This window comes from Jaculus jaculus, chromosome 2, assembly GCF_020740685.1.
Source record: "Jaculus jaculus isolate mJacJac1 chromosome 2, mJacJac1.mat.Y.cur, whole genome shotgun sequence".
NCBI classification, from domain to species: Eukaryota; Metazoa; Chordata; class Mammalia; order Rodentia; family Dipodidae; genus Jaculus; species Jaculus jaculus.
In genome coordinates this window covers 212,754,487-212,876,382 of record NC_059103.1, presented here as the reverse complement: position 1 = coordinate 212,876,382, position 121,896 = coordinate 212,754,487, and the positions used below count along the sequence as shown (strand labels likewise).

At 43.8% G+C, this 121,896-nt stretch overlaps 1 protein-coding gene, 1 non-coding gene and 2 pseudogenes across 3 annotated transcripts; all 4 read right to left on the bottom strand.

Moving 5' to 3' along the window:
- Positions 1–12,915: 12,915 nt before the first annotated feature.
- Positions 12,916–67,692, bottom strand: LOC101615250 (annotated as a pseudogene).
- C2H8orf33 (chromosome 2 C8orf33 homolog) lies at positions 23,959–26,086 on the bottom strand. 2 transcript variants are annotated; one of them, XM_045143147.1, is made up of 5 exons: positions 25,990–26,086; positions 25,631–25,909; positions 25,207–25,291; positions 24,910–25,056; positions 23,959–24,487 (listed from the first exon to the last, which is right to left on the bottom strand). In XM_045143147.1, exons 1-5 carry the CDS (start codon positions 25,993–25,995, stop codon positions 24,351–24,353), a joined length of 654 nt encoding a protein of 217 aa, XP_044999082.1. In that variant the 5' UTR covers positions 25,996–26,086; the 3' UTR covers positions 23,959–24,350. The 2 variants fall into 2 exon arrangements, with proteins under 2 accessions (XP_044999082.1, XP_044999083.1); XM_045143148.1 differs by having other exon boundaries at positions 25,637–25,909.
- Positions 67,693–83,827: 16,135 nt separating the features above from the next.
- On the bottom strand, positions 83,828–84,022 carry LOC123458890. The gene has a single exon (XR_006635840.1). It is a non-coding gene; the product is annotated as a U2 spliceosomal RNA (small nuclear RNA).
- A 2,121-nt stretch (positions 84,023–86,143) lies between these two features.
- LOC123458618 lies at positions 86,144–87,224 on the bottom strand (annotated as a pseudogene).
- Between the last annotated feature and the right edge of the window lie 34,672 nt (positions 87,225–121,896).

Sequence of the window (121,896 nt, the reverse complement as noted above, 5' to 3'; positions counted from 1 at the left end):
CTCAAGATGAGCTTGGAACAGGTCGCTGTGCTAGAAAGCAGAGGAAGTGCTAACAGATGATGGATTGACAAAAAGACTCAGGAAGCATGTGAGGAACAAGTCCTCTCTGACCACACCTGGGACCACCTGAATATCAAAATGAATAATGAGTATCAAATTGCAACACACTGAAGAAATGGGAATCAGTGATCCCCTACTACATAAATGTTGGAAGACCAATTCTGTAGCAGGAATCCAGCTGCCATCTGGTCTGGTAGAGAGCAAGCACTGGTTCTGGTACTGACACAGCTGAATAGGACACTGCTAGCATTAGACAGGAAAGATGACCCTTATCTGCTGGCCTGGGTCACAGAACACTGGGATTGCCAAATGGACAATTTTTTAAAAATTTTTATTAGCATTTTCCATGATTATAAAAAAATATTCCATGGTAATTCCCTCCCTTGAGCCCCACTCTTTCCCCTTTGAAGTTCCATTCTCCATCTTATTACCTCCCCATCACAATCATTGTACTTACATATATACAATATCTACCTATTAAGTACCCTCCTCCCTTCCTTTCTTTTCCCTTTATGTCTCCTTTTTAACTAACTGGCCTCTGCTACTAAGTATTTTCATTCTCATGGAGAAGCCCAGTCATCTGTAGCTAGAATCCACATATGAGAGAGAACATGTGGTGTTGGCTTTCTGGGCCTAGGATACCTCCCTTAGTATAATCCTTTCCAGGTCCATCCATTTTTCTGCAAATTTCATAACTTCATTTTTCTTTACCACTGAGTAGAACTCCATTGTATAAATGTGCCACATCTTCATTATCCACTCATCTGTTGAGGGACATCTAGGCTGGTTCCATTTCCCAGCTATTATAAATTGAGCAGCAATAAACATGGTTGAGCACATACTTCTAAGGAAATGAGATGAGTCCTTCGGATATATGCCTAGGAGTGCTATAGCTGGGTCATATGGTAGATCAATCTCTAGCTGTTTTAGGAACCTCCACACTGATTTCCACAATGGCTGGACCAGATTGCACTCCCACCAGCAGTGTAGAAGTGTTCCTCTTTTTCCACATCCCCGCCAACATTTATGATCATTTGTTTTCATGATGGTGGCCAATCTGACAGGAGTGAGATGGAATCTCAATGTAGTTTTAATCTGCATTTCCCTGATGACTAGTGACGTAGAACATTTTTTTAGATGCTTATATGCCATTCGTATTTCTTCCTTTGAGAATGCTCTATTTAGCTCCATAGCCCATTTTTTGATTGGCTTGTTTGATTCCTTATTATTTAACTTTTTGTGTTCTTTGTATATCCTAGATATTAATCCTCTATCAGATATATAGCTGATGAAGATTTTTTCCCATTCTGTAGATTGCCTCTTTGCTTTTTTCACTGTGTCCTTTGCAGTGCAAAATCTTTGTAATTTCATGAGGTCCCAGTGATTAATCTGTGCTTTTATTGCCTGAGCAATTGGGGTTGTATTCAGAAAGCCTTTGCCAAGACCAATTTGTTGAAGGGTTTCCCCTACTTTGTCCTCTAGCAGTTTCAGAGTTTCAGGTCTGATGTTAAGGTCTTTAATCCATTTGGATTTAATTCTTGTGCATGGCAAGAGAGAAGAATCTATTTTCATCCTTCTGCAGATATATATCCAGTTTTCCCAACACCTATGTTCATGAGGGAGATTGGTCTGTAATTTCTTCTTTTGTTCTATCTTTGCCTGGTTTTGGTGTCAGGGTGATGCTGGCCTCATAGAATGAGTTTGGTAGAATTCCTTCTTTTTCTATTTCCTGGAAAAGCTTAAGAAGCAATGGTGTTAGCTCTTCCTTGAAGGTCTGGTAAAATTCAGCAGTGAATCCATCTGGGCCTGGGCTTTTTTTAGTTGGGAGATTATTGATGACTCTTTGGATCTCCATGTTTGTTGTAGGTCTATTTAAGTGATTAATCTCATTTTGATTTAATTTAGGTAGGTCATATAGATCAAGGAAATCATCCATTTCTTTCAGATTTTCATACTTTGTGGAGTATATGCTTTTATAGTATGTCCCTATGATTTTTTGAATTTCTCTGGAATCTCTTGTCACGTTACCTTTTTCATCTCTGATTTTATTAATTTGTGTCTCTTCTCTCTTTCTTTTGGTCAGATTTGCTAAGGGTTTATCAATCTTGTTTATCCTTTCAAAGAACTGACTCTTGTTTCATTAATTCTTTGGATTGCTTTTTTTGTTTCTATTTCATTAATTTCTGCCCTAATCTTTATTATTTCTTCCCGCCTACTGATTTTTGGTTTGCTTTGTTCTTCTATTTCCAAGGCTTTAAGGTGAAGCATTAGGTCATTTTCTTGCGACCTTTCTAATTTCTTAATATAGGCACTTAAGGCTATAAATTTACCTCTTAGAACTGCCTTCATTGTGTCCCAGAGATTTTGATATGTTGTGTTCTCATTATCGTTTGACTCTATAAATTTTTTGATTTCGTTCTTGATTTCTTCATTGACCCACTCATCATTTAGTAGTGTATTGTTTAGTTTCCATGATTTTGTGTATGCTCTATAGCCTTTCTTGCTACTGATTTGTAGTTTAATTCCATTGTGGTCAGATAGAATGCAAGGAATGATTTCAGTTTTCCTGAATTTGTTAAGATTTGCTTTGTGTCCTAATATATGGTCTATTTTAGAGAATGTTCCATGTGCTGCTGAAAAGAATGTATATTCTGCAGTATTGGATGAAATGTCCTGTTTATATCTGTTAGGTCCATTCCTTCTATGACCTCATTTAGTCCAGATGCCTCTGTTTATTTTTTCCCAGGATGACCTGTCAATTGATGAGAGTGGGGTGCTAAAGTCACCCACCACCACTGTGTTTGGTGTTATCTGTGACCTTAGTTCTAATAGTGTTTGTTTGATGAATTTGGGAGCCCCCATGTTAGGTGCATATATGTTTAGGATTGTAATGTCCTCCTGTTGGAGTGTGCCCTTAATCAATATACAGTGACCTTCTTTATCTTTCTTGACTAACGTTGGACTGAAGTCTACCTTGTCAGATATTAGGATAGCAACCCCTGCTTGTTTTCTAGGCCCATTTGCTTGAAACACCGTCTTCCAACCTTTCACCCTAAGATAATGTCTATCCTTTGTAGAAAGGTGAGTTTCTTGGAGACAACAAATTGTAGGATCCTGCTTTTTAACCCAGTCTGCAAACCAGTGTCTTTTTGTTGGGGCATCGAGGCCGTTGATATTAAGAGATATTATTGAAAGTTGTGTATTTATGTTTGCCATTTTTGTTTGTGTGTGTGTGGTTCCAGTTCTACCTGTGCTCTCTTGTGTTAACTAGTATTTGAGTATTGCTTGTTTTTTCTAGGTTCCTTATATGTGTGCTTTTCCTTCTCTTCAGCATTGAGGATTCTATCAAGTATTTTCTGTAGAGCTGGTTTTGTCTTCAAGTACTCCTTTAACCTGCTTTTGTCATGGAATATCCTTATTTCTCCGTCTATTTGAATGGATAACTTTGCAGGATAAGGTAACCTTGGTTGACAGTTGTTATCTTTCAGAACTTGGAATATATCACTCTAAGCCCTTCTGGCTTTAAAAGATTGTGTTGAATAGTCTGCTGTAATCCTGATGGGCTTGGTTTTGTAGGTAACTTGATTTTTCTCTCTAACTGCTTTCAATATTTTTTCTTTCGTTTGTGTGTTTTGAAGTTTGATTATAATATGGCAAGGAGAGGTTCTTTCCAGGTTTTGTCTGGCTGGGGTTCTAAAGGCTTCCTGTATCTGCATTGGCACCTCTTTCTCAATTTGGGGGAAATTTTCTTCTATGATTTTGTTGATGATGCCTACTATGCCTTTGGAGTGGTAATCTTCTCCTACTACTATGCCCTGAATTCTTATATTTGATCTTTTCATAGTGTCCTGGATATCTTGAAATTCCCACTCATACTTTTCTGTAAGTTTGTCTTTCTCTTTGTTGGATTGTATTAGATTTGCCACCTGGTCTTCTAGCTTAGATATTCTGTCCTCCCCTTCATTCATTCTACTGGTGAGATTTTCTACGAAGTTTTTTATTTCATTAACTGTGTTCTTCATTGCTAGTAATTCTGACTGGTTTTTCTTTATTATTTCTATTTCCTTATTTATGTCTTGTATTGCCTTCTTTATTTCATGAAATTGGTGTCCTGCGTCTTCTTTGATTCCTTTGATTTCCTCTTTAAGTTCCTCTGTGACTCCTTTGATTTGTTCTCTGACTTCTTTGAACATATTTACAATCATTCTTTTGAAATCTTTCTCAGTCATTTCCTCTAACTCGTTCTCACTGGAGGTCATTTCTGATGCATTAATACTTTTAGATGGATTTATATCGCCTTGCTTTTTAGTGTTTCCTGTGTTATAATGTATATATTTTTGCATCTTGGATTAAGTTAATGCTTGGATTTTCTAGCTAGCTGGGTATTCTTAGCTGTATCAATTGATTTGATGTTATATATTTTCAGGGTAGGAGCTTAAGGTGTTAGGTGTGGCTCTTAAGACTCTCAGAGTGTCTACAAAGGTGTTCCTAGGGGTAGTTTCCCTGCTATGGGAGTATTCAAGTAGGCTGAGTGGAATAAAATACAGGTAGATTCTAAAAGTTCACTAAACACTGTACCCATTCAATCAAAAACAGCCCCAAGTATGTATGCCAGAGTAGTTATTATAACAACCAGATCCTCTATCAACATAGAGGTTAAGATTTCTGGTCTGTTGATGGATCCAAGTCAGCTTGTGACCAAGTGAGATCCTTTCCCTGGTGCAATCCCTGTTACCTTGAATGATTTTGGTCTCAGTCCAGTTGCTGCCTGGTTGTCGGGCTGCTGTTCCGATTTCTGGAGCTGGTCACTGGCTTTTCCTGCGGGGCAAACTGAGCCAGGCAACTGTTGCCCTGCAGATCAGCACCCCTGCTGCTGGAACTGCTGCTGCTAAAGCTGCCTCTGCTGGGTCTTTCAGCAGCTGAAGCTGCTGCTGCTGGGCCCTCTGCTGCTGCCTCCTCTGCTGCTGCTGCTGTAGCTGCCACTTCTGGAGCCACTGCTGCTGCTGAAGCTGCTGTTGCTGGGTCCACTGCTACTGCTGCCACTGAAGCTGCTGCTGCTGGGTCTGCCGCTGCTGCCGCTACTGGGTCTGCTGCTTTTGGGGCCACTGTTACTGGAGCCAGAGCCGCTGATGTTGCTGCCGGACTCTGCTCCTGCTTGGGTCCCGCTGTCGGCCCAAGTTGGCATGGCCGGATCCTGGGACTGCTGCTCTGTTTGCTGGAGCTGGGCTCAGGCAGTGGGGGAGGGGAGGGAGCCGCAGCTGCTCTGGTTCTCTTGCTGTTCCACGTGTTCTTCTACCTTGTGGTCTGCTCCTCCATTGCTCACTGCCGCTCTCCCTTCACGTTTGCTGAGTTGCGGAGAGCACCGGTGTGAGTGGAAGCTCTCCGCACCTGGCTTTTCTTGCAGCTGAAGCCGAGCCTGGCGGCTTTCTGGTGCACCGCGATTGGCAGAGCTGCTGGGCTTCTTCTGCCAGCCTGTGCGGGCTCTGGATGCTCTTGATCTCTTCTACTTCTCCGCTGCTGCTTCAATTTCCTATACACCTCACTTTTTAGTAAAAGTGTGTATTTTGCTGAGTTTTTTTGGCTCCCCCTCCCCCCAGCTGCTTTGGCATGGTACCTTATCTGGAAGTCTCCTGGACAATTAAAAAAAATTTTTTTTGTTTATTTTTATTTATGTATTTGAGAGTGACACAGAGAGAAAGAGGCAGTTAGAGAATGGGCACGCCAGGGCCTCCAGCCACTGCAAACGAACTCCAGACGCATGTGCCCCCATGTGCATCTGGCTAATGTGGGTCCTGGGGAATTGAGCCTTGAACCGGGGTCCTTAGGCTTCACAGGCAAGCGCTTAACCGCTAAACCATCTCTCCAGCCCCAAATGGACAATTATGTGGGCTGGTGGTGGTATCTTTTCTGGACGCTTGACCTCAAGCCTATTTTTTTTTTAAATTGTTGTTTCTGTATTTGATATTTTCATACATGTGTATAATGTATTTTTATCTTATTTCCCCCAATTTTCCTCTTGTCCTATCCCCCTCCCATTAATACGTGTCTTCTTTCCCAATCCTCATCTTATTTTCATGCCCTTTTTTTTTTCTCTGAGGTAGGGTCTCACTCTAGCTCAGGCTGATCTGGAATTCACTATGAAGTCTCAGGCTGGCCTTGAATTCATGGTGATCCTCCTACCTCTGCCTCCCAAGTGCTGGACCACACCTGGCCATTTCTTGCCTATTTTTAAACTATTGAGTTAAGTTATGGTTGCTTGATGATCGTGGGTGGAAGGTTATTACCATGAATAGGAAGCTTGCCAATGGCTACACCACTGATGAATTAACCCTTCCATCCAAGCTAACATTAGTTGTCATTAGCTACTGTAGGAGTAGCTGCAAGAGGACTTTTGCCAATCTTCTGGTTTGTCTATCTTCAGGAGTTTCCCTGTTGTTATCAATTCTAGTGGCCACCACTACCAGTTTGTAAAGGTTTTACCTTTGAGCCCATCCATAGGCTAAAGTTTTCTCTTAATATCTGGAACAGCTCGATTAACAAAGGCCATGTTAACTGCCATCTGGTTTGCAGGTGCCTCTGGATCCAGGGGTGGGGTGTAAGTTTTATAGGCCTCTAATAATCTCTCCAGAAAGGTGCCAGGAGAGTAATCCTTCCCTTGGATTATCTGACTTAACTTTTGACAAATTTGTGGACTTAGAAGCAGCCTGGAGACTATCCTTTAGAACCTGGTGGTAGCCTTTTAGCTGCTTCATACCTTCAGGTGAGTTGGGGTCCCATTCTCTTGGGCCTGGGCAAGAGGTGGGGAAAGTAGCATAAATGCGGGCTTCCTCAGTGGTCAGGCATCCATCCTTCCCTGGGCCTAGCGCCAGCACTCTCTCCAGATATGGTCCCTTTCCTTTGTGGTAAACAAAATCTGGATGCGCCCCTGGCATCCTCCCAGGCTGGTTGGTGAGTCAAGATGACAGTGTCAAGGAGGTCTATGAAAGCCTGAGGTTTCTCTGTAAATGAAGGGTTTTGCAGTTTCCAGTTATACAGGGACTGGTGGAAAAGGGGAAATAAGTGAGGTACCGACTCCCATCATCAGGTGGCCCAGTAGCTCGCAGAGGGAGGGCCACTGTGGTCGGGGGATGGGGCCCCCCTGAATGGGTATGGAGAGGACTAGAAGAGGGGTCCCCGGTGGGATCCGGGCCATAGATGAGGGCTGGGGAGACGGCTGGGCTCTGCCCTGCGGGGCTTGTGGCAGATTATGGGGAGGGGGATCTTCCTCAGGAGAGCCTGGTGGAGGAGTCCTTCTGGAGGCCGAGCCTTCCTCTCATTCCCCCTGGGTAGGATGGCAGACTGCTGGCAGGAGGAGCCAGAGGGTGGCCAAAAATGATGGTCTGGGTTTTCAGAATGAGATTCAAGTTAACAGTTCGCTCTGGTGGCCAGCCAGCCTGGAAGGCCGCCACTAAGGGAGCAAAAGGTCCAGAGGTTTCCAGGTTTCACTTTGGCCTCGAGACTGTTGCAGCTTCCTGAAACTCCTTAAAGTGGGAGAGAGCGAGATCAACGGGGTTGAGGGCTGAGAGGAGGAATGTCCCATGGTTAAAATAAAGTTGAGGGAGACAGAAAAATAAAGGGCGATGACAAAGATGAAGCGACGAAATGACAGTCACGAGAAGACAAGGCTGACACAGCAGAAGGGAGAGCGCTGTGCGGGCCGTCCACCAGTTAAATCCCTACACCAGTCCCAAAGGGTCTTAGGTGGATGACCCAATGTCCAGAGGAGGGGTCAGGGCATCCCCCGTCCCCTGCGGCTCTGAGACCAATAGTGCATCCGCCTGGTCTCCTTTGAGCCCCAGCTTGTCTAGACACCAAGAAAAAATAAAGAAGAAAAGAAAAAGAAAACTAGAAGGACTTACTGGTGGTCCAAAAACCAGGTCTCTCTTTTTACCTCAAATTGCATGATCCTGGACAAGCCCCCAAAATGTTGGGTCAGGGGTCACTCAAATAATGAGGCAGAGGTGGTTTGAGCTCAACAAAATCAGCAGACATTTATTATCACCATGGGGTAGGCACAAGCTGACGGATCAGGGACGCAGCCAGACTCGGGAGCAGGGTCTGCGACCCCGAGGGAGTGGCTCACAGGCCTTTTGAAGGAAAAAACCACAAACAGGTGCTAGGCAAACCGAGTAACAGTTTCATGGGGTGTTGGAGTGACCCTTAACAGGACTGCTGGGATCCAGGTGGGAGATACTTTGTGACCCTAGCTCAGGACCTAGTGGAACAGGTGCAGGATGTTGGCACATGAGAGTGAACTCGAGAAGGGATCTGACTTCTGATTGGTTGGCTCAGTTACAGGGAAATACCTTGTGGTTATTCCTGGAACTGCAGGTCAACAAGAGTATGACCAAAATGGAGAATTGTTAGCAAAATGGAGTCCCTATGTTTAACTTAGTCTTTTCAATAACATAACCGGAAGAAAGTTTTACAACCCTCCTTAGCTATCCTGCTTTTATATTCTTTACCCTCCATCTTCCACAAGGTTGCCTACGCCTTAAGAGGGGTGGTTTAGGTGTCCTGTTTGAGGCTGAGCACACAAATAGATAGACCCTTATTCTTGGCTATATATATATATTATTATATAATATTATATTATTATTATATATATATATACACACACACACACACATATATACATATACATACATATGCATACATGTATGTATGTGTGTGTGTATATATGTGTATATATATATATATATATATATATATTATTTAAAAGCAGAGAGATTGAGAGAAGAGAGAGAGAATGCACACACCAGGGCCTCCAGCTGCTGCAAATGAAGTCCAGATGCCTGCACCACCGTTCATCTGGTTTTATATAGGCTCTGGGTAATTGAACCCCAGTTGTCAGTCTTTTCAAGAAAGCACCTTAACCACTGAGCAATCTCTCCAGCCTCCAAACATTTTTTGTAGTTTTTTGAGGTAGGGTCTAGCTCCAGCCCAGGCTGACCTAGAATTCACTATGTAGTCTCAGAGTGGCCTTGAACTCATGGCAATCCTCCTACCTCTGCTTCCCCAATGCTGACATTAAGGGCCTGCACCACCATGCACAACAACACATTTTTTTTTTTGAGGTAGGGTCTCACTCTAGCCCAGGCTGACCTGGAATTCACTATGGAGTTTCAGGGTAGCCTTGAACTCACGGCGATCCTCCTACCTCTACCTCCTGAATGCTGGGATTAAAAGCGTGTGCCACCACGCCCGGCTGCACAGCAACACTTTTTAAAATACACATATACGAAAGAGAGACAGGGAATGGATGCTCTAGGGGCTTCTGTCACTGCAGCTGAACTCCAAACACATACATCACTATGTGCATTTGGATTTATAAGCATGCTGGTGAATTGAGCTTAAGCTATTAGGCTTTAAAGCACCTTTAACTGCTAAGCAATCTCTCCAACTCCTCAAACACTTTTCAAAATTAAAAAATTAAAAAAATTTTATTAACAAATTCCATTTTTAAAAAAAATTATTTATTTATTTGAGAGTGACAGACACAGAGAGAAAGAGAGAGGGAGAGAGAGAGAATGGGTGCGCCAGGGCTTCCAGCCTCTGCAAACGAACTCCAGACGCGTGTGCCCCCTTGTGCATTTGGCTAATGTGGGACCTGGGGAACCAAGCCTCGAACCGGGGCCTTAGGCTTCACAGGCAAGCGCTTAGCCGCTAAGCCATCTCTCCAGCCCACAAATTCCATTTTTAAACAAATTTTATTTAAAATCCCATGGTAATGCCCTCCCTCCCCACTTTCCCCTTTGAAACTGGGGATTGCCCTCCCTTCCCCTTTCATTCAGTCTCTCTTTTATTTTGATGTCATGATCTTTTCATCCCATTATGATGGTCTTGTGTAGGTAGTGTCAGGCACTGTGAGGTCATGGATATTATTTTGTGCCATTTTGTGTCTGGGGGGAACACATAGTAAGGAGTCCTACCCTTCCTTTGGCTCTTACATTCCACCACCTCTTCCACAATAGACCCTGAGCCTTGGAAGGTGTGATAGAGATATTACAGTGCTGAGCACTCCCGTCACTTCTTTCCAGCACCATGATGCCTTCTGAGTCATCCCAAGGTCACTGCCATCTGAAAGGAGAAGATTCTCTGCCAAAAGTGAGAGTAGCATTAATATAAGGGTATGAACATTAACAGAAGTGCTTACTGGGCAGTTTGATAAGCATAGTATATACATTTAGCCAGCCAGCAGCAGATGTTACACCCCTAGGGCTCATGACTACCCCTGTTTTAAGTTTTCAGTATCAGGGTTGTATTCCCTCCCATGGAGCGGGCCTCCAGTCCAATTAGAGGGCAGCTGGTTTCCACCATGACAAATGTGCCACTATTGCACCTGTTTGCTCATTTGGCCTGGCTGTCAAACAAAACTAAAAATTTTTAAAATATTTTTAATAGCCAGGTGTGATGGTGCATACCTTTAATTCCAGCACTTGGGAGGCAGAGGAAGGAGAATCACTGAGAGTTTGAGCCCACCCTGAGAGTACATAGTGAATTTCAGGTCAGCCTGGGGTAGAGTGAGACCCTACCACAAAAATTTTTTATTTATTGCAAGGAGAGAGAGAGAATGGGCATGCCAGGGCCTCTAGCCACTGCAAATAAACTACACATGCATGTGCCACTTTGTGAAATTGGCTTTACATGGGTACTGGGGAATTGAGCCTGGGTTGTTAGGCTTTGCAGGCAAGCACCTTAACTGATAAGCCATCTCTCCAGCCCAAAATTAAATTTTAATTGTTAAGCCTATTTCTTTAGCTCTCCTTGTGACTCTGAGAGTCTAGTGAACAGTAAGTGAAAATACCTTAACATAGGCTACCAAGGACTAGAAAGTATGCACATACTGCAACATTGAGTATTTTTATTATTTTTTTCAAGGTAGGGTCTCACTGTAGCTCAGGCTGACCTGGAATTCACTATGTAGTCTCAGAGTGGCCTCAAACTCATGGCAGTCCTCCTAACTCTGTCTCCCAAGTGCTGAGATTAAAGGTGTGCACCACCAGGCCTGGATTTTGGCATTGAGTATTTTTAAAAATATTTTATTTCTTTGCAAGCAGAGAGATATAGGGGGGAGGGGGAACAAGAGGAAGAATGGGCGTACCAGGGCCTCTCATTACTACAAATGAACTCCGGACACATGTGCCACTTTGTGCATCTGGCCTATGTGGGTACTGGGGAATTGAACCCTGGTTGTTAAGCTTTATAGGCAAGTGCCTTAACCACTGAACCATCTCTTCAGTCGCCCCCATTTTTTGTTTTTATTTTTTAAATTTATTTATTTGAGAGCAACAGAGAAAGAGGCAGAGAGAGAAAGAGAGAGAGAGAGAGAGAGAGAGGGAGAGAACGGGCATGCCAGGGCCTCCAGCCACTGCAAACGAACTCCAGATGCATGCACCACCTTGTGCATATGGCTTATGTGGGTCCTGGGTAATTGAGCCTTGAACCAGGGTCCTTAGGCTTCACAGGCAAGTGCTTAACCATCTCTCTAGCACCCCCCTTTTTGTTGAGGTAGGATTTCACACTATCCCAGGCTGACCTGGAATTCACTATGTAGTCTCAGGGTGTTCAGGTCACCTGAACTCATGGTGATCCTCTTACCTCTGCCTCCTGAGTGCTAGGATTAAAGGCATGTGCTACCATGCCTGGTTTTCCAGCCTTTTTTTTTTTTTTTTAAATTCTGTCTTCACAGTATTTTTCAGCAATAACTCAAGTGCATAGTACTTGAGTTATTATATAATGTTGTATAATATAGTACTTGAGTTATTATATAATACATTCCGCCCAAGAACCTGGGGAAGGATCCTTTGTAGTTATGGGACATGCTCAGAAACCACACCACTGTACTTAGGCAAGAACACTGCAGAATAGAATAAGCCCTTGGTCACAGAACACATCTCAACTCCTGCAAGAACTTTGAGCCTCTGAGAAAAGGCTTGCCTTGAACATTACCTGTCCTCACAGCTGTTTCTGATGCTGTTCTATGAGGTACAAAAACTGAAGGATAGGGCCTGTGGCACAACACAGCAGTGAGGAGAAGGGAAGCTGACCTGACTAAGCACATGCATAAAAACAGGACAGCAGGGGAGACTTGGTGCAAATTAAAGGATAAGAAGGGCCAGAAATTGGAGTACTACCTCAGAGGAGGATGTCAGAAGAATGGATCTGTAAAGCCTCCAATTTGATCTTATGTAAACATATCAATGACAGATACTGAGTAAAAACTTACTCCTTTTGACTAATTGTCAAAAAAAATTACTTAGGTCATCTCTAGCCAAAAATCACTTTAAAAAGATGTATTTATTTGCAAGGATAAAGAAATGAGAGAGAGATAGAAAAATTGAGAGACGAAGAGAAAGAACAGGTACACCAAGGCTTCTAGCCACAGGAAACTCCAGATGCATGTTCTGCTTTGTGCATCTGGCTTTATGTGGGTCCTGGGGAACTAAATCTAGGTTATTAGGCTTTTCAGGCAAGCACCTTAGCTGCTAAGCCATCTCTCCATCTACATTTTAATCTTGGTAGGTTTGTTTACAATAATAAATATGCAGCCTTCATAATTTCTTCCTCCTCACATTACTCTGCCCACAAACTAAAAAACAACAAACAAACAAAACAGATGAATTGGCAGCAACAGCAAGAGAAAAGAACTTTGAGGGACATTTCAAAGGAGGGATCCAGGCTTGGTGGTTGCTAAAGATGGGGTAGAGGGCAGTGAGCCTGGGTTTTAGGCCCGGGAGTGGGCAGAGGCTGAAAGGTTCAGAGGAGTCAGAGATGAACCATGGATCAATTTCATTCATCCCAGCTCACAAGCTACTACTTGGTGTGAATCAACTGGTGTTTAACCAACTGTGACCATGGCTGAAGGCTTTCCCGCAAGTGGAGCTGTTGTAGGGCTTCAGTCCAGTGTGAATCCTTTTGTGTCCAGTGTGAATCCTTTTGTGCTGGATTAAGGCTGAATGCCATTGAGAAGGCCTCTCCTCCCTCTGGATTATTTGATGTTGAATGAAGTGTGAGCTCTGGCTGAAGCCCTTACCACATTCAAGACATATGTAAGGCTTCTCACTAGTATGAACTTTCTGGTGGTGAATGAGATTTGAATTTCAGTTGAAGACTTTGCCACACTGGTTACATTCATGGAGTTTTAACCCATTATGAATTCTCTGGTGCTGAATGAAGGTTGAAGTCTGGCTCAAGGTTTTCCCACAATGGGTATATTCATAAGCCTTCTCTCCAGTGTGGACTCGGTGGTGAAGAATGAGATTGGAACTGTGACTAAAGGTCTTTCCACATTCATGGCACTCATAGGGTTTGTCTCCAGTATGCACACATTGATAGTGGATGAGGGCTAAGCTATGGCTGAAGGCCTTCCCATAGACACTATATCCATATAGTTTCTCTCCTGTGTGGATTATCTGATGCTTCCTACACACAGAACTGTAACTGAGGGCTTTCCCATATATGTTGCCTACATGAGGCTTCTCTCCAGTATGAATTCTCTGATGCCAAATCAGGCTGGAACTCTGGCTAAATGCCTTCCCACAGTCATTGCATTTATAAAGTTTCTCTCCCATGTGAATCCTGTGATGTTTAATGATGTTGGAAATATGACTGAGTAGTTTGCCACAATCATTGCACTCATAAGGTTTCTCTCCAGTGTGAACCCTCTGATGTTTCCTGGGATGTGCACTCTGGTTAAAGGCCTTCCCACATTTGTTATGTTATGGGGTTCGGTGTCACACAAGTAAGACCATCAACTCACGGATTGTGAGGCAAAATTTTATTGCGTAAAAAAGGAAAAAGAAGATCTGGTATACCAGGTCTTGCCCCAGAGGAAATCTTGGGTGTGTGGGGGGAGGGCAGCTGTGAACTGTTCAGAGTGTCAGCTTTTATTGGAAATTACCACATGATGATAGAAAAACAAAACAAAACAAAACAGGATTGGAGTTAAACCCTAAATCACAATTTACATGTGACAGTTACAGCCATAACAGTAAAAAAAGGAACTTGTAAACAGATCTGTTGGTCAGTTACAGGAAGTGCCAAGTAGGGGGTATGAGATAGGCCTGTGACCAGAGGTCCCACTTATCTTTCTTCAGGAAGCACCACCTGGGGGGTGCGAGGTAGGCCTGTGCCCAGAAGTCCCGCTTATCCTTAGGAAGAATCACCTGGGGGATGCGAGGTAGGCCTGTGCCCAGAAGTCCCGCTTATCCTTAGAAGAATCACCTGGGGGATGCGAGGTAGGCCTGTGCCCAGAAGTCCCGCTTATCCTTAGGAAGAATCACCTGGGGGATGCGAGGTAGGCCTGTGACCAGGAGTCCCCCTTATCCTTAGGAAGCACCACCTGGGGGTGCGAGGTAGGCCTGTGACCAGGAGTCCCGCTTATGCAGGGCCCTGGAAATGCTATTCATCCCAGCAGAGCCTCCTGATCTGCCATCAAAAGAGCCTCCTGACTTCTATATTTCTCTGGGCTAGGTATAAAGAAATGTAGAGAAATATTACATTTTGTTTTCTTTACATTCCCCCCTCTGACATGGCACTGAGTTAAATCTTTAACTTGTGAGGGATAATGTCTAGGGTTTGTTCAGTTTTAGATAGGGGGCATACTGTGTTCATAATACTGTAAGTTTAGTAGAACTAATTTTATTTTTTATACATATGTACTTAGAGTATTAGTAGTGCAGGGTCCTATGGTAAGGCCTAAGAGCAGTAGTACCAAGCGGCCAGCCACAGAAGGGACAAGGGAAGTTCGTCATGGAGACCCACTAAACATAGACTGAAACCAATTGTTATTTTATGTAAAGCCATATATAGGCCCCCTTGTTTTATAAAAGCTAAGTCTAATTCTCTTTTACTTTGTCCCCTTCACTTTCACAGCCAGTGGAGTTGGAGAAGCCAAGTAACTAAAGGTTTAGAGAACAAGGTGGTGAGGTCCTCAGCCTTGTAGCAGTCAAACAGCTGCTTGTTTGAGTTTTAACATTTTGTTTAACAACATTTGATTCATTAACAACAGCAAAACCCCAACATTCTCAAGACCATATGTATCCCCCCCCCAAGTTCAGAAGTAATGAGATCTAAGGCAAGATGGTTTTGAAGTACCACATCTGTTAGAGAGTTCAATTGTCTCTGGAGAGATTTGAGACTGTTGGTCACCCAAGGCACTCAGAGACAGCATCACACTGAGGCCCACCATCAGAGGGCTGAAAATCTCTCTTGGTTCATGCAGATGGAGCTTGTAGGCCACGTTTTTAGACCACTTTTTTTTTTTTTCCTCGCAGAGATATACCTGTGAAACAAGACTGGGGAACAAAATGTGGGAGAGGAAATATTTATGCATGGGGTGGTTACTCCCTTAGCACCAAAGGAGAGCAGGTGTCTTGACACAAATCGTCCTGGTTATGGAAATATTTAGCAGGCATTTAGCTTTGGTTGGGCTTAGAGCTGGACAGGCATCTATGGTTGCTTTTCTTTATTATAGAATTAGAACTATGAGGAAAAATGTCTTAAGGCTATATTTAAGTGTTTTTTATCTTTGGTTATACATTTCTCTCTGAGTGTTTAAGACAAAGCAGCCAAAATTTAATCAAGGATTAATTTTGGAGGTCACTAATGGCTCTCTAAAGAGACTTTAGGAACCCAGGAGTAATCCTATAGCTTACTGGTGTTTTCTGTCTGTTATGATGAGTCAGAGCCATGCTGGCCAGGTAGTTTTCTCTTCTTTGGGAACTCAGGAGGACTGATTGCTCCTCAATTGTGACTCTCATGTTTCAGACTTTACACCAATTTTGTTTGAGTCTCTGTATCCTCCCTGCTCAGGAAGACATGTGACTTACCAGAGGGCCAGTGTAGAAGTGTCCCATCATATCCAGTGGTCTCATGACCTGGGAGCACAGGCCAAAATATTGGCGCTTTGTGCTCCAATGATTCCAATTGGCTTTGGCTTCTACAAAGGTGATTAAAACACTTAGAAAGGAAGTTACACTAGTCTGGATGTATGTACATATAGAGCACATTTGATTACTGAAATAGATTTGGTTAAAGAATGGCACAGGAGGGAAGTCCGAGGCCGGCAGACATGGTGGCGCCCTGGCTCCTCGGGGTGCTGGCGGCCGTGTCGCTGCCGTGGCTCCCCGGCAGCCGGGCGGCGGCTCCGGTGGAGGATCAAGCAGAACAGTTCTTTAGAAGTGGTCATACAAACAACTGGGCTGTTTTGCTCTTGGTTTGGTGATTTCTACCAGCAGTATGAACCTGACTGCAATAGTAAAGTGGTCCTGAGGAGTGGGATTGCTGCTAGACACCTGACTGTGTGGCTTTGGCCTTTTGGAGCTCATTTTCAAGAGCAATGTGGAAGGATTTGAAACCTAGGCCTCAGAGATAACTTGCAGTGCTGTAAGTATAGCTTGATGGACTATTCTGGTCAGAGTTGAAAGACCTGAATCCAGAAAGAACTCTGGACTGTGAGGTTTGGCTTATGAGGGTGAGAAAAAGCTTTGCTTGGACTGGCCTAGCAGTTTGTATGGGAAACTTGCATTTATGCCCGTATCCTGAGAAGTTGTGCAGGGTTGCTTTGCGTAGAAATGAACTGGTGTGAGCAGAGGGATTTGGCACAAAAAGAAAAATCTTTGGGTGAACTGCTGTCCATTCAGTTGCAATTGAGAGATTACAACCTTTGAGATTGGGCCACCTGACCTGTGTTGGGACAACAGGAAGAATGTAGACTCTTTTGAAGGGGCCTGAGTGCTCAAGGAGTGTCCTATTCTTCAGTCTGCTTTATTCCCCCCTGGATTAACAAATTGACACCCTACCTGGTATTGTGGAGTATAAGAAATGCAGGAAAGAGAGGATCATTGAGTTTGCAACACGGTCCTGTGCTTTGGAAATGGCTATGGTCAGTGTGAAGCAGGCTTGCTGGATGCCTGCGTGGAGACCCAGTGGAGCTATGAGAATGAACCATGGATTGCAGTGGAGACCCAGTGGAGATGCCGGGACCATGAGATGGCTGCTAAGGAGAGCTGCCAGCCCTGGATGAGTTTTCCAGGACTGTGAGTAGCCTAGCTGGAGGGGTGGAATTGGACCTCCGGAGACTGTTGCTGGTTAGAATTATCGGACTTGGATATTTGTTACTGACTAGAGTTGTTGGACTTGAAGGTACAGAGTTTGTTTTAAATCATGTATTGCTATGTCTTTGCTATGCCCAATGCCAACTTTTGCAATGTGAATGTTTCTTCTGTGCCATTATGGGTATTGGGGAGGATTTTTTGGTATTATGGCTCAGTTAAAAGATTTTGTACTATGGGGATGTTTGAACATCATTGGGATTGATAAAAACTATGGGGACTTTTAAAGTTGGTCTGATGCATTATATTTTACATCACGTTTGGATATCAGTTTATGGGGGCCAGGGGTGGAATGTGGTGGTTTGATTCAGGAGTCCCCCATAAACTTAGGTGTTCAGAATGCTAGGTTCCCAGCTGATGGAGATTTGGGAATTAACACCTCCTGGAGGCAGTGTATTGTTGGGGGTGGGCTTATGGGTGTTATAGCCAGTGTCCCCTTGCTAGTGTTTGGCACACTCCCCTGTTGCTATTGTCCACCTTATGTTGGCCAGGGGGTGATGTCCACCCTCTGCTCATGCCATCATTTTCCCTGCCATCATGGAGCTTCCCCTTGAACCTCTAAGCCAAAATAAACCATTTTCCCCCCACACACACAAAAAAAGAATGGCACAGGAGCTTTTAAAATCATTTTGTCCAATCTTTTAAAATTTTGTTGTACTGTGGCAGAATAAGCCATATCTGAGGCATAGAAAGCAGGCACATCTTACATTTTAACTCTTTAATAGCTATAAAGGCAGAACCTGTTACCAGTCTTGAAAACAATACTAATTAATTTACAAACAAACTAATCTAGAAAGTGTCAGAAAAGGACAGTAAGACAGTGTGAAGTCTTAGCACCTGTGTTTGAAATCATCTTTGAATAGTTCAGGTACCTGTGTGGGTACCAATTACCCAGAGAACATTGGAAACAAAACCAGAGCTTGAAATAATTTTTCTCACATGAGTATCATTGCTTGAGCATGAGGCTGTACCCTAAAGTAGGGAATATGTCTTAAGAGTTAATTTTGTTAAAAGCCCTGAACTTAAGATGCCAGAAGTGAGACAGTTACTTTAAATACAATAGAGCAGAATCTGGCCTTAGTTAAGCCAAAACAGGCAGCTAAATTTTAATATAATCATTGATAAGTCTGTTTTGAAAGAAAAAACACTATTTGACAACCAATGGTTTTAGCTTAACCTTGATAGCCATTAAATTTATGTACCATAGAAATCCTAGTTTTGGTTGTCTCAGGATCCTCCACACTGATTTCCACAATGGCTGGACCAGATTGCATTCCCACCAATAGTGCAGAAGGGTTCCTCTTTTTCCACATCCTTGCCAGCATTTATGGTCATTTGTTTTCAGGATGGTGGCCAACCTGACAGGAGATGGAATCTCAACGTAGTTTTAATCTGCATTTCCCTGATGACTAGGGATGTAGAACATTTTTTTAGATGCTTATATGCCATCTGTATTTCTTCTTTTGAGAACTCTCTATTTAGTTCTTGTTGCAGTCCAGTTCGCATTGCTGCTAGAAATCACCCAGCCAAAAGCAGCTTCTGGGAAAAAGAGATTTATTTTGGCTTACAGGCTTGAGGGGAAGCTCCACGATGGCAGGGGAAAATGATGGCATAAGCAGAGGGTGGACATCACCCCCTGGCCAACATAAGGTGGATCATAGCAACAGGAGAGTGTGCCAAACACTGGCATGGGGAAACTGGCTATAAAGCCCATAAGCCTGCCCCCAACAATACACTCCTTCCAGGAGGCATTAATTCCCAAATATCCATCAGCTGGGAACCTAGCATTCAGAACACCTAAGTTTATGGGGGACACCTGAATCAAACCACCACAGTTCCATAGCCCATTTTAATTATTTGATTTCTTATTTAATTTTTTGAGTTCTTTGTATATCCTAGATATTAATCCTCTTATCAGATGTATAGTTGGCAAAGATTTTTTTCCCATTCTGTAGGTTGCCTCTTTCCTCTATTATTTTTCAAGGTAGGGTCCTACTATCACAGGCTGACCTGGGATTCACTATGTAGTCTCAGAGTGGCCTCGAACTCACAGCAACATTCTTACCTCTGCCTCCCAAGTGCTGGGATTAAAGGCATGCACTACCATGCCCGGTTTATCCCAAAGTAAATTGGTTCTGACTTGCTACATTCCATCTGTGATCAGAGGACTGTTATCAGTATAGCCTTACCTGAGGCAGATGCAGCATGTTCTCGGAACTTCAGTTAGTAATAGCTATCTGAGAGACCTGTCAGTATTATAGTACCAGCACTATTGTTCCATATCTTATGTATCCATTTTCTTTTTGTGCACAAACTTTTTCAATTTTTGGGAGCTCTGTTCCATTGTACTCTTTCTTCTACCTGAACTTCTTATCTAACCTGATTTCCTATATTTTTCCTAGTAATTGCAAGTCTGCTTTCAAAGGTTATACTGGTTCATCAGACTTTTTTTTTTTTCCCCCTGAGGTATGGTCTCACACTAGCCCAGGCTGATCAGGAATTCACTATGTAGTCTTAGGGTGGCCTTGAATTCACAATGATCCTCCTACCTCTGTCTCTGAAGTTCTGGGATTAAAGGCATGTGCCATCACACTCTGTTGTCATTCAGACTTTTATTTTAAGACTTTCAGTTTTTCTTTAAATATTTTATTTGAGAGAGATGAGAGTCAGGTAGAGAGAGAGTGGGTGGACCAAGGCCTCTAGCCACTGTAAATAAACTCCAGATGCATATGCCACATTGTCCATCTGGTTTATATGTGTGTTGGGGAGTCAAACCTGGATCCCTATGCTTTGCAAGCAAGCACCTTAACCACCAAGCCCTCTCTCCAGCCTGACACTTAGTTTTGAAGAGCATTCTAGCTAATTTTTTGTTCTTTGGCTGGTCTTCATCAAGGTCTGCTATGATTTTGAGGAAGATGACAATCTTCCTTAGTAGTCCATTCCAATATGGACTCTGCTGTTTCTCGACTGATTAATATTTATAACCTTTGGTTTTGCCACCAGTAGCTTCTCTTTATTCTCTCAACCATCCTCCAAAGATTATTGACCCATTGAGTGTCTACCTTGGGTTTCCTAAACCATCCCTTCAGGCAGTTCATCTCTTTCGATTTTAAGCAGAGTGGCCAGTCCCTAGCCTCACTTAGTTTCTTATTCCAGTATCACTGGATTTTCCAGCTGAGTGTGCTCTTGTGAGAAGCCTAGCCTCTCTCAACCCACTGAAATATCCTTTTAGCATACCGCCCTCAGACCATTAATAGCAGCAGGTATTAGGGGTATCCTGCCAACTATGCCAGCTGTCACATGTAAGAGTCATGACTTGAGGTGAGTTACCAGGCAGGAATCAGGTCACTTTGCAGATCACACAATTTAACACTTCACACCTGAAAACTAAGCTAATGATGTCCTAAGTTAACAGCTCTCCACTGTGGTGTGTGCCTTAGCTAGACCTCACCTAGTCCAGTAGCCATATGGGGTAGCTGCACAGCCCAGCTCAAGGGTTCAGAATGAGGCTAGATCTCCCCAGGATGATTGTAAGGTTTGAAAATGACCAAGACCATGCAAGACCACTCTGAGGCAGGGAAACTTCTTTATTGAGGCACGAGCTGCTGGGCTGTCTCACAGAAGAAACAGTCAAGTCTGGATGGTTTGTGTTTATATGTAGTTTTTCCTTCTTGGGAAGAGGAACAGGGGACAAAAGAAGTGAGGAACTAATCAATAAGAGAATGGATTGCTGTCAGAAGAGTGTGCTCTCTTAAGACAAGACTGGCAGGAAAATCTGTGGCAATGTAAATATCTTAGTTGTTTCCTGGAGTTGCATCAATCAAGCTGCTGTTGTTTGCTTTCTTCATCCTGACTCCATTTTGGGACTCTTGTCCTACCTAACAATGACCTCACCAGATTCTGGTTCACCACACTACGAAGTGCTGGCAGCGAGATGAGCTGCCAGGGCACAGGGTCAATACCTTTTATGTTGGTTGTGGAGGAAGTAGCAGAAAGTACAGGATCAACGTTCCAGGAGTCAGCCAGTGGGCATCACTGGGGTACTGGATCCCAGTTTTAGCTGCTCCAAGGGGCCACTTTCATGCCCAATTTTGATGGTCTGTCTTCCTTAACCAGAATGCCAACTGTGGGCAGGAGTGTGGTGTGCCTATGTATGTTTGAGCTTCCCTACTTCAACTTCTGACGCATTTACATCTTGTCCATAGTGCAGCCATGTTTGTGATTTTAGTCTTTATATGCTACAGGGCCTTGTTTATATCATACATCACACAGTGTGCAATGTGCACTGCAAAGCCCTGTTTACTCTTATCTATGCCAGACATTGTGTGACCCACGTTCAGTGTAGTGTTCCTGACAAAACCTCTTCCCTTTTGCCCCACTGACTGGGTACTTGGGGTAGGTACAATCTTCCTGGTTCTCTGGCGTCATTCCCCCTATGAGGAAAAGGTTTTAGAGGCCAGTTTGAAAGGAAGCAGTATTCATCTCTGGCAGAGAGCAGGCTTTTATTTGGAGGTTGCAGAGGGACACATTTCAGCACTCTTAGGACTGGAAATATCAAGTGTGCTGGTAGCTTTTTGCAGGGGACTTTTATCTTGCTGACAGGGTAGAGGGAGGTGTGGAGATCAAGCAAATTGGAAAAAGGGTAATCTTTGCTGAGGCTAAGCCTGGGTACAGGGAAACTGAATCCTGGGTGGCGCTTCTTGAAGATAGGAAACTCAGTTTCTCCAAAGATTAAAAGAAAATCCCTCATGGTCTGATCTGATACAAACTTGTGATTTGTCTTATGTTGTGAATCCCCATTACTTTGTCTTAATCTAAATAAAACCTGAGTATAGTCAGTGGGGGTAGCACTCAAACACATCTCCCTGACCCCCCACTAACTCATATTTTGCCCACTGTGTGTTCATTTCACGTTTATCCTGACACTGCTGGAAGGTGTATACAGGGAGCAGTGAGGCCGGGGTGGTGGAAACAAACTTTCTTCTGAGATAGCCCACCAGGTATCCAGCTTCCTAAGGTCATAAGTCTACTTTCCTTGGCATCCAGCAGTAATATGTTGAATTTCTGAGAGCCTCAATAGAGATTTGTTAACTCCTTCACCCTCCACCAACAGTGTCTTCAGCTTCTTTATTTTGACCTTGCTTTGTTTTCATATTTTAAGAATATGGAGCTTAGCCAGGTGGATTGCCGTGAGCTTGAGGCCACCCTGAGACTACATAGTTAATTCCAGGTCGGCCTGAGCCAGACCCTATCTTGAAAAATCAAAACGACAACAAACCAAAAGAGCATAGGGTTAAATCTCTATCTCCTAGCTTAATGATTACAGATACCAGTGCTTGATCAAGTAGGCAAGCTGTCAACAAAGGGATTTGGGGATTTAATGCTTCCTGTTTACTTACACCTTTGCAGTTTGTAAAGTCGTCTTTTTTTTTTAAAGTTTTATTTATTTATTTATTTGAGAGCGACAGACACAGAGAGAAAGACAGATAGAGGGAGAGAGAGAGAATGGGCGCGCCAGGGCTTCCAGCCTCTGCAAATGAACTCCAGACGCGTGCGCCTCCTTGTGCATCTGGCTAACATGGGACCTGGGAAACTGAGCCTGAACTGGGGACCTTAGGCTTCACAGGCAAGCGCTTAACCGCTAAGCCATCTCTCCAGCCCTAAACTCGTCTTGTTTAAAGCATTCTTTTAAATATTGAAAATGGACAAATATTTCTCCAGCATTATATGCTGTTTGCTAAGCTACACCAGTCATTGCTGAGGCTTGGTCTTGCCTGAATCGCAAATTTGACCTCATGTTTGCCAAGCTTGTCTTTGTACACTAGTATGTGGGTGAGAGAAGATACTAGGAGTAGAAAGCAGGGCAACATCCAAATCTAGAGACTCCCCAAGCTGTGAGAGGTCCTGTGAGGGAGAATCCACAGGATGAGTCTCATATTCAGGTTCAAATGTATGTGAAGGACCTGATTGGCTGGTGGGCCTGGGAGGAGAGCTCAGACTCAGGAAACACCAGCCTGAAACAGAGGCAAGCCTGGGAAAAGTTGAGGAAGAACCACAAGCCGCTCTATTGCCATCTAGAATCAGACTCAAATTCTGTTCTCTCTCCAGGCGTGACATCTATGTTCCTTTGGGCTTGTGTCTGATTATTTTAAGATTACTTTGCTTCTAACCTCTACCATTACATCACCTGAAAATCTTGATTCAATGGAAATGAGGGCCTAGGAAAGATCCCAACATTTACAAACCGCTGGCTAGGATCATTAGAATCTCTTTGGCTTTTACAAACAGAACCTTGCTTGGTAGAGGCCACCCTGGCTTCATGAGGATGGCATCTACTCAGATATGAAGGCAACATGGACAAAGGCCAAATACTGCTTTGAGAGCTGGGCCAAGCAGTGCCAGATCCCTGCCTCAATTTACTTCCTTTAACACATTCTTTTTTTTTGAAAAAAGTTTTTTAATGTTTATTTTTGTTTTCATGTGTGTATGTGTGTGTGTGAGAGAGAGAGGGAGACAGAGACAGTGGTGGTGGGGGGGGAGGGAGGGCAGGGTCTCTTCCTGCTGCAAATGAACGCTCATCAGCATTATGTGGGTGCTGGGTAATTGAACCTGGGCCAGCTGTAAGCAAGCGCCTTAAACTGCTGAGCCATCTCTCCCAGACAACATAGTTATATTCATTATCCACTTTACTTTTCAAAAAAAAAACACTTATTAGGGTGATGTAACACATGAAGCATTGAACCACTGGCCAGGATATTCTTTCAGAAATGAGCCCAGGTATAACTGCATAGGTTTCCCACAAATCATTATTACCAAAAGCTATCCAAATCCTTGAGGCTGAGTAAAATATTCTTTCTACAATCCAGCGAACATTTGCTTAAGCTTATCAGTAAATTTTCAAAATGCATCTCTCTTCTGACAGGACCAATTCATATTTTTAAAAGCACAACCGACACATGAGGTCTTGTGCTCATCTGTAACTTTCACACCTGCCCAACAGCTCCGGGTCCACAGACCAGTTAGGGATAAACTAACCCCACTTCTGCTGAAGAGAATTCCTGGAAAAGCCTTGCATTCAAGACAAATCCTCACATCATCCTGGGGGAGAAGAGTATTCCAGAACATGGGGAGAGATTAAAAGAAATTGAATCTAAATTCATTAGTTTTGTCCAGAGTGACCTTGGTTCCTCCTGCTGGACGACATCTGCAGACCTTTTGGCTCTTCTTTCTGGTGGCTTCACCTACAGGCTGTACATGGGCTGAGTGGGCAGCTGTTGGTGATAAGGGGGACCAAAAAAATCAGAACTGAAGAGTATAGCTAACATTACCCATGCAGTTGTGCCACAGCTCCAACTCTCTTACAAATGTATTTCAAAATTACAAATTAAATATCATCATTACTCCATTAAGTTGCCAAATAAAATCTAAGTAGATTGTTTTGCTCTCAAGTTATTTGGCTCCAGATATTACACTCAAAATAGTATTGTCGTTGTGTCCATTAGAGACGGCCAAGGCAAGCACCCCAAGCAGAACCAGGTAAACCAGGCTCTTTCTCCTCCCAGAATTTCTTTGCTTAGGCTTCCCTGATCCCATCCCCTATCAGCCTTGTTATTCTGGGCTTCTACTTCCTAGTTACTTTCTGCCTGCCTCCTTGATAGGCCTTTACTGAATCTATCACTTCCCAGCTTCTCACCAGCCCTTAAAGCCCGGAGGGCTTCCTGCCACTCGGCCTCCATCTGAGCCCTGTAGTCCCCAAACATGGAGCGCATCAGCTGTCTCTTCCTGGGCAAAGGGGTTCTTTCACTGCGCAGGATTCGGATTGCCCCAATAGCCTGCTCTTCTGCAGATAAAAATAAAGGACCGGTGATTTCATGCATACTCACCACCTACCAACATACTACAAAAGTAAGAAAACTATCTCTTGGCAGCACCAGCAAGTCAGCTCTGTTCCTGTCTGCCTCCCACTCAACTGTACAGAAAGGCTTCTCACTCTGTTTAGCGGTGGGTTTCTGCATCTTGAGGCCCAGCTCCAGCTGCTCCACGCACCAGGCGAGCTCTCGGGCCAGCTGCTCCGCCTGTGATGTAAAGAAAAGGAAGTGGGGCTGAAGAGGTGGCTTAGCCATTAAGGTATTTACCTGCAAACCCAAAGGACCCAGGTTCGATTCCCCAGGAACCACGTTAGCCAGATGCACAAGGTGGCACATGCGCCTTGAGTTCCTTTGCAGTGGCTGGAGGCCCTGGCGCACTCATTCTGTCTCTGTCTCTCTTCCCCTGTTAAATAAATAAAAACAAAATACTTATAAAGGAAGTGCCTGAGGGGCACCAGGACCCCACAATTCCTACCCCATCCCCTCAGCACCTTAATTCCACTTGCCGCCTACTCGTGCGTAGACTGACACCCAGAAAGCTCTCACCCTTGCCTGGGCTTCCGCGCTGGGCACAGATGCCTCTGCAGCGGGCGTCTCCGCGGTCTTCCCGCCTCCATCAGCTACAGAGGGCCTGTTCGGGACTTTCTTCTTCTTCTTCTTCTGTTTCCTTGAGACTGCGTCGCGGTTCCCTAGTAAGGGGGCGGCGTCCGGGAGGGTGGGACGCCCGGAACAGGGAAAGGCCGAAAGACCCGGGGTGCCGACTCCTTCGGTACTCGGGCGAGAGGGCGCTGGTGCCTCCGGGGCAGGACGCTGCAGCTCTACCGCCTGGAGCAAGGTGGGTAAAACAAGGGTCAGGGGGCACCAGCGCCCCACGTTTCACACCGGCGAGTCTGGCCACCACTCACCGCCATGGCGCAGCAGCCAACCGGAACCTGCGTAGGGCCGTTAGTGCCGCAGTGAATGCGCTTCTCTGGAAACGCAACTACGACTCAGGGTTCCGCGGGGGCGGGGGGCGGGGGGCGGGGCGGGGGCGCGGGGGGGGGGGGGGGGGGGGGGGCGGGGGGGGGGCGGGAGAGAAAGAGAGAGAGAAAGAGGGAGGGAGAGAATGGGCGCCTCAGAGATTACAACCACTGCAAACAAACTCCAGGCGCGTGTGCTACCTTGTGCATGTGGCTAACGTGGGTCCTGGGGAATCGAACCTGGTCCTTTGGCTTTGCAGGCAAATGCCTTAACCACTAAGCAATGCATCCAGCCCAAGTAGAATTTCTTAAAATATGCTCCTATTGCTATTTAAATTTCTGTGCTATCTGTTGCACCGATGCCTTTTTCACCTCTAATTTTATTAATTTTTACCTTTTCTCTCTTTCTTTTGGTTATATTTGCTAAGGGTTTATCAATCTTGTTTAGCCATTCAAACAGGACGAACTCTTTGTTTCATTGATTCTTTGGTCTCCTTTTTGGTTTCTATTTCATTAATTTCTGCCCTAATCTTTATTATTTCTGCATATGTACTGATTTTTGGTCTTCCTTGTTCTTCTTTTTCTAAGGCCTTAAGGTGAAGCATTAACATGTTTACTTGTGACCTTTCTAATTTCTTTTCTTTTCTTTTTTATTGTGGTGGTGTTGCACACTTTTTAAAAAATTATTATTTTTATTTTTTTTTCACAATTTTTTTTTTGTTTTTTTCGAGGTGGGGTCTCACTGTAGCCCAGGCTGACCTGGAATTCACTAAGGAGTCTCAGGGTGGCCTCAAACTCACGGCGATCCTCCTACCTCTGCCTCGCAAGTGCTGGAATTAAAGGCGTGCGCCACCACGCCCGGCTTTTTTTTTCCCACAATTTTTATTAACATTTACAATGATTATAAAAAATATCCCATGGTAATACCCTCCCTCTCCCCCTCGCCCCTTTCCCCATTGAAATTCCATTCTCCATTATATTACCTCCCCATCTCAATCATTGTAGTTACATATATACAATACCAACCTATTAAGTACCCTCCTCCCTTCCTTTCTTTTCCCTTTATGTCTCCTTTTCAACTTACTGGCCTCTGATACTAAGTATTTTCCTTCTCAGGCAGAAGCCCAATCATCTGTAGCTAAGATCCACATATGAGGGAGAACATGTGGCGCTTGGCTTTCTGGGCCTGGGTTACTTCACTTAGTATAATCCTTTCCAGATCCATCCATTTTTCTGCAAATTTCATAACTTCATTTTTCTTTACTGCTGAGTAGAACTCCGTATATATGTGTGTGTGTGTGTATAATCTCCTTAGGATATATGCCTCAGAGTACTATAGCTGGGTCATACGGAAGATCAATCTTGAGCTGTTTTAGGAACCTCCACACTGATTTCCACAATGGCTGGATCAGATTGCATTCCCACCAGCAGTGTAGAAGGGTTCCTCTTTTTACACAACCCCACCAACATTTAGGATCATTGGTTTTCATGATGGTAGCCAACCTGACAGGAGTGAGATGGAATCTCAATGTAGTTTTAATCTGCATTTCTCTGATGACTAGTGATGTAGAACATTTTTTAGATGCTTATATGACATTCCTATTTATTCCTTTGAGAATGCTCTATTTAGCTGCATAGCCGATTTTTTGATTGGTTTGTTTGATTCCTTATTATTCAACTTTTTGAGTTCTTTGTATATCATAAATATTAATCTTCTATCAGACATATAGCTGGCAAAGATTTTTTCCCATTCTGTAGGTTGCCTCTGTGCTTTTTTCACTGTGTCCTTTGCAGTGTAAAATCTTTGTAATTTCATGAGGTCCCAGTGATTAATCTCTGGTTTTATTGACTGAGCAATTGGGGTTGTATTCAGAAAGTCTTTGCCAAGACCAATATGTTGAAGAGTTTCCCCTACTTTTTCCTCTAACAGTTTCAGAGTTTCAGGTCTGATGTTAAGGTCTTTAATCCATTTGGACTTAATTCTGTGCATGGAGAGAGAGAAGAATCTATTTTCATCCTTCTGCAGATATATATCCAGTTTTCCCAACACCATTTGCTGAAGAGGCTATCTTTTCTCCAATGAGTATTTTTGGCATTTTTATCGAATATCAGGTGGCTATAGCTACCTGTACTTACATCTGGGTCCTCTATTCTGTTCCACTGATCTACATGTCTGTTTTTGTACCAGTACCATGCTGTTTTTGTTGCTATGGCTCTGTAGTATAGGTTAAAATCGGGTATGGTGATACCACCAGCCTTATTTTTGTTTCTCAGTATTATTTTAGATATTCAAGGTTTTTTGTGATTCCAAATGAATTTTTGGATTGTTTTTTCTATTTCCATGAAGAATTCCTTTGGAATTTTGATAGGGATTGCATTAAATGTGTAGATTGCTTTAGGTAAGATTGCCATTTCCACAATATTGATTCTTCCAATCCAGGAACAAGGGATGTTTCTCCACTTTCTAGTGTCTTCTGCAAATTCTCGCTTGAGTGTTTTTTATTAGCATTTTCCATGATTATAAAAAAAAATCCCATGGTAATTCCCTCCCTCCCCACCCCCCACACTTTCCCCTTTGAAATTCCATTCTCCATCCTATTACCTCCCCATCACAATCATTGTACTTACATATATACAATATCAATCTATTAAGTACCCTCCTCCCTTCCTTTCTCTTCCCTTTATCGCTTGAGTGTTTTAAAGTTCTCATTGTAGAGATTCTTTACTTCCTTCGTTAGGTTTATTCCAAGGTACTTTATTTTATTTTTAATTTTTTTTTATTAACATTTTCCATGATTATAAAATATATCCCATGGTAATTCCCTCCCTCCCCACCCCCACACTTTCCCATTTGAAATTCCATTCTCCATCATATTACCTCCCCATTACAATCATTGTAATTACATATATACAATATCAACCTATTAAGTATCCTCCTCCCTTCCTTTCTCTACCCTTTATGTCTCCTTTTTAACTTACTGGCCTCTGCTACTAAGTGTTTTCATTCTCATGCAGAAGCCCAGTCATCTGTAGCTAGGATCCACATATGAGAGAGAACATGTGGCACTTGGCTTTCTGGGCCTGGGTTACCTCACTTAGTATAATACTTTCCAGATCCATCCATTTTTCTGCAAATTTCATAACTTCATTTTTCTTTACCGCTGAGTAGAACTCCATTGTATAATTGTGCTACATCTTCATTATCCACTCATCTGTTGAGGGACATCTAGGCTGGTTCCATTTCCCAGCTATTATAAATTGAGCAGCAATAAACATGGTTGAGCATGTACTTCTAAGGAAATGAGATGAGTCCTTTGGATATATGCCTAGGAGTGCTATAGCTGGGTCATATGGTAGATCAATCTCTAGCTGTATTAGGAACCTCCACACTGATTTCCACAATGGCTGGACCAGATTGCACTCCCACCAGCAGTGCAGAAGGATTCCTTTTTTTCCACATCCCCGCCAACATTTATGATCATTTGTTTTCATGATGGTGGCCAATCTGACAGGAGTGAGATGGAATCTCAATGTAGTTTTAATCTGCATTTCCCTGATGACTAGTGACGTAGAACATTTTTTTAGATGCTTATATGCCATTCATATTTCTTCCTTTGAGAATGCTCTATTTAGCTCCATAGCCCATTTTTTGATTGGCTTGTTTGATTCCTTATTATTTAACTTTTTGAGTTCTTTGTATATCCTAGATATTAATCCTCTGTCAGATATATAGCTGGCGAAGATTTTTTCCCATTCTGTAGGTTGCCTCTTTGCTTTTTTCACTGTGTCCTTTGCGGTGCAAAATCTTTGTAATTTCATTAGGTCCCAGTGGTTAATCTGTGGTTTTATTGCCTGAGCTGTTGGGGTTGTATTCAGAAAGTCTTTGCCAAGACCAATATGTTGAAGGGTTTCCCCTACTTTTTCCTCTAGCAGTTTCAAAGTTTCTGGTCTGATGTTATGGTCTTTAATACATTTGGACTTAATTCTTGTGCATGGCGAGAGAGAAGAATCTATTTTCATCCTTCTGCAGATATATATCCAGATTTCAAAACACCATTTACTGAAGAGACTGTCTCTTCTCCAATGAATATTTTTGGCATTTTTATTGAATATCAGGTGGCTATAGCTACTTGGGCTTACATCTGGGTCCACTATTCTGTTCCACTGATCTACATGTCTGTTTTTGTGCCAGTACCATGGTGTTTTTGTTACTATGGCTCTGTAGTATAGGTTAAAATCAGGTATGGTGATACCACCAGCCTCTTTTTTGTTGCTCAGTATTATTTTAGATATTCGAGGTTTTTTGTGATTCCAAATGAATTTTTGGATTGTTTTTTCTATTTCCATGAAGAAAGCCTTTGGAATTTTGATAGGGATTGTGTTAAATGTGTAGATTGCTTTAGGTAAGATTGCCATTTTCACAATATTGATTCTTCCAATCCAGGAACAAGGGATGTTTCTCCACTTTCTAGTGTCTTCTGCAATTTCTCGCTTGAGTGTTTTAAAGTTCTCATTGTATAGATTCTTTACTTCCTTGGTTAGGTTTATTCCAAGGTATTTTATTTTTTTTGATGCAGTTGTGAATATGAGTGATTCTCTGATTTCATCCTCTGTGTGTTTGTTGCTAGCATATATGAAGGCTACTAATTTCTGTGTAGTTATTTTGTATCCTGCTACATGGCTGTAGGTTTTGATCAGCTCTAACAGTTTGCTAGTAGAGTCTTTAGGGTCCTTTATGTATAGATTCATGTCATCTGCAAATAATGATAACTTGATCTCTTCCTTTTCAATTTGTATCCCTTTTATGTGTGTCTCTTGCCTTATTGCTATGGCTAAGACTTCCAAAACTATATTAAATAAAAGTGGGGACCGTGGACACGCTTGTCTTGTTCCTGATTTTAGTGGAAAAGCTTCCAGTTTTTCCCCATTTAGGAATATGTTGGCTGTAGGCTTGCCATAAATAGCCTTTATTATATTGAGATATGTTCCTTCTATTCCCAGTCTCTGTAGGACTTTTATCATGAAGGGATGTTGGATTTTGTCAAATGCTTTCTCTGCATCCAATGAGATGATCATGTGATTTTTGTCCTTCAACCCGTTTATATAATGTATTACATTTGTAGATTTGCATATGTTGAACCATCCCTGTATCTCTGGGATAAAGCCTACTTGGTCAGGGTGAATGATCTTTTTGATATACTCTTGTATTCTGTTTGCCAATATTTTGTTGAGAATTTTTGCATCTATGTTAATGAGGAAGATTGGTCTGTAATTTTATTTTTTTGTTCTATCTTTGCCTGGGTTTGGTGTCAGGGTGATGCTGGCCTCATAGAAGGAATTTGGTAGGATTCCTTCTTTTTCTATTTCCTGGAAAAGCTTAAGAAGCAATGGTGTTAGTTCTTCCCTGAAGGTCTGGAAAAATTCAGCTGTGAAACCATCTGGGCCTGGGCTTGTTTTAGTTGGGAGATTTTGGATAATTGTTCTGATCTTCATGATTGTTATACATCTATTTAAGTGATTAATCTCATCTTGATTTAATTTAGGTAGGTCATATAAATCAAGGAAATCAATTTCTTTCAGATTTTCAATTTTGTGGCGTATATGTTTTTATAGTATGTCACTATGATATTTTGAATTTCTCTGGAATATGTTGTGATGTTACTTTTTTCATCACTGATTTTATAAATTAATTAATTAATCTTCTCTCTTTTGGTCAGATTTGCTAAGGGTTTATCAATCTTATTTATCCTTTCAAAGAACCAATTCTTTGTTTCAATAATTCTTTAGATTTTTTTTTGTTTCTATTTCATTAATTTCTGCCCTAATCTTTATTATTTCTTCCTGTCTACTGATTTTTGGTTTGCCTTGTTCTTCTATTTGCAAGGCTTTGAGGTGAAGCATTAGGTCATTTACTTGCGACCTTTCTAATTTCTTATTTTTAAAAAATTTTTATTAGCATTTTCCATGATTACTTTCTAATTTCTTAATATAGGCACTTAAGGCCATAAATTTACCTCTTAGAATTGCTTTCATTGTGTCCCAGAGATTTTGATATGTTGTGTTCTCATTAGTGTTTGACTCTAAATTTTTTGATTTCCTTCTTGATTTCTTCATTGACCCCTTCGTCATTTAGTAGTGTATTGTTTAGTTTCCATGATTTTGTGTATACTCTATAGCCTTTCTTGCTACTGATTTGTAGTTTAATTCCATTGTGGTCACATAGAATGCAAGGAATTATTTCAATTTTCCTGAATTTGTTAAGATTTGCTTTGTGTCCTAATATATGGTCTATTTTAGAGAATGTTCCATGTGCTGCTGAAAAGAATGTCTATTCTGCAGCCTTTGGATAGAATGTCCTATTTATATCTGTTAGGTCCATTCCTTCTATGACCTCATATAGTCCAGATGCATCTCTGCTTATTTTTTCCCGGGATGACCTGTTAATTGATGAGAGTGAGGTGTTAAAGTCACCTACCACCACTGTGTTTGGTGTTATCTGTGACCTTGGTTCTAATAGTGTTTGTTTGATGAATTTGGGAGCCCCCATGTTAGGTGCATATATGTTTAGGATTGTAATATCCTCCTGTTGGAGTGTGCCCTTAATCAATATAAAGTGACCTTCCTTATCTTTCTTGACTAACGTTGGACTGAAGTCTACCTTGTCAGATATTAGGATAGCAACCCCTGCTTGTTTTCTAGGCCCATTTGCTTGGAACACCGTTTTCCAAACTTTCACCCTAAGATAATGTCTATCCTTTTGTAGAAAGGTGTGTTTCTTGGAGACAACAAATTGTATGATCCTGCTTTTTAACCCAGTCTGCAAACCTATGTCTTTTGGTTGGGGCATTGAGGCTGTTGATATTAAGAGATATTATTGAAAGGTGTGTATTTATGTTTGCCTTTTTTTTTTTTTTTATGGTTCCGGTTCTACCTTTGCTCTCTTGTGTTAACTAGTATTTGAGTATTCCTTGTTTTTTTCAGGTTCCGTATATGTGTGCTTTTCCTTCTCTTCAGCATGGAGGATTCTATCAAGTATTTTCTGTAGAGCTGGTTTTGTCTTCAAATACTCCATTAACCTGCTTTTGTCATGGAATGTCCTTATTTCTCCATCTATTTGAATGGATAGCTTTGCAGGATAAAGTAACCTTGGTTGACAGTTGTTATCTTTCAGAACTTGGAATATATCACTCTAAGCCCTTCTGGCTTTTAAAGATGTGTTGAATAGTCTGCTGTAATCCTGATGGGCTTGGTTTTGTAGGTAACTTGATTTTTCTCTCTAACTGCTTTCAATATTTTTTCTTTGGTTTGTGTGTTTGGAAGTTTGATTATAATATGGCGAGGAGAGGTTCTTTCCAAGTTTTGTCTGGCTGGGGTTCTAAAGGCTTCCTGTATCTGCATTGGCACCTCTTTCCCAATTTGGGGGAAGTTTTCTTCTATGATTTTGTTGAGGATGCCTACTATGTCTTTGGAATGAAATTCTTCTCCTTCTACTGTGCCCTGAAATCTTATATTTGATGTTTCATAGTGTCCTGAATATCTTGAAATTCCCACTCATACTTTCTGTAAGTTTGTCTTTCTCTTTGTTGGACTGTATTAGATTTGCCACCTGGTCTTCTAGCTTAGATATTCTGTCCTCCCCTTCATCCATCCTACTGGTGAGATTTTCTACAGAGTTTTTTTAATTTCATTAACTGTGTTCTTCATTGCTAGTAATTCTGACTGGTTTTTCTTTATTATTTCTATTTCCTTATTTATGTCTTGTATTTCCTTCTTTATTTCATGAAATTGGTGTCCTGCGTCTTCTTTGATTCCTTTGATTTCCTCTTTAAGTTCCTCTGTGACTTCTTTGATTTGTTCTCTGACTTCTTTGAACATATTTACAATCATTCTTTTGAAATCTTTCTCAGTCATTCCCTCTAACTCGTTCTCACTGGAGGTCATTTCTGATGCATTAATACTTTTAGATGGATTTATATCGCCTTGCTTTTTAGTGTTTCTTGTGTTATAATGTATATATTTTTGCATCTTGGATTAAGTTAATGTTTGAATTTTCTAGCTAGTTGGGTATTCTTAGCTGTATCAATTGATTTGATGTTATATATCTTCAGGGTAGGAGCTTAAGGTGTTAGGTGTGGCTCTTAAGAGTCAGAGTATCTACAAAGTTGTGCCTAGGGGTTGAGTTTCCCTGCTATGGGAGTATTCAAGTAGGCTGAGTGGAATAAAATACAGGTAGATTCTAAAATTTCACTAAACACTGTACACATTCAATCAAAAACAGCCCCAAGTATGTCTGCCAGAGTAGTTATTATAACAACCAGATCCTCTATCAACAAAGAGGTTAAGATTTCTGGCCTGATGAGGGATCCAAGTCAGCTTGTGACCAAGTGAGACCCTTCCCTGGTTCAATCCCAGTTACCTTGGATGATTTTGGTCTCAGTCATTTTGCTGGCTGGGTCTTTGGGCTGCTGTTCTGTTTTCTGGATCTGGGCACTGGCTTTTTCTGCAGCCAAACCGAGCCTGGCAACTGTGGCCTGCAGATCAGCAGCCCCGCTGCAGGAATCACTAAAGCTGCTGCTGAAGCTGCTGCTGCTGGCTCTGTTATTGCTGCTGCTGCAGCTGCTGCTGGTGGATCTTCCACTGCTGCCTCTGAAGCTGCTGCTGCTGGATCTGTCGCTTCTGCTGCTGAAGCTTCCACTACTGGATCTGCCGTTGCTGGGGCTGCTGTTGTTGCTGGGGGGCTCTGCTCCTGCTTGGGTCCCGCTGTCAGCTCAAGTTGGCATGGCCGGTTCCGGACCACTGTTCTGTTCACTGGAGCTGGGCACAGGCAGTGGGGGAGGGAAGGGAGCCAATGCTGCTCTAGTTCTCTCGCCGTTCCACGTGTTTTTCTACCTTGTGATCTGCTCCTTCGTTGTTCACTGCTACTCTCCCTTCACATTTCTTGAGTTGCGGAGAGCACCAGTGTGAGTGGAAACTTCCCTCACCTGGCTTTTCCTGTGGCTTGAGCTGAGCCTGGTGGCTTTCTGGTGTACTGTTGCTGCCACAGTCAGCAGACCTGCCGGGGACACTTTTGCTGGCCTGTGTGGTCTCTGGATGCTCTGGATCTCTCCTCCTTCTCTGCTGCCATTTCAATTTCCTATACACCTTACTTTTTAGTAAAAGTGTGTATTTTGCTGAGTGTTTTTGGTCATTTTCCCCCCTAGGCTGCTTTGGCGTGCTATCTATGCTAACATCTTAACAGGAAGTCCCTTTCTAATTTCTTTAAAAAATTCTTTTGTTTATTATTTATTTATTTGAGAGTGACACACAGAGAGAAGAAGAGGCAGATAGAGAGAGAATGGGCGTGCCAGGGCCTCCAGCCACTGAACTCTAGATGCATGCGCCTCCTTGTGCATCTGACTAATGTGGGTCCTGGGGAATCGAGCCTTGAACCAGCGTCCTTAGACTTGACAGGCAATTGCTTAACCACTAAGCCATCTCTCCAGCCCTCTAATTTCTCTTTTAAAATATATTTTATTTATTTGAGACAAAGAGGAAGGAAGGGAGGGAGGAAGAGAGATGGGTGTACCAGGGTCTCTAGTCATGCTAAACAAATTCCAGATGCATGTGCAACCTTGTTCATCTGGCCTACGTGGGTCCTGCGGAATCGTACCTGAGACCTTAGGCTTTGTAGGCAAGCACCTTAACCATTAGGCCATCTTTTCAGCCAAAACGTGTGTTTAATTTTTTTTTTTTTGGTGGGGGGTGGTATGGTAGGGTCTTGCTGTAGCCCAGGCCGACCTCAAATTCACTATGTAGTCTCAGCCTGGCCTCAAACTCACAGCGATCCTCCTACCTCTGCCTTCTGAGTGCTGGCATTAATGGTATGTACCATCATGCTCAGCTCTCTAATTTCTTAATCTATGCACTTAAAGGTATAAATTTCCCTCTTACAACTGCCTTCATTTTGTTCCAAAGGTTATTGTATGTTGTGTTCTCATTATCATTTGATTCTATGAATTTTTTGATTTCCTTCTTGATTTTTTCATTGACCCATTCATTTAATAATTTTCATGATATTGTGTATACTCTGTAGCTTTTCTGGGTTTTGATTTGTAGTTTAATCCTATTGTGATCAGATAGAGTGCAAGGAATCATTTCAACTTTTCCTGTATTTGTCAAAATTTGCTTTGTGTCCTAATATATGCTCTATTTTAGAAAATGTTCCATATGCTGCTGAAAAGAATGTATATTCTGCAGCAGTTGGATGAAATGTTCTGTAGATATCTGTTATGTCCATTTGTTCTATGACTTAATTTAATCCAGATGCATTTCTGTTTTTTTCCCCTGAGATGGCTGTCAATTGATGAGAATGGGGTGTTGAAGTCACCCACATTTTGGTGTTATCTGTGACCTTAGTTCTAGTAGTGTTTGTTTGATGAAATTGGGAGCCCCCATGTTAGGTACATATATGTTTAGGATCATAATGTCCTCCTGTTGGAGTGTTCCTTTAATCAATATAAAGTGGCCTTCCTTATCTTTCCTAACTAATGTTGGTCTGAAGTCTACCCTGTCAGATATTAGGATAGTGACACCTGCTTGTTTTCTAGGCTCATTTGCTTGTAACACCATTTTCCAACCTTTCACTCTAAGGTAGTGTCCGTCCTTTGTGTAAAGGTGAGTTTCTTGGAGGCAATGACATGAAGGATCCTGCTTTTTTTTTTTTTTTTTTTTTTCCCTGAGGTAGAGTTTTACTCTGGTCTAGGCTGACCTGGAATTCTCTATGTAGTCTCAGGGTGGCTTCAAACTCACAGTGATCCTCCTACCTCTGCCTCCCGAGTGCTGGGATTAAAGGCGTGTGCCACCATGCTGGTTCAAGGAGTCTGCTTTTTAACCCATATTGCAAACCTGTGTCTTTTGGTTGTAGCATTGAGACCATTGATATTAAAAGTTATTATTTGAAGGTGTGTATTTCTTTTTGCCATTTTTTCTGTTTTGCAGTTCTCCCTGCTTTACCTTTGCTCCCTTGCATTAACTAGTATTTGATGATTTTTTTTTCCCCCTCGGTTCCTTATATGTGTGCTTTTCTTTCTCTTCAGCATGGAAGATCCTTTCAAGTATTTTCTGTAGTGTTGGTTTTGTCTTCATATATTCCTTTAGCCTGCTTTTGTTGTGGAATGCCCTTATTTTTTCATATATTTTAATGGATAGCTTTGCAGTAATCTTGGTTGACAGTTGCTATCCTTCAGAACTTGGAATATATCACTCCAAGCCCTTCTGGCTTTTAAAGTTTGTGTTGAGTAATCTGCTGTGATCTTGATGGACTTGCCTCTGTATGTGCCTTGATTCTTCTCTCTAACTGCTTTCAATATATTTTATTTAGCTTGTGTGGTTTGTAATGTAATTACAATATGATGATTTGAGGTTCTTTCCTGATTTTGTCTGCTTGGCATTCTATGGGCTTCCTGTATCTGTATTGGTATCACTTTCCCTACTTGGGGGAAATTTTCTTTTATGATTTTGTTGAAAATGCCTTTTATGCCTTTGGAGTGAATTTGTTCTCTTTCTACTATGCCCTGAATTCTTTGTCTGATCTCTTCATAGTGTCCCAGATGTCTAGAAATTCCTATTCATGCCTTCCTTTTAGTTTGTCTTTCTCTTTTCCTATTAGTTTGTCTTTCTCTTTGTTGGCCTATATTAGATCTGCCACCTGATCTTCTAATTTAAAATATTCTGTCCTCTCCTTCATCCATTCTACTGGTGAGAGTTTTGACAGAGTTTTCTATTTGACTTTCTCTGTTTTTCATTTCTAATATTTCTGATTGGTATTTTTTCCTTATTTTTATTTCCTTACTCATATTTTGAGTACTTATTTCATTAATTTGGTTTCTTGTGTTTTCTTGGGATTCCTTTAGGAGTTGGCTTTCCTCTTTAATTCCTTTGATTTCTTTGAACATAAATATAATTATCTTTTTGAAACCTTTGTCGGGCATTTCATCTAAATCAGTCTCACTGGTGGTCATTTCTGATGCATTTATAATTTTTGGTGGGATTGTATTGTCTTGATTTTTTTCTGTGTTTCTTGTATTATAATTTAGAGATTTTTACATTTTGAGTTAATTTGGTGCTTGGGTATTCTAATTATCTGCAGTATTCTTAACTGTGTAAATCTGACTTTATATATCTTCAGTGTAGGAGTTTAAGGTGTCAGGTATATTTCTTATAATAGAAAAGAAACAGCAGAAATGACCCTAAGTGTTGAGTTTGCCTGTTATTCAAGTATTCTAGTAGACTGGGTGAAGCAAATTACTGGCAAATTCTAAAATTTAACTGAGCAATATAGACATTGAATCAAAACCAGCACACAGTATTTATACAAGCATGGGGATTAAGCTGTGTAGATAGTGTAGTAAAGCCAAAGTCCCTAAGGGTGTGTGTTGCCCCATACCCTTAATCCCATCAACTAGGAGGTTGAAGTTTCTAGTCTGAATCAGGTTTCAAGTCACTCTGGGGCCAGTCACTCCCTGCCCCCAATAATGATGGAAGAGAAAGACAAAGACCCTAAAAACCAGGAAACATCAAAGCAACAATAGTTAACACCAAAATACAGCTTATTTATGAGGTATAAAGCTAACCGAGAATATATCATTCAAATATAATACATAACCTTTCCTGACATGGAAAGAGAAATAAGCACTTCCAGTGTAGGTTTATGTATCTGGCTTTGTATAATTAGGCTCTGTTACCTTTTGGGATGGCTCCCAATCTCACCAATGCTGAGTGCCCACCATGATTCCTCTCAGTGCTTTATGGCCTGGGTTGAATGTGTTTTCTAAACATTCATGGTCTTGATAGTTGGGGGGTGGGAGATTTCTCAGGGTACCTGGAGTCTTACTGGAGGTGCTCAGGTTGTCCCTTTTGTATTCTCCTTTAGTAGCTACTCTGCTGCCTTCCCTTTCAGGTTTCTTGCCTTTGCAAGGAGTCTGATGTGAGTGGAAAAATCTCCTCACTTTGTTTCTGCTCTTGCTGCTCTGTGGATTCATGGATCAGGGATGCCAGCCTCAGTGGGATTCTGGTTAGTTCTCCCCTTTCTAGAAGATCTTGGTCTCTTCTGATTTTCATCTGGTGGTTGATAATAATCTATACAACTTCACTTTTCAGTAGAAGAGTGTATTTTTCTGTATTTCTGTTTATTTTCCTCCCTAGACAGTTTAGGTGTGGCTAGTATTCTGCCATCTTACCCAGAAGTGGAAGATTATACTTGGATCTCTAGTTTGTAGAGGCTGAAAAGATACTTTCAGGGGCTCAGTCACTCTAATTACCTAACAAATCTACTTGACTCACAGTATGATGAGTGGAACTGGTGAGGTGATGCATGACAGGTGTAGTTAGAACAGAAGGAAATGCACACAGCACTTTCTGGGAGGTTGAGGTAGAGTGGGTGGTTAAGGACACCCTATCTGTTCTGGAGGGAGACAGGCTTTAAGCATGAGAGTTATTTATCTTCTCAGAACTCAGAAAACTTTTTTAAAAAATCAATTAATTTATTTGAGAGTGAAAGAGAGGCAGATAGAGGGAATGGGTGTGCTAGGGCCAATAGCCACTACAAATGAACTCCGGATGCATGGGCCATGTGCATCTGGCTTATGTGGCTGCTGGGAAATTAAGCCTGGATCCTTAGGCATTGCAGGCAATCACATTAATTGCTAAGCCATCTCTAGCACCATATATAAAAGTTTTAATGAAGAATAGAGCTGGGTATGTGGTGCATGGCTTTAATCGCAGCATGGGTGAGGGAGAGAAAGGATTGCTGTAAATTCAAAGCCAAGCTGAGACTACATAGTAAATTCCAGGTCAGTTTGGGCTAGAGTAAGACCCCCCCAAAAGAAAAAGAAAAAAAAAAGGATAGGTACTGGACAGAAATACAGTGGGCAAAGGGGCCTGTGAGATTACTCAGTGGGTAAAGTGCTTGCCAACCAAGCATGAGGGCTTGAGTTAGGATCCCAACTCCTAAGTAAAATGCCAAGTGAGGTGGAGACAGGGACAGGATTTTTTTTTTTTTTTTTGGTTTTTTGAGTTAGGGTCTCACTCTGGTCTAGGCTGACCTGGAATTAACTCTGTCATCTCAGGGTGGCCTTGAACTCACGGTGATCCTCCTACCTCTGCCTCCCGAGTACTGGGATTAAAGGCGTGCGCCACCACGCCCGGCCTTTTTTTTTTTTTTGATGTAGGGTTTTACTCTAGCCCAGGCTGGCCTGGAATTCACTATGTAGTCTCAGGGTGGCCTTGACCTCACAGCAATCCTCCTACCTCTGCCTCCCAGTGCTGGGATTCAAGGCATGCACCACTATGCCTGGCTGGGGAGTGGAATTTTAAGGTTCCTTACCAATATGCCAATGCACTAATAAATTTAGACAGTGATTACAACTATTGAGATTGGGCCAGCTGACTTGTGTTGGGACAACAGAAAGAATGCAGTCTTTTGAAGGGGCCTGAATGCTCAAGGAATGTCCTGTTCTTCAGAGTCTGCTTTATTCCCCCCTATATCAACAAATTGGCATCCCACCTGGTATTATGGAATATAAGAAATGCAGAAAAGAGAAGGTCATTGAATTTGCAACACATTCTTGTGTTTTGGAAACAGACATGGATGCCTGCATTGAGACCTGATGGAGCCGTGAAGATGAACCGTGGTTTGCAGTGGAGACCCAGTGGAGATGCCAGGACCACAAGTTGGCTGCTAAGGAAAGATGCTGGCCTTGGATGAATTTTCCAGGACTGTGTATATCATAGCTGGAAGGGTGGAATTGGAACTGCAGAGACTGTGCCACTATGGGTTTTTTAAAAATTAATTAATTAATTAATTAATTCTTTTTGGTATTATGGCTCAGTTACAAGATCTGAACTATGGGAATGTTTAAACATCATTAGAATTGATAAAAACTATGGGGACTTTTAAACTTTTTAACTGAATGCATTTCATTTTACATCATGGATGGTTTTGGTTTATGGGGGCCAGAAGCAGAATGTGGTGGCTTGATTCAGGTGTCCTACATAAATTTGTTTTTTCTCAATGCGAGGTTCCCAGATGATGGAGATTTGGGAACAGTATATTGTTGTGGGTTGGCTTATGGGTATTATAGACAGCTTCTCTTTGCCAGTGTTTGACAGTCTCCTGGTGTCCACCTGATGTTGGCAAGGAGGTGATGTCCACTCTCTGCTTGTGCCATCGTTTTCCCCTGCCATCATGGTGCTTCTCCTTGAGTCTGTGAGTTAAAAGAAACCTTTTTTTCCCCCACAAGCTGCTCTTGGTTGAGTACCTTCTGCTAGCAATGTGAACCTGACTGCAATAGTTAAGGTTAGGGCTAGGATTAGAGTTAGGGTTTTAGGGTTATGTTTAGGGTTGGGGTTTGTGTTAGGGCCAGTGTTTATGGTTGGGGTTTAAGGGTTAGGGTTATGGGTTAGGTGCCAGAGCCTGCTGGCTGAAAGGGTTCGAGCCTGATGGGAAGTGAGGATTAAGGAAAGACAGGACTCCAGTCCAGGGCTGAAGCAAGGCCTCAATCCAGGACTGAAGATGTGGTTTATTTCATAACATTCCTCTTTATATCTTTTTACAGTTTTTTCATGGACAAAGATTTTATGAGCTTTACAAGTTCTTATCAAAAAACCTTCCTGGGCTGGAGAGATGGCTTAGCGGTTAGGTGCTCACCTGTGAAGCCTAAGGACCCCAGTTTGAGGCTCAGTTCCCCAGGTCCCACGTTAGCCATATGCAAAAGGGGGTGCACACATCTGGAGTTCATTTGCAGTGGCTGGAAGCTCTGGCACGCCCATTCTCTCTCTCTCCCTATATCTGTCTTTCTCTCTGTGTCTGTTGCTCTCAAATAAATAAATAAATAAAAAATGAACAAAAAATTAAAAAAAAACTTCATTAAAAAAAACTTCCTGTTACAGAGTTTTTGCATTTCAGTCACTTCTCAGTACAAAAGACCAGCCAAATGGCTTAATATACATAATCTTGCTTACATGTAGGCTGCTATAGTTTTGCAAATGTCTTGCTGCCAGACGCCCAGAGCTATGGATACAAGTCCAGCCAAAATGGCTCCCAACAATTCCCCCTTTTTTATTTATTATTTTTATGAAGGGCCCCACTGGGCCTTGGTGCAGAAAGACTGTGCCTGTCTTAGGTTGTTCTCTATGACATTTAGGCCTTACCCGTCATTGGTACATGAATTCCATCATTCATGCCCTGTCTTAGGTTGACCTAACTCGAGAGAATCTTACCCGTCTTTGACTACCAGCCTCTGCAGGGGCTTTAAGATAATGTCTCAGGAAACTGAGGTCGGGTCTGTAGCTGTATCCCATGTATTTCTGCATGGATATCCATAATGGATCTCAAAAGGCATTTAACGAGTATGGGCAGCAGACACAGAATGAGCAAAAGACAAATACCTGTAGCAGCAAAGCTTCCTACCCCAGAAGTGACAGAATTCCATCCAGGCAAGGCAGACTTAAGTCATCAGCAGCTTTAGCTGCATCAAAAGTAAGATGATTCTTTTGCAAAGACAAAATCTCTGAATGCAACTGAATCAGATCCAAGGAAATATTTTCATTATGCCACATAACTCTCAGATGCATTTTTATCTTTTCCCAATGCTGCTGACTGTCATCATATATATATATATATATATATATATATATATATATATATATATATATATATATATATTTTTTTTTTTTTTTGAGGTAGGGTCTCACTCTGGCTCAGGCTGACCTGGAATTCACTATGTAGTCTCAGGGTGGCCTCGAACTCACGCGATCCTCCTACCTCTGCCTCCTGAGTGCTGGGATTAAAGGCGTGCGCCACCACACCCGGCTCTGTCATTATATTTTGTCTGGCTGGGGTTCTAAAGGCTTCCTGTATCTGCATTGGCACCTCTTTCCCAATTTGGGGGAAATTTTCCTCTATGATTTTGTTGAAGACGCCTATTATGCCTTTGGATTGGAGTTCTTCTCCTTCTACTATGCCCTGAATTCTTATATTGGTTCTTTTCATAGTGTCCCGAATATCTTGAAATTCCCACTCATACTTTTCTATAAGTTTGTCTTTCTCTTTGTTGGACTGTATTAGGTCTGCCACCTGGTCTTCTAGCTTAGATATTCTGTCCTCTCCCTCATCTATCCTACTGGTGAGATTTTCTACAGAGTTTTTTATTTCATTAACTGTGTTCTTCATTGCTAGTAATTCTGACTGGTTTTTCTTTATTCTTTCTATTTCCTTATTTATGTCTTGTATTGCCTTCTTTGTTTCATTAAATTGGTGTCCTGCATCTTCTTTGATTCCTTTGATTTCCTCCTTGATTTCTTCTTTGATTGTTTTCATGTGTTCTTTGACCTCTTTGAACATATTTATAATCATTCTTTTGAACTCTTTCTCAGGCATTTCCTCTAACTCTTTCTCACTGGAGGACATTTCTGATGCATTAATACTTTTAGGTGGATTTATATCATCTTGCTTTTCAGTGTTTCTTGTGTTATAATGTATATATTTTTGCATCTTGGATGAAGTTAATGCTTGGATTTTCTAGCTAGCTGTGTATTCTTATCTGTATCAATTGATTTGATGTAATATATTTTCAGGTTAGGACCTTAAGGTGTTAGGTGTGGCTCTTAAGACTCTCAGAGTATCTACAAAGATGTTCTTAGGGGTTGAGTTTCCCTGCTATAGGAGTATTCAAGCAGGCTGAGTGGAATAAAATACAGGTAGATTCTAAAATTTAACTAAACACTGTACACATTCAATCAAAAACAGCCTCGAGTATGTATGCAAGAGTAGTTATTATAACGACCAGATCCTCTATCAACAAAAAGGTTAAGATTTCTGGTCTGTTGAGGGATCCAAGTCAGCTTGCGACCAAGTGAGACCCTTCCCTGGTGCAATCCCAGTTACCTTGGGTGATTTTGGTCTCAGTCAAGTTGCTGCCTGGGTCGTCGGGCTGCTGTTCTGATTTCTGGAGCTGGGCACTGGCTTTTCCTGCGGGGCCAACTGAGCCTGGCAAGCGTGGCCCTGCAGATCAGCACCCCTTCTGCTGGAACTGCTGCTGCTCAAGCTGCCCCTGCAGGGACTGTAGCCACTGCTGCTGAAGGTGTTGCTGCTGGACCCACCACTGCTGCTCCCTCTGCTGCTGCTGTAGCTGCCACTGCTGGAGCCACCACTGCTGTTGAAGCTGCTGCTGCTGTGTCCACTGCCACTGCTCCCCCTGAAGCTGCTGCTGCTGAGTCTGCTGCTGCTGCCACTCCTGGGTCTGCTGCTGCTGGGGCCGCTGTTACCGGTGCTGGAGCCGCTGATGTTGCTGCCGAACTCTGCTCCTGCTTGGGTCCCGCTGTTGGCGTGGCCAGGTCCCAGGCCGCTGCTCTGTTCGCCGAAGCTGGGCTCAGGCGGTGGGGGAGGGGAGGGAGCTGCAGCTGCTCTGGTTCTCTCACTGCTCCACGTGTTCTTCTACCTCGCAGTCTGCTCCTCCGCTGCTCGCTGCCGCTCTCCCCTCATGTTTCCCGAGTTGTGGAGAGCGCGGTGTGAGGGGAAGCTCCCGCACCTGGCTTTTCCTGCGGCTGGAGCCGAGTCTGGCAGCTTTCTGGTGCGCCACGGCCGCGGCAGTTGGTGGAGCTGCCGGAGCCACTTTTCCCGCCTGTGCAGGCTCTGGATGCTCTGGAACTCTTCTACTTCTCTGCTGCCACTTCAATTTCCTATACACCTCACTTTTTAGTAAAAGTGTGTATTTTGCTGAGTTTTTTTGGTCTTTTTTCCCACCCTAGGCTGCTTTGGCATGGTACCTACGCCGCCATCTTAACCGGAAGTCGCTGTCATTATATTTTTTAGAAGTAACAGATCCATTGAAAATCTACATGACACTCCAAACAAGTTCTAACTTTCAACCCTAGTATCTCTTCACCCAAATACGTAACCTCATCATACAGAGAATCTATTTTTTCTTCCAATTTTCTATCTATATCTACTTGAGTTCCTAGAGAAATAGAAACATTTTTGGATAAATCATTAACAAAATGTGCAGTTTGAGCTTCTTGTGACAGAGCAACAGCTGCAGTAGTAGCAATAGCTAACAATGTAATAAAAGGTAGAATGCCTGTAATTACTAATCCTATCACTCTTTTTGGTCTACTTAAAGTAGTCTTTACTTCCTGTAACACCTATATTCCCTTGTCAGAATACCAAGGCCTTGTTACGTTAATAGAAATCATAACAAATGCTGGTTGCTTAAAAATCATAACTCTATCAGAGGACAATTCTGAAACACAATTAGACACAGTAAAATTGTTGCATGTAACATTGAACATTTCCTCAGCCCATGTAATATTTATGTCTCCTATTAACATAGCATAGGGTGGAGTAACACAAGCCATGACCCTTCCCTTTGGGAGGGAAGAACTGTCATTCCTGGGGGAGGTGATGCTCACTCCTCCCATGGCTGCAGCAACTTTCCATAAGTAAGTCTGTTGGAAGTCCTCATTAGACCACGAAAGTCCAGCAGAGAGTCCACCAGTCCAGTCCTTGTTCCGTTTACCATTCCCTTCTGCTCCAGATTTCCTGACCAGTCCTTAATGTGCCTTTTAGTTCCAGAGATGTTACACATGATGTAAGCAGTCCCAACACACCTTTTCCAATGCAAAGACCTGTTATACCAAGGCGATTGTCCCTCACAGGGGGCAAAAGCATCTGGTGACTCAGCTCCTCTGACTGGATTCCCTGAGGGGAGCCAAATAGAGACTTGTGAAATAGACCCTTGACTTGCCTTTTCCCCTTTATCTGATGAATGCTTTACAATCACATTCCTTGGTTGAATTTTTAAACATCCAGTTACTTCTGTTTTAATTAGGCATATAGGAATACCAGTGACATGACCGGTATAATTGACTCCAAATTTCTGATGAGCCTGCATATTACTACTGGTTGGTGTGCCTAGTAAACGAGTATTGTTTACCAAGACTATAATTTCTATATCTTCCCAAGTTGCTGTATGTAAGATGGGTGGGTCAGGAACATAAGCCCAATACAGCTCACTGTGGATCATTGGGAGTTGAATCTATATCATCAGGAGCAGAGGCATTGTTCTTCTGATGTTCAGTCCCTGTGAACCGGACCAACTTCTCTAGCAGCCACCTGGCATTGTCAGCGTCGTGTGGGAAAACACAAACATACCCTCTTCCCCATATTAATACTGGGTCGGGGCCATGCCATTGTCCATCAATGGGGTCCTTCCATCTAGCCTGAGCATAAGTGTCCAATGTTCTAGGATGCCATAATCTGTCTGCAGCAGAATGACCGGATGCACCCACATTTAAAAAATTTAAAATAAAGAGTACATGATTTAAAGCATTCTGTGGTGACCAAGGATAAAACTTCCCCTTTTTTATTTTTTGTAATTTGATTTTTTAAAGCTCCATGAGCACGTTCAACAATTCCTTGTCCCTGAGGGTTATAAGGTACGCCTATCTTATGAACAATTGATGATTGAGCACAAAAGCACTGAAAAGATTGACTAGTGTAACCTGTACCATTATCTGTCTTTATAATTAATGACATGCCTGCTACAGCAAAACATTTGATGCAATGTGCTATGACATGTTTAGTAGCTTCCCCAGTCTGTGCTGTAGCCATCAGAAATCCTGAGTATCAATGGATACATGAACATATTTTAATTTTACAAATTCAGGAATATGAGTTACATCCATCTGCCACAGATGATTTGGTTTTAATCCTCTAGGGTTTATTCCATACTGAGGAATTGAGTGATATTCAGGATAGGTATTACATTGTCACACAATTTGCCTAGCAGTTTCTCTAGTAATTTGAAACTGCTTTCTTAAACTTTGACTATTTTGATGATGTAAATTATGAGATCTTTGAGCTAATTCCAATTGAGATATACCTATGATCTGTGTGGCTTTATCTGCCATATCATTTCCCAATGCTAAAGGACCTGGAAGGCCTGAATGAGCTCGTATGTAACCCACAAAATAAGGATGAGAGCGAGCATGCATGCATCTTTGTATTTGACTAAACAAATCTTGCACTTACGTATTAGCAGTTTCAATACAAGACACAGTTTCAAGTGCCTGTAATGCTCTAGCAATATATTGACTATCAGTAAGCAAATTAAATGGAGTTGCAGATAAAACATTAAATACTGTAGCTATAGCTCTAAGTTCCACTATTTAGCTGATGCTGGGGGAGTAAAAAATGAGTAAGACTGTTCTTGAATAACATATGCTGCTTTGCCATTAGAAGATCCATCTGTAAACACAACTAAAGCATCTTCAATAGGCTCTGCCCTGACTGTGCGGGGGGAAAATGAAGGAATGAGAATTTGCAAATTGCAACAACTTGTCTTTAGGGAAATGATTATCTATAATACCAGGATAATGTGCAAAAGCAATAGCCCAAGAGTCCACATTTTGAAATAGCCAATCTATAAGATATAATATAATATAATGTAGTATAATTTAATATAATTATATAATATAATATATAATCTATAATAGCTGGTTCCTTACCAAAATATTTTCTAGAGTTTACTCGAGCCATTTGAATTAAACAAGCTACTGCTTCATAATAAGGAGTCAACACTCTAGCAGGAGAAACAGGTAAATGTAGCCACAATAGAGGTCCTTTTTTGCCATAAAACTGCAGTTGTAGTATGTTCAGTGGCCAGAACATCTGCAGCTCATCCCTGAGAATAATCTATGTATTGAATTTGTTGTTTTTCAATAGCTTGTTCTACTAAGGCTAATGCCTTACGTCCCTCATCTGTTAACTGACGAACAGACTTTGGATTTGGATCTCTTTTTAAAATGTCAAAGAGAGGCTTTAATTCTCCAGTACTAATTCTTAAATGATGTCTAAACCAATTAATATCTCCCAAAAGCTATTGAAAATCATTTAAGGTTCGTAACCCATCTTTCCTGAGTTTAATATTTTGTGGGAATATGGTTTTTGGATATAATCTGTGTCCTAAATATGAATATGGTGCCTCAGTTTGAACCTTGTTTGGAGCTATAATTAACCCTTGCTCTTTTAAGGCTCCCTGTAAATGCGAGTAAGATGTTAATAATAATCCCTCTTGTTTGAACGCCAGGAGAATATCATCCATATAATGAATAATATATACCTGAGGATAGGCCTGCCTACTGTTTGTTACAGCTTGAGCCACAAACTTTTGACACAAAGTGGGGCTGTTAGCCATACCCTGGGGCAACACTTTCCAATATCTTTTCATAGGCTCCTTAAAATTGATAGACGGCACACTAAAGGCAAATCTTTTACAATCTTGAGGAGCAGAGGAATAGTATAAAAACAATCTTTTAAATCCAATATAATTTTATAAGTATCTTTAGGAATAGCAGAAGGCATAGGCAATCCCAGTTGCAAAGTTCCCATCAATTCCATTGTTTCATTTACCTTTCTAAGATCCTGTAATAACCACCATTTTCCAGACTTCTTTTTTATAACAAAAATGGGAGAATTCCAAGGTGAATTTGAAAAAGAACCTCCTTGACTGACTTCCCTTGAAGGGAAGCAACCAAGGATAGCCCTTGTGTAAAGGATGGTCCTATGTCAGAACATAGACTAATATAATCAGTTATATTCCCTTTTCTCCTAACTGGCCTTAAGGCCACTTGACAAGCAGAGTTAGCATTCTCATAGGCTAATAATTTTACAAGTGCAAGTCCTGCTTCAGAATCTCCAACCAGTCTGTTAGCAGCCTGTAATAATCTATCCACAAAGTTTTGATATAATTCATCAGGTCCTTGCCTAATTTTTGACAAATCTTCAGTCCCCCTCCCAATGGATGGAAGTTTACGCCAAGCCTTTTTAGCTTGTGCATTAACCTAAGCCTAAACGCTTACATCAAACTTCAATTGATTCTCAAATTCCCGATATGGTTCCTCTCCTGCCAGCATATCAAAAGTAATAGGTACCCCCTAAGCCTTATTCACCTCAGCAACAGCCTGACAGTTCTCTGTATATTCTGTCTTTCACAATAAATAGTCTCCTCCTGACAAACATGCCTTTGCTACTTGTTTCCAGTCCCCTGGAGGGAGCACCTCAAATGCCATAGAGTCTATAATAGCAAGCGTGAAAGGAGCTGTAGGGCCATATTGTACACAAGCTGCTTTTAATTCCTTCAACCGCTCAAAAGGTATAGGGCTATGAGATCTTACTTTATTCCTTTGACTATCTTTTTGTTCAAAAATAGGATATACATCAAATCCCTGCATATCTTCTCCTCTTTGTGCCACTCCTGCAAGAGTGGCTTGCAGGGGTGAGACAGAAGGCTGAATCAAAGATACAGGATGAAATTCACCCTCAGGTTTTGACAGTACCCCAATAGCAGGAGGTTTTGTTACAGCAGAAGGATTGGGAGTGACTGTATTTCCTGGAATACGCTTTCCCTGAAATTGCTGTACTTGTATTCAAGCAGGCTGAGTGGAATAAAATACAGGTAGATTCTAAAATTTAACTAAACACTGTACACATTCAATCAAAAACAGCCCCGAGTATGTATGCAAGAGTAGTTATTATAATGACTAGATCCTCTATCAACAAAGAGGTTAAGATTTCTGGTCTGTTGAGGGATCCAAGTCAGCTTGCGACCAAGTGAGACCCTTCCCTGGTGCAATCCCAGTTACCTTGGATGATTTTGGTCTCAGTCAAGTTGCTGCCTGGGTCGTTGGGCTGCTGTTCTGATTTCTGGATCTTGGCACTGGCTTTTCCTGCGGGGCAAACCAAGCCTGGCAAGTGTGGCCCTGCAGATCAGCACCCCTGCAGCTGGAACTGCTGCTGCTCAAGCTGCTGCTGCTGGAGCCACCACTGCTGCTGCCTCTGTTGCTGCTGTAGCTGCCACTGCTGGAGCCACCACTGCTGCTGAAGCTGCTGTTTCTGTGTCCACTGCTGCTGCTGCCACTGAAGCTGCTGCTGCTGGGTCTGCCGCTGCTGCCGCTCCTGGGTCTGCTGCTGCTGGGTCTGCCGCTGCTGCTGCTGCGACTGGAGCTGCTACTGCTGGGGCCGCTGTTACCAGTGCTGGAGCCACTGATGTTGCTGCCGAACTCTGCTCCTGCTTGGGTCCTGATGTTGGCTCAAGTTGGCGTGGCCGGGTCCCAGGACCGCTGCTCTGTTCGCTGGAGCTGGGCTCAGGCAGTGGGGGAGGGGAGGGAGCCACAGCTGCTCTGGATCTCTTGCTGCTCCACGTGTTCTTCTACATCGCGGTCTGCTCCTCCGCTGCTCGCTGCCGCTCTCCCTTCACGTGTCCTGAGTTGCGGAGAGCGCGGTGTGAGGGGAAGCGCCCACACCTGGCTCTTCCTGTGGCTGAAGCCGAGCCTGGTGGCTTTTGGTGCGCCGCCACGGCGGCGGTTGGCCAAGCTGCCAGAGCCGCTTTTGCCAGCCTGTGTGGGCTCTGGATGCTCTGGATCTCTCCTACTTCTCCACTGCCGCTTCAATTTCCTATACACCTCACCTTTTAGTAAAAGTTTGTATTTTGCTGAGTTTTTTTTTGTCTTCCCCCCACCCCCAGGCTGCTTTGACGTGGTACCTATGCCGCCATCTTAACCAGAAGTCCTGCTGTACTTGTAAAGACAGTGATTTAACCATACTTTGCAAATGTTGCATCTCCTCTAAATATTTTTCTTTCTGTTCATCCTCAGATTTAATAAGTTATAAAAGGTGGAAAGTCTTCCTCTTGGTGACCTTCTGTCACCTCCTCCTCTACTTTTGTTTCCTTATCTGAATCTGAATGAACAAGACAACATTCTTCTTTTCTAAATAATAGCTTAGATCCAGACTCTGGTTCCTCAGGTGAAATGGAAGGCTTAGTTTCATTTTCTAAGTCCATGCTGGGAAGCAGTCCTTTGTCTTTAATTGTACCTGATTTAACTTTATCTCTTTCTGTTTTTTTTTTTTTAATGATTTCAGAATTGTTTTAAACTTTTTAAAATTTTTATTAGCATTTTCCATGATTATAAAACAATATCCCATGGTAATTCCTCCCCCCCAACACTTTCCCCTTTGAAATTCCATTATCCATCATATTACCTCCCCATCTCAATCATTGAACTTTATCTCTTTCATGTCTAGGAATTAAACTATCTCTAACTAAAGCCCACAAGCTAAAAGTTTCCACTGGTACTTTACTTGGCCCATGGGTATTATAATAATCTTGAAGCTCAATCCCTACCCTTTGCCAGATTTTTAAATCGATAGTTCCTCCTTCTGGGAACCAAGGACAGACTTTTTCTATAAATTCCAAAAAGTTACTAAGTTGTTGTAGACTAACTTTAGTTCCCCGAGTACGCAACATATTTTTCAGCATATGAACAAAAAGCATACGACTACTACCTTGTTCCATTTTTACTTATGTTACTCACTGCTCCCTTTTTTCTTTTTCTGAGCGCTCCTTTTCAATCCAGTGGTGTCCTTCACTGGATCCCTGTCTTCAGGCCACATGTTTGGGCGTCTCTTGCCGGAGCCTGCCGGCTGAGAGGGTTCAAGCCTGATCGGGAGTGAGGATTAAGGAAAGACAGAAGAAAGACTGAAAGCATGGACCCCAGTCCAGGGCTGAAGCAAGGCCTCAAACCAGGACTGAAGATGCAGTTTATTTCATAGCATTCCTTTTTATATCTTTTAAACAGTTTTTCTATGGACAAAGATTTTATGAGCTTTACAAGGTCCTATCAAAATACCTTCCTGTTACAGAGTTTTTGCATTTCAATCACTTCTCAGTACAAAAGACCAGCCAAATGGCTGAATATACACAATCTTGCTTACATGTAGGCTGGTATAGTTTTGCTCATGTCTTGCTGCCAGATGCCCAGAGCTATGGATACAAGTCCAGCCAACATGGCTCCCTACAGTTAGGTGTTAGGGTTTAATGTCTGTTGTTAGGTTAGGCTTAGCATATTTTGTTTATGTATTTACTAATTTTCAAGCACACACACACTTTCAGAGAGAGAGAGAGAGAGAGAGAGAGAGAGAGAGAGAGAGAGAGAGAGAGAGAGAATGGGCATGCCAGGGCCTGCAGCCACTGCAAACGAACTCCAGAAGAATGTGCCCTGTTATGCACCTAGCTTTACACGGGTCCTGGGGAATTGAGCCTGGGTCCTTAGGCTTTATAGGAGCCCCTCTCCTTGTCCTTCCAGTCAGACCCATGGACTCACAAGCCCCGCCCCTTGTTTGCATAAACTAAGCCCACCTATCTGTCAAGATGCCATACATCCTGCCCTTGTGCTGTGTTCACTGAAGCCAAGCAGGAAGTTCTCCTGCCACACAGGGGGCAGGACCAGGTGCAATAAGGTCCCAGTCTTGGGGTGCTCAGTGCTCAGTCCTATATGGGGAGAATGTGGTCACATACTGGGTGCTCATTCTCAGTCCTCACTGTGAATGGCTCAGGTCTTGGGGTGGTCTATGCTCAGTCCTCCATGGTGAGGAACCGGGCGCTGACGGGGTGCTCAGTACTCCCCGGGTGGAGATTCTGGGATGAACGTTTAGGCCCCCCAAAAGAAATACCAAAAAATTAGGGCATGTGCAGTGGAGTGGACTTTTCGTCAGACTAAATATTGACAGAGTAGAGGAGAGAGTCCAGAGGGTCTGATGGGTTGAGTGGAGAAGGCTGAAGGTGGATGGAAAGTGCCTTCAGAAAAAGGCGAAGGCGACTTCCAGATGAGGGTTGACAGACAGAGCCAATCGTCTGCAGGAGGGCCAAGTGTTGACAGAAGAACCTGAAGATCACTGAAAAGAGCCCAAGGTGGCAGTCGGGCGAGTGTTGAAAGGCCGAGCATCTGCGGGATTTCCGAGTGATGACGGAAGGACCCGAAAATCTCTGGAAAGTGCCGAAGGTGGCTGACTAGTCATGTGTTGACGGAAAGGGCCGAGCATCTTCGGGAGGGCTGAGTGAGTATGGAGAGATCTGAAGATACAGACTTTGGTCTAAACGGCCCACTTGGGACTCAATTTCCCCATATCCAGGGTAGCCTTCCTCTAAGACACTCTCATCTCCACACCCTCGATTACATCTGTGGAGAGCCCGTGTCACATGACACTATCCCCTGTCTCTGGGGTAAGGACAGGGACACAGAGGCTCATCATGGCACCCAGCTCCCACCACTTCTGGTTCCTGTAGGGGGATCACCAGGTGTCCTTGGCTCATGGCCCCATTCCTCCATCTCCATAGACTTCCTCCATGGGCAGTCAGTGATGGGACAGGAGAAAGGCGGGGCCACCTGTCAGTGATAGGAGGGGAGGGACCTGGAGCATGGGGAGCACTAATGGGGGTGGGCAGAAGGAAAAGATGGAAGGGGGTGGAGGGTGACATGGAGAGGAGGAAGAGGACATGGAGTTAGAGGGAGGGGTTATGGAGGGGCAAGAGGAAAGGGAGGAGGGGGACATAGAAGGGGATGAAGAAAGAGAGGAAGGGGAGGACTGGGAGGTGGTGGTGGTACAGGAGGAAGAGGAAGACCAGGGAGATGCAGGGGAGGAGTGATGGGGAGCACCAGAGGGAGGAGGAAGAAGAGACAATATGGGAGGAGGTGGGTGATGACAAAGAGGAGCAAGAGGGAGTAAGGGAGGAGGGGGAGAGAAAGGAGGGGAGGAAGAGAAGATGAGTGGGTTGAGGAGGGTGAGAAGTTAGGAGGTGGGAGTGAGATGAAGAAGAGGGAGACAACTTAGGGAGGAGGGGGAGTGAGATAAAGAGGGGAGCCGGGGAATACATGCCCCCAGGAAAATAGGCCAGGTAGGACACAGCTGGAGTCTGTGTGGTAGAAGGTTCTGGAAGGGTCCCACTTCCTCTCTCCCTCCCTTCCTCTCCCTCCCAGCTGGACTCACTTCCTCTGCTGAGAGGCCCCTGGCTGTGGTGGGGGAGGGGACTGGAAGCAGGGGTGGGTTGGGCACTCTGGACCAGGTGCTTACACTTCAAAGCCTCTGCGTACACTGTGGATGTCTGCACACAGTATGCACCAGCTGTGTATACCACATGAACCTTCATGCGTTAGGTACTAACTGTGGGTGTCTGCATGGACTATAGACTGACTGACTGTGGACACTGGACATCTACACACAGTATGAGTCAGCTGAATGCACAGCGCTAGCCCACATGAACTATGCACATGTGGTACACACTGTGGGTGTCCATGAAGAGAATGTGCCAACTGTGTACACAGTGGGTGACTGCATGAAGTGTGCACTGGCTGCATACACCACCCTGTGAGCCTGCACACAATACTGCCCGCTGCATACACTGCGGGCATGTGCGCAGATTAAGCACCACTGTATTATTCCCATAGAAACACACCCTTTGTAGCCTGTTCACTCATATTTCACACATTCACATTACAGCAGGCTTGAAACTTCTAACTGATGGAATGAATTTTAAGATATTGCTCCATTAGAAAAAATGATTCATTCTGGGTGTGGTGACGCACACCTTTACTACCAGCACTCAGGAGACAGAGGTAGGAGGATCGCCGTGAGTTTGAGGCCACCCTGAAACTACATAGTGAATTCCAGGTCAGCCTGGGCTAGAGTGAGACCCTACCTTGAAAAACAAAAGCAAAAACAAAACAAACAAACAAACAATGAAAAAAGATTCATTCTAGCATATGGTCACTGTTGCAGTCCGGTTCGCATTGCTGGTAGAAATCACCCAACCAAGAACAGCTTCTGGGAAAAAGAGATTTATTTTGGCTTACAGGCTCGAGGGGAAGCTCCAGGATGGCAAGGGAAAAGGATGGCATGAGCAGAGGGTGGACATCACCCCCTGGCCAACATAAGGTGGGACACAGCAACAGGAGGGTGTGCCAAACACTGGCATGGGGAAACTGGCTATAAAGCCCATAAGCCCGCCCCCAAAAATATACTCCCTCCAGGAGGCGTTAATTCCCAAATCTCCATCAGCTGGGAACCTAGCATTCAGAACACCTAAGTTTATGGGGGACACCTGAATCAAACCACCACAGTCACTTATTCAGTCAATCAATCTGACAATCTAACTTCCAGCTGAAAGTGAATTTTAGGAAGATTCAGGGAATCCCTCTGTGATAAAAATGAGGCATCTGAGAAGCATGCACATCATCTGGTCACATCTGGCTGGGACCTACAGACCTTACAGAGGACTTGAGACATTGTATATGTGTGTTGAGCTCCCTTCCTGCCTAAGGACCACCCTCCAGGTAATGCTGTAGACAATGAGAGACTCATAAATTCTCAAGGGAGAACATATGAGCAGCATAAACCTGTCTACAAATATAGACATTCCTTTTGTCATAAAAGCTCAGGGAAAATTGCTGAAGGCTGGGCAGAAAGAATTCAGAGCCTCAGGGTCAGAAAGTGTATCCTGAGGTATGGTGTCCCCATGCAGACTCTTAGGAACCTTCATAACTCCACAGGAGATGCAGGTGTGTTGCAGGACCACAAGAAGAGTAGGCAATTGGAAAATCACAATACCATATCTTCATACAGGAACATTTGCAATTACTAATTAAAATATGATAAATTGCCAGGCATGGTTGTGCACACCTTTAAACCCAGCACTTGAGAGGTAGAGGTAGGAGGATCACTGTGAGTTCAAGGCCACGCTGAGACTACAGAGTGAATTCCAGGTAAGCCTGGAATACAATGAGGCCCTACTTCGAAAACCAAACATATATAATATAATAGCAAGGATAGTTATGCTTTATCCTTATTTTGAATAAGCCATTTCAGACAATAATTATATTTTTTAGAAAAATTTGCATGCTTTTTTAAAAAAATATTTATTTATTTATTTGAGAAACAGAGGGAGGGAAATAGAGAGAAAGACTCATTATGGCAAGGAAAGGATGGCAGAGACTTGGCATCATATCTTGCATATCTAGTAGCTGACAGAAAACAGAAAAAGTGAGTGAGCTAGCACTGGCAAACTGGCCTAGTATACTTCAAGGTCCACCCCTAGTGACATATTTCCTCCAAGAAGAATCTAATTCCCAAAGGCTTTATCAGCTGGAGATTGAAATTCAGACATAATCACAAACACATGAGGCTATGGTGGGAGGTGCTGGACATTTCATATTCAAACCACAACAACTACCCTTCACAGCATATTACTGTCCTGAAAGCACACATGGGACCCTTGATCCAAGTTCTAAAAAGTCATATGCCTGTCTCATCTGTGAGAAGGCTGGAATGACCCTTTCCACCATCGCTGGGAAAACAGCTAGGCAATGCAGGTCATTGGATCAAGGAACCCCTGTGCACATGTTGCAGAATGTGGCCAAGAAGCTACAAGTAAAAGAACAATCAAGACAAATGGAGAAGAAGGAACAAAATTCCATATTTTCTGAGACCTAGACCTATGACATCTAAAGAGAGTGGCAAGTTTATATTGTCTGGTGTTTGTGGCTAATTAGCCAGTGATGATTCCTGTCTCCTTTCTTTGGGATGTCCCCTGTGTAGACACCAGCAGAGCCCACACAGGGAACTCTTATCTTCAGGGACAAGATGGTGCTGCTGTTTTATTGGTAACAACCTCTGGGAACAGACAGGCCACACACACTTCTTCACAAACAGTGCTGGACCCGAGCTCTCTTCCTTCTTGCATACCACCTCACTTATACTTGTCTAGCAGAGACAGTGTGAAGTCATTCTAAAAGTAAGCTTCTATTCAGAACATGCTATCCAACAGTACCTGAAGAAGAGGTCATAAAAAATGACATTTTGGGAGTTTTGTAGTTGACCTTTGAACTCCTAATAAACCTAGCCTGCTGCCACAGTGGGCATTGTGTCAAGAGTCAAAGTGTGGCTCAGAAATTATACAGTTCCCTAACCCAATTCACTGTGTCTCCAATAACAAGATACTCAGAATCTCTGAAACTCAGTTCCCACTCTTGTGAGGTGGATATTTGTGGGCTACATTGGGATAGTGAGTGTGAAGAGCCTGGTACACATGAGATTCTAGTGATTGCATGTCCTCCCTCTGGAAGGGTGAGCAACATGCAGATAGACAATGGATGAGGGTGCTGGTACAGGAGCCTATCTCCAACCTACTTTCTTCTCTTAAGGAGCATAGAAAAGGCACTGGTCCTATCTGAGCATGGCCATCCCACAGGAAAGCAACCCAGCCTCCTAGGCAGGACCTCTGTATATTCCCAAGACGTGTCCTTTCCCAGGGACCACCACCTGTTGCCAGAGCCCCTGATTCATCTGGTCCATTCCTCCTGAGAATCATCTATAGGGCCACAGCACCCAGTTCCTCCCTTCTCCAGGCCCTGGCTTCATTAAAGTGCATCATGACCAAAAGCCTGGATTAGTACTAACTCACTGACCCAAATTCACTCTGGTCCCATGAGCAAACTGCTCATTTACTCTGGGATTATTTTCCTTACTAGGCAGCTCACCTCATGCTCTTGAGGGCCCTAGGTCAGAAGAGTGCTATTACCTCTGTATCTTTCAGACTGTGTAAGTACAGTGGGCCAGAAGCAAAAAGGAAGGGACTCAGAAAATATGATGGCAAGGGGAGTGAAGAAAAGGTCAGACCATGCCACTTGGGTGTCAAGGTCACCAAAGTCACATTTTTGTCCTTCTCCTCCCTCTCCCTAGAGCCTAGCTTCCTTCGTACTACACCCAAGAGTCTGAGATATCTTCTCACATCCTGGCCTTAGTTAGAGTTTTGATTCTAACTTTTCCTTGGTAGATGTATAATGATGAGCCATCAGTGGCGACAAATTGTCAAGTCAAGACTAGGAATCTATCTGTGGGATTGGAACAATGACAAGTTTGATCCATAGGATGGGAGGTGGGAATACCATGTGGACTTAGAGGAGGAGATGAGTGGTCCCTATAAACTGTGAACCGTACATGATGTAAAATGCAATGTGTTCCTCCAACTTTAAAAGTCCCCTTAGTTTTTTTTTTTTTTTTTATCAATTCCAATGATGTTCATATATCCCCATAGTCCAAGATCTTTTAACTGAGCCATAATACCAAAAAATCCCCCCCAAACCCATAATGGTACAGAATAAACATTCACACTGCAAAAGATGGCATTGGGCATAGCAAAGAAATATTCAACTAATACAAGATTTAAAACAACCAGGGCAGCCAGGCGTGGTGGCGCATGCCTTTAATCCCAGCACTCGGGAGGCAGAAGTAGGAGGATCGCTGAGAGTTCAAGGCCACCCTGAGACTACATAGTGAATTCCAGGTCAGCCTGACCCAGAGTGAGACCCTCGAAAACAAAACAAAACAAAAAAACAACAAAACAAAAAAACCAGGGCAAACATCAAACTGTATCTTCAAGTTCAACAACTCTAGTCAATGACAGTTCTCCAAGTCTGATAATTTTAACCAGCAACAAGTCTCTGGAATTCCAATTCCGCCCTTCCAGCTAGGCTACTCACAGTCCTGGAAAACTTCATTGGGGCCAGCAGCTTTGCTTCGCATCAGTCTTGTGGTCCCAGCATCTCCACTGGGTCTCCACTGAACCCACAGTTCATCCTCATGGTCTCCATGCAGGCATCCAGCAAATGTGTTTCACACTGCCCATGGCCACTTCCAAAACACAAGACTATGTTGCAAACTCAATCACCCTCTCTCTCCTGCATTTCTTATACTCCACAATACCAGGTAGGGTGCCAGTTTGTTAATCCAGGAGGGAATGAAGCATACTTTGAAGAACAGGACACTCTTTGAACTCTCAGGCCCCTTCAAAGGAGTCTACATTCTTCCTGTTGCCCCAGTGCAGGTCAGCTGGCCCAATATCAAAGGTTGTAATCTCTCAATTGCAGGTGAATGGGCAGCAATTCACCCAAAGATTTTTTTTTTTTTTTCTGTGCCATATCCTTCTGCTCACACCAGTTCATTTCTACGTAAAGCAATACTGCACAACTTCTCAGACATGGGCATAACTGCAAGCTTTTCACACAAACTGCCTCTAGCCCAGTCCAAGCAAAGCTCTTTCTCACCCTCATAAAACAAACCTCACAGCCCATAGTTCTTACTGTATTCAGGTCTTTCAACTCTGACCAGAATAGTCCATCAAGCTGTACTTAGAGCACTGCAAGGCATCTCTTAGGCCAAGATTTCAAATCCTCCCATGTTGCTCTTGAAAATCTGCTCCAAAAGGCCAAAGCCACACAGTCAGGTGTCTAGCAGCAATCCCACTCCTCGGTACCACTTTACTATTACAGTCAGGTTCACAATGCTGGTAGAAATCACCCAACCAAGAGCAGCTTGTGCAAAAAAAAAAAAGAGGTTTATTTTGGCTTTCAGGCTCAAGGGAAGCTCCGTGGTGGCAGGGAAAATGATGACATGAGCAGAGGGTGGATGTCACCCCCTGGCCAACATAAGACGGACAATAGCAATAGGAGAGTATGCCAAACACTGGCATGGGGAAAGTGGCTATAACATCTATAAGCCCACCCCCCACAATAAACTGCCTCCAGAAGGCATTAATTCCCAAAACTCCATGAGCTGAGGATCTAGCATTTAGAACACCTTAGTTTATGGGGGACACCTGAATCCAGCCACCATAGTCATATTCCCAGCTAATAGTCACTGCAGAAAGACCACTTCCTTGACCTTGGCAATGAGGCTAGGTCCCGTGGTCTAGGAGGGAAGAAAGAGCATAGGACAGTCAGCAAAACCAACAGCAGCTACTGGAGGTTGGAGATAGGGACAGTAAGAGGAAGTCTTCAGCTGCAGAGCTATCCTTCACTGCTGGGCCCCTCAGAGCTTGTGTCTGATCAATGGACCCCTGTTGCAGTCAGGTTCACATTGCTGGTAGAAATTACCCAACCGAGAGCAGGTTGTGCAAAAAAAAGAGGTTTATTTTAGCTTATAGATTTGAGGGGAAGCTCCATGATGGCAGGGAAAACAATGGCATGAGCAGAGGGTGGACATGACACCCTGGCCAACATATGGTCGACAATAGCAACAGGAGAGTGTGCCAATACTGGCAAGGGGAAACTGGCTATAACTCCCATATGCCCACCCCCAACAATACACCACCTCCAGGAGGCATTAATTCCCAAATCCCCATCAGCTGGGAACCTAGCATTCAGAACACCCAAGTTTATGGGGGACACCTGAATCAAACCACTACAACCTCTATTATCCTCCAAGCTTGAAAGGTAGTGAAGAGACCCAGGAAGAAGGCCACTCCTTTCAGGAGTCAGTGCCTACTGTTCTCTGCCAGTCACTTTTTTTTTTTTTTTTTTTTTGAGGTAGGGTCTCACTCTGGTCCAGGCTGACCTGGAATTAACTCTGTCATCTCAGGGTGACCTTGAACTCATGGCAATCCTCCTACCTCTGCCTCCTGAGTGCTGGGATTAAAGGCATGCGCCACCATGCCTGGCTCTGCCAGTCACTTTTTGTAGCTCCTCAGAGCCAACAGGGAGCTAACCTCTATGTCACTTGGCCCACTATCTAGCTTTGGATATATTGTCCCTGGGGTGGGATGTGCTTCAGGTATGAAAAAGAGCCACATGGGTTCCTAATTGAGCCCTTCTGTAGCTGCAGCCTTGCAGGCCAAAATAATGAGGATTACTCAGGAGGCAGAGGTAGGATGATCACCATGAGTTTGAGGTCACCCTGAGCTAGAGTGAGATCCTACCTTGGAAACCAAATAAAAATTATAATAATGAAGATCAACATGATTTCTAGCTCTTCAGAGACAGCTCTGAGGCCACTTGGTCTAGCTTGAGTCCTCTGTAAACCTCTGACAAGGACTTTGTCCTTTCAGAGGTTTAGTTTCTCCCTGTAAAATGGGTCTGGTAGTGACTCCACTTGCAGCTAGGCTGAGCTGGAAGAGCTGAATTACGTGGGGCATATATACCTGTCAATCACTGTGAGATGCTACAGTTGTTAGTGATAATTGTGAAATCTGGGCTCCCAGTGTGTCTAGGTTGGTTCCTGTGTAAATGGAGAGAGTATGGGGATGGAGAGATGGCTTAGCGGTTAAGGCACTTGCCTGTGAAGCCTAAGAACCCAAGTTCAATTCTCCAGGTCCCATGTTAGCCAGATGCACATCCTGTGCATGCATCTGGGGTTGGTTTGCAGTGGCTAGAGGCCCTGGCATGCCCATTCTCTCTCTATCTCCCTTCCTCTGTCCCTCTGTATCTAATAAATAAATAAATAAATAAAATGATTTAAAAAATTTAAATGGAGCAAGCATGGAGAGGCAGAAGGATGGGTGATTAGAGGGCAGTATCAGAGGAGAACAGGGATGCAGCTTTTTTGCGGATACTTCCTAGCTGAGGTTTTACCATCCTTTGCTCTGCAGTGAGTCCCACATGCACACATCACCACTATTGCTGCCTTGAGAACTATGGAAAGCATGGCAGGAGGCTGTCCCACAGAGAACTCCCTGTGGGTGTTCCGTGAGCCATGTTCTCAATCTGGCTAACCTGTCTGGGTACAGTTAGGTTAGTTTCACTAGTAATTGTCTCCCTGGAGAGTGATGTTTCCTATGCTGAAGGCCATTTCTCCTGGCCCAAAAGCATGTAGGCTAGGACAGACATTACCCATCAAACCATACCTGATGCTTGTTTAACCCAGGAGGCTTCTCACCTCCATGTAGCTAGAAAGTGTAATTAATGTTTTTTAAAAATCATAGATAAAATGAATGAGTGCATATTGGCTGCCTAATCTAATAGTGTGTAACTCCATTGTTCACTTTTTATTGGATCCACTTTCTTTTGGAAATGCAACTTCTATTTTGATCTGTAGCAGCAACTTAGTTTATGATACAATTCACAATATTTCTCATTACTCCTTCCAGCTCTGGCATATTGTGTGTATAGAGGCTGTAACCATACCCTGCTAGAAAGGGGCTCAGGACTCACTGGTAGGTTGTCACTTCACCTGGAAGCTCTGCACGTCCCATGCGGATGTGACCACTTGAGTCCCATGTGTGTCAGGGGCCTCCTTTCCCTAGCACACAGAGAGTCCCTGCATCTTTGTGGCCTTCTCTTTGACCTAAAAGCTCCTGATTCTCTAACCTAGGGTGAGAGCAAACACTGTCACCCTAGGTTAGAGAATCGGCTGTCTTCAGAAAATGGGTCAGATTTACATAATTCACAAAGATGGCCGACGCAGGGCCATGGGCCAGCCTGAGTCGTGGTTGTTCAAATTGAGCAATTTCTGAGGGTCCACCCACTCACTTACAAGTGGTGAGCCTACTGGCATGGGGCTGTCTGAAATGCGGGGGGAGCAGGGCACGGAGGGTGTATTAATCTGGCAATGAGACAGCTCCAGAAAGTCTCCGTCAATTGGCTGGAGGAGGAGGGCCTCCATGAGCGCCAAGCTGGCTGATGGAGTAGGAGAGCCTGCCTTACATATCAAACATACAGAGATTTGAAAACCGTCGAGAATGTCTGAGTCCACGTCCATGGACTGCTCACTTACCCTTGTCACTGGTGATGATTAGGTGTCACCTCTTCTGAAACGTGCAGGGACACTGGTCCAGGTTTCTTGAGAGAGAGCCAGGCAACTCCAGGACTTGGCAGGAGCGGTGTTTTCTTTCCACCCAATGACAGAGGCGGTAGGACTCTTGCTTGTGTGTTGAATGCCACTCCCATAGGTTCTTGAATTCCTTCTTGACTTGTCTTGAATAGGAATTGAATTGCTTACCTTCAATCAGAATCAAATTGCCAAGCACACATGACAGGTGCTGGCCAAGGAGGCTCTGTCTCTTCAGAAACCTGTGTTGAACACACGTTCATCGCCCCCCCACCCTCACAGAAGGGGGGGTGAAGTATTTTACTTATTTAACTATGAGAGAGAAAGGGAGAGATCGAGAAGAGTTAAAAGGACAGATACAGGATATGGGCACACCAGGTGCCCTAACACACATGAGGGCTCCTTGCGTCTTAGGTCTGCTTGCGTCCCGGGGTTCGAATCGGGGTCCGGTTGCTTGAGAGTCAAAGGCTCTAACCTCTGCGCCACTTCCCGGTTCCCACGCCTCCCACGGCTGCTTCCCTTTGTCCTTCCTATCTCCAGCTGGGCTTGAATTCTAGCACCGGGTGACCTGCCATTCAGTATGTAGCCACAGGGTGGCTGCTAGGTCATGTTTGTCCTGTGTTTTTTTTTTTAATGTTCATCCTCTTATCTCTGCTGGCAGTATAGGTGCCTGCCATGACTTCCAGTTCCCTGTGATTATGACAGTCAACTGCTCTGATCATTGAAAATCTGAAATTAAATGACAAGTATGCAAGATGGGTCAAAGTTTACAAACAGGCCTAAATGTTTGTCCCTCAATGGGGATATCCTAGAAAGAAATATGTACGTGACTCCCATTTGACCCAAAGACATTGCTATCATTTTCTGGCAAGTAAAGATATCATTCCCGTGCAATACACAAGAACCTATGTGGAGCACTGGAGACGCTGGTGTGCAGTGTCTTCTACAATGTCACCATCCAGCACAGTCATGCCTGCTCTTTTCCTTCCATGTCACCTGGGAATTTCTCATGATTGTGAGGAGCATGCAAGGCCACAACAAATCCTAACTGTGTTCACAGTGCACCGTGTGTCACGTACTCACCGTATTTCCCATGATATCTGTGGACGTGGTCAATGAAGGAGGGGCAAGTCCATGATGATCCAATACTTAACCTTTTTGTCCTTCATTCCACCTGCATGCATTGTCGGGTCAGGATGGGTCTCCAGAGCCTGTGAGTGGCGGTACCCAAGCCCTCAGAATACACGTTTGGACCCCGACACTCCTAATTCTTTCTGGCCTGGCTTCAGCAATTTTGCCCTGGGCCTCTAAGGCATCAAGAATGTCGATACTTGCACATGGCTTTGATGTGAGTCACATTTTCGGGAGACTCCTGTGTGCCTACTGCCTCAAACAGACATCGGTCCTCCTGCTAGAAAGGGGCTCAGGACTCACTGGTAGGTTATCACTTCACCTGGAAGGTCTGCACGTCCCATGTGAATGTGACCACTTGAGTCCCATGTGTGTCAGGGGCCTCCTTTCCCTAGCACACAGAGAGTCCCTGCATCTTCGTGGCCTTCTCTTTGACCTAAAAGCTCCTGATTCTCTAACCTAGGGTGAGAGCAAACGCTATCACCCTAGGTTAGAGAATCGGCTGTCTTCAGAAAATGGGTCAGATTTACATAATTCACAAAGATGGCCGACGCAGGGCCATGGGCCAGCGCGAGTCGTGCTTGTTCAAATTCAGCAATTTCTGCGGGTCCACCCGCTCACTTAGAAATGGTGAGCCTACTGGCATGGGGCTGTCTGAAATGCGGGGGAGCAGGGCACAGAGGTTGTGTTAATCTTGCAATGAGACAGCTCCAGAAAGTCTCCATCAATTGGCTGAAGGAGGAGGGCCTCCATGAGCGCCAAGCCGGCTGATGGAGCAGGAGAGCCTGCCTCACATATCAAACATACAGAGATTTGAAAACCGTCGAGAACGTCTGAGTCCACGTCCTTGGACTGCTCACTTACCCTTGTCACTGGTGATGATTAGGTGTGACCTCTTCTGAAACGTGCCGGGACACTGTCCAGGTTTCTTGAGAGATTGCCTGGCAACTCCAGGACTTGACAGGAGCTGTGTCAAAGGCTGTAACCTCTGTGCCACTCTCCAGTTCCCACGCCTCCCGTGGCTGCTTCCCTTTGTCTTTTCTCTCTCAAGCTTGGCTTGAATTCTAGCACTGGTTGACCTGCCATTCAGCATGTAGCCACAGGGTGGCTGCTAGGTCATGTTCGTCCTGTGTTTTTTTTTTTTTTTCTTTTTTATGTTCATCCTCTTATCTCTGCTGGCAGTATAGGTGCCTGCCACTACTTCCAGTTCCCTGTGATTATGACATTCAACTTCTCTGATCATTGTAAATCCGAAATTAAATGACAACTATGCAAGATGGGTCAAAGGTTACAAACAGGCCTAAATGTTAGTCCTTCAATGGGGATATCCTAGAAAGAAATATGTACGTGACTCCCAGGTTTCTTGAGAGAGAGCCTGGCAACTCCAGGACTTGTCAGGAGTGGTGTTTTCCTTTTTCTTTCTTTCTTTTTTTTTTTTTTCTTGTCAAGGTTGCAAGATGTATTCAATAGGGTAGCTTTTCATTGGGAATTACAGGAATGATGGAAGACATTTAGAAATATTTTATTTGAGAGAGAGAAAGAGGAGGCAGAGAGAAAACTGGTATGCCAGGGACTTCAGCCACTGCAAAGGAACTCCAGATGCATGCATCCCCTTTGGCACCTGTCTTACATGGGTCCTGAGGAATCAAACTGGGGTCCTTAGGCTTCACAAACGCCTTAACTGCTAGGCCGTTTCCTTCGCCCCCTATAATAATTTCATATTGTCAATCCTTTCCTTTATTCTTTACATCCTCAGTTGTCCACTGAGAGTAGAATTATTCACATTACTCAAATTCACTGGTAGGGCATGTTTACAATAAATGTGTTTTCTGAATTTTAGTAAGCTCTGAATTACAGGATAATTTGTGCATGCTACATTCATCAGTTTTACCTGTAGGCACACTCTCATGTGAAGTTAGGACTAGGGTACTCAGAGTTTCCCAAATTTATTGCAAAGATATAATCTCCATTCTCAGTTTTATGATTTATTAAGATGCATTGAGTTTATGAACTGTCAGATGAAGTGATGTTATTACTTTCAGTGAAAAACTTCCTAGCTTTTTTTTTTTTTTTTTTTAATATTCACAGGACCCACAAACTATTGCTTGCAATAGAAAACTTTCCTACATTCATTATATTCGTATGGCTTCCCATCTGGAGTTCAATGATGCACAGTGAATTAGGACTTAAAAGCTTTCCTGGATTAAATACAGTCAAACAGTTCCTCAAAGGTATGGGCTCTTGGATAAATGGTGAGATCTGAGCTCCAGAAGAAAGCTTTTTCCAACTTATCACATTCAAATGGCTTCTGAGCTTCATGGGTTCTCTGGTGAATTCTGAGGTGTGCCTTCCGGAAGAAAGCTTTTTCACATCCACTACACTTATATGGCTTCTCGCCTGTGTGAACTCTCTGGTGAGTGGCGTGTTGTGACTGGGAGAAGAACGCTTTCCCACACTCGTGACATTCACATTGCTTCTCACCCGTGTGATTTCTCTGGTGAATATTGAAGTTTGACTTCTGGCAGAAGGATTTCCCACACTCATTACATTCGTATGGCTTCTCTCCTGTGTGAGTTCTTTGGTGGATGGTGAGCTTGGACTTGGTGAGGAAGGCCTTCCCACACTCACTGCATTTGTACGGCCTCTCGCTGGTGTGGATTCTTTGATGGATGGTCAGGTAGGACTTCATGAAGAATGCCTTCTCACACTCACTATATTCAACGCTTCTCGATCATGTGAGTTTGCTGGTGCACGGTGAGCTCTGACTTGGAGAAGAAAGCTTTCGGACAGCTGCTACATTCATAGGGCTTCTCGCCACTGTGAGTTCTTTGATGGATTTTGAAGATGGACTTCTGGTGGAAAGACTTCCCGCAGTCACTACATTCGTAGGGCTTTTTACCTGTGTGAATCCTCTGATGAATGGTGAGTCGTGACTTATAGAGGAAGGTTTTCCCACACTCCACACACTCGTGTGGCCTCACAACTTTGTGAGTTTTCTGATGCATTGTGAGCTGGGCCTTGGAGAAGAAAGCTTTGTCGCACTGATTACATTCGTTCGGTTTCTCCCCCGTGTGGGTTCTTTGATAAATGGTGAGGTGCGACTTCAGGAAATAGGCTTTGCCACACTCACTGCACTCATAGGGCTTCTCGCCTGTGTGGATCCTCTGGTGAATGGTGAAGTTTGACTTCCGGCAGAAGGCTTTCCCACACTCGCCGCACTTGTACAGCCTGTCCTCGGAGTGCGTCTTCTCGTGGACAGTGCAGTGCGACTTCCGGGAGAAGGCTTTGCCACACTTGGGACTCTCGTAGGGCTTCTCGCCGGCATGCGTCTTCTGGTGGATCGTGAGGCATGACTTGTGGAAGAAGGTTTTCTGACACTCGCTGCACGCGTATGGCCGCACGCCTGTGTGGATTTTCAGGTGCATAGTGAGCTGCGACTTGGAGAAAAATACTTTCAGACATTGGTGACACTGATGCGGCTTCTTGCCAGTGTGCGTTCGCTGGTGGATGATGAGGACAGACTTCTGAAAGAAAGCTTTCCCACATTCCTTGCACTCATATGGCTTATAACCCATGTGGATTCTCTGATGGACGGTGAAGTTAGACTTATGGCAGAAAGTTTTCCTGCAGACCTTACATTTGTAAGATTTCTCTTCTGAATGAGTTCTCTGGTGAGCAGTGAGTTCTGGCTTTGTGAAGAACAATTTCCAACACTTATGACATCGATACAGCTTTTCACCTGAATGAGCTGGGAAGCGTGGCTTCCAGAAGAAGCCCTTCTCATACTCACTACATTCATATAGCTTCTCACTTAAATGAGTCATCTGATGATGCGTGAGGTGTAACTTATGGTAAACAGCTTTCTCGAACTGGTTACATTCATGAGCCGGTGTCCAGTGGATATTCTGTTGAAATTTCAATTCTTGCAGCCTCTCAAGGCAGTCTTCAGCCACGCTCCAGGGTGCATACCCATGCTCCAACCTGAATATCAAGTCGGGCTTGGTCAAACAGTGCCCCAAGAGTAGAAGGCTGCTATAGTTCTCCAGCATCACTTCCCGGTAGAGGGCTCGCTGAGCCACGTCCAGATGCTGTCACTCCTGCCACATGAAGTCCACAGCCATGTCCTCAAAGGACACCAGCTCCATTTCTGCGTCGCCTTGGCTGGCAGGCCACGGAATCTGGGGCACCACCCCTGCCACACACACACCCGAGGACCCCAAATGCCTGGTAGGTTCTCACTTCACCTGGAAGCTCTGCACGTCCCATGCAAATGTGACCACTTGAGTCCCATGTGTGTCAGGGGCCTCCTTTCCCTAGCACACAGAGAGTCCCTGCATCTTAGAGACCTTCTCTTGGACCTAAAAGCTCCTGATTCTCTAACCTAGGGTGAGAGTGAACGCTATCACCCTAGGTTAGAGAATCGGCTCTCTTCAGCAAAAGTGTCAGATTTATATAATTCACAAAGATGGCCGATGCAGGACCATGGGCCAGTCAGAGTCATGCTTGTTCAAATTGAGAAATTTCTGCGGGTTCAGCCACTCACTTACAAGTGGTGAGCCTACTTTCATGGGGCTGTCTGAAATGTGAGGGAGCAGGGCGCAGAGGGTGTGTTTCTCTGGCAATGAGTACATATGACAGGTGCTGGCCAAGGAGGCCCTGTATCTTAAGAAACCTGTGTTGAGCACTTTTCCAATGCCCCCACACCCGCCATGTAAGGGTGGAGAAAGTATTTTACTTAATTAACTATGAGAGAGAAAGTGAGAAATCGAGAAAAGGACAGATACATAATATGGGCATGCCAGGTGCCCTAGCACACACGAGCACCCCCTTGTGTCTCAGGCCCGCTTACGTGCTGGTGGTTTGAACTGGGGTCCTGTGGCTTGAGAGTCCAAGACTCTAACCTCTGTGCCACCTCCTGGTTCCCACACCTCCCGCGGTTGGTTCTCTTTGCCCTTTCTATCTCCAGCTGGGCTTGAATTTTACTACCGGGTGACCTGCTATTCAGCATGTAGCCACAGGGTGGCTGCTATGTCATGTTCATCCTCTTATCTCTCTGCTGGCACTAAAGGTGCCTGCCATGACTTAAAGCTCCATGTGTTCATGATACTCAACTGGTCTGATCATTGAAAATCAGAGATTAAATGAAAACTATGCAAGATGGGTCAAAGGTTACAAACAGGCCTAAATGTTTGTCCTTTAATGGTGATATCCTAGAATTAAACATGTACGTGACTTCCATTTGACCCAAAGACATTGCTATCATTTTCTGGCAAGTAAAGATATCATTACATTGCAATACACAAGAACCTGTTTGGAGCACTGGAGACACTGGTGTGCAGTGTCATCTACAATGTCATCATAAATCATAATCATGCCTGTTCTTCTTCCATGTCACCTGGGAATTTCTCATGATTGTGAGGAGCAAGTAAGGCCACAACTAATTCTAACTGTGTTCACAGTGGACCATGTGTTCCCTTCTGACTGCGTTTTGCTTGACATCTGAGAACGTTACTCAGTGAATGAGGGCCACGTCCATGATTTTCCAATATTATCCCAGGTCCTTCATTCCACCTGCCTCCATTGTCGGGTCACGATGGTTCTCGAGACCCTCTGAATGGGTACAGACACCCTCAGAATACACGTGTGGATCCCGACCCTCCTTATTCCCACTGGCCTGGTTTCAGCAATTTTGCACTGGGCCTATAAGGCATAAAGAATGTCGATACTTGCATATGGGTTTGACCTTCCTCATATTTGTTTCCCCATTCAAACTCAGGAGACTCCTGTGGGTGTACTGCCTCAAACAGACATCGGTCGTCCTGCTAGAAAGGGTCTCAGGACTCACTGGTAGTGTCTCCCTTCACCTGTCAGCTCTGCATGTCCCATGTGGATGTGACCACTTAAGTCACATGGTGTCGGGGGCCTCCTTTGCCTAGCACGCAGAGTTTCCCTGCATTTTTGTGGCATTGTCTTTGACCTAAAACCTCTTGAATCTCTAACCTAGGGTGACAGCTTTGCTCTCACCCTAGGTTAGAGAATTGGCTCTCTTCAGAAAAAGGGTCAGATTGATCCAATGTACAAAGATGGCTGTGGCGTGGCCATTGTCAACCCAAGTCGTTCTTGTTTGAATGAGTGATTTATTCTTGTTTACCCACTCACGTACATGCGGTGATCCTACTGTCATGGGATGTGTGAAATGTGAGGGAGCAGGGCCTGGAGGGTGTGCTGCCCTGTGAATAAGAGAGCTCCTGAGAGTCAAGCCTGTTGATAGAGCAGGAGCGCCTGCCTCACATATCAAAAATTCAGAGATTTGGTAATCGTCGAGAATGTCTGAGTCCACTTGCGTGGAATGCTCATTTACCCTTGTCACTGGTGAGGATTAGGTGTCACCTTCTCTGAAATGTGCAGCCATGCTGGTCCAGGATTATTGAAGGAGAGCCTGACAACTCCAGGGCGTATAAGGAGCGGTGTTTTCTTTAAGGCCAATGACAGGGGAGGTAGGACTGTTGCTTCTGGGTTGTAGGCCGCTCACAGAGGTTCTTGAATTCCTTCTTGACTTCTTTTGAATCTGAACTGATTTGCTTATCATCTATCCGAATAAAATTCCTAAGTAAACATGACAGGTAGTGACCAACAAGGCACTGCCTTCAGAAAGGGATGTTGAGACCATTTCCATTACCCGCACTGCCGCCCCCCCCCCACCGCAGCAAGGAAACAAAAAGTACTTTACTTATTTAAATATGCGAGAGAAGAGAAAGGCACAGATACAGGGAATGGGCACAACAGGCGCCCTAGGCCACAGGAATGCCCCCTTGGGCTTGGGCTTCAGGCTTGCGTGCATCCTGGGGATTGGAAACGTGCTCCTTGGGCTTCAGAGTCAAAGGCTTAATTGCTAAGCCATCTCCCGGTTCCCACGCCTCCTCGCCTTTTTTCCTTTAGCCTTTGTTTTTCCAGCTAGGCTTAAATTTAGTACCTCGCGAACTGCAATTCCGAATGTAGCCACAGGGTGGCTGCAATGTCATGCTCATCCTCTTATCTCTGCTGGCAGTACAGGTGTCTGCCATGACTTCAAGCTCCCTGTGTTGATGATCCTCAACTGCTCTGAGCATTGAAAATGGGAGAGTAAATGTAAGCTATGCAAGATGGGTCAAAGGTTACCAACAGGCCTAAATGTTGTCCTTCATTCAACAGGGATACCCTAGACAGATCACAGAGTTATAGGTTAAACTGCAATGCCTTTGTTTCTTCATCAGCTACCGGCAGGATGGGTGAGTGTTTAGCCAGGTGTACGATCTCATTGTTTCTGGTAGTTGAATATTAGGTGAGGAAGTAGAAACTTAATTTGCTATATGGCAGTCTCTGTTAACATCGCCAAGGTTTGGTTCATAGCTCCCAACATCTCCTCCCTTCTTTTATACAAAAAGAGGGGGAGGCCCTCTTTGCAGCAGTAGGCATTAACCAACTGGGGGAGTAGGGACCCTACTCCTCCCATGGGGATGTCTTTTTCCCACAATCTTTGGCCCTTGGTACCTTTTGGGGAGGGGAGGCAGGGCCTATGTGGCCAGAGAGTGAGGCATGGCTGTAGTGATAACAGTTATAGTACCAACCTCCATATAAGTCAGGTTTTTCTCTCAGGGCATTCAGAAGTGGTCAGAAAGGGACCTTCCCTTGTGGTGCTTTGCCTCACACCCACATTGGTGCCCATATTGCTCTCACTTCATTGTGAGCCGATATGCATAGGTCTGAATCCTATGCAGCTCCTAGAGGAGGGGTAGCTATTTGGCCAAGACAGGTAGACCGCAGCGATAGCAGAGGTATAGAGGACAGTAGTATAGTAAATAAGTACATAATGTAAGATCAAGGGAGAGTAACAGCTGCAGGTGGTATGTCTTCAGTGGCAAGATCTCGGTCTGCCAGCTCCAGTCTGTGATAATGGACCTGTAAAGGCTGCATCTTAATGGTTTTAATCTGTTGACATACAAAAGACATGATTTTAATTATAATAATGGGTCCAATTGTGAATAAGAGGATTAAGATAAATAGAGGTCCTTCCAGCTTTGTCCTGTTAGGAAAAATGGAGATTTTCTCAGGGAAGTGTTTCTTCCCTGGATATGTGAGATGTCACTGGAGGATCATCAGCTTGTTTTACAAGTCTCTCTGGCAGCCATCTCGCAGCATTTTCTTTCATGTCAAACAAGCATACTGATCCTCGGCTCCAAATGAGTACTGGGTCTGGGCTATTCCATTTTAAAGTTAAAGGATCTTTTCACATGGCTTTGGCAAAGGTATTTTTTTGTATTTGTGTGCCAAAAGTGATCAGCAGCTTAATTTCCCTGAGTATCAAGGGTTAAAAAGTTTAGGACAAACAAGGCATGATGAAGGATATTTCTTGGAGAGCCTTTTATGGGATATAAATCCCCTGTTTTTAACTTTTGGAGGGTATGTTTAATAGTTTGATGGGCTCGCTCAACAATTTCTTTACTCTGGGGATTGTATGGTATGCCTGTAATATGTTTAATTTGTAATTGATGACACAAATTTTGGAATTTTTTTCCAGTATATCCAGGACCATTATCAGTTTTAATAATTTGAGACTTTCCCATAACACCAAGGCAATTGAATATAGGAGCAATAACATGTTTTGAAGGTTCTCCAGCATGGAGGCTGGCAAAAATGAATCCACTAAAGGTATCCACAGTAACATGGAGGTACTTAAGATTACCAAATGAGGGAACATGTGTTACATCCATTTGCCAGATCTCATTGGGAATTAAACCTCTAGGATTCACGCCTAAGTGGGGAATGGGTAGGAGGGTGACACAGTTTGCACATTGTTTGACTATCTGGCGAGTTTGTTCCCTAGTGATTTGAAAAAGAAGATGCCAGGTTTGAGCATTAATGTGATGTACAGAGTGAGCTGCTTTGGCCTGGGCCACAAGATCGAGCTCAACAAGGAAAGCAAAGTTGGTGGCTTCATCAGTCATGGCATTGCCTGTGCCTAGAGGCCCAGGGAGCCCAGAATGAGCACGAATATGGCCTATATAAAAAGTATGTTGTCTAGAATGTATGCATTGATGGATGGAGAAAAACAGAGGGGTAGCGTTTGTGGTGGGTTTTATGTATAGCACAGTTTCTAACAGTGGGATGGATTGAGCAATATAAGCACTATCAGTTTACAGATTAAAGGAGGTATTTGGAAGTTGTTGAAAAACCTGTAAAACAGTGAAAAGTTCCACCAGTTGAGCAGAGTGGAATGGGGATTGTAGGGAAGTGGTTTGATTGTCTACAGTGAAGGCTGCCACTCCATTAGAGGAGCCATCAGTGAAAACTAGGGTGACATGGGGAAGAAGTCGGGGAGAAGTTAATGTAGGAAAAACAAATGGCTGAAATCTCAGAAAGTGGAGAAGTTTGTTAGCAGGGTAGTGGTCATCCAGGGATCCCTGAAAAGAGGTGCAAGATATTGCCCATTTGTCATCATTTTGTATTAACCATTGTATTTGGGAAGTGGAATAGGGTAGAATAATTTTATCAGGGTCCTTACCAAATATTTTTCTGCTTTGATCACGTCCAATTTTTATTAACTCTGCCACTCATGAGGTGTAAGGAGTAAGGACTCTGGGTGGTGAAGCAGGTAAATGGACCCAGAAGAGGGGCCCCTCCTTCCAGAACACCCCAGTGGGTGTAAAGTCAGTGGCACAAATGACCAGGAGAAGAGGCTTTTTATAAGAGATAAAAGTGACCCTTTGGCTCAAAATTGCAGCCTCCACTATCTAGGTATTCTAGGATGGGGGCTGTTAATGAGCAGCCTGAAGCAGGATCTGGGTCTCCTTTTAGGATGTCAAACAAGGGTTTAAGCTCTCCAGTAGTTAGCTTAAGATAAAGCCCGAGCCAATTGATATCTCCTATGAGTTTTTGAAAATCATCTAAAGTTTTTAGATGATTAGTTCTAAGTTGAATCTTTTGTGAAAGAATTTTGTTATGAAAAAGTTCAAAACCTGAGAATAAGTAAGGAGGTTTTAATTGAATTTTATCAGGAGCTATCTGAAGACCAGCTCTGGTAAGGGCCCTAGAAAGCTCTTGAGAGCAAGTAAGGAGTTCAGTGGGATCAGGACCAGCCAAGAGGATGTCATCCATATAATGAATGATATACAAGGAAGGCCACTTATGTCTAAATGGATCTATAATTTGGGCCACAAATTTTTGACACAGTGTAGGGCTGTTAGCCATCCCGTGGGGCAACATTTTCCATTGGAATCTCTGCATAGGGCCTCTAAAATTTACCACAGGTAAACTAAATGCAAAATGCTGTTGATCCTAAGGGAATTGTAAAAAAGCAATCTTTTGGGTCAATAATGATTTTACGGTATCCTGCAGGAATTGCTACTGGAGTGGGGAGGCCTGGTTGTAGGGATCCCATAGATACCATGGCTTTATTAATTTTTCTAAGGTCCTGGAGCAATCTCCATTTTAAGGGCATTCCAGAAACACTCCACTGTGGGGGCCTCTGGCCTCCAACCACCTGTTTAGATAAACCTATCATATTAAAAGTCATAAAGTACCATTGTTTGCTTAGCCCATCACAATGGAGATTACCTTATCCTCAGTGCTTTTTTTAAAAAAAAATTTGTTTATTTATTTGAGAGCGACAGACACAGAGAGAAAGACAGATAGAGGGCGAGAGAGAGAATGGGCGCGCCAGGGCTTCCAGCCACTGCAAACGAACTCCAGACGCCTGTGCCCCTGTGGTGGTTTGATTCAGGTGTCCCCCATAAACTTAGGTGTTCTGAATGCTAGGTTCCCAGCTGATGCATGTTTGGGAATTAATGCCTCCTGGAGGGAGTGTATTGTTGGGGGCGGGCTTATGGGTATTAAAGCCAGTTTCCCCTTGCCAGTGTTTGGCACACCCTCCTGTTGCTGTGGTCCATCTTCTGTTGGCCAGGGGGTGATGTCCACCCTCTGCTCATGCCATCGTTTTCCCCTGCCATCGTGGAGCTTCCCCTCGAGCCTGTAAGCCAAATAAACCTCTTTTTCCCAGAAGCTACTCTTGGTTGGGTGATTTCTACCAGCAATGCGAACCAGACTGCAACAGTAAAGTGGTACCGAGGAGTGGGGTTGCTGCTAGACACCTGACTGTGTGGCTTCGGCCTTTTGAAGCTGATTTTCAAGAGGAATGTGGAAGGAGTTGAAACCTTGGCCTAAGAGATGCCTTGCAGTGCTGTAAGTACAGCTTAAAGGACTATTCTGGTCTGAGATCCAAGACCTGAATGCAGTAAGAACTATGGACTGTGAGGTTTGGCTTATGAGGGTGAGAAAGAGCTTTGCTTGGACTGGGCTAGCAGTTTGTGTGAGAAGCTTGCTCATTATGCCCATGTCCTGAGAAGTTGTGCAGGGTTGCTTTGCGTAGAAATGAACTGGTGTGAGCAGAGGGATATGGCACAGAAAGAAAAATCTTTGGGTGAACTGCTGCCCGTTCAGCTGCAACTGAGAGATTACAACCTTTGAGACTGGGCGAGCTGACCTGCGCTAGGGCAACAAGAAGAATGTCAACTCTTTTGAAGGTGTCTGAGTGCTCAAGGAGTGTCCTGTTCTTCAAAGTCTGCTTTATTCCCCCCTGGATTAACAAATTGGCACCCTACCTGGTATCGTGGAGTATAAGAAATGCTGGAAAGAGGGTCATTGAGTTTGCAACACGGTCTTGTGTTTTGGAAATGGCCATGGGCAGTGTGAAGCGGGTTTGCTGGTTGCCTGCATAGAGACACCATGGGGCCATGAGGATGAACCGTGGCTTGCAGTGGAGACCCAGTGGAGATGCCGGGACCATGAGATGGCTGCCGAGGAGCTGCCGGCCCCGATGAAGTTTCCCAGGACTGTGAGTAGCCTAGCTGGAGGGGCGGAATTGGAATGCCAGAGACTTGTTGCTGGTTAGAATTATCGGACTTGAAGACTTGTCACTGGCTAGAGTTGCTGGACTTGAAGCTACAGAGTTTGATGTTTGCCCTGGTTGTTTTGAATCTTGTATTGGTTGAATGTTTCTTTGCTATGCCCAATGTCATCTTTTGCAGTGTGAATACTTATTCTGTGCCATTATGGGTTTTTTGAGGTTATATTTTGGTTATTATGGCTCAGTTAAAAGATCTTGAATTATGGGGATGTATGAACATCATTGAGATTGATTAAAAACTATGGGGACTTTTAAAGTCAGACTGAAAGCATTGTATTTAACATCATGTATGGATATCAGTTTATGGGGGCCAGGGGCGGAATGTGGTGGTTTGATTCAGGTGTCCCCCATAAACTTAGGTGTTCTGAATGCTAGGTTCCCAGCTGATGCATGTTTGGGAATTAATGCCTCCTGGAGGGAGTGTATTGTTGGGGGCGGGCTTATGGGTATTAAAGCCAGTTTCCCCTTGCCAGTGTTTGGCACACCCTCCTGTTGCTGTGGTCCATCTTCTGTTGGCCAGGGGGTGATGTCCACCCTCTGCTCATGCCATCGTTTTCCCCTGCCATCGTGGAGCTTCCCCTCGAGCCTGTAAGCCAAATAAACCTCTTTTTCCCAGAAGCTACTCTTGGTTGGGTGATTTCTACCAGCAATGCGAACCAGACTGCAACAGCCCCCTTGTTCATCTGGCTAACGTGGGACCTGGGGAACCGAGCCTCGAACCAGGGTCCTTAGGCTTCAAAGGCAAGTGCTTAACCACTAAGCTATCTCTCCAGCCCCTCAGTGCTTTTTGACCCAGCAGGTTTCTCTGTTTTAGATTCTCCTTCCCCTTTCTTATCCGGCTCTGGCCATCAGCTGGACAAAATTCAGGGAGAACTAGGATAAAGTCTGAGAGAGCCAAGGACATGTCCTACAGTGTATAGCTCGGACCTCTGTGAGAACATTTACAATAGACTTTATTAAACACTTGAAGAAAAGAGGCAATAGGCATAAGAGAAGCAGACAACAAACTCCCACAGCTGTAAAGCTGCCTATCCAGGAACTTAGAGTCCCAACCAGGCAACACAGACTTAATTGTAATAAATAGATCATTAGCAGACTTTGTAGCATCAAAATCAAGATGACTGTTCTGTATATCTAGAATTTTTGAATGTAAGTTAACCAAATCTAATGAAATGTTATCATGGTGCCAAAATTAAGACAGTTACTTTACATACAATAGAGTAGAATCTGGTCTTTTATGAGCCAAAACAGCTAGGTACATATTAATATAACCCTTGATAAATTTTTTGAAAGAAAAAACATTACTTGACAACCAATGATTTTGGCTTAAACTTGATAGCTATTGATTTTATGTACCATAGAATTTTTTTTTAAAATTTTTATTAACACTTTCCATGATTATAAAATATATCCCATGGTAATTCCCTCCCTCCCCACCCCCACACTTTCCCATTTGAAATTCCATTCTCCATCATATTACCTCCCCATTACAATCATTGTAATTACATATATACAATATCAACCTATTAAGTATCCTCCCCCCTTCCTTTCTCTACTCTTTATGTCTCCTTTTTAACTTACTGGCCTCTGGTACTACGTATATTCATTCTCATGCAGAAGCCCAGTCATCTGTAGCTAGGATCCACATATGAGAGAGAACATGTGGCGCTTGGCTTTCTGGGTCTGGGTTACCTCACTTAGTATAATACTTTCCAGGTCCATCCATTTTTCTGCGAATTTCATAACTTCATTTTTCTTTACAGCTGAGTAGAACTCCATTGTATAAATGTGCCACATCTTCATTATCCACTCATCTGTTGAGGGACATCTAGGCTGGTTCCATTTCCCAGCTATTATAAACTGAGCAGCAATAAACATGGTTGAGCACGTACTTCTAAGGAAATGTGATGAGTCTTTTGGATATATGCCTAGGAGTGCTATAGCTGGGTCATATGGTAGATCAATCTCTAGCTGTTTTAGGACCCTCCACACTGTTTTCCACAATGGCTGGACCAGATTGCATTCCCACCAGCAGTGCAGAAGGGTTCCTTTTTTTCCACATCCCCGCCAACATTTATGATCATTTGTTTTCATGATGGTGGCCAATCTGACAGGAGTGAGATGGAATCTCAATGTAGTTTTAATCTGCATTTCCCTGATGACTAGTGACGTGGAACATTTTTTTAGATGCTTATATGCCATTTGTATTTCTTCCTTTGAGAACTCTCTATTTAGCTCCATAGCCCATTTTTTGATTGGCTTGTTTGATTCCTTATTATTTAACTTTTTGAGTTCTTTGTATATCCTAGATATTAATCCTTTATCAGATATATAGCTGGCGAAGATTTTTTTCCCATTCTGTAGGTTGCCTCTTTGCTTTTTTCACTGTGTCCTTTGCGGTGCAAAATCTTTGTAATTTCATTAGGTCCCAGTGGTTAATCTGTGGTTTTATTGCCTGAGCAATTGGGGTTGTATTCAGAAAGTCTTTGCCAAGACCAATATGTTGAAGGGTTTCCCCTACTTTTTCCTCTAGCAGTTTCAAAGTTTCTGGTCTGATGTTAAGGTCTTTAATCCATTTGGACTTAATTCTTGTGCATGGCGAGAGAGAAGAATCTATTTTCATCCTTCTGCAGATATATATCCAGTTTTTAAAACACCATATGCTGAAGAGGCTGACTCTTCTCCAATGAGTATTTTTGGCATTTTTATCGAATATCAGGTGGCTATAGCTACTTGGGCTTACATCTGGATCCTCTATTGTGTTCCACTGATTTACATGTCTGTTTTTGTGCCAGTACCATGGTGTTTTTGTTACTATGGCTCTGTAGTATAGGTTAAAATCAGGTATGGTGATACCACCAGCCTGTTTTTTGTTGCTCAGTATTATTTTAGATATTCGAGGTTTTTTGTGATTCCAAATGAATTTTTGGATTGTTTTTTCTGTTTCCATGAAGAAAGCCGTTGGAATTTTGCTAGGGATTGCATTAAATGTGTAGATTGCTTTAGGTAAGATTGCCATTTCCACAATATTGATTCTTCCAATCCAGGAACAAGGGATGTTTCTCCACTTTCTAGTGTCTTCTGCAATTTCTCGCTTGAGTGTTTTAAAGTTCTCATTGTATAGATTCTTTACTTCCTTGGTTAGGTTTATTCCAAGGTACTTTATTTTTTTTTGATGCAATTGTGAATGGGAGTGATTCTCTGATTTCATCCTCTGTTTGTTTGTTGTTAGCATATATGAAGGCTACTGATTTCTGTGTATTTATTTTGTATCCTGCTACATTGCTGTAGGTTTTTATCAGCTCTAACAGCTTGCTAGTAGAGGCTTTAGGGTCCTTTATGTATAGAATCATGTCATCTGCAAATAATGATAACTTGATCTCATCCTTTCGAATTTGTATCCCTTTCATGTTTGTCTCATGCCTTATTGCTATGGCTAAGACTTCCAAAACTATATTAAATAAAAGTGGGGACAGTGGACACGTTTGTCTTGTTCCTGATTTTAGTGGAAAAGCTTCCAGTTTTTCCCCATTTAGTAATATGTTGGTTGTAGGCTTATCATAAATAGCCTTTATTATATTGAGATATGTTCCTTCTATTCCCAGTCTCTGTAGGACTTTTATCATGAAGGGATGTTGGATTTTGTCAAATGCTTTCTCTGCGTCTAATGAGATGATCATGTGATTTTTGTCCTTCAACCCGTTTATGTAATGTATTACATTTATAGATTTGCGTATGTTGAACCATCCCTGCATCTCTGGGATAAAGCCTACTTGGTCAGGGTGAATGATCTTTTTGATATATTCTTGTATTCTGTTTGCCAATATTTTGTTGAGTATTTTTGCATCTATGTTCATGAGGGAGAATGGTCTGTAATTTTCTTTTATTGTTCTATCTTTGCCTGGTTTTGGTATCAGGGTGATGCTGGCCTCATAGAAGGAGATTGGTAGAATTCCTTCTTTTTCTATTTCCTGGAAAAGCTTAAGAAGCAATGGTGTTAGCTCTTCCTTAAAAGTCTGGTAAAATTCAGCAGTGAATCCGTCCAGGCCTGGGCTTTTTTTAGTTGGGAGATTATTGATAACTGTTCGGATCTCCATGTTTGTTATAGGTCTATTTAAGTGATTAATCTCATTTTGATTTAATTTAGGTAGGTCATATAGATCAAGGAAATCATCCATTTCTTTCAGATTTTCATACTTTGTGGAGTATATGCTTTTATAGTATGTCCCTATGATTTTTTAAATTTCTCTGGAATCTGTTGTGATGTTACCTTGTTCATCTCTGATTTTATTAATTTGTGTCTCTTCTCTCTTTCTTTTGGTCAGATTTGCTAAGGGTTTATCAATCTTGTTTATCCTTTCAAAGAACCAACTCTTTGTTTCATTAATTCTTTGGCTTGTTCTTTTTGTTTCTATTTCATTAATTTCTGCCCTAATCTTTATTATTTCTTCCCATGTACTGATTTTGGTTTGCCTTGTTCTTCTTTTTCCCAGGCTTTAAGGTGAAGCATTAGGTCGTTTACTTGCGACCTTTCTAATTTCTTAATATAGGCACTCAAGGCTATAAATTTACCTCTTAGAACTGCCTTCATTGTGTCCCAGAGATTTTGGTATGTTGTGTTCTCATTATCATTTGACTATAAATTTTTTGATTTCCTTTTTGATTTCTTCATTGACCCATTCATCATTTAGTAGTGTATTGTTTAGTTTCCATGATTTTGTGTATGCTCTATAGCCTTTCTTGCCACTGATTTGTAGTTCGATTCCGTTGTGGTCAGATAGAATGCAAGGAATTATTTCAATTTTCCTGAATTTGTTAAGATTTGCTTTGTGTCCTAATATATGGTCTATTTTAGAGAATGTTCCATGTGCTGCTAGAAGGAATGTATATTCTGTAGCTTTTGGATGAAATGTCCTGTATATATCTGTTAAGTCCATTCCTTCTATGACCTCATTTAGTCCAGATGCCTCTCTGTTTATTCTTTACCAGGATGACCTGTCAATTGATGAGAGTGGGGTGTTAAAGTCACCCACCACCACTGTGTTTGGTGTTATCTGTGACCTTAGTTCTAATAGTGTTTGTTTGATGAATTTGGGAGCCCCCATGTTAGGTGCATATATGTTTAGGATTGTAATGTCCTCCTGTTGGAGTGTGCCCTTAATCAATATAAAGTGACCTTCCTTATCTTTCTTGACTAACGTCGGACTAAAGTCTACCCTGTCTGATATTAGGATAGCAACCCCTGCTTGTTTTCTAGGCCCATTGCTTGAAACACCATCTTCCAACCTTTCACCCTAAGATAATGTCTATCCTTTGTAGAAAGGTGAGTTTCTTGAAGACAACAAATTGTAGGATCCTGCTTTTTAACCCAGTCTGCAAATCTATGTCTTTTCGTTGGGGCATTGAGACCGTTGATATTAAGAGATATTATTGAAAGGTGTGTATTTATGTTTGCCATTTGTGTGTGTGTGTGTGTGTGTGTGTTTCTGGTTCTACCTGCGCTCTCTTCTGTTAACTAGTATTTGAGTATTGCTTGTTTTTTCTAGGTTCCTTATATGTGTGCTTTTCCTTTTCTTCAGCATGGAGGATTCTATCAAGTATTTTCTGTAGAGCTGGTTTTGTCTTCAAGTACTCCTTTAACCTGCTTTTGTCATGGAATGTCTTTATTTCTCCATCTATTTGAATGGATAATTTTGCAGGATAATGTAGCCTTGGTTGACAGTTGTTATCTTTCAGAACTTGGAATATATCACTCCAAGCCCTTCTGGCTTTAAAAGTTTGTGTTGAATAATCTGCTGTAATCCTGATGGGCTTGCTTTTGTAGGTAACTTGATTTTTCTCTCTAACTGTTTTCAATATTTTTTCCTTGGTGTGTGTGTTTGGAGGTGTGATTATAATATGGCGAAGAGAGGTTCTTTCTGGGTTTTGTCTGGCTGGGGTTCTAAAGGCTTCCTGTATCTGCATTGGCACCTCTTTCCCAATTTGGGGGAAATTTTCTTATATGATTTTGTTGAAGATGCCTACTATGCCTCTGGAGTGGAGTTCTTCTCCTTCTACTATGCCCTGAATTCTTATATTGGATCTTTTCATAGTGTCCTGAATATCTTGAAATTCCCACTCATACTTTTCTATAAGTTTGTGTTTCTCTTTGTTGGACTGCATTAGGTCTGCCACCTGGTCTTCTAGCTTAGATATTCTGTCCTCTTCCTCATCCATCCTACTGGTGAGATTTTCTACAGAGTTTTTTATTTCATTAACTGTGTTCTTCATTGCTTGTAATTCTGACTGGTTTTTCTTTATTCTTTCTATTTCCTTATTTATGTCTTGTATTGCCTTCTTTATTTCATTAAATTGGTGTCCTTCATCTTCTTTGATTCTTTTGATTTCCTCTTTAAGTTCCTCTTTGACTCCTTTGATTTGTTCTCTGACTTCTTTGAACATATTTACAATCATTCTTTTGAACTCTTTCTCAGGCATTTCCTCTAACTCTTTCTCACTGGAGGACATTTCTGATGCATTAATACTTTTAGGTGGGTTTATATCGTCTTGCTTTTTAGTGTTTCTTGTGTTATAATGTATATATTTTTGCAGCTTGGATTAAGTTAATGCTTGGATTTTCTAGCTAGCTGTGTATTCTTAGCTGTATCAATTGATTTGATGTAATATATTTTCAGGTTAGGACCTTAAGGTGTTAGGTGTGGCTCTTAAGACTCTCAGAGTATCTACAAAGATGTTCTTAGGGGTTGAGTTTCCCTGCTATAGGAGTATTCAAGCAGGCTGAGTGGAATAAAATACAGGTAGATTCTAAAATTTAACTAAACACTGTACACATTCAATCAAAAACAGTCCCAAGTACGTATGCAAGAGTAGTTATTATAACGACCAGATCCTCTATCAACAAAGAGGTTAAGATTTCTGGTCTGTTGAGGGATCCAAGTCAGCTTGTGACCAAGTGAGACCCTTCCCTGGTGCAATACCAGTTACCTTGGATGATTTTGGTCTCAGTCAAGTTGCTGCCTGGGCCGTCGGGCTGCTATTCTGATTTCTGGAGCTGGGCACTGGCTTTTCCTGCAGGGCAAACCGAGCCTGGCAAGTGTGGCCCTGCAGATCAGCACCCCTGCTGCTGGAAATGCTGCTGCTCAAGCTGTCCCTGCTGGGACTGTAGCCACTGCTGCTGAAGGTGTTGCTGCAGGACCCACCACTGCTGCTGCCTCTGCTGCTGCTGTAGCTGCCACTGTTGGAGCCACCACTGCTGCTGAAGCTGCTGCTGCTGTGTCCACTGCCACTGCTCCCCCTGAAGCTGCTGCTGCTGAGTCTGCCGCTGCTGCCACTCCTAGGTCTGCTGCTACTGGGGCCGCTGTTACCTGTGCTGGAGCCGCTGATGTTGCTGCTGAACTCTGCTCCTGCTTGGGTCCCGCTGTTGGCGTGGCCGGGTCCCAGGCTGCTGCTCTGTTCGCCGGAGCTGGGCTCAGGCGGTGGGGGAGGGGAGGGAGCCGCAGCTGCTCTAGTTCTCTCGCTGCTCCACGTGTTCTTCTACCTCGCGGTCTGCTCCTCCGCTGCTCGCTGCCGCTCTCCCCTCATGTTCCCTGAGTTGCGGAGAGCGCGGTGTGAGGGAAAGCTCTGGCACCTGTCTTTTCCTGTTGCCTGAGCCGAGTCTGGCGGCTTTCTGGTGCGCCACGGCCGCGGCGGTTGGCCGAGCTGCCTGAGCCGCTTTTCCCGCCTGTGCAGGCTCTGGATGCTCTGGAACTCTTCTACTTCTCTGCTGCCACTTCAATTTCCTATACACCTCACTTTTTAGTAAAAGTGTGTATTTTGCTGAGTTTTTTTGGTCTTTTTCCCCCCCTAGGCTGCTTTGGCGTGGTACCTACGCCGCCATCTTAACCGGAAGTTGAAATTTTTATTAACATAAAACAATTTTATGTTTTATCCATGACCTAAATTTGATAAAACTTAAGCAAGCTATCCCAACATATTTTACCCTGAAAATTAGTTTTTATTTTTCTTAAAGTTTGTAAACAGTTTAAAATCCTTTAACTTTAGGCATGGTGTTTAGGTTTAGCCTGAATTTTTTTTTTTTTTTTTTATAATTGCAGACCTTTATTTATATACTTTAACATTCTGATCTAAGTACCACTCAAAAGGCATTTTTAACAAGTAATCATTGAAAAATTCCTTTCCAGTTCCTTTAATCAATTCATCTCACCCTATCATTAATTATCTTTCTTTTTTTTTTTATTCTCCCGAGGGGGTGCACCACTCTTTCCTAGAGGTACAGCAATACCAGGTCGATGTGTGGAGTGGATGGAGCAAGTTTCTATTCCAACTCTGAGCTCCAAAAATCCATTTAATATACTGTCCTCAGATAGAGGACATATCAGATATTAAACTGATAAGAAAGGATACTATACTTGATCTTAGCCAAAAGGCCGAGAAGCGATTAATTATCTTTATTATAAGGCTATTAAAAATTACACCAAATTTATTAATCCTATTACTAACAAGAAAGTAGTCTTAAAAAATTTTTTTTATTAGCATTTTCCATGATTATAAAAAATAGCCCATGATAATTCCCTCCCTCCCCCCAACACTTTCCCCTTTGAGATTCCATTCTCCATCACATTACCTCCCCATCACAATCATTGTACTTACATATAGAAAGTAGTCTTAATACAATCTTATGTCATTAATACCAATAACACACTTGGAAACGATTAGAAGTAACTAAGGCAAATTGTGTTGTTATCTTGAGGCAGGCTGTCTCAGAAGTCAGAGCAGTTGCCTCTTCCTTTTAAGTAACAGGACATTACAATCTTTTTAAAAAAAATCTGACAAATTATAAGTTACCTATTTAGAGGAAGTTTTTTTTTTTTTGTACAGAAAAAAAATTTATTGGAAATCTCTTGAATATATTTTGAAGTGTAGCTCTTATTTCCAAAGTACACTGAAGGAGGCTGGAGTAGGGGTCTTTGTCACCCAGAGGCAGATGACTGGTCCCAGCTACATCTGACTGGACCCAGCTACATCTGGGTGCTGCAGGGGTCAATCCAGAGCTCACCCCTGGCACTGTAGGGCTGAGGGGCACTGACCACTTCCAAGGTTGCTCAGCTCAGCTATCTGATCTCTTCCCAGATGGAGTCTGGGAGAAAGGCTGTTGCCCAGAGACCAGATTGGCAAGCAGAGGGCTGTTTTAGACAATGGTTAACAGGCCTTTCCATGCAAGGACTCAAGAGGGACAGTGGATGAGATGGTCATATCAATACTTGGCAGAGCCCTTTTCCCTCCTCAGTATTGGCCCTGGAGGCAAATCTGGTTCAGCAGGTTTTGAATGTGCCCTACTCCATAGACTATAAGACAAGTTGGTCTCCGGGGAACTTTCTTTGTAGCAGCAGAAGCATGCACAGGGGATGGACTCCCTGCCTCCCTAGAGCCCATTCTGGCCCTTGGAAGTCAGCCTTTGAGGTGAGAAGTGTTAATGCAGTTTACTAACAAGCATTTGAGAGCCACCAGCTCTGCTAACAGCTGCTGCCAAGGGAGACCCAGGAGGAACAGGAAGATTGGTTCTCTTGGCCAGGCCAGAGGTTTAGCTGGGACAGGAAAGATAGCGAGGCACTTGACTTACTCAAGCAACAATACCTGAAGGGTTAAATCAACCAGAAACCCAGCTTTGATTTCTCAACAGGGAACAAATCCAGATAGTAAATCCAGGGCAGTGTACAGACCTGAGACTAAAGGGAGGAAGGACAGCTCCACAGACCAGCTGAGACTTGGGACCAAGCAGTCCACTAGCAGGGGCTCTACATGCCTCACAACTCTTGACGAGTCATTACTTTTAACAAACCCAAGACTTCTTGGGCCGCCACAACAATCAGTGAGGATGCTCACCAGGAGCATGCAAATGTGCAAAGGAAAGCCTAGGCAGCTTTGAGTGCTTACCTTGCCAGCCCCTCTTTAAAAATTATTTGTGTGACATAGTTAATTCCAGGTCAGCCTGTATCAGAGTGAGACCCTATCTCAAAAAACCAAAAAATAAAAATAAAAAATATTTGTGTGGATGTGCATGCATATGCGTGCACCACAGCCACTTGCCACTACAAATGAATGGCAGACAGGCCTTTTTTTTTTTTTTTTGCTCCCAGCTTACATGGTTGGCTGAACTGAACTTGAGCTGGCACGCTTTGCCAAGCAAGTGCCTTCAACTGTTGAGCCACCTTCCCGGCCCCATTCTTGATCCCTCCTTCTATGAAACAGGAAGATCCTCAGAATACAAGCATGGATTCTGAGGAACCTCCACAGGAGGCCTCCATCCCAGGAAGACGACCTCTACCTTCCCCGAGTTAAACAGCTAGCTTCAAACATATTTTCTCTATAAAATATCTGATTTCTCTGAAATTAATAAATATTTACCATGCCCTATATCCAAGCAGCAGCAATTTGTGGGCGAGGGGTGTGTGTGAGGGGGAAGAAAATGTGTGACTAACAACATTTTAGGTAGGCCTTTAGAGACACAATCTTTAGGGCTTGTGGCTGGCTTTGTAGCTCTTGTCATTATGACCAGGTGAACCTGTTATATTTGCCAAGAATGAGGGCACTAGGGGAGAGGCAGAGGGAGAAGGGAGAAGAGGAGGGAAGGTAGAGAGGGAAGACAAAGGGAAGAGGAAAAGAGGGAGGGATGGCCCAGGAACTATGGATAACACCGAGAGCCAACAAGAGGCCTTCCTTCTCCCACCACAGACTCCTTAGTCTCCTTCATCTTTCTGTCTTGCCCAAGTCTCTGGGCCACCAGCTGGAATCTAAAATGGTTGGTGGTAAGGATGGACAGGCAGGGGCCAGCTGCAGGGCAGACCCAGGCAGGAGTCTGGTAGCAGAAGGAACTGGCTGACACCCTCTGTGAAGCATATGAGGATGGGTGGGGACACAGATGGTCTTGCTGAGGCTTGTTTGTTACAGCCAGTCTCCATCTCTAAGGCCAGAGAGTGAGTCCTCCCAAAGGCAGACACTGGGCCTGACTGTACCACAGAGACTCCAGGAGGTCCAAGAGCAGGGACTTCAGGGTTTCCATGGGGATCCATTCTGCCCTCCACCTGGCCAGGAGCAGCATGAGAGATGGGAACAGCTGAGGAGTGGGAGGTTCTCTGTCCCCTGGGACCACCGAAGGGGATGCGGCTGGTACTGAGGACACTTTTACTGCAGGGTTTCTACAAAGGCATCAAATTCTTGCACATTCTTCTCATGCACAGCCAGCTTCTCTGGTAATGAGTCCAAGTCTTCAGTCATGGACTGGGCTCCGATATCTATGGAGAGGCTACTCAGCTGAGGGGGAATTCTGAAATTCACGATAAAAGGTCCCCAAGTCCATTGGAAGAATGTCGTCTTTAGAAAAAGCCAGTTTAAAATCAATCATAACGAAGTCATCATGATTGTTGCCACTGCTAGCCCCACTGGAGCCACTGGAGTGCAGGCTGCCATGGAGAGGAGACATTGTCCTTGGAGACTCTGGGGGGTTCACCTGCTAGTAGGTGTGGCAGCACAATGGATCCCATCGGAAGGCGTGTGGGTCATCAGTCTCTCCTGGTCAGCCTGGGCACCATGGGCAGGCTGGTTAGGAGTAAATGGTACTCCACCTTCCTTCCCAGGAACCATTAGCCAGAGGTTTACTTAACGGGTCGCAGGTTTCCACAAGTCGTTCCACTGCCAGTAAGAAGATAGTCGTGAACCTTGAGTCCCTTTTTTTCACTAGTCAACAGTCACCTTCACCTGCGAAGCTATGAGCCAGACAGTGGCTTCGGGTTCTCATTACGGAGGCCAGGGCCTCAGGCCGGGCAACCGCGCCTCTCCGCCGAGGGTTCCGTGCTCCGGGGCTGCAGTGACAGCACAGGTCGCAGACACCTCACGCTTCCCGACTCAAAACACAGAGCAGGCTGACCCACTCACACCAACCAATGTTCTCCAGGGCTTCCCTCGGTCATTAACGAACTTCCCGGCCTCAACTCAGCAACCAGCCGCTCGCCGGCACCGCCATTTTTAGTGTTTGTTTTCATCCGCCTGGGTGCAGGCTCAGGGGAGGCAGATCGCTGGGGGAAATCCAACTGTCTAATCTCGGTTGCACTTTCACTACAACATGGAAACTCCCATGTAATCCCTTAGGGTTTCAAAGTGTCCATAAAAGTTCTTTTTCTCAACATCATAAAAGTTGGACTCAACTTTTAAGCCTTCGACATGAAGTGAAAGGCTCAGGAAAGGCACCTTGGAGACAGTGAGACTTTCTGGGATGCGTGTGGAATGTGCGTCCATGAGCCACCGGCCGCGGGCCACGGGCCACGCTGGTGGCCAAGTTTTGTTGTTTTTAATAACCCTCTATGTAAGGTGAAGTTGACCTAGAACAAATATCTGGCAAATTCACTCCTGCAAAAGACATTTAACTTTTCCTTTTTAATTTTTATGCTTAGGTTTTTTATTTCTTTGAAATGGTTCTCTAGAAGAGAAAGGAATGTCACCTGCATCCATCTCATCTCTTTAGTTACAAACAGTCACAAACATGACATGACTAGCAAGCACAATGAGCACACATAAACACATACACACACATATGAAAAGAACAAATCCTCCTGATAAAATCAAAAACTTTGCTTAAAGAACTTGAAGCAATCTCAATTCATTGTGCTTTTAAAATATCTTTTACTATGGCAATTAGCTCCTTTTTACTCTTTGTTAAATCTCTTTTTGTAACCCATGTTCCTTGTGTTTTGAGAGAAGTTTTAAGCCCTTTAACAATTTATGTTTACTTAGGGTCTGTCCCATGATAGAAAAGGAAAGAGGAGAAATGGCAAGATCAAAGGGCAATGTTCCTGGTCCGAGAACCAGCACAGGGGATTCTCCGATGGGCTTGATGTGAGCCTGACTGCAATTTTAAGAACTAGCAGCCGCTCTAAGAGCATTTACTGGCTGTTGTGTAACCAGTTTTGTTGATAGGAAGAGAGGCTAGATAGGAGGTCTTTGCCAATGCCTGAATGGGCTGTTGGGATTAACACAGGGAGCTAGGGGCCTTCAGCCAATGCCAGAGGGTAGCCCTGGCCAAGAAGCTTCAGTTGCCCTGTCCCTATGTTGCAATTCCATGTGATGGCACCAACCAAAAGTAAAAGGAGGAAAAGAAGTGCAAAAAGAAAACCCACAGTTCTTGTGTCTTGAAAATCTGACTAAATAGTCTTAAATGGTTTGCCTAGAAGTCTGCGTTGCTTGTCTTACCTTAGCGGGTCTGTATCACAGGTGGGTTTCTTCTGTGGTGACCATGGAGCAGATCTGTTTTAGTGGTGTATTACTTGTAGTGATCTTATGTGGATCTTCACCCACCCTAGTGGGGTGGTGATCCAATGGCAAGGACAGCCATCCACTCAAGTGACACCCAGGTCACACTTCATACCTCGGGTCCTACATTTGGGCACCACTTGCCCCATCCAGTGGGGAGTTGAACAGAGACTCAAGGATGGGTGAAAAAAGAAAACAGACACAAGAAGGAGACCATGCTAGGTGTTTGTCAAGGCCTTGAGAGTTTATTCTTACATATAGGTTTATATAGGGTTGTAGAGGGAAGGGGATGTGGTCAGGGCAAGGAGTTGTAGGGGGAAGGGGATGTAGTTAGGGCAAAGATCACAGAGTTACTGGTTAAACTGCAATGCCTTTGTTTCTTCATCAGCTACCAGCAGGATGGGGGAGTGTTTAGCCAGGTGTATGATCCCATTGTTTCTGGTAGTTGAATATTAGGTGAGGAAGTAGAAACTTAACTTGCTATATGGCAGTCTCTGTTAACATGGCCAAGGTTTGGTTCATAGCTCCCAACAGGGCTTGAGTGAGAGCTTTCTTCTGCAGGGTCCTCATATGGCCTTTCCTCAGTCTATGTGTGTGTGTGTGTGTGGGGGAGATGGGAGTGGGGGTGCCAAACAGAGAATGTTGTTTTGCATTGTTTGTTTGAGAAAAATGCAACCCAGACTGGTCTCCAATTTAGTGTTCCTCCTGCTGTACTGCCTCAGCCACCAGAAGAGTATTGGGATTACAAGCATGTGCCTCCATGTCCAACTATCTCTTCTTCTTAATACTATTTCTCCCAATAACCCTATTGGATGAAGACTCCTTTCCATGACCTTATTAAGTGTGAATGGCATCAACTTTGCAGCTCAGCATCTCAAATGTGAGTTTGGAGAACATAGTTCAGTCATGGCAGGTGCTTCTGATTTCCCTGTCTTGGACATGTACCCATCCTTGCTTTCTGTGACATCACATAGCCTCTGCCCTTCGCTTTCTCAGGCTCCTGTTCGACGGGCCGCCCTCAGCTTCTCCCCTTAGATTATGATGCCCATCAGAGTGATGCCTGGATTTTCCCTCTTTTTTCTTTTTCTTTTTGGTTTTTTGAGGTAGGGTCTCACTCTAGCCCAGGCTGATCTGGAATCCACTATGGAGTCTCAGGGTGGCCTCAAACTCACGCAATCCTTCTACCTCTGCCTCCTGAGTGCTGGGATTAAAGGTGTGTGCCACCATACCTGGCTCTTCTCTTTCTTTTTTTAAATGTATTTTCTTTTTTTAATAAAAATGTATTTTATTTATTTATTAGAAATGGAGAGAGAGAGAGAGAGAGAGAGAGAGAGAGAGAGGGAGAGATATAGATATTGGGCATGCCAGCACCTCCAGCCACTGCAAACAAACTCCAGATACATGCACCACTTTGTGCATTTGGCTTACATGGGTTCTGGAGAATTGAACCTGGGTCCTTTGGCTTTGCAGGCAAGTACCTTTACTGCTAAGCCATCTCTCCAGCCTGATGCCCAGATTTTCTACTGATGTTGACGTTCTTGAGGGAAGGCACTAGACCTGTTTTTATAACTTCCATACCTAACATATGGTGGGTATTTGCTAGGCATTTGCATAAGCAGAAATGTGGTACCTAAGAGCTGGAGGCAGAGCCAGACTAATGGAGTTCAAGTTCAAGGTATAATATTTAGTCTCCTCAGGACCCGGGCTGAATCATTAGCTTCTCAGTGCATCTGCCTCTATGTCTGTTGAAATATGGAGAGTTGAACCAATGATATCTGTGAACTTCTCAGGGTTGTACTCAGCACCTTAACACTCAACAACCATTAATACTAACATCTTACTGAGTGACTAAAGGACACCATAGGCAAGATGTTGTTGTCTTTCACCCAGATTTTGTTTTATTCCAATCCTAGAGGTAGACATTTGGACTCTCATTAGTAACATAACTTTTGGGCAGGGAAGCTCATGTTGATCCTCACCTGCAGCTACTGAGAATAAGAGCCAGGACTCCAACTCAGAAATGTTTGGCTCCCAGGGCTCCTTCATTTTGGATCAACTTAATTTTGTTTTAAAAGCAGGGTCTTACTCCAGTCCAGACTGACCTGGAACTTCACTTTGTAGCCCCAGGCTGGCCTTGAACACACAGTGATCCTGCTACCTCAATCTCCTGAATTCTGGGATTAATGGTATGCAACACCATGCCCTGCCTTTGATCAATTTATCTTAAAAGAACTCAAGAGCTCTAAAATTGCTTATTCACCAGTAATAAATTCCTTTAAACAATCATCTAGTGTTTTGGCTGGAGAGATTGATTGATGGTTAAGGCACTTCCATGCAAAGCCTAAGGACCCAGATTTGATTCCTCAGTACCCACATAAGCCAGATATACGAGGTGGCACATGCATCTGGAGTTCATTTGCAGCGGCTAGAGACACTGGCATGCCCATTCTCTCTCTCTCTGTTAAATAAAAAATAAAAAGATTCACCTAGTTGGGCTGGAGAGTTGGCTCAGGGACTAACTTCCTCCTAAGCCTCTCCTCAGATGATGTAGGCTTGCCTTATTAAGAAGGCCTGCTGGGCATCTCCTTCCACTAGTAGACACCTGAAGACCACAAGTTCAAAGTATCTTTCCAGAAATTTGGAGATAACCTCTTGGCACAAAGATGATGCCACTTCAGAAGGGCTGGGAACACATAGCAGATCCACATTAGTGAGTACTTCAGATGCTGCTGGAAGCTTCTGGTAGCTTTTCTAAGCCATAGATGCTATATGAAACTATCTTGCACAATAATAAAATCAGCAATCACAATGTTAACACCAATAATAAGACACATGGAGACCCATTTTTCTTCCTGGTCTTCCTTTGGTGTTTGATAGACTATCCAGAAGAAATGGGGCTCTTAGAAGGCAGGCTCAGAGTGCAGAGCCCGCTGGGTGTGGGTGTGCATGTCTGTAACCCCAACACTCTAAAGTCCGAGGGAGGAGGAGTGAGAGACAGAGGGTAGCCTGGGATACATAATGAGAACTTACCTAAAAAAAGAACTGTCAGAAGCAAAAGGAAAGCCACCCAGTCATAGATAGGTGTGTCTCTGTTTCCTTGGGCTCCAGCATTGGGGCCAGAGGCTGACTAAATATAAACATGGGTCTCAACAGTGAGCTCAGAGGTAGAGTGAGCAACTCAATGGCACAAACAGATCAGCTCATCACAAAACCAAACAGCCCTCTATAAAAAATCAGCAGGAAAAAACAAACCTTGAGCTTCGAGATAAAGTAAGGTAACTAGTGAAACCTGGAGGCTACTGATTGAGTCTGAGCACATTGGTTTATAGCTGTATTGATCAAATGATAGACTCTGACAGAAGGGAAAAAAATTGCCCTCCCATTGTATATGCCATAAGACCATATCAGACGTCACTCCTCAGCTCCCTTGTCCATCTCTGTTTGACTTAGACCCTCTCACTGGCCCCAAGCTCACCAATCAGGCTAGGTGAACTGGTCAGAGAGTCCCAGGGATCCTTCTGGCTCTCTCTCCTTCAGGTGAGGATTACAAGCGCATGACACCATAGTTGACATTTTGACCTGGGTTTTGGGGATTGAACTTGGGTCCTCATGCCTGTGAAGTGAGCGCTTTACTGACAGAGACACTTCTCCAGGGCTGCTTTCTCCTTGATAGGCATGTTTCCATGTTTTCCCAGTGAGACAAAAAGAAAATTGGGATCATATCTTCAAGCCACGTTTCAGGAAAGTGTTTCAGGGTGCTGACATCTATCCTACCTATCTTTCTGACCCATACAATGTGTCTTTGCTGGGGTACATATGCCTCATGCTTCTGCCTCCTTCTCCATTGGCTTCAGACTGATCTTACTTTCACCCTCTGTGTGAGCTGAGAACCGTGCATCTCTGCACTCAGAACCCAGGCACTGATGGTCTCCAGGACTCTTTTCTTTAGCAGGATGCCCAAGGAAGTGTGCACATTATGAAGCACTGCATGTAGAGGGAGAGGGAGCCAAAACCAGGTGACAGGTGGGACTTGTGCATTTCTTTTGGGAGTATTTTCATGTCAATGAGGGGATACATCTCCAAGTGTGGGAACCTTACTGTGTTCCTTAAGAGACAGCTAAATTGAGCAATGGAATGACACTCCCACAGTCATAATGGTAGCTAAGATTTGGACCACAGAGAGTGAGCTGGTGGCCATGTTCTTGGCCTCTGGAACTTAGTGTAGTTTAGCATGATGTGGTTGTTAGGCATGAGGTTTTCTCAGCCCCGTGACTTTATACAGATTATTGCCTTTAGCTTTAGTTTACCTGCCTATGAGGTAGAAATATTATATGGCATCGGGTGTGGCCCCTGCACAAGGTTGGCAGACACCCTTCTCCTTTATCCAGCAAGTAAGGAATAAAATCAAGTTAATGCTACTGCCAGGACATTGAGAAAATGGCTTAACTCCTGTAGTTTTAAGGAGGACTTGAGGTTTCCTTAACATGCATCAACTTCCTTTAAACTTGGACTTCTGAGTGGTGATGTGTCAGCGTGTGTTCTGTGATGTCAGAAATGCATGGGGCATTTTTTATGAGAAGAAATCATACATTGTCAAAAACAAGTGGGACTCCTGTGAGGAAGGGCTCTACAGGAAGATGGAATCCCTGATTCCGCACAGATGTTGGTGGGCAGGCATACGTGATGCCCTTCAAGGTAACCAGTGTGGTCCACTACCTGCTTCTGCTACCAAGTGGCTCTTTTATTACTGCAAGGTGTGCCTGGACATGGCTGATTTAGCTAATCAAACTGTCCTAATTGAGACTCATCACAGTCAACCTGAGTGGCCATTTATGGTGAAGGTTGTCATTCTGATTCTCCATCTTTCTTGAATAATTGAATGGCTTCTGAGCATTGGATATGCCTCTGGGGTCACAATGGTTAACATTGATTCTTGTTGGGAGACAAAGAGAGAGAGAGAACACACACATAGATGGGTAGATCATACCAAAGATGAAGTTTAAAGCCTTTCTTTTTGTAAACAAAAAAAAACCCCACAAAAAGCAAAACATGTGTGTTTGTGCATGTGTGTGCATGCTGCAGCATACATATACTTGTTGAGGTGTGTGTGGCATGCCTGCCCATATGAATGTGTGGGTACAGGTCTGCGAGTGTGAGTGGAGAGGCCAGAGGTTTACATGAGGTGTCCTCATGGATGACTTTCCACAACCTCTGGTGACAGTCCTCTCCTTTGACACCACTGAGGCAGAGTCTCTCGTTTGCTACTGCACACACTAGGCTGTCTGGTCTGCTAACTTTTGAATTCTCCTGCCTCCACCTCCCTTCTCACTGTAGGGGCACTGGGATTACTGACTGTGCTAGTGCACCTGGATTTACATCAGTTCTGGGGATCCAAGCTCAGGTCCTCATGACTGTCCTACTGAGTCCTCTTCCCAGTCCTCTAAGGTCATTCTTCAGGACAAGGTCTAGGGTGTTATTGTACTATTATTCTTTCTTTCGTTTTTTGAGGTTGGGTCTCACTCCAGCTCAGGCAGACCTGGAACTCACTATGTAGTCTCAGGGCAGCCTCAAACTCATGGTGATCCTCCTACCTCTGCCTCCAGAGTGCTGGGATTGCAGGCATGTGACACCACACCCATCTAGGGTGTTATATTTGTCATCCTAACAGGCATGCTTATCACAAGCCATGCCACTGTGAGGTTGTCAAGGTACACACTGTTGTTCCCATTGTACATGACAACTCTGAGCTGAGGTGGAGTGCCTTGTTCCAGACCTGGAAGTTAGGAAGTCAATTGAGATGACCAGCAGGACCTCTCCACTCCTGGTGCAGGGTTCACTGTCACAATCTGCACCACCTTCAATGATGCAGTCAGCTTAGAGCTCCTTGGTTAGGTGCATGGCATGAGGCTGCCAGCAACACTTAAGACCTGCTCCTTTAAGCCTGTTCAGCTTGCTTAGAACCCAGAGCCAGTGCTCATCTAAAACTGCAAGAACATTCACAGTGAAAGCTTAAAAAATAGTATTTAAAAAATACAGCAGTACTTCTGGTTAAGATGGCAGCATAGGAACCATGCCAAAAGCAGCCTATGGAGAAAAAGCCAAAGAAAAATCCAACAAAATACACACTTTTACTAAACAGTGAGGTGTATGAGAAATTAAAATGGCAGCAGAGAAGTAGGAGAGTCCCAGAGCATCCAGAACCCACACATGCAGGCTGAAGCAGCTCTGGCAGTGGCGTCTGGCTCTGGCAGTGGAAGTGGAAGTGGCGGTGGAAGCCACGGGTCTAGCTCCAGCAGCAACAGCAGTGGCTATGGCACTGGCAACAGTGGACCCAGCAGCAGCAGCTTCAGCAGCGGCAGCTCCAGCAGCAGCAGTGGCAGTTCCAGCAGTGGAGGTGCCCATCTGTGGGGCCACAGTTGCCAGGCTTGGTTTGCCCCACAGGAAAAGCCAGTGCCCAGCTCCAGAAATCAGAACAGTGGTCCAGCAACCCAGCCAGCCTACTTTACTGAGACCAAAATCATCCAAAAAGGTAACTGGGATTGCACCAGGGAAGGGTCTCACTTGGTCACAAGCTGACTTGGAGCCCTCAACAGACCAGAAATCTTAACATCTTTGTTGATAGAGGATATGGTTGTTAGAACACCCTACTCTTGCATAAATACTCAGTGCTGTTGCTGATTGAATGTATATAGTGTTTAGTTAAATTTTAGAATCAACCTGTATTTTGTTCCACTCAGCCTACTTGAATACTGCCATAGCAGGCAAACTCAACCCCTAGGGACACTTTTCTAGATACTCTTAGCATATTATGAGCCACACCTAACATCTTAATCTCCTACACTGAAGATACATAACATCAGATCAATTGATAAAGCTAAGAATACCCAGCTAACTAGAAAATCCAAGCATTAATTTAATCCAAGATGCAAAAATACATATATTATAACACAAGAAACACCAAAAATAAAAACAATATAAATCCACCAAGAAGAATTAATGCATCAGAGATGACCTCCAGTGACAACGAGTTGGAGGAAATGCCTGAGAAAGATTTCAAAAGAATGATTGTAAATATGTTCAAAGAAGTCAAAGAACAAATCAAAAGAATCAAAGAGGAAATCAAAGGAATCAAAGAAGACGCAGGACACCAATTTAATGATATAAAGAAGGCAATACAAGACATAAATAAGGAAATAGAAATAATAAAGAAAAACGGTCAGAATTACTAGCAATGAAGAACACAGTTAACGAAATAAAAAAATCTGTAGAAAATCTCACCAGTAGAATGGGTGAAGGAGAGGACAGAATATCTAAGCTAGAAGACCAGGTGGCAGATCTAATATGATACGGTCCAACAAAGAGAAAGACAAACTAATAGAAAAGTATGAATGGGAATGTCAAGATATTCAGGACACTATGAAAAGATCAAACATAAGAATTCAGGGCATAGTAGAAGGAGAATAATCTCACTCCAAAGGCATAGTAGGCGTCTTCAACAAAATCATAGAAGAAAACTTTCCCCAAATTGGGAAAGAGGTACAGGAAGCCTTTAGAACCCCAGCCAGACAAAACCTGGAAAGAACCTCTTCTCACCATATTGTAATCAAACTGCCAAACACACAATCCAAAGAAAAAATATTGAAAGCAGTCAGAGAGAAAAATCAAGTTACATACAAAGGCAAGCCCATCAGGATTACAGCAGATTACTCAGCACAAACTTTAAAAGCCAGAAGGGTTTGGAGTGATGTATTCCAAATTCTGGAAGATAACAACTGTCAACCAAGGTTACTTTATCCTGCAAAGCTATCCATTCAAATAGACAGAGAAATAAGGACATTCCATGACAAAAGCAGGCTAAAGGAGTATTTGAAGACAAAACAAGCTCTACATAAAATCCTTGAAAGAATCCTCCATGCCGAAGAGAAGGAAAAGCACACACATAAGGAACCTGGAAAAAACAAGCAATACTCAAATACTAATTAACACAAGAGAGGAAAGGTAGAACTGGAACCACAAAAAGAAATGGCAAACATAAATACACACCTTTCAATAATATCACTTAATAATGGCCTCAATGCCCCAAACAAAAGACAAAGGTTGCAGACTGGGTTAAAAAGCAGGATCCTACAATTTGTTGTTTCCAAGAAACTCACCTTTCTACAAAGGATGGACATTATCCTAGGGTGAAAGGTTGGAAAATGGTATTTCAAACAATGGGCCTAGAAAACAAGCAGGGGTTGCTATCCTAATATCTGACAAGGTAGACTTCAGTCCAACATTAGTCAAGAAAGATAAGGATGGACAGTTTATATTGATTAAAGGCACACTCCCACAGGAGGACATTACAATCCTAAACATATATGCACTTAACATGGGGGCACCCAAATTCATCAAACAAACACTATTAGAACTAAGGTCACAGATAATGCCAAACACAGTGGTAGTGGGTGACTTCAACAGACCACTCTCATCAATTGACAGGTCATTTCGGGAAAAAAAAACAGAGAGGCATCTGGACTAAATGAGGGAATAGAAGGAATGGACCTAACAGATATCTACAGGACATTTCATCCAAATGCTCCAGAATATATATTCTTTTCAGCAGCACATGGAACATTCTCAAAAATAGACCATATATTAGGACACAAAGCAAATCTTAACAAATTCAGGAAAATTGAAATAATTCCTTACATTTTATATGACCACAATGGAATCGAACTACAAATCAATAGCAAGAAAGGCTATAGAACATACACAAAATCATGGAAACTAAACAATACACTACTAAATGATGAATGGGTCAATGAAGAAATCAAGAAGGAAATCAAAAAATTTATAGAGCCAAACGATAATGGGAACACAACATACCAAAATCTCTGGGACACAATGAAGGCAGTTCTAACAGGTAAATTTATAGATTTAAGTGCCTATATTAAGAAATTAGAAAGATCGCAAGTAAACAACCTAATGCTTCACCTTAAAGCCTTGGAAAAAGAAGAACAAGGCAAACCAAAAATCAGTAGACGGGAAGAAATAATAAAGATTAGGGCAGAAATTAATGAAATAGAAACAAAAAAAAAAAAATCCAAAGGATTAATGAAACAAAGAGTTTGTTCTTTGAAAGGATAAACAGGATAGATAAACCCTTAGCAAATCTGACCAAAAGAAAGAGAGAAGAGACACAAATTAATAAAATTAGAGATGAAAAAGGTAACCTCAAAACAGATGCCAGAAAAATTCAAGAAATCACAGGGACATACTATAAAAGCATATACTCCACAAAGTATGAAAATCTGAAAGAAATGGATGATTTCCTTGATTTATATGACTTAACCTAAACTAAATCAAGATGAGATTAATCACTTAAATAGACCTACAACAAGCATGGAGATCCGAACAGTTATCAAAAATCTCCCAACTAAAAAAAACACCCCAGGCCCAGATGGATTCACTGCTGAATTTTACCAGACCTTTAAGGAAGAGCTAACACCATTGCTTCTTAAGCTTTTCCAGGAAATAGAAAAAGAAGGAATTCTACCAAACTTCTTCTATGAAGCCAGCATCACCATGATTCCAAAACCAACAAAGATAGAACAAAAAAAGAAAATTACATGGGCTGGAGAGATGGCTTAGTGGTTAAGTGCTTGCCTGTGAAGCCTAAGGACCCTGGTTCAAGGCTCGGGTCCCCAGGTCCCACATTAGCCAGATGCACAGGGGGGCGCACGCGTCTGGAGTTCGTTTGCGGAGGCTGGAAGCCCTGGCGCACCCATTCTCTCTCTCTCCCTCTATCTGTCTTTCTCTCTGTGTCTGTCGCTCTCAAATAAATAAATAAAAAATTAAAAAAATAAAAGAAAATTACAGACCAATCTCCCTCATGAACATGGATGCAAAAATTCTCAACAAAATACTGGCAAACAGAATACAAGAATATATCAGAATGATCATTCACCTTGACAAGTAGGATTTATTCCAGAGATGCAGGGATGGTTTAATATATGCAAATCTATAAATATAATATATCATATAAATGGATTGAAGGACAAATATCACATGATCATCACATTAAACAGGGAGAAAGCATTTGACAAAATCCAATATCCCTTCATGATAAAAGTTCTACAGAGACTGGGAATAGAAGGAACTTATCTCAATATAATAAAAGCTATTTATGACAAGCCTACAGCCAAAATATTACTGAATGGGGAAAAACTGGAAGCTTTTCCACTAAAATCAGGAACAAGACAAGGATGTCCACTGTCCCCACTTTTATTTAATATATTTCTGGAAGTCTTAGCCATAGCAATAAGGCAAGAGACACAGATAAAAGGGATACAAATTGGAAAGGAAGAGATCAAGTTATTATTTGCAGATGACATGATTCTATATATAAAGGACCCTACAGACTCTACTAGCAAACTGTTAGAGCTGATCAAAACCTACAGCCATGTAGCAGGGTACAAAATAAATACACAGAAATCAGTAGCCTTCATATATGCTAGCAATAAACACACAGAGGATGAAATCAGAGAATCACTCCCATTCACAATTGCATCCAGAAAAATAAAGTAACTTTGAATAAACCTAACCAAGGAAATAAATAATCTCTACAATGAGTACTTTAAAACACTCAAGTGAGTAATTGCAGAAGACACTAGGAAGTTGAAAAACACCCCTTGTTCCTGGATTGGAAGAATCAATATGGTGAAAAGGGCAATCTTACCTAAAGCAATCTACACATTTAATCCCCATCAAAATTCCAGAGGCATTTTTCATGGTAGTAGAAAAAACAATCCAAAAATTCACTTGGAATCACAAAAACCGTCAAATATCTAAAATAATACTGAGCAACAAAAATAAGGCTGGTGGTATCACCATACCCATTTGAACCTATACTACAGAGTCATAGCAAAAAGACAGTGTGGTACTGGCACAAAAGCAGACATGTAGATCAATGGAACAGAATAGAGGACCCAGATGTAAGTCCAGGTAGCTATAGCTACCTGATATTTGATAAAAGTGCCAAAAATACTCATTGGAGAAAAGACAGCCTCTTCAGCAAATCGTGTTGGGAAAACTGGATATGTATCTATAGAAGGATGAAAATAGATCCTTCTATCTCTCCATGCACAAGAATCAAATCCAAATGGATTAGACCTTAATATCAGACCGGAAACTCTAAAAATGCTAGAGGAAAAAGTAGGGGAAACCCTTCAAAATGCTCGTCTTGGCAAAGACTTTCTTTTTTTCTTTTCTTTTCTTTCTTTCTTTCTTTCTTTTTTTTTTTTTGGTTTTTTGAGGTAGGGTCTCACTCTGGTCCAGGCTGACCTGGAATTAACTCTGTCATCTCAGGGTGGCCTTGAACTCATGGTAATCCTCCTACCTCTGCCTCCCGAGTGCTGGGATTAAAGGCATGCACCACCATGCCCGGCTTAAGACTTTCTGAATACAACCCCAATTGCTCAGGCAATAAAACCACAGATTAATCACTGGGACCTCATGAAATTACAAAGATTTTGCACTGCAAAGGACACTGTGAATAAAGCAAAGAGGCAACCCACAGAATGGGAAAAAATCTTCACCAGCTATATATCTGATAGAGGATTAATATCTAGGATATACAAAGAACTTAAAAAGTTAACTAATAAGGAATCAAGCAAGCCAATCAAAAAATGGGCTATGGAGCTCGATAGAGCATTCTCAAAGGAAGAAATACGAATGGCACATAAGCATCTAAAAAATGTTCTATGTCACTAGTCATCAGGGAAATGCAGATTAAAACTATATTGATATTCCATCTCACTCCTGTCAGATTGGCCACCATCATGAAAACAAATGATTATAAATGTTGGCAGGGATGTGGAAAAAGAGGAACCCTTCTACACTGCTGGTGGGAATGCAGTATGGTCCAGCCATTGTGGAAATCAGTGTGGAGGTTCCTAAAACAGCTAAAGATTGATCTACCATACGACCCAGCTATAGCACTCCTAGGCATATATCCGAAGGACTCATCTCATTTCCTTAGAAGTACGTGCTCAACCATGTTTATTGCTGCTCAATTTATAATAGCTGGGAAATGGAACTAGCCTAGATGTCCCTCAACTGATGAATGGATAATGAAGATATGGCACATTTATACAATGGTGTTCTACTCAGTAGTAAAGAAAAATGAAGTTATGAAATTTGCAGAATAATGGATGGATCTAGAAAGGATTATACTAAGTGAGGTAACCAAGGCCCAGAAAGCCAAGCACCACATGTTGTCTCTCATATGTGGATCCTAGCTACAGATGATTGGGCTTCTGCGTGAGAAGGAAAAAACTCCGTAGCAGATGCCAGTAAGTTAAACAGGAGATATAAACGGAAGAGAAAGGAAGGAAGGAGGGTACTTAATAGGTTGGTGTTGCAGTCCGGTTCGCATTGCTGTTAGAAATCACCCAACCAAGAGTAGCTTCTGGGAAAAAGAGGTTTATTTTAGCTTACAGGCTCGAGGGGAAGCTCCACGATGGCAGGGGAAAACGATGGCATGAGCAGAGGGTGGACATCACCCCCTGGCCAACATAAGATGGACCACAGCAACAGGAGGGTGTGCCAAACACTGGCAAGGGGAAACTGGCTATAAAGCCCATAAGCCTGCCCCCAACAATACACTCCCTCCAGGAGGCATTAATTCCCAAATATCCATCAGCTGGGAACCTAGCATTCAGAACACCTAAGTTTATGGGGGACACCTGAATCAAACCACCACATTCCGCCCCTGGCCCCCATAAACTGATATCCATACATGATGTAAAATACAATGCTTTCAGTCTTACTTTAAAAATCCCCATAGTTTTTATCAATCTCAATGATGTTCATACATCCCCATAGTTCAAAATCTTTTAACTGAGCCATAATACCAAAATATAACCTCAAAAAACCCAGAATGGCACAGAATAAATATTCACACTGCAAAAGATGGCATTGGGCATAGCAAAGAAACATTCAAACAATACAAGATTTAAAACAACCAGGACAAACATCAAACTCTGTAGCTTCAAGTCCAGCAACTCTAGCCAGTGACAAATCTCCAAGTCCGATAATTCTAACCAGCAACAAGTCTCTGGTATTCCAATTCCGCCCCTCCAGCTAGGCTACTCACAGTCCTGGGAAACTTCATCGGGGCGGCAGCTCCTCGGCAGCCATCTCATGGTCCCGGCATCTCCACTGGGTCTCCACTGCAAGCCACGGTTCATTCTCATGGCCCCATGGGGTCTCTATGCAGGCAACCAGCAAACCCGCTTCACACTGCCCATGGCCATTTCCAAAACACAAGACTGTGTTGCAAACTCAATGACCCTCTTTCCAGCATTTCTTATACTCCACAATACCAGGTAGGGTGCCAATTTGTTAATCCAGGGGGGAATAAAGCAGACTTTGAAGAACAGGACACTCCTTGAGCACTCAGGCCCCTTCAAAAGAGTCTACATTCTTCTTGTTGCCCCAGCGCAGGTCAGCTAGCCCAGTCTCAAAGGTTGTAATCGCTCAGTTGCAGCTGAACGGGCAAGAGTTTACCCAAAGATTTTTCTTTCTGTGCCATATTCCTCTGCTCACATCAGTTCATTTCTATGCAAAGCAACCCTGCACAACTTCTCAGGACACGGGCACAAGAGCAAGCTTCTCACACAAACTGCTATCCCAGTCCAGGCATAGCTCTTTCTCACCCTCATAAGCCAAACCTCACACTCCATGGTTCTTACTGCATTCAGGTCTTGGAACTCAGACCAGAATAGTCCTTTAAGCTGTACTTACAGCACTGCGAGGCATCTCTTAGGCCAAGGTTTCAAATCCTTCCACATTCCTCTTGAAATTCAGCTCCAAAAGGCTGAAGCCACATAGTCAGGTATCTAGCAGCAATCCCACTCCTCGGTACCACTTTACTGTTGCAGTCCGGTTCCCATTGCTGTTAGAAATCACCCAACCAAGAGTAGCTTCTGGGAAAAAGAGGTTTATTTTAGCTTACAGGCTCGAGGGGAAGCTCCACGATGGCAGGGGAAAACGATGGCATGAGCAGAGGGTGGACATCACCCCCTGGCCAACAGAAGATGGACCACAGCAACAGGAGGGTGTGCCAAACACTGGCAAGGGGAAACTGGCTATAAAGCCCATAAGCCCGCCCCCAACAATACACTCCCTCCAGGAGGCATTAATTCCCAAATATCCATCAGCTGGGAACCTAGCATTCAGAACACCTAAGTTTATGGGGGACACCTGAATCAAACCACCACAGTTGGTATTGTATATATGTAAGTAGAATGATTGAGATGGGGAGGGGATAGGATGGAGAATGGAATTTCCAAAGGGCAAGTGGCGGGGGGCGGGAGGGTATTACCATGGGATATTTTTTATAATCATGGAAAATGGTTATAAAAATATAGAAAATAACTAAATAAAAAACCACAGCAACACATATATACTATTGAAATTCTAGCCATTACATACTTACTGTAGTAAGTACACACACACACACACACACACACCCGTGTGGCAGTGGCAGTGAAGAGACAAGTCCATCAAATTAACCACATACATTTGTATTATTTCTTACTAATGCTTCTTAAGTATAACTTCTATTTCCTTTTATTTTTAAGATTGTGTTAGCTATTTTATATTCTGAAGTGTTACTTATTGTGATCTTTTCTTAATATTGTTAAATTATTAAATATTTTGGGGGGGAATGTGTGGTTGTGCATGCATGTGTGTGTGTGTGTGTGTGTGTGTGTGTGTATGCATGCAAGTGGAGGTCAGAGGTTGATACTGGGAATCTTCTCCACTTTATTAGTTAAGGAAAAATCTCTCACTCACACTCAGAGCTCCCTGATTCTGCCAGTCTAGTTTGCCCTGGAATCCTGTCACCACCTCCTGCGTGCTGGAATTATAGACATGCAGTGTTGCAGTCCGGTTCGCATTGCTGGTAGAAATCATCCAACCAAGAGCAGCTTCTGGGAAAAAGAGATTTATTTTGGCTTACAGGCTTAAGGGGAAGCTCCATGATGGCAAGGGAAAGTGATGGCATGAGCAGAGGGTGGACATCACCCCCTGGGCAACATAAGGTGGACCATAGCAACAGGAGGGTATGCCAAACACTGGCATGGGGAAACTGGCCATAATACCCATAAGCCCGCCCCCAACAATACACTCCCTCCAGGAGGATTAAGTCTCAAATCTCCATCAGCTGGGACCCTAGACTTCAGAACACCTAAGATTATGGGGACACCTGAATCAAACCCCCACATTCCACCCCTGGCTCCCATAAACTGATATCCATACATGATGTAAAATACAATGCCTTTATCTAACTTTAAAAGTCCCATAATTTTTATCAATTCCAATGATGTTCATACATCCCCATGGTCCAAGATCTTTTAACTGAGCCACAATACCAAAAAATAACCTCAAAAAAACCCATAATGGCACAGAATAAATATTCACACTGCAAAAGATGGCATTGGGCATAGCAAAGAAACATTCAACCAATACAAGATTTAAACAACCAGGGCAAACATCAAACTCTGTAGCTTCAAGTCCAACAACTCTAGCCAGTGACAAATCTCCAAGTCCGATAATTCTAACCAGCAACAAGTCTCTGGCATTCCAATTCCGCCCCTCCAGCTAGGCTACTCACAGTCCTGGGAAACTTCATTAGGGCCAGCTGCTCTCCTTGGCAGCCATCTCATGGTCCCGGCATCTCCACTGGGTCTCCACTGCAAGCCACAGTTCATCCTCATGGCCCCATGGGGTCTTTATGCAGGCAACCAGCAAACCCACTTCACAGTGCCCATGGCCATTTCCAAAACACAAGGCCGTGTTGCAAACTCAATGACCCTCTTTCTAGCATTTCTTATATTCCATGATACCAGGTAAGGTGTCAATTTGTTAATCCAGGGGGGAATAAAGCAGACTTTGAAGAATAGGACACTTCTTGAACACTCAGTCCCCTTCAAAAGAGTCGACATTCTTCTTGTTGCCCCAGCACAGGTCAGCTAGCCCAGTCTCAAAGGTTATAATCTCTCAGTTGCAGCTGAATGGGCAACAGTTCACCCAAGGGTTTTTCTTTCTGTGCCATATCCCTCTGCACACACCAGTTCATTTCTATGCAAAGCAACCCTGCACAACTTCTCAGGACATGGGCATAAAAGTAAGCTTCTCACACAAATTGCTAGCCCAGTCCAAGCAAAGCTCTTTCTCACTCTCATAAGCCAAATCTCAAAGTCCATCGTTCTTACTGCATTCAGGTCTTGTAGCTCTGACCAGAATAGTCCATCAAGCTGTATTTACAGCACTGCAAGGCATTTCTTAGGCCAAGGTTTCAAATCCTCCCATATTCCTCTTGAAAATCAGCTCCAAAAGGCTAAAGCTACACAGTCTGGTGTCTAGCAGCAATCCCACTCCTCGGTACCACTTTACTGTTGCAGTCCGGTTCGCATTGCTGGTAGAAATCACCCAACCAAGAGCAGCTTCTGGGAAAAAGAGATTTATTTTGGCTTACAGGCTTGAGGGTAAGCTCCATGATGGCAGGGGAAAACGATGGCATGAGCAGAGGGTGGACATCATCCCCTGGCCAACATAAGGTGGACCATAGCAACAGGAGGGTGTGCCAAACACTGGCATGGGGAAACTGGCTGTAATACCCATAAGCCCGCCCCCAACAATACACTCCCTCCAGGAGGCGTTAATTCTCAAATCTCCATCAGCTGGGAACCTAGCATTCAGAACACTTAAGTTTATGGGGGACACCTGACTCAAACCACCACATGCAGCTATGGCCACACCCTCCCTCATCATTTATAATGATTGGGGTTTGACTCTGGTCCTCACACTTGTCTGACAAGTGTTTATCAACTAAGCCATCTCCCCCTTCTTAAAATATTTTTATTTACTTATTCATTTATTTATATATTAGAGAGAGAGGAAGAGATAGAGGGCAACAGGGCCTCTAGCCACTGCAAATGAACTCCATATATTACAGAGAGATAGAGAGAGGAAGAGAGAGAGGGCACCAAGGCCTCTAGCCACTGCAAATGAACTCCAGAAGGATGCACCACCATGTGCATCTGGTTTATTTGGTTTCTGGGGTATTGGACCTGGGTCCTTACGCTTTGCAGGTAAGTAGCTTAACCGATAAGCCATCTCCTTATCCCTTAAAATACTTGTGATGGCTGTGTAGTATCAATGTAGTATAACCCCTCTGAATCTGTTGAAATTTGAATGTATCACCTCAATTGGTGCACTGGAAGTCTAATTCCCAAAGCCACAGTGGAGAGGTAGGACATTTGACGAGATAAGTGGTTAAAGAATCACGTGACTGGATTGATCCTGCTATCAAGAGAATGGGCCCCTTTTCACGAGAGTGGGATTATTGTAAGAATGAATGTGGGCATCTGCAGCCCTCTCTTACATGCTTCTGTCTGTCTGTCTGTCTCTGTCGCCCTGGCTTGTGTTCTTGCCTTTCTGCTTCCCACCCTGATATAGTACAGCCCTACTACGTGCTCCTCAAGATCAGTCTTAGAAGTCTTAACAGACATGTGTTCCTGTCCATCACAAACCTCTGAGTATGGTATTTTATTATAGCAGCATAAAACACAAAGAAAATATATACCACAATTTTGAATATTGGGTTAATACTCTGTAAACTTTCTAGTGACAACCTTCATACATATACACAATGTACCCTGATCATAATCCCCACCACCCTCCTTTGTCTCCCACTCCTGTCCCTTCCACTGAACCCCTTTTTTCTATCTAGTCCCCTCCATTCAGATGACTAATATTTTTGTTATTATAAATTACACTTGAAATATTGTACTTAAAGATTCTTAGCAGAATTTTATAGAAACACTCATGTCGGTTTCTAATTGCTTGCTCCGGATAGATTCCTGAAGGTTTGTCTGCTGAATGAAAAGCAGGGACCACTGTGACAATTCCCTGCAGGTCTCCCCACCCTGACATTTGAACCTTGCCTGTCTGAGCTGAGCTCTTCCCTGCCTTCTGGTTCCCTTATCCTTGTCTTTGGTCTAATGCCTCCACATTCCTGGCCTTCTTTCTTACTCCTGCCTACACATCTCTCTGTTTCTCTGGGCCCGATATCTTTCAACCAAATCTGAACTCACTGTGAAACACTTGGAGTGACCTTTCTTGGGGTAACTGGATGGGGACGAGAAATTGGCTGTGAACTTCCTTTGCCTTCTCATCCAATAAACGTTTATGAATGTCTCTGGAGTGGTTTTAGACCTGAATTTGACTTTCCCATTCACCTGAGGGCTGGCTTGCCCATGGTAGATTCTTTTCATAATCCACTGTTTTGGTTCCTGTGGAAGCAGCCAAAAGGTACCCGTCTGCTCAGAGCGCGAACTCCTCTGTGGGAATCAAAGCTGCCTCTCAGGGCCACAGTTAGTCCAGAGTTGGCTGAAGTTGAACAGAATGCCCACTGCCTGGCCAAGCTGGGCAGACCTTCCAAACCCTTCCCTGTTCCCACCCTGATATGGGGAACAGTAAAGGGAGCCTTGTGGCCCTCTGCCATGTGTGGGTATGTCCCAGGGCCCTGCCAGCCTGGATCTCAAGAGTCATCGCTTTCTTTCTTGCCACAGCACCTATTATTTGCTCAACAGTCCCTTGATGGCTCAGTCACTTAATTGCCTTTCTATCATCCTTCCCATCTGTAGAATGGGGACTGTGATTCTGGGCTGACCGGGTGTTGTGAGCCCTAATGAATGTTTTGAGGCACATTGAGATCTGTAGATAAACAAGCCTCAAGAAGTAGAAAATGCTAATGAGCCTGAGGTTGAGCAACTGGCCCTGAGATGCGCTCTGTTTCCAACAGAGGAGAAGTCTGCGCTTCCTCTCTGAGCAGACTGGTGGCTTTTGGCTGCTTCCATAGGAAACTAAACAGTGGCTTATGAAGGAAACTTCCGTTGCGAAAGGCATCCCTCAGGTGAGCAGAAAACTCAAAATCAGGTCTAAAACCACACCAGAAACACCACCACTGAGGTAGTTGTCCTGTGAACGCACCATCTTATAGGCCTGGTCAGCACCGCGGCGACACTGTGTCCTCCACTGGGAGCGCGCGTTGTGGACAATCCGTGGGCACTGTGCGGAGCACACCATGGACGGTCCGTGGACACTACGCACCCCACTGTGGCGTGCCTACCATGGACGGTCCATGGACACTGCACTCTGCTGTGGAGTGCACACCATGGATGGTCCGTGGGCTCTGTAGCAGGTCCATGGACTCCCCTTTCAGCTCTGCACACAGTTCTGTGGTTATTTTCTATCTGGGCCATTTTTTTTTTTCATTTGTAACAGGAATGACTTCTATTTATGGAGTGCTTAGTATGCATTGGGCACTGATTGATCCTCATGGCAGCTTTCTGGCTACATGATCTTTTTAATTTTTATTTTATTTATTTGCAAGGAGAGAGAGAGAGAGAGAGAGAGAGAGAGAGAGAGAGAGAGAGAGAGAAGAGAGAGAGAGAGAGAGAGAGAGAGAGAGAGAGAAAGAGAGGGAGAGAGAGAGAGGAAATGGGTACACATCAGGGCCTCTTGCCACTGCAAATGAACTCCAGATGTATGAGCCTCTTTGTGCATCTGGCTGTATGTGGGTACTAGGTAATCAAACCCAGGCCATCAGGTTTTACAAGCAAGTACCTTAACAACTGGTAAATCTCTCCAGACTATTTAAAAATTTTTATTTTATCTATTTGCAGGAGAGAGAGAGAGAGCAAGCTGCTGACATAATCGTATATAATCTTGTAATTCCTTTGCATAAGAATATTGAGAAGTGAATCTTTTTGAAAATATTTTTATTTACTTATGAGGGAGAGAGAGAATGAGAATGGGCATGCCAGGACCTCTTGTTGCTCCAAAATGATCTCCAGGTACCTGTGCCACTTTGAGTATCTGGCTTTATGTGGGTTCTGGGCAATTAAACTTAGGCTGGCAGACTTTGCAAGCAAGTTCCCTCAACTGTTGAGTTCACTCTCCAGTCCTGAGATGTGGGTCTTTTAAGGAAGCTTATGATCTGTCCGTCATTACACAGGAGGTAAGTAGCAGGGATGGAATTTCTGTCAGGCAAATTTGGTCTCAAAGCACAGCTCCCTTGCTAACCAGTGGATCCTGTTTCCTCTCCCTGTATTTTCATTTATGGTTCCAATCTGAACTGTGTCACTCCCCGTACCTGCGAGGCATGGTTTCAATGTCCCCCACAGAGACCAATGTGTGCAGATGCTCAGGCCTGTCACATGAAGCAGTGGCGTGTTTGCATAGGACCTACCTGCACCTCCCTTGCCGCCTGTCGATTACTTATCACACATCGTGTGACCCAACTGCCTTGTCAACAGTGGTTATACTGTAGTGTTTATGGAATTACAGCAAGAGAAAAAGTCTGTGTGTGTGTGGACAGATACAATTTTTTTCCCCAAGTATTTTCTATGGCAGATAGTTAAATCCACAGATGGGGCACCCTTAGGTCTGGAAGGCCAACTGTTAAATGTAATCAGGAATTAAAGATGATGGAATGTTATGAAATAAGCAGTAAATATTATGAAAGCTCACTGATTGGAATAAACATTAGGTGTAAGAATTAAGTTAAAATATTGAGATGTATGAGGACCTGGTGGATATTGCAAAGCTGGACTTAGAGACCGAGGGGCCGCATCCTTCAGAGGGTGGTCTGGGGACCACCTGCATCAGTATTCCCTAGAAACTGGCTAAAAGTCCGGATCTAAACAACATACATGGGTGGAGTCCAGAGATCTGCGTTTATAGCAAAACTCCTGAGGGCTTTCCTACACATCATGGAGCAATGACACACCTCTCTCCCACACTCCAGTCCCCGCTGAGGCGGGAAGAAGCAGAAAAGCAGCAGCTGCCGCCTGGCTGGGTGTCTGCTGGGTTTTCCCTTCCTTGGCCCAATTCAGGGAAAGCCACACGAAGGGAGCTACTGTTTGGGGAGGCTGCTCTGGATTTGGCCTGTGCTGCGTTTTGTCCCCAGTCCTCATCTGAGGCTGTTGTATTCTTACTTCCACTGATAGGAAAGGGACTTGGCAAGTGCTTGGGGACAGGAGTCAGACCTGGACATGTGAGTTGCTGTAGCTGCCTGTGCTTATGGTATGCGCAGATCATTCTCCAAGACAAGGGTTTTGAGTGAAGACTTCAGGGTTTGGTGAAATACATAAAAACTGTTAGCTTCCAGAATTATCAGACAGTAGCGAAAGGCTCTGGGAAACAGTGATTTGCCTCGGCTCCCACCACTGGGCGGAGAAGTGGGGATCTGAACCCAGGTCTACCTCAGCCTTGGGATTATCTTCTTTGCCCGGTAGTCTCTGCACCCTGAGAGCGATGCGGTACTCTGTCCAGTACCTAGCACACATCGGGGACCCCCATCACACTCCTGCTCCTTTCAACTATGTTGTCTTGGCCACCGAGCTGTCCAGTGCAGGCCGCCTTCTAAGCCTGTGGGTCCCGCCTCTGTGGATTCCCTATCTTTGCATGCAATGAACACACAAAAACATCCGAGAAAAAGCATCTGGAGTGAAGATTTCCTTCCAGGCAGTAGTCCTGTGACATTGAAGCACCCCAGTGATTTTAGAGCACTTATGTTGGGTGTGTTAGGTAAAATGAACAATCCTGAGAGGATCTGAAGCGCACATGAAGGCGTGCAGAGACTATGTGAAAACAGAACGTCATTTTAGAAATAGGACTTGAATACAGATTTTGTCATCTGCAGTGGGTCCTAGAACCAGTCCTTCATGGATATATTTAATTTATTTATTTATGAGGGAGGGAGAGAGAGAGAAGAAGAGGGAGAGGGGGAGGGGGAGGGAGAGGGAGAGGGAGAGGGAGAGGGAGAGGGAGAGGGAGAGGGAGAGGGAGAGGGAGAGAGAGAGAGAGAGAGAGAGAGAGAGAGAGAGAGAGAGAGGGAGAGAGAGAGAGAGGGAGAGAGAGGGAGGCATGCCAGGGCCTCTAGCCACTGTATCTGGCTTACATGGGTTTGGGACAATCAAACCTGGGTCCTTAGGCTTCACAGGTAAGTGCCTTAACCAGTAAGCCATCTCTCCAGCCCCTCCATAGATATTGTGATGAACAACTGTCCTTAGTATGATTTAGGTGTTTCATGGGGATTCAAGAACTAATTATTATTAATTAAAATTCCAGAGCAGCCAGACCTGCATTGAACAGTTGCTATTGTAACAATAATGACTCTAATAACGGCAGCACTGGTGATAATGGGGGTTGGTGTGTTAGTCTAGGTGAGAAACTTGAGGTCCCGTCTCCGCAAGCCTCCAGTCTCAGAGGTTATTTATTTTATGATTCCACACCACTTGTGTGGCTGTCTGGGATGTCTTTTCTATGTTGAGTTGAAGATTTGCCCCCTCTCATATATTTTTTCTCTTCACATTTTTATTTTTTTTAAAAAAGACAGATTTAGGATATGGTAAGAAATTACTAAGTTACATTTTTTAATCTGTCAAATGCTAATGGAATAAATAAATAAGAGTAATGGAATAAATAAATAAGACTTTTTAAATTTGATGTTTATAGACGTATTTATAAAAAAATGACTGATTTGGAAGACATTATTAAATGTTGGTACACACACCAGGAGGGGATTTAGGCAAGGAAAGGCACATAATTGTACCACAAGAAATAAAGACCTTAGTTGGAGGTGAGTGGACAGCTGCAGCCATAGATCCTGTGGCAGTACCCCCAGTTCTGGGGCTGTGGGGGAGGGGAACGACAAGGTACTTAGCTGCATAAGCAGAACAGTTAGGGAATTCACTCTGTGGTCCTATTATTAGGTTAAGAAGAAAGTCTTCCTTTAGTATGCCTGGTGTGTGAGGGGGGAAGGAGAAAAACTTCAAGATCATTTGATATTGACCAAAATTGCCAATGAGTTTTTAAAAATTATAATATAAGATTAATCCACCTGTCTTGATGAACTGGAAATCTGCAATTAATTAAAGCTAAAATTCCAAGTAAACATGATTTTTCACTTTTTTCCCCTGCAGGTAAACAGTATAAAGAGTTGTCATAGTTCCCCACCATCTAGTAATGTTTAAGGACGAGGATGTCAAATAGTTTTGCAATTTTACGAAGCCTAAGTCTAAAAAGAATCCTAGCACTGCGAGCTGACCGGCTGTCTACAACAGGAAGTCAACACGAAGTTCTGACAGTGACGACAAACTTCCCAAAGAAATTAGTTTTTCTAGTTTGACAGTTACTCCAGTTACTGGAAATTTAGCAGGCATTACCAGAACTTGCTGTGGGGTCAAGTTTCCACTGCCCATGGTCTGTCACAAAATTGTGTCAAGTCTTTATGCATTTCTTTGTCTGATCTTTGAACCTAGATTGGCTTGGTAGAAAGATGGAATCATTCAGAATAAACCCATAAATTTTAGTGGTATTAAGTATATATCATAGTGATGTATGTATAAATAAAATGGATTTTCCAAGATAAAATGGCATATCTACAAAAATTAAAAATAACTGGGCACACAAGAAAAACACCCATACTAAAAACATTGCAGAGCAGACAGCTTCCCTTTCCGGCCACACGGTAGGCCTTCATTAGGGTGTACTCTTTCCGTTGGTGTGCGCAGCCAGATGAACAGAGCAGAAGCCATGAACTGTAAGGGGCGGAGACACACGCTAAGCAGAAGGACCATCCGCATTCACCAGACACAGTCTCAGGCAGCACTAGTTTCTCGGGGAGCAGTGCAATTCCAGCCACGTAACAATCACAGAGCCTCGCGTACACAGACCTGCAAGGAGATGGAGAACGCCCGTGGCGACGGTGGGATACAGGCTCCGGCAGATACAGGCACAGAGTCCAGTCAAAGCTCCAAAGCACATCAGACCTAGACTGACAAAAGGTAAAAGAAACTGGCAACGCCACAGACAGGTCCGAAGATCAATTCCACTACTGTGGTTTCCAGGGTCAACAGATTTCTCCGTGAACTGCTCAGTGAGTGTGAAGCTGACGCATTTTGGAGCCTCATCAAATGATTCTGTCCGTTCTGGAGCAGCACACCAGTGCGTGCCCTTGGGAAGGGTGATGCCACGTCTCCACAAGCCCGGGGTGCCGTCGCACCGGAAAAGGGCATCATTGTATCGCCGTCGCACCGGAAAAGGGCATCATTGTAGGTCTTCTCATCTGCCTCATCACTAATGAAATCTTCCCAGGGGCTTTTACTCAAATCACTCGAATTTTCTTGAACAGGACTGCGGTATTGGTACCAGAAGTCTGTGCCAGTCGAGGCTGCCCTGTAGATGGTGGAAACGGGGCTGAGCACACAAGCGACCACAAAGGCTGCAGCGAAACGTTACCCGTTCTGGCGCTCAGAGCGCTCCAGGGTGCCGCGGGGACCGAGGTCCCGTCTCCAGTCGGTCACCTGCGCTAGAAGAGCCGCCGCTCCCCCGGCTCAGCGCGCAGCGGCGACTCTCCCCGCCGCCGCTGACACGCCGCAGAGCCCGGCCGCCGCGCTCGTGCTTGTAATTTTACATTTTAGTATTTATTTTTTTATTTGAGACAGAGAGTGAGGGAGAGAGACACAGAGAATGGCCACGATAGGGCCTCTAGTTACTGTAAACACCCCCCCCCCACGTGCACCTGGTTTACGTGGGTACTGGGGAGTAGAACCAGGGTCCTCAGGCTTCACAGGCAAGCTCGTTAACTGCAAAGCTTTCTCTTCATCACCCCTCTTTCATTTTGAAAGAAAACTTTCTCTTCTTAGCCAAGTAGCTTTCAATGACACGTGGAAGGGGAAGAGAAAGTGTAGTAATTGCTCAGTGGCTTTGATGACCACTCATTAGCTACATTCCTACTAACTTGATTGCAAAGGAGACAGAGCTGTGCAGCCTTGTGTGCCTGGGAAGAAGAGGAGAGGAAATGTTAAAATTTAGAGTACCGTAAAAAATTAATTACACACACACACACACACACACACACACACGTTAATGTAGAGAGAGAGAAAGAGAATGCCAGGGCTTCTAGCCACTGCAAACAAACTCCAGACACTTGTGCCACCTTTTACATCTAGCTTTACGTGGGTACTGGAGAATCGAACTCGGGTTGTCAGACTTTACAGGCAAGTGCCTTAACTGCTGAGTCATCTTTCCAGCCCCAGAGGGCCTGTTTTGATCAGTTTGAGAGATGGAAGCAAAGGCACCACATTGGCAGGAAGAGGCCAGAGCAACCCGGGACCCAAGTGGATTAACTGCCTTGTCTAGTGCTCCACTTACTCTCTGAGCGCGCGCGCACACACACACACACACACACACACACACACACGCACGCACATGTGGTGTTCACAGCACCCTTTGCATGAAGTTCTCTGCTGGGCTTCAGGGACATGAGGTTTGGTTGTCCTGGAGGTCTTATCCAAGTGTTTTCAACTGGAATCTCAAGACAGGAGCAGACAGAACTTAGGCTACAGCAGAAGCCTGAGGATGGCTCGAGGACGGACAGTGACAGGTGACAGGGATGACCTGGGCCTCGGGGAGCTGAGGAAACCTGCTTCTGGCTGGGCGTTCAGCTCTCTCTTCAGCCTGAGGCTGCAAGGCTTCTCTTCATCCACAGCAACGATGTGCAGAGCACAGGACACGAGAGCTCAGGACAGACAGGCGACCGTAGGCTCTGGGAAACCTGCATTTTCTTTCTCTCTCTTTCTTTCTTTCTTTCTTTCTTTCTTTCTTTCTTTCTTTCTTTCTTTCTTTCTTTCTCTCTCTCTCTCTCTCTCTCTCTCTTGTGTGTATATGGAGCTTTTATTTATTTACTTCATTTATATCGAGGAAGAGTCTCACTCTAGCTCAGGATGACCTGGAACTCACTTTGTAGACCAGACTGGCCTTGAACTCACAGTGATCTTCCTTCTTCAGCCTCGCTGCTGCTGGGACTAAAGGTGTGTGCCACCACTCTGGCCAATTCAGCCTTTACACTGGTATCACACACACACACACACACACACACACACACACACGCGCGCGCGCGCGCGACAGACATACTTAGTGTGGATACGTCACGTGTTGGTACCATCTTTTCTCTCGTCTCTACCCGCATTCTGTTGGGTTTCCCCTTAGTGGGCTTGCTGGTAATCCCCACTGGGTTGTGAGTTACACATTGTGAAAGCGGCAGGGCTATGACTCTGGGTATAATGTCCCAACCTGTGGTTCTTACCGTCTTTCCTCTCCCTCTTCTGAGATGGCTCAGCAGTTAAGGCGCTTGCCTGCAAAGCCAAAGGACCCACAGGAGCCACATATGCCAGATACACATGGTGGTGTATGTGTCTGGAGTTTGTTTGCAGTGGCTACAGGCCCTGGTGTACCCATTCTCTTTCTCTCTGCCTGTTTCTTTCTTTCTCTCAAAATACATAAACAATTAAAAAAATTAAAATAGTATTTATTTATTTTATATCCCCTCACCCCCAGTCTCCATTTCCCTGCGGGCCTTTCCCAGTAGGGTCCTTTGTGTTCACTGTGGGGTAATTAGGGCCCCTGTCAGTCTGGGGGTGGGGTGGGGGATGGAGTATGCTGTGCCTCAGAATATTTCTACCCACCCTCTGGCTTTCACAATCTTCCCGCCGACCCCCTTCCACAGCATTCCCTGAGCCTTGGTGTGTGTGTTGGCAGTTTGTTTTTTGTGTTGAGTAACCTGCGTTTTCTACTAGGAAACGAGATGACATTGGCGTGGGGTCACTTTTATTGTCTATTTATAAAGAGTGGGTAAGTGGATCATAATATTTGCCAGTGTCACTGTGGAGACAAGAGACAGCGGAGGTAAACACGAACATTCCCTTCATAATGCAGCCTGCATACAGTAGGTGCTCAGTACTTGTGTGGGAAGGACAAGATAGTTTATTGCTTTCGGGGAACATCCTCTGCACCTGAAAGGGGCGCGTACGATGGGTGACGGGTTCAGAGAATGGAATTTATTTTTGTGTGTGAGAGAAGAGATAACCTAAAATCCCCGCGAACGCTACTAGAAACCCGATCAGGATTCCGAGGAGTGGGTGGGGGCGTTCTGAGCGCGCCGGTGTCCAAACGCCGCGCTCAGCCCGGAGCCCGCAGCTGATCGCGCCGGGTGTGCGGTCCCCATGAATGCGCTCCATGAATGAGCTCATCACGGTTGCAAGGACTGAGCAAGACCTTGTTAGGTGTCCAGCCTAGTGAGAGGTACACAGAAGGTATTTTTAGAGGCCCTTGCCCTCCGGGGTAAGACTGGTGCCCTTGGCCTTGTGGAAATTTGGGAATTGACTTAAGTTTGGCTTTGAAGCCGACCATCAGCTGGGCAATAGCGAGTGAAAGGCAAGCAGTGATTGATGCAAATCAAGGAAGAGCCCTGGTTCCTTCATCCAGCCCTATTTGCCTCCCCCTGGTGGCCACTTCTGGGAATCACAGCCCCCTTCTTCAGGGAGTGCGTTGGCAGCTTGAACAACTCTCAGGGGCTCACGGATAGCCCTGGCATGTCCTTAGGCCTGGCTTTAGTGACGCAGAGTGACACGTGACTATCCACAGCAGCTCCTGGTGACATTTCCTGAGGAATAATGAACAGTGGCCTACAAACCAGCCTGGAACCAAGGAAGGCTGGTTGTTCATCCTGTCCTTATCCTTGGCCTGCCTTCAGAGACATTTGATCAAAGTGATCCCCTCTGTATCACCTGGGGAAAGGAGCCATATAATAGTGATGACAGCTGCATTCTGAACACTGCTGTAAGCTTCCACAATAGAGTTCGTTGCATGCCCCAACCAATCAGGTCAGTTTTACTAAAACATGGTCAGACAATTTTCCGATGGAGAAACTGAGGCACAGTGTGGCTACGTGGTTTACCCAAGGAGCTATTTGCAGGACCAGGATTCAAACCCGAGCCACCTGCTGTCACATTCCTCACCCAGGAGTGTCAGCTGAGTGTCACATGTGACTTGGAGACCAGTCTTGCACCAGGTGTCTAGTGTGACCGAACTTTGGGACAGAGGATACTCTTCTCACACGGAAGTAATCGTAGCTATCGCTGGGAGAAATGGCTCATTACTATTAGTTGCTTGTGTGTGATGTGTGTTGCACAGACGTGCATATGACCCTGTGGTGGTCTGTGTGCTCTGCCTGTGGTGGCTGCAGAGGAAAATCGGGGTCCTACTCCATCACCACCCACTAGTTCTTATTTGAGCAGGAGTCGCTTACTGATCCCCAGCTTGATGCTCTGGTGAGTCTCGTGTCTCTATCCCCATAGGCATGGGAATACAGTGCACGTGACCAAGCTCAGCTGTTTACGTGGGATCTAGAGATTTGAACTCAGGTCCCTTCAGGCCCTCATGCTTGTGCAGGAAGGCACTGAATCACTGAGCCACTTTTCCAAAACAGAAGAAAGTTTCTGAAAGCACGCTGCTGGGGCTCGACTTCAGCCATTCTGACCCTGCTGCCCTGCCTGGTTCCCAGCGGAGATCTGTGGTATTGTGGGGAGGAGCACAGGTCTGGGGCCTGGGTCTTTGACTTGCTGGTTCCAGGATCTTTGATGCCTTGCTTTCAGCTTCCCCACACCTCCGCTTCCTCGTCTGCACAACACATGAAATGCTTGTGGTGGCATCGTGCTCTTTGCAAGGCTAGGAAAGATGGTTAGTGTTGGCACCTGGTGCTAAGCACGCTCCCCAATCCAGTCCCCTGCTCCCCGGGCCAAGGCTAGTCCTCACTGTGCTCCTAGCCCAGGCTGCCTGAAGTGAGCAGCCAGAGGCTGATCATGAGTGTCCTTAGTCACAGGTGCCAGGCAAGAAGGGGACTTTGGGGTCAGGAAAGGACACCCTCTCCTCAGGGTAGCATGCCACAGGGCCAGGAGTGTCACTGACGGGCCACAAGCATCGGCACAATTACTTCCAACCTCCATTTCTCAGCTGGACAGCTTGGGCACACATGCCCTCTGTGAGAGGTCATGGGGCAAGCTGTCAATCTTCTTGGTGCTGTTGTTCATATTAGCTAGACTGTTTCTACAAGTTCCAGTCAGACCAGGGGCTGTGTGGGAACAGGTCTGAGAAGACATGGGCTGTGTTATGAATTTTAGGAAGGCAGACCTCCAAGGCTGCTGAGCAAGACAGAGAATGGCTCTCAGAACCTGCAAATCCTTGTTGAAATACTCCATAGACGTAGACACTTCACTTGTGATGCAGAAGAAAGGACAATGATGTCCAGGGAGGCTCCATGGCACACCTACTTGTCCCCTTAGGTTCCTGTAGCTATGGGATTCAGACTTCCTGCAGGGGGCAGACAAGGAGGCAACAGGCCTGCTCTTCTGTTATTGCCACAAGGTGACAACACACACCTCGTTTGCCTGACCCACAATGCTCTCTCCCAGCTTTGAACACTTTGATGGTCTCTCACTTCCCATCTGTAAAGCTGGTTTGTCTCATTGCTCACCACTGGTTACCTGAAATGCAGAGGCTGTCTCTATTAAAAACCACTTGCAAGCCCGGAGCATTTCCATGTCATCCTCTGAGTCACCTGCAAGGTGAAACCCAGGAAGGCCAGGGGGGTTCACAATGCAGCCCCTAAACCCACATGTGGCTCTGTGGTCTATGGCAGGGTGGCCACTGCTTACAGATAGAGAGAGAGAGAGAGAGAGAGAGGGAGGGAAGGAAGGAGGGAGAGAGGGAGAGAGAGGGAGAGAGAAGGAGAGAGAGGGAGAGAGAGGGAGAGAGAGGGAGAGAGAGGGAGGGAGAAAATGGGCTCATCAGGGCCTCTAGCCACTGAAAATGAATTCTAGATGGATGTGCCACCTTGTGCATCTGTCTTATGTGGGTCCTGCTGAATTGAACCTCGAACCAGGGTCCTTACGCTTCACAGGCAAGTGCTTAACTGCTAAGTCATCTCTCCAGCTCAGGCCTGGCTTTTGTTCTGGGAACTTCAGTTCCCAGAGGTCTTTGCTGCAATATAATGTTTGTGTGGTATTTCATTGTCTGAGATAATGCTCATCTGATAGACTGTGTAGTTGCTTGTTTAAGGAGCTGTTCTGAATCAGAGCAAGAATTACCATACGACTCACTTCTGGGCATGTACTCAAAGGGCTCTATGTCTTATGACAAACACTGGAACGTCCATGTTCATTGCTGTTCCAGTTTCAATAGATAAGAAATGGAAGTGGACTACATGCCCACCAACAGAGAGCATGGATAATGGGTGATTTACATGATGGAATTTTACTCAATAGCATGGACAAAATGAAATTATGAAATTGGCACCCTCAAACTGTACACATTGTCTCTTTCTCACATGTGGACCTAAGCTTTTACTATTCATATCTATGTATACAAAAGAAGCGAAGATGAGCGATGCATCCAAAATGAGGAAAGGGACCAAGAGAGGATAAAAGGAGATGATGAGGATGGTGGTGGGGAAAGAAAGGGTGAAAGGACACATGTGTCATGGAAACAGAAAGGAAGCAGGAGAGGAAATACAATCTAAGGGGAGAGAGGAATTGGGGAGATAATGAGTGGAGGAGAATCAAATAAGAATTGTGTTTCACATGCTTGGGCTGCAGGTCACTGAGAAATCAAGCTGGGGCTGAGCTGGAAGCCTCCTCCCTGTTGACTAGCTGTCAGGATGCTGGAGAGACCTATGCGGCCTGTGGGGGGAGAAAAGTCACCAATGTTCGTAGACACCACTGGACCCTGTAAGCTTTATGGCTGGAGCATCAGGCCACATATAGCAGCTGGTGCAATGGTGCCATGTCTGCTATGGAGGAAACCAACTGCTCTCTGGATTTGAGGTCTACTCCATGGGAGCGAATTCATGCCTGGTACTGAAAACCTAATCAAAAGCCCATGGCTGATGAGGTCACAAGTCCTAGGGGAAAAACTACTACTGTTGTCTGGTTAAGTGGATATATTATTCCCACCAAACTGCCCTCTAAATTCTTACGTTCATGCCCATCTATTAATGATACTGCCACTGTTGGATAGAGAAGCTTCTCTTTTCAGATGGAGGTAATCACTGGGGAGACTCAAAACTCACCAAACTGCTGAGAAAAATGACAGTGGAGTGCTCAGGACTAAGACGTCTCTATTACACCCTCTAAAGCCCAGGGACCATTGTGGAAGAGGTATCAGGAAGAATGTAAGAGCCAAAAGAATGTAAGAGCCACAGGCACAGAATGGCCGTGGTATTCATGACAGTGGCTTATACTACGTACACGAGACCTGCATAGTAGAAGGAAAAAAAGAGGGCATGAAAGTAGAAGAGAAACTAGCTTGGAAAAAGAAGGGGTTCATGAGGGGGATTTTGGGATTGTCTATATGTTGAAAGTTGCCAATAAAAAGTTTTTTTAAAGAATCAAAACCTCTGTATGTTTACTAAAAACTGAAATTGAATAACACAATTCACTGGAATACATATAATGCTAGCATTTATTAAGGAAACAGATTTACATACAAAAGGTGATATGTTGGTGCTGTTTTTGCCGCTGCTCCTGTTGTGATGCTGGTCTTGAGCCTCAGCCCGAGAGGAATGGAGGGGTACTGTCCTTTGCTGGATAGGACCAGCTTTGAGTGTGGGGTATAGGATATTCTGAACTCAATGCCATTCAGTGGCTCTTATGAATATGGTGCCTGGAACACAGACGTGCTCAATGTGGTTGAACTGGTAAGTCGCGGTAGAATCCCAGTTCTCCATGTCTAGTAAGATCACAACGCGTATTCTCACAGAGCACTGCAGTTACTCTTGGGTGTCGGTGGTTTCCGAGCAGCTTATCGTCTGAGGAGGCCTCTGTAGCTCACCAGGTGCACAGTGTTGGAAGGCCTGTCATCAGCACACGGAGGTCCGCCCACCTGAAGAGGCACTCCCATCCCGAGGGCTTTTTAGTCATTCTGGAACATTTCTCAGCTGGAGATGATTGCCCTCATTTTAGAGAGGAGAAAACACATTCGAAGAACTTGAGGAACTGTTAGTGAAGTGCAGTTGTGCATGAACCTACGTGTCTGCCTGGGGTCTTGGGATTGCTCCTTAGACATTGATGAAGTATTAGTAATGGGTGCAGAGTGGTATTTCAGAGGCAATAGAAAGGCTTAATCAATGCGATATCAGCTGCTTTTGGAGACTCAGAGAGGATAATTGTGGAACCAGTCAGTGCTAGGGCGTGTGTGCGTGAGTGTGTGTGTGTGTGTGTGTGTGTGTGTGTAGGGTGGTCTGTAGGATGAGGGTTCCACCAGTTTGTCACCCAGTGAGGACTGGGAAGCCAGGAGATGTGGAAGATGTGAAAAGAAATGCAGGCCCCCATGTAGTTTGAACACTTCTCTATCATCTTTTGCTGAACTTGCATAGTACAGAATGGAAGGCACTCAGGCCTCTGTTTCTGGAGAAAGTCACCTTCTGTGTTTGTGCATCCATCACTAAAACCTTCACATGCAGAGAACCACAGAACTTGACCAATAGAGTTGCTGTGAGTGTTGAATGAGATAATGTATGCATAACACATTCTGACAAGTGCTTAATGTAATAGTCATGATAGAAAGTAGAATAAGGGCTGGTGAGGTGGTTTAGTGGTTAACACACTTGCCTGCAAAGGCTAAGGACCCAGGTGCGATTCTCTAGGTCTCACATAAACCAGATACACAAGGTGTTACATGCATCTGGAGTTTGTTTGCAGTAGCTAGATGCCCTGGTGCGCCCATTCTCTCTTTCTGTCTCTAATAAATAAAAGATAAATTTTAGAATAATGACATTATTGAATTAATACACCTATTAGAGAAATGTGTTGAGTGCCTATGTGGTTTTTGGAAAAAAACATTATTTTTATTCCTGTTAATATTTATTTTTAATTTTTTCTCTTAACTTTGACAATTTAACCCATTTATATAATTATTTTGATCATATTTACCCCTCATTTCCCTTTCTTATCCTCCCCCTAATTAATTTTACTGGTTGACATTCAACATTGGAACTATAGATACTAATGGGTATTAATAGATATTAATGGAACTATAGATATTAACCAGAAGG

Excerpts from the sequence above, each read along its gene's own strand:
- C2H8orf33 (XM_045143147.1), bottom strand. Across the intron at positions 25,057-25,206 it reads GAAACCCACCGCTAAACAGA|AAGAGCAGGCTATTGGGGCA; the intron begins GTGAGAAGCCTT and ends TTTTATCTGCAG. Across the intron at positions 24,488-24,909 it reads CCTCCGGGCTTTAAGGGCTG|CTGCCCACTCAGCCCATGTA; the intron begins GTGAGAAGCTGG and ends TATCACCAACAG.